This window comes from Blennius ocellaris (assembly GCF_963422515.1).
Source record: "Blennius ocellaris genome assembly, chromosome: 16".
NCBI classification, from domain to species: Eukaryota; Metazoa; Chordata; class Actinopteri; order Blenniiformes; family Blenniidae; genus Blennius; species Blennius ocellaris.
Genome location: NC_137665.1, coordinates 21,558,427 through 21,673,816, shown reverse-complemented (window position 1 = coordinate 21,673,816; position 115,390 = coordinate 21,558,427). Strand labels below are relative to the sequence as shown.

The following is a 115,390-nucleotide window of genomic DNA, read 5'->3' as shown; positions in this document are numbered from 1 at the left end:
AAGAGAAGAGGAGGAGGAGGGGGAGGAGGAGGAGGAGGAAGAAGAGGAGGAGGAGAAGAAGAAGAAGAAGAGGAGGAGGAGGAGGAGGAGGAACCTTTCAGCCTCATCATGAGTGGGCGTGGCCTCTGCCGTCCCCCGTTATAGCGCCTCCACCCGCCACGCACCTCAGACGCTCCATCACCTCCACCAGGTCTCTGCTCCTCCAGACTGTCAGTGTGTCGCTTCGCCTCGTTTCTCTTCCTCTATCGCGTTTCTTTCCTTTCACCTCACAAACATCCGTGATTCTGTCGTTCCTGTTCCACTCATCCTCAGTCTTCCTCGTCTTCTTCCTCAGTTATTCCATTTCTCCTTCGTCATCCATTCCTGCGTCGTCACTCGTGTGTCTGCTGTTTGTTTCTGTTGTTTTTTATTGATCATTTGTTGTTGTTGTTGCCTCACGTTGTTCCTGATGTTGTTTTAGTTTTTCTACAATGTTACTGTTGTTTCACCGTCTTGTTTGAGACAATCGTTCCTCGACCTTCTGGGTTCTAACGTGTTTTGTGTAACGTATTTTTAAATTGTTCCTCGGTTCAGCAGGTGGAACCAAAAATAACAAAAACCGCGCCTAAGTTCATTATTACATTTTTACTTTATATTATTTCAGTCGCATTTGTACGAGGCAGCAAACAAGAACATCCTAAAAACCAGTGTTGCTCGATAAACCCTTTCAATTTCAACATTATTTAAATCATTTTACTTCAAGCGTCTGTCCTTTTCCAACCAAATAACGTACATTAATTTTACTTGCATTTAATGAGAACTTATCTAAAGCAAACCATGTATTTAACTTAATTTCTTTTGATCTGGAGGAAACCTTCAGGAAACGTTGAGGATAATAGGAATAGAATTGAATAAGTTAAAGTGTCATCAGCAAACATTGTGAATTGTAACGCATCACTTACTGAGCAAATATCATTCATATGAAGTAAAGATAACTTAGGATCCAGTACTGGGCCTTGTGGAACTCCACAGGTTCCTCTTTTAGCAGAAGATTTACGTGATTAATGTTCACATATTGAAACCCAAGATTTAAATAACGTCTTGACACTAGCCGGGTGCTTCACCTCTTATCCAGAACAGTCACATTTCTTTAGAAGTAGACGTTCAAACGAAAAACTTTAAATATGTTTGAATTGGTTGTATTTCATCCAACAACTTATTTAAGAGTAGTTTACTTCACGGTAATGCCTTTGCCTCTTCGAGTGGATCTGTGATGCTGCGTTAAATTGGTTTAAGTAAGGGCTGCACCGATACTGATACAGTAACCGATACAGATACCGATACCGATACAGATAACGACATCGATACAGATAACTATACCGATACAGATACCGATACAGATACTGATACAGATAACGATACCGAGGCAGATACTGATGCCGATACAGATAACGATACCGATACAGATACCAATACAGATACCGATACAGATACCACTACCGATACAGATACCGATACCGATACCAGTACTCAGTATCAGCATCGGTGCATCAGTTCACACTCGTACTCATAAAAACTGCCACCGATACCACGACACCGATACCATTTCACTGCAAAGGCACAGTGAGGAGCGCACACACACACACACACACACACACACACAAACACACAGATGACAAACGTTTTATTAAAAAGCCTCTTACAGTAAATGTGACATGTTGCTCTGGTTGTGTTTTTTTATTTTCCCAGTCATGGCGTCGTTCGGCCAGATGCTGCTGCTGCTGCTGCTGGGCCAACTGGTGTCTCCTCTGTTTCCCAGCCTTCCACCTCCTCCAACCAGTGGCCTGAATGGTCTCGGCGAGAACATAAACAAACCCAAAGAGGGCGCCAAGGCCGTGGGCAAGTACCTGCTGAGCACCGCCGCCACCGTGCTGTCCTTTCGCCATCCCCTTTCTCGGGCTGATTCAACCTCACGGGACGCTGATTGCTGCCGCCAGCAACATAGCAGTGCTTCCGTTGACAGCGATCGACCAAAAAGATCAACGATAAACAACTCCTAGAGGCCTTGACGATGGAGTTTCAAAACCTGCATTCAAAGCTGGATGAGCACGTAAGGAGCAGAAGTTTGACGTGTGGGCCAGCAAGCACGTTCTCCAAACCCGAGAAACACATCAACTTGGCCTGGGAGGACTACAAGACAACGATGAAGTCTATAATGCAGGCGAAGACGGATGAGGAAAGAGATAGACACCGGGATCAGTATCATCAGTTCCTATGGAAAATATTTACCGGCCATCAAGGATCTGAACAGACTGCTGATGGTCAAAGGAGCCAGTTTCACCTACAACCTGGGAGACCTGCTGAAAGACTACATCAATTGTCACGAGGCGGACTTGTTCCAGTACACGAAGTTCATCAACAAGTTGATCTACAAGGGCATCATGATGAACGAGTTCTACTACAAGGTGAAGAAGATCACGTCGAAGCCCAGGGCAGAGGAGGAGGCCCAAAATCGCCTACACCTCGGCCGAGGTCATGTTCCAGACCCACAAGAAGTGCCTCATTGACAGCATGAACTATGTCAAGAAGGACGTAGAAAAACTGATCGACAACGTGAAACCTCGCTCGGAGCTCGCCAAGGACGTCCGAACGTTCCTGGACAACACGTACGGAAGGTACGACTGGATGGTGGTGGCCTTCTTAACCAAAAGCTCCAAACACCAGGTCCTGGAGACCCTGAACAAACACGTCCTGGCCGGATTCACCGAGGTGAGCAAGTCGTTGGTCAGCGTGGCCGTCGCCCGACAAGTGAAGGGGACCCACACCAAGGTGGCCACCGTCAGGTCGGCCATCGAGGAATGCGTTCCCACCAACACCATCTGTTACAAGGTCAGAGAGAAGCTGGAAAGATGCCAAACGATGGTCCTTATCGAGTCCGGTGTGCGGTTACCACTGGCCGCGACCTACTCTGCGGTCCACGCCTACACCCGGACCGCTCACGACAGCCACAACACGCAGGACGAGACGTACGATGTGTTGGCGAACCCCGAAAACCTCTCCAAAGAGACGCCGTTCATCTACAGGGGCTCGTGTCACAAGTCCGCCGGCGTCAAGAAGGGAAACTACGTGGTGCTGATCAAAAGTGACGAGGAGCTGCTAAACAGCAATCCGTGTGCCAACCGGAACTGCGGGGGGCCCCAACAAGGCCAATGTGTCCAGATCCCGGCATTTTCCTGGCCTTGTGCGAGTGTCGCCAGCCGTTCTACGGCAGAGAATGCCAGTCCAACCTCCACGACTACCAGAAGAAGCTTCAGATGGAGATCGGGCCGATCATGAGAGGACTCCAGGACCAGGTTTGCAGATGATGGCTTCTGATCCAGGAACTCCAGCCCCACGTTCTCCTCCCTGCTCTGCTTCAGCCATTTAAAAAAAAATTTTTTACGACTCTGTAAACATCTTTTGATTCGTTTTCATCCAGTCCCTGTCCTGCATGCCTCTCGGCAGCCCGCCCAGTCCTGCGGGGGGGGGGGGGGGGGGGGGGGTTGTCTTGTACCGGCAGGCGGCGCATCGAGAAGCAGTGCAAGAAACGGCGAGTCGGGCTTTCCAGAGCACCAGAGTCTGGATGCAAGTTTGACTCCTGATGTCATCAGAAACGGCATGTCTTCCCTCCAAAACTGCCCCCACCAGAAAGAATTGGCACCACACCGCCACCCGGTGGACAACAGCGACATGACTCATAACAGGACATCAGCACAGCCAGCAGTTAAATCAAGGAACTCTTATGTATCTAAGTCCACATGCAGAGAATCAAATCCCATTAAAATAGAAAGAGTGACGTTGTGGTGGAGTATTTTACAGCATCTGTTTGAAATGGACTTAAAACAATCTGTGGTTGATATTGAGGAAACTCTTGCTGCTGAGCATGTGGCTGCAGAGGGCACACTGTGAAAATGACATATTAATCGTCACGCTCTTAATTTCCTCTGCTTCGAGCTTCTGTCTTCATATTTACAAGCTGGAAAAATATTAAAAAGAAAAAAAAATAAAGTTTGAGCATCAGCGGCGTGTGCGAGTTCAATCACTGTCTTAGAAACACAAACGTCCGTCATCGTCAGGACAAAGAGGTACGAAATGCATCTGTTACATAACTTGATGTACTGTTGATATCGTTCACATTACTTTGTGTAACCTTCACTACATCACACTGCTAAGTTACTTTGCAGGACTTGGAGTTACTTCACATTACTTTCTCTTACTTCATATCATTTGGTGTTACTATCTGTGACTTTAGTTTCTTGTACTCTGCCAATTCATACTTCACATTACTTTGCAACACTATTATTTATATTAAAACAGTTTGTGTTCATTCATAATAAACTTTCATACTGAACGGCAGCGACACTAGTTCAAATTACTTTAAAATGCTTCACATGATTTTAGATTACTTTAGATTACTTCATGTTAAACTTTACATCATTTGTTAATTTACATTACTTTTACTTTATATTACTTTTCATAATCGTACGTGCTTTCTGTTAATTTAAATTACTTTACATCACTCTACAATCCATTCCGTTACTTTGTCGCTACTTGTTTGCTCCATTGTTTTATTTTACATTTATTCAAATCACTTTTCAGTACATGGGTTTGCACCTTTACGTTACTTGCTTTGATACTTAATTTACTCTACAATACTGTTAAATTATTTAGTTACTTTACATGGTCAGTTTCTTCACTTAAGTTACATTGCATATAATTGCAATACCTTCATTTACAGTACTTTTTTTGATTTCCAGAACATTATCTTAATTTTTCACTACTTTCATTAACTTACATTACTTTATACTCGACTTTGCTGCTAAATGCAAATTACTTGAGTCTACTTTCAACTACTTATATCACTTATATATTATGTTGCATTATTGTACATTATTATCCAAGATTTTGTTAGAAATTCTTAATTATTTAAACAAAAATAAACCTGTTAAAGGTGAAAAATATGGCCTGTGGCCACCAGGGGGCATCAGAAGCCGGGTGTTCAGGCTCGGTGAGGCTCAGTTGCCTTGTTGCCCCACCCTGACGGGCAGTTTGTGGAAGAAAAGAGAAAAGAGAGCAGAGTTCAGTCCACACTGTTTAATTAACAGCACAGAAACCAGACTGAAGCCGCGGCGTCGCTCTGAAACCATCAGGACGCCGCCCACAGGCTTCCCCGTGTGACATCATCAAGGCGGACCCCCGCTCCAGTGTTCGTCCAGTGCAACGCCACCGAGGCTCAGTTCAGTTCACGGTAACAGTTTGTGTTTTTTTTTTTTTTTTCCTTTTTCGTTTCGGTAACGCCGCGGCGAGCAGCGGCCGCCTCCGCGACGGAGGGAAACGCCTCCGTTTGTGCTGCGACGAGCCTCCGTGTGCTTCAAACGCCTGAAACCACGCCGCGCTCCCATTGGCCGGGTGCTCGGGGGGGGGGGGGGGGGGGGGGGGGGACCCGGAACTTCCTAAAGAGTCTTTTAAATTAACATCCCTCGAGTTTTCTTCATCCTGCAGAGAAACAAAGCTGTCGGGCCCGTTTCCACGGCAACGATTTCACATGGAAAGCACGAAAATAGACGACTTCATTGCGTTTGGAGCGTCCGTTTGCGCGACGACGGCGTGCGTCAGTCGTCCGTCCGGCCACACGAACGTCTGCTTGTGTGGCTTCATTACAAAAACAAAAACAAACGGCGCCCTCCAGTGGTCCAACGTGAAAACTGCATCGTTTTTTTCAGCGTCTCTGTCGTTCTTTCACGTGAAACGTTGTGGTGTAAACGAGGCGTTCCGACGATGGGCGAGACCCTTCGGACCCCCGTCAGCCAACCAAACGTCAGCGGAGGTCGACTCCAACCCTTTAACATCCTCATGAGGTACAACAGCAAAAAGCATGCAGGAAAGCGCTCTTTGGAATGAAAAATATATATTAATTTTTAAAAATACAATGTAAAAAAAACAAAACAAAACAAAACTCAATAGTGGTTAAAATGTCAGAGCAAAACAACATGAAGTAACAAATCACCTGTCGTGACGTTCTGTCAGAATTTGTCGTACGATGTTTGTTAAAATATCAAATAAAGTGCATAAAACATAGGACAGGTGAGACGAGCATCGTGAGCAAACAGCTTGTGGTTTGAATGTTTGAACGAGGCGTCGGACCTTCTGTGGGCCAAACGTGTGTTTGGAGGCAAGACTCTTATTGTGAAGGGACACCGGCTCTGGATCAGGTGTGGAAACGGAATGCGACACAAAATGTCAAAAAGCAAGCATAAACTCGTTTTGCGTTCACAGTCTCTGGGATCACCATAGCAACCGGCGCCAGCGGCTGATTGGCCGGATGGAGAGCCCGTCGGTGACGACGTGTCGGATTATCTTGAATTCCGTAGCACCAAAATAAAATTTTTATCGAAATCCTCTCGCACAATCGGGACTTTAAATTTGTCATTTCAGAATAAGAAACATAATATTCATTCCAGAAAAAAGTTTTACACCCTTTTGTCCTGAGTGTCACACGGACGCCGTGACCCCAGAGGCGGCCGCCGCTTCCTGTTGGCCCGTGACGGACTTCCTCGTGAGGCGTCACGTTTCGTTCAGCCGCTCGGCGATGACATCAAGGGAGGGGGGAGGGGGGAGGGGGGGGGGGGGGGGGGGGGGCGGAGTCTCCACATCCCCTGCCCCCCACCTGGGGCTGCTCCCCGTGAGCCAATGGGAGAGCCCGGAGGAGGGCGGACCATCTGAAACCCGCCCGGATACAAAGTGAACGGAGAGAGCTGATTGGCTACAGAGTCCAGTTTCAAAGTTCGAGTCCAAGGAAAGAAGGAAAGAAAGAAAGAAAGAAAGAAAGAAGAAAAGAAGGAAAGAAAGAAAGAAAGAAAGAAAGAAAGAAAAAGAGCTGCAGGATAAAACAGAGGAAATGACGTTAGCTTAGCATGAAGCACTTAAATCTCTTTCACTGCATCACAAAACTTCAGATTTTCTCATTTGCTCCGGTTATTCTGGAACAACTCGTTCTCTCAAAGCTTCACACACTATGTTAACCCCCCCCCCCCCAGACCACCAGCAACCAGACTTCACACCGTCTCTCACCTCCACTGCTACGTTTGGGACTCCACGCCCACCTGGACGCTCGGTTCCGCCCCTCGGTCCACCTGCGGCTCCGCCCCCTTCACCTCCTTGAGCTCCTGCGTGGGGCTGATCTCCTCCTCGGGGTCGTAATAGTAAAACTTCCTCAGGTAGGCAATCAGAGGCCTGACAGACACACACACACCAGTTCATCAGTGTGTGTGTGTGTGTGTGTGTGTGTGTGTGTGTGTGTGTGTGTGTGTGTGTGTGTGTGTGTGTGTGTGTGTGTGTGTGTGTGTGTGTGTGTGTGTGTGTGTGTGTGTGTGAGACACAGGTCAATAGAAAACAGAAGTTTGAAGATTCCAGAATAATGATTGAGTTCATGACGTCAACAAATTTTCAGGAAAAAGCTTCAGTTTTTCCCTGCCAGCCGTCATTTCGACCCTTTTTCATGTTTCTTTGCATCCTTGCATTAAAAAAAAATATATATATATATTTTTAAATAATCTCAGTTCGACTTTCTGTCTCGACTTCCTTCAGCTGTAGTTTCTGTTCCTGGTGCTTTAAATTTCACTTCCCCTTTTGACGCGTCGGCAAGATTTAACCCCCTTCGCCCGGCGTGTTTCTGGAGGTGTGGCCTATGTGGGGTACGCCTGGAGGCGTGGCCTGGAGGCGTGGCCTACATGGGGTACACCTGGAGGCGTGGTCTACGTGGGGTACGCCTGGAGGCATGGCCTATGTGAGGTACACCTGGAGGCGTGGCCTATGTAAGGTACGCCTGGAGGCGTGGCCTACGTTGGGTACGCCTGGAGGCGTGGCCTACGTGGGGTACGCCTGGAGGTGTGGCCTACGTGGGGTACACCTGGAGGCGTGGCGTACATGGGATACACCTGGAGGCGTGGCCTACGTGGGGTACGCCTGGAGGCGTGGCCTACGTGGGGTCGGCGTTACGTACGTGGGCAGCGGCAGCTCCTGGATGTGGTCGATCCGAACCAGCTGCCGGATGCAGAAGCGACACAGGTGCTGCAGAGACTTGACGCTGCTGAACCTGGAGACCGGGTGCAGGAGCTGGACCGGGGTCGGCGGTAGACCTGGGGGTGGGGTGGGGGGGGGAGCACTTATATGGGGCGTGGCCTCTTGTGGTCATCGTCTGTGTGTGCATGTGTGTGTGTGTGTGTGGGAGGAGGTTTGCCGCACGCCGCCGGCTGATTGGCTGCTCACCTGGGACCCGCGAGCGCAGGAAGTAGAGGAACTTCCCGTTCTTGGAGTGCATGATGGCTCTCTCGATGAACTCCACCACCGAGTGGCAGCGGTCCTCGAACTTCGGGTGACACCAGAGACTGAAGGTCCCTGAAACACAGGCGTGAACAATAAGCACGCGCGCGCGCGTGTGTGCGTGCGTGCGTGCGTGTGTGTGTGTGTGTGTGCTACCTCTGTAGTGCTCCATGCGTGTGTGGTGCGTGACTCCCTGCGACCTGAAGCTCAGACTCAGGATGTATCGGGGATCTGAAGAGTCTCTGACCAGGAAGGATCCGTCTGGTTTCCCCTTCAGCTTCATCTCAGCGTCCTCCCAGTTCATCGGACCCCAGTACCACCCACACTGCGCGCACACACACACACACACGCACACACACGCACGTTAGCTCCATCCACTCACACACGGCTCACACGACGACAGGCGCCCCCTGCTGGTGGCCCACCTTCTCCAGCTCTCGCAGGCTGGTGGCGAAGCTGCCGGCGTCCGGTCGACTGAGGGGGCAGCGGGGGCCAAGTCGGGGGGGCAGGTGACGCCCGTCGGGTCTAAGAGGGATGGGGCGGGGCAAACCTCGCAGGAAGGTGTCTGGCGGGACAGGAGAGTGTTCAGTGTGTGTGCGTGTGCGTGTGCGTGCATGCGTGTGTGTGTGTGTGTGTGTGTGTTACCATTGAGGCTCAGGCTGTGCTGGATGGTGCTGAGGGAGGGGGGCAGGACAAGGGGTCGCGGGGGGAGAGACTGCATGGAGGCGCCCACGTTGGACTCCATGAAGGCGGCGTGCTGCTGAGGAGGACCTCCAAAATCATCTGCAGGGGGGGAAAGAAAAAAAAAAGAGAGAGAGAGAGAGAGAGAGAGAGAGAGAGAGAGACAGTCATGCAGGCTGCTGATTGGTCCACGAGCTCCGCTCACAACCTTCAGTCACACCTGAGTGACACGGAGTGACGAGACGTACCTGACCGGCCTCAGACTGAAGACACAAACACAGCAGGAAGAAATGAAACGCAAAAGAGGAAGAGAGAGACAGAAGAGGGAGAGAAGAAGAGGAAGTACCGAGCAGACTGAGACTCCGTCGGGGCGGAGGAGGAGGAGTCGGGGGGTGGAGCGAGCCCCCCCCCCTGCGAGACGAAATGTCCACATCAACCAGAGACACCGTCTCACCTGGAGGCAGCCACAGAGACACGTGTTAGAGACAAGGGGCGGGGTTAGGGGTGGGCGGGGTTAGGGGTGGGCGGGGCTGGGGAGGGGGGCGGGATCAGAGAGAGGGGTGCTGGAGGAGGGCGGAGCTTTAATGTGGACGAGAGATAAAGGGAGGACGAGAGACGCGGTGGAGTTGTGGCACGGAAAGCAGAACAGGAGAGGATGAAGGGTTAACCAAAAAAGGGGCGGGGCTACACACACTGGGTACTGACCGGTGAAGGCGGGAGTGACGGGCACCGGCGAGAAGGCACTGTGAGGTCTGGACACCTGCAGCCTGGAGGCATGAAGAAGAGCGAGAGAGACGGAGACACTGCATCATCATCATCATCATCATCATCATCATCATCATCGCTTGTGTCCTGGTGCTTTTGGTTTCCCTGGTTACCAGGTAAGACAAAAACCCTGATATCATCTCTTCACTCCCAGTCACTTTGCGACCAGGCGTCCCCCGGCTGCGTTGCCGCGGAGACGAGCTACTCCACGCCACAGCGAAGTTCTGCTGACTGATGCTGTCGCCGTGGCAACAACTCTCTTTCCTGAGGATGCGAGGATGCTGAGCGTCATGACGACGGCCAGAGGAAGAAGCGGAGGTTCCAATTTAGACTCGACGTCGAGGTTCTATCTGGCGAGGAGCGGGACCCTTTGTAAACATGAAGGAGGCTCCGCCCCCACCACGGCGTTTCACGTGAAAATGCGTCGTTTCAGAAAAGTTGTGTGTTTACTTGCTCATGTGCAGATAAACTAATCAGTAAAACCCAAAACGCAGCGCAAGTTTTCCATTTGGACTTTTGGTTTGATCTCTCCGACATTCCTACGTTACGCGGTGGTCGTTTTAGTGTTTGTAGGTGGCGCTAGAGAGCCGTTTTAGCACTCCGGGGGTTAATTCTGACACGTCCTTAATTGTACCGCCAGTCGTTATTAGTCTTTATCTTTAGTCTTTATCAGCGGGTCTCGTGGGTCAACGTGGTCCTCAAATCCACCCGGGCCGCAGAAAAAAAAAGAAAACGAAGAAGAACAATAAACAATGGCGTCCCGGCCTCCGTCTGCTCCGTCAATAAAGACGAAGGCTGAGACGGGTGTTTTTCACGGTTCTGCGATTCAGACGGTTCTGTTGTCCCACGCCGGGAGTCGAAAACAACCTGAGGGGTCGAGAACCCGAGAACGACTCCTGACGGGGCAAACCGAGGAGCAGACCATCCACACGCCGTTGCCGTGGCGACAGGCATCCCCCAACACACCCCAGGAGAGGCCCGGGCCGGTCTTACCTGTTGCCGTCCAGCTCCGTGTTGCTGCAGGTGGACCCCCACACGTCCAGCAGGCTGCCCCCGGACGAGGTGGACGAGGCCAGGGACGGCCTCTTGTCCAGCAGCCCCGCCGAGCCGCCGCTGGAGCTCTTGGTCCGGAACAGCTTGCTGAGCCGGACCTTCAGCGACCCCCCTTTGCGAGACTTCCCCCGCGATGGCGGCGTCAGCTTCCCCCCCGCCTCCGGCACCACCAGGGGGGAGGCGGACCGCCCCAGGCCCCCCGCCGCCACGCCGAGCTTGGGCGTGGCGGCGCGGCTCTGGGGCTGGGAGCGGGACTGGTGCGGGTGCGGGGGCCGGGCGGCGGGGGACCGGGTCGGCGGGGGGGGACAGCGGATGGACGGGCAGGAAGGGGCAGGTGGCGGCGGAGGCGGGGGCGGGCGGCCCGGGGAGGGGGGGGGCGGCAGCCCTGGTCGGTGCAGACGCCGGCCTCCTCGGCCAGCCGGTGGACCTGCCGCATCAGGCCGCTCAGCGTCCCGCTGGAGAACACGGGACCCTCGCCGCCGCCCCCCACCCCCCGCCGCCACTCGCCCTTCTCCGTGTCGCCCGTGTCCCCCCCCTTCCCGCCCACCTCCTCGGAACACAGGCCCTCCAGGACCAGCAGGGCGTCGCTGGTCTCGCTGGGGTCGTCCCCGGGCCCCATGCCCCCCGACCCCGGGACCAGGACACCGTGGCAGGAGCAGCGTGGGACTCTGGTCTCCTCTCCATCGCCCCCACCCTCTCCACCCTCCTCCCCCAGCTGGCCCAGCCTGCAGGCCAGAGCCAGCACCGGGTCTTCGCCTCCACCGGCAGAGGAGCAGGTCTTGCGGGGCTCCAGCAGGCCCAGGCGCAGAGCCTGGTCCAGCAGGCCCGGGGGCCACTTGGCCAGCTGGTCGGTCAGCAGGCGGTGTCGGTGGCACAGCACTGACCCCGGTTCAGCCTCCGGGCTGTGGACGCCCTGGTGGGGGGTCTGGGAACCATCCGAGGGCTTGGCCAGCCGCAGCACCGGGTGCCACTGCAGCGGCTGCAGGTCCTCCTGCACCGGCGGGACGCGGCTCTGCTCCCGGCCTCCTCCGGGCCCGGGTCCGGCCGTCGTGCCCGAACCCGCGTCCGGCTGCTGCCTCTCGGAGTCCTCCTGCAGGAAGCCCGGGGGCGGCTGCTCCAGCCCGAACTCCAGCACCCGGTCCCCGGACCGCAGCAGGTTCTGGAAGACCATCAGCTGCGCCCGGGACCCGTGGCCCGCCGCGCCGCGCTGCACCGGGAAGTCCACGAACCGCTGCGCCGCCACGGCGAAGTCGTCCGGCGGCGGCGGCGACAGCGGCAGCGGCAGCGGCGCCTCGGAGCCCGGCGGGGCCTGCGTCAGCAGCAGCCCGCCGTCCAGCTCGCCTTTCCCGGGGAGCGGCGAGCTGTAGTGCGGGGAAGCCGAGCCGAGGCCCGGAGAGGGGCCGCTGGGGTCCAGCTCGAAGCCGCCGCCGCGGTGAGCCAGCGCGGCTTTGACGGGCCCGAAGCCGCCGCCGCCGCCGGACAGCCGGTCGTCGGGCTCGTCCAGCCGGTCGTACTCGGCCGCGGACACGAGCCGCATGAGCACGAAGTCCGGAGACATTTCCTGCTGCGCGTCGCTCATGGCGGCGGGCTAACGTTAGCGGCTACTCGCTCCGTTACATAACAGCCACGGACGTGAACGGCGACGGAGCTCACGGCGGCCCGCTGCGGCATCTCCCCGCGCGGCTCACCCGGCCAGCCCGGCCGGGCCCGCCGCCATCGGGGGTCCAGAACCGGTTCGAGACGGTAAGGGCTCCGGGGGGAAGGCGCTCGGCGGAGGATGGGACGGACGACCCGGCCCGGTGACGCTTAGCGGTTAGCCGCCTACCGACTCATCCTCCTCCGGTCAGACAGGAGGGATGAAGAGGAGGAGGAGGAGGAGGAGGAGGGGGGGGGGGGGGGGGGGGGGAGCCAGCTGCTGCTTTTATTATTATCATCATCATCATTATTACAGTATTATTACTATTGTCATAATTATTATTATTAGCATCATTATTACAGTATTATCATTACTATCATTATTATCATTATTACAGTATTATTACTATTATCATCATTATTATTATTACAGTATTATCATTATTATTACTGCTGCTGCTTTTATTATCATCATTATTACAGTATTATTACTATTGTCATAATTATTATTCTCATCATTATTACAGTATTATCATTATTATTACTACAGTATTGTTATTCAAATTTTGTTTAAAATGTTTGACTGCGAGTGCTTTATATTATTTTCCGTGTTTATTTATCAAGGTGCTTTTTTAAAAAAAAAAAACGTTTATTAGGATTATTTCATACTTTTTTCAAATATTTTATTTGAAGCCAATATTTGTTTTGATTTACATTTCATATGCCGCTTCGGAAACAAAACAAAAGATAAGTATTTATGTTGATTTTATTGTCGTACCTGTATATGAACCCTCTAAAGTCCATGAAAATGCTTAATTATATTTCTAATACACGTGTTTTTTTGTTGTGACGCTACACGACAGCGTCATTCTGGTGTCGGGGAGAACCCCGCTCGCCGTGACGTCACACCGCGGTCCCTCTAACTGCATTGCAGACGTCACCCGAGATAACCGGATGTAGTTTCAGCCTGAGTCACCAAGTAAACAAATGTGTTTAAGGCGAAAAATAATCAACATCAACATCAAAAATAATCAACAACCCAAATATAAATAATAATAAATACATATGTAAAACTGTAATAAATCTAAATAATTTCGCACGTTAATGGAACTTAGTTCATTAAATGTAATAATGTAAATTCTAGCAATAGCAACCTCACACTGTTCCCTATTTATTTATTATTTATATGTGTGTGTATGTGTATGTATATATATATATATAGGGATGTACACTGCTATGCATATATATTTATGTGTATAATATCTGATACTTGTGATGTTGCACTTCTGGTTAGATCTTAAACTGCATTTCGTTGCATTTTTAATGACAATAAAGTTTAATTGAATCGAATCTAATTACTCCGCCAATTATTTTTTTTAAATAAAACAATATTCAATATATTCAATGAAATGTCAGACTTTAAATATGAATAATTTAATAGACAAAAATAATGTAAATATCCAATGCATCTAAAAATTCTGTACGATTGTAATGAACTGTAAAATATACACATATCTACAAAAACAAAATCAGGAAATAATTAAATGCAATAGATGGAAATTCAAGAATAAATAAAAAAGTTGGCACCAACTGTAAAACTCTGCAACATATTGATGCAAGTTTATGTAACTTGCTTATGGTCGATCAAGCAAAAATCTGGCCAAAGCTTTAAAACGTGCATTAGATTCTTTGCACTAAAACTAATACACAAACTAACTTCTGCCAACTCAGGATCTCAAGTATCGATATATAAAAGTTAGAACAATAACATTGTGCAAGTTAATCAATAATCAATATCTCATCTTGAAAACTAGTCCGCTTAAGATGTAGTGTGGTGTTCCACAGGGAGCAAGTATGGGACCCTTATAGTTCTCACAAGCTTTGATTTCGTATTGAAAAACAGGTGTGTGTGTGTGTGTGAAGAAGCAGCAGCTGAGGCTTCAGAACAATATAGACTTTATTAGTTCACTAAAGTTGAATATGAAATAAAAAGCAGATTGGCTTCAACTCATTCACAATCCTCAAAGTATCGAGTCGTAGATCCCTTGTGGCGCCGCCGCCGAGGCCGAGGCCCGCACTGAGCGGCGCTCGGCATCGTCTTCGCACGTACGGCCATCGGAGCAGCCGCACGCCGCCAAACAAGCTGAGAAGTGAGTTTTTCATTAAAAAAAAAAAAAAAGAAAAAAGAAAAAGACAAAAAAAAGATGGTTCTTTGTGGCGTGGAGTAAACAAGCCGACAGTGGGCGGTGGCCAAAAGTTCAGCGTCCAATCAGCAGAGTCCCAAAGTGTCCAAGTCCAGGAGTCCGACAGACGACAGGAAGAACGGCGGGGGGAATGTTTCATAGCACTTTATTGTTTCACTTTTCATCAGCAATGGAAAAATAGAACCTTTTACAAACGTCTTCAATTCACTGAATGTTTTAAACAAGGAAAAGATGGTGTGTTGTGACCCGTTCCCAAAAACACGAGCCGCCTTGCCCGCCTTACCCGCCACGCCACGCGGCGCCCGCCGTCTCCGTTTGGCACTCCTCTGGCACGCGGCCCCGCTTTTTGTTTTTTGAGGGAATTTATAGTGCTGCCGTTTGATTGGACGAGAGCGTGGGTGGGTGGGTGGGTGGGGGGGGGGACTGAGCGGGCGGCGGCGCTCGCCGTCTCGTCTTCTTCCACGAATTTAGTGACGAGTTTTAGAAAAAAAAAAAAAAAAAAAAGAGCAAAAAAAAAAAAAAAGTTTCCACAGAAGAAGAAAAAGTCCACCGAGTCGCCGCACGCTCCCAGAAAGTCCGATTCGTCAGGGTCGTCATCCCCTCCTCCTCCCCCGGCACGGCGGGGGGGCGGCGAGGCCGTGACGCCTTTGTGATGTCGTAGGAGAGCCCAGCTACACGGCGAGAGAGGTGGATCGTGGGAGGAATTTGTTTGTTTGAAGGGAGGGGGGCGGAGTCAGAGTCCTGTCCAGGGGGGGGGGGGGGGGGGGGTGTCATGGTCTCTCGCTCGCTCACACGTGTCTCTCTCTCTCTCTCTCTCTCTTTCTCTCACACAGACATTCATCAGCTCAAACGCTCTGCGACCGACAAACAACATGAGCTCGTTCCAGTCGGATGTCTCAGATTCTCTACAAACTGTGCTGCCATGGCAACAATCTGAAACACAGGGGGGGGGGGGGGGGGGTGGAGGACAGTTAAGATGTGTTCAGCTTCCCTTTCACCTGTCAGCGCCGCCCTTCACTCAGTGATGTCACTTCCTGTTTTAAACCACGACTTAACAGAACAAACAAACTGGGTGGAGGGGCTTATCAGGGCCTCATCCAAGATGGCGGCTCGGACAGTTCAGCCAACGAGAAGCGTCTGATCAGACCGTAATGACTCGGGAGGCGACCCCACAAAGTGGGGTTCAGGCGCCGGTTTCAACAAAAAGCATCGTTGTTTGTTTGTGAAAAGTCTCACGTTTACATACGGCGGAAACAACGTAGTTTCCATGTTGGGCCACTAGATGGTGCCGTTGTGTTTTTATGCAATGCAACCACACACACACACACACACACACGCAGAGAACGACACACGAGAATAGTTTTGGGTGTATTTGGCGAGTCACAGCGCCCCTCCAGGCCTGGCAGGTGTACTACACCACGGTGCTCCTGCACTGCTGCAGAGCTCCAGAAAAGGTTTTCTTCCGGAGCTTTCAGGCCCTCGATGCGTCAACAGAGCCTCAGGAGGTTTAACCTCAAGGGGCTCCAGCATCTGGGACCATTTCTCTTGTGAATTCACAGGAACAAAAATGTTCACATTCATGCTCAAAGAGCGAGCGCATGAGCAATTTGTAATGCTACTACCTGGGGTTTTTTTTTTTTATACAGGAAGTGATGTCACTGAGTGAGAAGAGTGTGTGTAGATCTCAGAGAGTGTGGTATCCATCACCCTGTCAGAGTGGTGCATGATTTCTCATCACAGATCGTAAACTCAAGCTTTATGTAGGTCTTGTGTGTGTGTGTGTGTGTGTGTGTGTGGGTTCTAACCAGGCCTGGCTCTTCAGCTTGCGCAGCTCCTTGGTGGCCCAGGTGGCCAGAGTCTTGGTCTTGTTGGTTTTGGAGCGCCGGCCCTCCGTCAGCAGGTCGTTGATGAGCGGCCGAACCTCCACCATCTTCATCACGTCTTTACCGAACGCCGTGCACAGGTCCCTGAACGCAACGCGACCAGGTTAACACACGCCAGGCGAACGCTGCTGCGTTCAGAGCATCACTCAACGCAAGCTCAAGCAGAAACGGGGTGTGTGTGTGTGTGTGTGTGTGTGTCTCAGAAGTTGTTGTCCATCACTCAGTCAGCGTGGTGCATGATTTCTCCTCACAGACCAACACACACACCACCAACACCACCCTCCTCCTCCTCCTCCTCCTCACCCGATGAGTCCCACTGCATTGGCCACCACTCCATCAGAGTGATCTTCATCCTCCGCTATGTGATGGATGAAGGAGAGGATGAACTCCACCCGCGGCTGAACCAACATCACGTCAGCTGTGGGACGGAGACATTTTCAACACCTCAACATTGACTTTATTCTGTGTGTGTGTGTGTGTATGTTGGGTCCCGCAAAAACCCCAGTGCTGTGAGAGAGTCCGTTCAGACTGCAGCTCTGAGGGTGAAATAGACCCGTTCATCTGCGACGTCGTAAAATCCTCCTGATACGCTGCACACAGGAAGAGGAACCGACGTCGCCTGATCAGTGTGTGTGTGCGAGTGTGTGTGTGTGTCTTACGGTGCACATTCTCCTGGTCTCCCTTCAGGCCCTGGATGATCCCGGTGTACGCCTCCAGGCAGCCCTCCCTCAGCTCATTCAGGTAGTCCACCATGTCGTAGTCCGTCTGTAACGGGGACACGGTGAGAGCTGGAGGGGCGGCCACACACCCGCTCTGTGTGTGTGTGTGTGTGTGTGGATCTCAGAGAGTGTGGTATCCATCACTCGGTCAGAGTGGTGCATGATTTCTCATCACAGATCCGACTCACACTCTGTGTGTACATATCAGGTCTAATCGTGTGTGTGTGTGTGTGTGTGTGTGTGTGTGTGTGTGTGTGTGTGTGTGTGTGTGTGTGTGTACCTTGTCCACCTGGGCCTGGGAGGCCTGCTGCAGCGTGTCCAACACGATATCCAGGTACTTCTTGAACTCTCCTCCGATGGCCAGAGCGATATCTCCGAACGCAGAGAGGATCTGAGGCTTCACCGACCGGTGAACGTTCTCGTTCTGCCACACACACAAGTTTAATCAACGCCGGCGTCTAACCAGCAGGCGGCGCCGTCACACCTCAGTCGGACCGAATGAGGTGAGGCAGCTGCTCTGCAGATCCACTGAACGGTGTTTGACTTCCTGGTCGGTAGTGAAGAAGCTGCTCAGCGGGAGGCTTCTGTTAACTTTAGCGTCTCAGACAAACGGATTCACATCACGGCATCAGCGTGGTGCATGGTTTATCATCACCGACCAGTCACACAGAGAGAGGGAGGGAGGGGGGGGGGGGTCTCTTACCCCGAGGTTCTCCAGCAGCAGCTGCATGATCTCGTCACAGTAAGGCAGGATGTTCAACATCAGAGCTCTGCACAGGTCGCACACCAGACCCACCGCGGCCAGACACACCTGGAACACCACCGTCACCGCTTTAGTCTTTTTATCCAGGTTTCAGTTGCATTTTACACTTATTCCCCTTTTTCATTTTACGTCTATCCTTTTAAATCCTGTCCCTCGTGTACGGAGGGACGGGATCTCGTCACTGTGTGAGGAGAGCCGCCGGTCCTCCCGTCTCAACGATCACAAATTAAAGGAATATTAAGTATTGAAGAGCTGCAACTGTCGCCATGGCAACCAGCAAAACCTGGCTCTGTGGTGTCGACTAATAAAACACCTTGTAGTGGGAACGTTGTCACACCGTCAGCTGTAATGCACACGGACCGCCAGCAGGGGGCGCCTGTCCTACCTGATACTCGGCGTAGTTCTTCAGTCCAATACCCAGGAAAGGTTTGAAGGCATCCATGTATTTCTGGAAGTCGCTGCCCAGAACTGTGGGACAAGGAGGAGAAACGTCACGTTTTCATTCCAACGTTTAACGATTTAAAACCAAAAACAACAACGTTCCCATGAGAACAGAACCAGAAGTTCATTTATTCCTGGGGGGGGGGAAACAGGAAGTGGACTAAATGTGAGCTTGGAGGACGAACAAGCCGATTGGTGACGAATGTGTTTCAAAGCGTTTCTCTTTTAATGGATTGAGACAAACGACTTTCGGTTCGTTGGCGGTAAAATGAGAGTTTTGCTGCATGTATGCTGCAATTCATTTTGACGGAGCCACTTCCTCATGACAACATTGAACATTCTGACACACACACCTTGCTTGGAGTCGTTTTAGGAATGTCCTTCAGAGGCAACGACAGCTTTGTCGTGCTGAAGGTTTTGTTTTTTTTTTCTCTCCAAACATTCAGGCACCATTTACACTACACTTTTAGAAAACACGAGGACTTTGCCTCTGCGGCATTGGAAGAAAACAAACGGTTCATCACTCATGATTTAGACCATCAGAACTATGTTTTCCTCCAGTGTCTCTCTACTCCCACTGCTGATGGTCAGAGCGTCGTTCTCTCCACTCACGTGTGAAGCTCCATCAGTAAAACCACCAACAGCGCCAACTAGTGTTTTCAGCATTTCTGCCATTTTCAATCAAGTGCAGCGTCTAGAAACGCGGCGTTGCACCGTGCGGCGTTCCCCAGGGATGAGCGGTGGGACCACTGTGGCTCTGGTCCACCGTAACTCAAGTGTGAGTGGGAACCGGTCGGTACCTTCGACCAGCGTGGACACGGCCATCAGCGCGTCCTCCTGCACGCCCCCGGAGCCCGCCGTGCTCTGGAACATCCGCAGCAGAGACGCCATGACCACGTCGGAGATCTGCAGGGCGTCCTGGTGCTGCACCTTTCTCAGCACGTTCTGGGGGGGGGAGGGGAGAGAGAGAGAGAGAGAGACAGAGAGAGAGAAAACAGTCAGAGGTGTCCAGGCGTTGACAGGCGGTGTGGTTCCTGCTCAGGTGAGTCGTCTCACCTGTAAAGTGGCACACAGCAGCGACTGCAGGTCGTTGAACTGGATCCGGTCCGACGTGCTCTGGATGTGCGACTGCAGGGACACAGACTCAGGCGGTCAGACTCTCTGCAGAGCAATTCGTACTAACGGGAAGTTCCAGCACGACTCTACGGGCCACAGAAGCTCCGCCCCCACCTCCATCTGCAGGACCTGCTGCAGCCTCTCCATGATGACCAGCGTGGTCTTCTGCACCGCCGGGTAGCAGTCCTTGGCGCTGTTCTTCACGATCTCCATCAGAGCCTCGTAGGCGGCCGAGCGCAGGTTGTTCTGGTGCCCGTCGGGCCTGAAACACAGCGCAACGTCAGTGAGCCGCCGCACGCCGTGACGAGCGGCGACCGGGGGGGCGAAGCGGAGCAAGGGCGCCACCTGTCTGTCGTCTCCAGCAGCTTCTGGACGATGATCTCGAAGGACGAGGACAGGCAGTAGGTGCTGGGCTCCTCCTGATCCTCCGCCGCGTCCGTGGCCTCGTACGCCGCCTCCGCCAGAGAGGAGAAGGCCTGAGGGCGGAAAGACGCCGGTACTGAGCACGCTCACACAGACGCACCCCACTCCCACTCCCTCCGTGACTTACCCAGCACACGTTGGACGCCACCCGGGGCTCCGCCCCCAGGCCCTCGATCAGACACTGCAGCAGCGGCGCGAGGTACACCTCGTTGATGGCCGCCTCCGGCAGGAGCTCACAGATCCGGCCCACCGTCCACGCCGTGGTGTCCCTCACCACCACGCTGGGGTCCTTCATCAACTCGATCAGGGTGGGGATCGCCTGCAGGGGGGAGGGGCTACGAGTTAACCAGGTGAGCGGAGGTGGCGGGGGACTAGTCCAGACTGACTGACACCAGAATGACGAGCAGATTAGTTAACGAACAGGGAGTCAGTGACCTGGTGAACCAGCGGTTTCAGCTGGTTGAGCTCGGGGCCCTCCAGGATGGAGCCGAACGCCATGACGGAGGCGTCGCGGTAGCGCCAGTCCGGGTGTTTGATGTGCTCTTTGATGAAGGGCAGCACGTGCGGCACGACGTCGTCCTCGCAGCAGGTGGCGAGCAGCATCAGACACACGCCGGCGGCTTTGCACGGGTTCCAGTCGTCGTCGTCGTCATTCTCGTCCTGCGGAGACGGAGACAGGCGGTCAGACGCGGGCCCGCGGCGGTGGCGGCAGCTCGGGGCGGCGGCGGCGCTACCTGCTTGGTGAGGGTGTGGGTGAGGATGGGGACCAGGTACTGCAGGGCGCCCTTGGCGTAGAATTTACTGGTGTGCTCCGGGGGCCGGCCCTGCTCCGAGGCCTGTCGGAGGGAGAGACGGCGAGACGGTGAGACGGCGGCACCGCCACCCAGAGACCAAACCACCGGAATTTGCGGTCAGACCTCTGAGGCCTCGATGGCGAGGTCCATCTCCTCGTCGCAGACGTTGGACCAGAACTCGATGCCCTGCAGCGCCACCTCGTCGATTTCGCTCTTCATCGCCTCGATGGTGATCTGGCGGGAGGACGGGGGACAGGGTGAGTCTCTCACCTCCAAGACAAGGAGTTCCCAGGGGAGCAGGGTGACGATTCCTCACCGCGAACAGAGCCGGTCCCATGTACGTCTCCATGTACTGGTAGTACAGAGACATGATCTTCACCAGGTTCTGGAGGGCGGCGACCCGCACCTGAAAGCAGCAAACAGGCGTGACGTGAGGCGCGAGGACGGGAAGCGCGGGGACGGGAAGCGCGAGGACGGGACTCACTCTGGTGTCCGGACACTGCGTGGCCTCGCACACCACCTGCATGATGAAGTGTCGCTCCGTCTGTGAACACAAACACACGTTGGACGTTCTGCCGGCAGACGGGGGTGTGATGCGATGCGGCGCCAGAGGCCCAGTACCTCCTTGTCGAAGTTGGCCTTGGTGAACTCCAGCGAGTTGAGCAGCGCGTTGGTGGCGGCCAGCTTCACGTTGTTACTGGGCTCCTCTTTCCTCATGCCCTGGATGATGGCCGTCAGGATCTGGTTGGCGTTCTCCTGCAGCTGCTCGGGATCCTGAAGGCGCCGCGGCCGGGCGGGAAGGCGCGGGGGGGGGGGGGGGGGGGGAGAAAAGGCGGGAGTTCAGTTTGGCCGACGCTCAGATCTCACCCGTCACGGCGACAGTTTATCGTCGCGGGGCGACTCACGATGTCCTGGCAGATGTAGCCGATGGCCTCCAGCGTGGACTCCTTCATGTGCTCGGTGCTGGACGGGTCGGTGACGTTGGCCACCAGCTGCGGGATCAGCTCGGGCCACTGGTTGACGGGAATCTCTGCGCAGGCGATGCCGGCGACGCACTGCGAGGCCGAACTGGGCCGGTACGTTTCCGTGCCCAGAGTCTGTAAGACCTGCCGGACGGGACGGGACGGCGGACAGGCGTCAGAGGGCGGGCGAGGCACGTGGACGGGAAGGGGGGGGGGGGCGGGGCTTACGTAGTTCTTGATCTCGCGACGGGCGTTGGCGTCGATGGCGAGCCATCTCTGCTGGTACTGCGTCTTCACGTCGGGATCCTTGGACGTCAGGGAGTTCTTCACCTGCAGGCCGGCGGCCACGCGGGCCACCTGGGTGTTCCCGGGGTTCGCCAAGACCCGAGACAACTCCACCAGGAAGGTGGGCTGAGAAGAGAGGAGGTTTAGCGCGGAAACGTTTTGCCTTTTCTTCTTCGGCCAGACAAAAGTGCTCACGAGAGACGCGGGGAACAAAATGTGCTCCTGCCGGTTTCTGTCGCCAGCAAACAATTAAGACTGTATTTCCACTTGATGCTCAGATGAGATTCGCCGCCAGCGACAGTATAAGATAGATGGTCACAGATTTGATTACATCAGAAAGGCCTTAAAACCTGATTTATCTCCAAATACGAATGAAGCCGGTATCAAATGTCAAAACATCTCAACACGCGTCTCTTCCCTGCTTACATTGTCCAAAAGCATATTTGAGGTCTGTGCCATGTGACGGCAAAAACAAATAAATACATTTGAATTGGGTCTCATGACACCGACAGTGGAAACGCAGCCTTTGTGATTCTGAACACAAAAACATTTTGTGACAGGAATCCTCCCCTTCGTCAGCCTCCTGCTTTGTTTACATCCACAAAGCAGCAAAACGGCAACAGTGACACAAGCCGGCGAGTCCCAAACTCAGCCCAGCGCTCTTTATTCCTCCGGATCCTGAACGCACCACCACTCTTTATTCCTGCTCTTTTCAGGCTGTGAGAGAATCCGACATGTTTGGTTTTTTTTGAAAGGGGGGATTTGAGTCATTTGAAAATACAAGTCTACTTCATTAGATACACCTGTATCCAGTATATTAGATATACCAGATCCATCAACTCAGTACAACACTGATTAACAGTTAACTTCTGTCACCCTGAATGAACTCTAGCCAGGAAGTGATCGACATCTTCAGTGGTTCAGAATCATCCATCAGGTCGATTCAGTAAAATTTCACACAAAACTGAGAGGAAGAAGGGTGGAGACCAGCCACAGTTCACCTCCACACCTTTTCACATTAAAAGCACAGGGAGGGGAGAGAAGCTAATCCAGAGATATATTCAAACCAACCAAACCCCAGCCACCATAAAGTCACCGGGAACTTCCCTACAAACACCCAGGTCACACCCTGGTTAGTGGACTTCAACTTTAGTCTGATCTCAAGCACAAATCTCTGGGAAAGACTTGAAATCACAGCCAAAGATTAGAAGGAGCTTTGATTCTGTGAAGAATGAGTCAGAAGCTCCTGCAGATCCAGGAGTGAGAACTGAGTTTTCTCGGTATGAGATGAGGAAATCAGAGAGAGGAGGGGGAGGGGGGGGGAGGGGGAGGCAGCAGAAGCCGGCTGGGCTCCAAGCGGCTCTCCAGGCCGCCGTCTGCCCGCCTCCGTGCAGCTGCCGCCCGGCTCGCCCTCCTGTCCGCCCCGGACACCTCCACACTCACCAGGTTCTCGATGGCCGCCTGCTCCAGAAACTTCTGAGCCGCCTCCAGTTCATTCCGATCTGGTGGGGTGGGGGTGATGAGGGAGGGGGGGGGGAGTAGAGAGGGGGAGGCAGAGGTTATTCAATGTAACGCTCGCTGACAGTTAGCACGGCGGGGCTAACTGCAGTGGTTGGACCGGTTCAACCGCCGCTCCGCACCGAACAGACATGTTATTGTTGTTATTATTGTCCCCGTCGTGTCCGACATCCTCTCCGGTGTCCTCCCCCTCCCTCCCCCCCACCCCACCCCACCCCCCCACTGGCTCGCGGCCGCCGCGGCGGCAACACAACGTGAGGCGGCGCCGGTTAGCACGCTAAAAGCGGGACACGTTTCGAGCGGCACAAAGTTTTCCGGTCGGCCGGTAGTCCGGGCCAAACCGCGCCAACTCGGCCCAAAGCGACGCGGCGGGTGTGGCCTCCCGCCCGGGACCCCTTTTCTGACCCCTCGGGGTCCCTTAAGTGGCGTTACCCGGGGCAGGCTCGACGGGAGGCGGCCGACTGTTTGAATGATCACCGCTAACGGGCGGGCTAACGCGCTAGCGGAGCGGCTACAGCAGGCATGGGCAGGGTCGCGGCTCCACCAGAGTCTGCGGAACCCGCCCGCGAGGAGCCCCCATCGGGGGCCCGCCGAGATTAAGTGACAGCCCGCCGACCACTCGGCCGAGGGCCCTGCAGCGGGGATCCGTGCCGCGAGAGTGTGACGAGGAACCCGGCGTAGTGCGAAGTCAGCAGCGGCGTCAGGCCGTGGCGTTAGCACGGTTAGCACGGCGAGCTAGCAGCCCGCTCCCCGCTTCAAACTTTCACCGGCTCACCGGGGGCAGCCTGCCCGCCCGCCGCCGCATCGACACCACGGGCGACGCCCCGGCAGAATGCCCCCCGCAGTCCGGCCGGGCAGGGAGCGCCGCGTGCGGTTCGCTTCTCACCTGGAGAGACGGTTTTTTCTAGGATGGTGATGAGCTCCATTCCGTCCCGCGGCTGCCTCCTCGTCGTCGCTCGGACACTTTCGGCCGCCTGTCGGCTTCACTCGGACGGGTTCGGTTGCCGCGCAGCGCCCACAGCCGGATTATTTTCTTCCACTGATCTCGGTCGGTGCCGGGCACGGGGCGGGTTCGCTGGGCGCGGAGGGTCCCTCGGTGGTCCGGGGAGAGGTTCGCGGTGCCGGTAAGAAGACTCACGTCTCGAGCTTCAGCGCCGCCCGATCATCGCGTGCTGTCGGGAGGGAAAGGGCCGCGCGCTTCTCTCCCGCGGAGGGATATCTGACGTAATGACGCCGGAAGCGTGACTTGCTGCCTTCAGGGACCGTCGGAGAAAATGTCCACAGCTGGAGTGGAATACGTTTAGTTTACTGTAATGTAAAGAGTGATACAGACACTGAAAATAGCGAACTACAATAGTCTGGTCTTGACGTAACAAATTCCATGACTTAATCCGCTTTAGCGTCACCGAATCAAAATGTTCCCGATTTTACAGACAATTACGGGTGAAAGAAAACAGTCCTGCAGATTTCTTTAATGTGAGAGTCAAAGTTAAAGTTCAGGTCAAATGCAACTCACAGGTCGAAGTTATAACATCCAGTGTTACTATACATTTAGACAATTTCACTGTAAGATCTTCTGGGTCAAAGATTAAAACTTGTTTTATCAGGTTTTCCATTAATTCCATCTCCTTCAGGCTTTTAATGTCCTCAGGTGAAGCTTCTCGCTTTACAAGTTGCTCATTATCATCCGGGTTCGCGGATGAATAGATTCATGGCTCATCTGCATAACAAAGCTGAGAGAAACATCCGCGTTTCTCACCTCGTGTATTCTATCCAGCGTTATTAAAAGTTAAGATCCAGTTGCTTTAAATTCCGAGCCACACTTGAACGCAGCAGGACGTTGGCCCGTGCGCGCTCCCGCCGCTTGCCTCTCGACGCTTTGCGGCTCACGTTCATGACGTGAACGCGCAGCCGTTTTACATCTAAGATTAAAAAAAAAAAAAAATAGAGCGTTTTCATCTTCACTCTTCAAAATAAGATGTTAACCAGAAGCGTCACAACATTTATCAGGTTCAGAAAACGTGATTCAAAGAATCAAGAGAGAAGCTGTAAAAACAAACCCATTGCTTCTTTATTAGTCATTTTACAGTAGTCACTCATACGTAGCTGCCTTGAGTTGGTCTTTTTGTCTCCTTTTGTTCCTTCCTCACTTTTTATCAACACAACAGAAGAAGAGACAGGGACAAATCATTTAAAAAAAAACAAAACAAGAACGAAGCACAAAGAAAACAAATGGAGAAAATGCCCCGATTCAACCCCCCAAAAAAACAACAAAAAAAACCCCACACATTTGGCAAAAAAAAGTTGAGGATGATGACGACGATGATCCAGTGCATCTTATAAAAAAACATCAACAAAAACACAGGAAGTCCAGATTTACACGTGAGATATGTCAGGGCTTCTGATTGGATAAGAGCTTTCCGGAGTTGTCGTCCAATCAGATTTGATCTCCTCACTCGCTGATAGGCGGAGGCCCCGCCCCCCTCGATACAATAAAAAGAAAAAAAATAGAAATCAACGACAACAGAAAAACAAAACAAAACCAACCGATAAAAAAATAAAGTATAAAAAGTGACTCCAACAGGACACGTGCTGCGTTTATGGCACAGAAAGTTCACCTCACCCAACAATACTTAAGATTTCCCCACATTCACCGAGTCGTCGTCCAGATTCGTGGCCGCGTCGACGCGGAAACCTTCGACGACAAATGTTCCGAAACACACACACACAAAAAAAAAAGCAGCAAAATAACACGCAATGCTAAATACTGATTTTTCTCTCTTTTTAAAAAAAAAACCAAAAAAACAAACAAACAAATTCACGGGAGAAACATCAATTTTCAATTAACCCAAACTGACTTCAGGCCAAATCTGAATTTAACGCACAAACCTGATTTCACAAAATGGAACCCGTTTTTTTTGTGGTTTTTTTTTTCTATTAATATTGCAAAACCACGCCCCCTGCAGGTGAGGAGTGGGAAGTGGTTTTTGTTTGTCAGTTTCCTGTTGTGCAGCTTTTTGTTTTTCTATTCAATTTCACAGTTGGCGAACAGAAACGACTTCAGTTGTGGTCAAACTGTGAACATGTAACCCCCCCCCCCGCCCCCCCCTCACCTGAAAACAACGTTAAACTCGGGGGTTTGTCCACTCATTCAAAAAGTCCAAGAGAAAACACCCATTTGGACGTCTAGTACTCCAGGAAACACAACTTCCTCAATAAAATGCTTTTATGGGATGTCATGACTGGATCCAAACTCGCAACCTCAATCAGCTGAAACACAAAGGAGCAGATTTTAAACCCCAAACTCGAGTCCAGATCAGCAGATCAACACTGACGATGCAAATCGAGAAAATCCGACAGAATAAAATCCAGTTTAACTTGTGAATTTAGATTAAAATTCACATAATTTGGTTCCGATACGATCAATAAAGTCCGAATCATCAAATCTCCAATTAGTCTGAAGCAAAAGGAAAACAAGAAACAGGAAGTTCCTGGGGTTTTCCATCTTTCCTGCAGAGAGGAAACGGATTCATTCACAAAGAAATGTAATCATTTTTTATGATTGGAGAAGAAATTAAATATTATTAAAGATTATGATGAATGGAACAATTTCAAACTCCACCCATTGTGTCTTTAAAGTTCTGACGACAAGTCAACATACGGACCATATGTTGACTTCATAAGACTAATCGACAACATTAATGTTGAAAATCTTTTTTTTTTTTTTAAGTTGGGGGGGAATCAACATAATTTCTTTTACGTTTGGGGGAAAAGTCTCATTAAGAGACGTCGAGAACGAGAATCAGAATTTGCAGACAGAAAACGCAAAAATTTCCAGAGTCGATAAGCTGCACGTTCCAGAACTGAAGGGTGTTTCAGGCTGCGGCCACGTTGGCGCCCCCTGCTGGCTGAACACACACACGTACGCACGCACACGCACGCACACGCGCACACACACACTGATCTGGAGTCCGCCACATTCAGCTGAAGAGCAAAGGAATGGTTTGGCCGTTACGTCGTCTTTTCCGCGAGCTATCAGAGCTGATTGGACGAGTTCAGAGGGAAGCAGCCAATCGGAGGGGAGGTTTGGACCCTGACGCTTCCACCTGATGGCGGTTAACAGGAAAAACAAACAAAACAAAAACAAAAAGGCATTTCGAGGAGATTTGAATGGGAAGTCGTTTTCTCGCCGACGAGAGAAAAACAAGCTGCTCGTCGTCAGACGGTGGAATAAAAGTCTTTCCTCTTAAAACACGCCGAGGTTTACATTCAGGTAAGCTTTGCTCGATCCGAGCTCGCGCAGACGCCGCTTTCTTATTGGACGCTGGCCTGTCGGAGGAGTGACATCATCGGGAGGCGTGGCATTCACCCACCCGCTCCCCCCCCCCCCCCCTCCCCCCGATGACGGGACGTCTCCGGCTCGGGTCTGTAAACAAAGTGGACGATTCCCACCGCCGGGCAGAAGAACACTGATTCAAAGAAAACAGAAACACTGTGGACCAATCAGGTGAGAGCGCTCTCACCACGTTTCACAGAGCGAACCATGAGGTAAACGAGCCACGCCCCCTCCCCCCCTCTCCACCGTCGGTCGGATTTCAATCAACCTCCGATCTCTCGACGGACGGAACCTCTGCGTCTGAGACGCCGACGGGGCGGCGGCGAGCACCGACACAAGGGGGCGGAGCTCCGGCCCGACTGACACACAATGGTGGCGGCGGTGATGCGTCGGCGGACACGATGATTGACGGGAGGTAATTTACAGTAAACTACAGATATTTACACCCAGACAAACAAATATGTACACTTTTGACTTTTCCCATAATGCACCTCTGCTCCTCGCGGTCGCGCCGCCCTCCCGCAAAACTCAACTTTGTCCGGCGTGAGGAGAAACGACGCCTCTTCCTCTTCCTCCTCCTCCCTCGCATGTCTGTAGTGTACCAAGGAGAGGGGGCGGGGCTTGTGGGACACCTGGACCAATGAAAGCTCCGTCACATGGCGTGGAGGCGGGCTTTAGCTGTTCTTTAGCAGCGTCCTGTCTTCAGGAGGACAGGAAGAGGAGGAGGAGGAGGTGGAGGAGGAGGAGGAGGAGGAAGCAGCGGTGGTGGTGGTGGTGGTGGTGGTAGTGGTCGCCGAAGAGGAGGATGAAGAGGAGGAGGTGGAGGAGGAGGGGAAGGAGAGCAGCTGCCCGGCCTCCGAGGAGAGGAGGGAGCAGGAACGCAAATCCACCGTCTGCAGGGCGGAGCAGCGGCGCAGCAGTGGGATGCACTGCTCCGTCACCTTCACACAACCTGCAACACACAGCAAGGCATCTTGGGTAACGGCGGACTTGATTTATAAGAAACGAAGCACAAAGTATTTTTCCGCACAACAGAGCAAATTGACTCGTTAGAAATGTTTCACGTTTACAGGGGAAAGTTTTGAAAACGACGCCCGTCTCCATGGAAACGCCAAGCGCTAAGCGACGCAGCGTATTTTCAGGAGGATAAACAGACGGCGGCCAGGTTGGATTTAGACTTTTTGTTTCCACGAGACGCGAGAGTCCCGACGAGGACACGGGGACACTTTGAGCCAAACGCTGAACGAGGAAGAGGAGTTCATCCTCACCCGCAGCCACCTCCGTCAGTGCGTTTAGTAAAAAGCTAGCATAGAAAAGGCGCGATGGCGCGTCGACGGAGCACGGTACCTGCCAGGTTGATGTGGGTGAGGCTCTCCCTCAGGGGGGACAGGGGGGAGGTGAGGGTGTGCACCGCCTGGTCTGTGACGTGGACACAGTGGCTCAGGTCCAGCCGGGCCAGGTGGGGGACGTAGCGCACCAGGAGGCGGCACGACGCGTCCGTCAACTCCAGTCCCGCCAGTCGCAGCTCCGTCACGTTCTGGAACCGCCCCGTTCTGGTTTCCCCGTGAGCTGGAGAGCCAATCACAGGCTTCAGAGGTGTGTCTGTGTGTGTGTGTGTCTGTGTGTGTGTGTGTGTGTGTGTGGAGAGGCAAGTAAAAAAAAAAGGGGGGGGGGGAGCCTCACCTGTACGGCTGTCAGGGGGCGGGGCCAGCAGCTCCCTCAGGTGAGAGTCTTTGAGGTCCTCCACCCTGCTGAGGTCCAGCAGCTTCAGGCAAGGACAGACGGTCTGACACAGCGCGCACACGGACGACCACGGACAGCCCGCCACGTTCAGCTCCAGCAGGCCTGGGGAGGGACGGGAGGGACGGGGGGGGGGGGGTGAGTGTTGAGGGGTAGTGGTGGTGGGGGGGGTGTTGTGGTGGAGCAGGAACTCACCTTGCAGCCGGTTGATGAGCCACATGAGCTGCTTCTTGGAGATGTTGGTGTCGCCCAGGTTGAGGGAGACGGGCTGACGGCGGATGATCCCACTCAGCATCGGGGGGGTGATGGAGCGCTGGCGGCTCAGGTCGATCTGAGTCCACAGCCGCTTGTCACAACACCTGCAGGACGACACGCAGCCTGAGAACCTCCCCCACCGAGCAGGAGAACCTCCCCCACCGAGCATGAGAACCTCCCGCACCGACCAACCAGGAGAACCTCCTCAACAAACCAGGAAAACCGCCCCCACCGACCAACCAGGAGAACCTCCCGCACCGACCAACCAGGAGAACCTCCTCAACAAACCAGGAAAACCGCCCCCACCGACCAACCAGGAGAACCTCCCCCACCGACCAACCAGGAGAACCTCCCGCACCGACCAACCAGGAGAACCTCCCCCACCGACGAGGGGAACCTCGCCCACCAACCAGGAGATCCTCCCCCACCGATAACCAGGAGAACCTCCCCCACCGACCAACCAGGAGAACCTCCCGCACCGACCAACCAGGAGAACCTCCCCCACCGACGAGGGGAACCTCGCCCACCAACCAGGAGAGCCTCCCCCACCGATAACCAGGAGAACCTCCTCCACCAACCAGGAAAACCGCCCCCACCGAGCAGGAAAACCGCCCCCACCTACCAACCAGGAGAACCTACCCCACCGAGCAAGAGAACCTCCCCCACCGACCAACCAGGAAAACCTCCTCCACGGAGCAGGAGAACCTCTCCCATGGAGCAGGAGAACCTCCCCTACCGAGCAGGAAAACCGCCCCCACCGACCAACCAGGAGAACCTCCCCCACCAACGAGGAGAACCTCCTCCACCGAGCACGAGAACCTCCCCCACCCAACCAGGAGAACCTCCCCCACCAAACGAGCACGAGAACCTCCTCCACAAACCAGGAGAACCTCCCCCACCGACCAACCAGGAGAACCTCCCGCACCAACCAACCAGGAGAACCTCCCGCACCAACCAACCAGGAGAACCTCCCGCACCGACCAACCAGGAGAACCTCCTCCACCGACCAACCAGGAGAACCTCCCGCACCGACCAACCAGGAGAACCTCCCGCACCGACCAACCAGGAGAACCTCCCCCACCAACCAACCAGGAGAACCTCCCCTACCGGGCACGAGAACCTCCCCCAACCAACCAGGAGAACCTCCCCCACCGAGCAGCAACCAACTAGCAGAACCATGAAGTTCTAGTGCACATATGAACTTTCAGCTCAAGCGATGGCAACTTTCAGAAAAGTTAAGATAAAAGTTTAAATGTTTAAACAAACCAGCAGGCGGAACTTGTGATAGTAAATTAATTATTAATATTAATTCATCTGTAGGTCAATGATCAGGAAGAACATTTGCCTGAAAACCACGTGTGTGAAGAGAGAGTGTGAAGAGACTACTATTGCAACAACACATCATCAGGAGGGCAAAACTAACGTGTCTCACGACGGCCTAATCAGCTCACGTTCTCTATTAGTGGTGAACAATCCAGCGCTGGTGAATTCTGCTTCACAATGAGAGGAAGAGTCACATCCAAGGATCAAAAAGCGACGTCACTATGAAGAGTGTGTGAAGAAAGTGTGTGAAGCAAGTGTGAAGAAAGTGTGTGAAGCAAGTGTGAAGAAAGTGTGTGAAGAGTGTGTGAAGAAAGTGTGTGAAGCGAGTGTGAACCCTGTGTGAAGCGTGTGTGAAGCGTGTGTGAAGCGTGTGTGAAGCGTGTGTGAAGCGTGTGTGAAGCGAGTGTGAAGCGAGTGTGAAGCGAGTGTGAAGCGAGTGTGAAGAGTGTGCGAAGAGTGTGCGAAGAGTGTGCGAAGAGTGTGCGAAGAGTGTGCGAAGAGTGTGCGAAGAGTGTGTGTGAAGAGTGTGTGTGAAGAGTGTGTGAAGAAAGTGTGTAAAGAGTGTGTGAAGAGAGTGTGAAGCGAGTGTGAAGAGAGTGTGAAGAGAGTGTGAAGCGAGTGTGAAGAGTGTGTGAAGCGAGTGTGAAGAGTGTGTGAAGCGAGTGTGAAGCGAGTGTGAAGCGAGTGTGAAGCGAGTGTGTGAAGAGAGTGTGTGAAGAGAGTGTGTGAAGAGAGTGTGTGAAGAGAGTGTGTGAAGAGAGTGTGTGAAGAGAGTGTGTGAAGAGAGTGTGTGAAGAGAGTGTGTGAAGAGAGTGCGAAGAGTGTGCGAAGAGTGTGTGAAGAGAGTGTGTGAAGAGAGTGTGTGAAGCGAGTGTGAAGCGAGTGTGAAGCGTGTGTGAAGAGTGTGTGAAGCGAGTGTGAAGAGTGTGTGAAGCGAGTGTGAAGAGTGTGCGAAGCAAGTGTGAAGCGAGTGTGAAGCGAGTGTGAAGAGTGTGCGAAGCAAGTGCGAAGAGTGTGTGAAGAAAGTGTGTGAAGAGTGTGTGAAGAAAGTGTGTGAAGAGTGTGTGAAGAGTGTGTGAAGAGTGTGTGAAGCGAGTGTGAAGTGTGTGTGTGAAGCGAGTGTGAAGGGTGTGTGAAGAAAGTGTGTGAAGTGTGTGTGAAGAGAGTGTGTGAAGAGTGTGTGAAGCGAGTGTGAAGTGTGTGTGAAGTGTGTGTGTGAAGCGAGTGTGAAGAGTGTGTGAAGAAAGTGTGTGAAGTGTGTGTGAAGAGTGTGTGAAGAAAGTGTGTGAAGAGTGTGTGAAGAGTGTGTGAAGAAAGTGTGTGAAGCGAGTGTGAAGCGAGTGTGAAGCGAGTGTGAAGCGAGTGTGAAGTGTGTGTGTGAAGTGTGTGTGTGAAGTGTGTGTGTGAAGTGTGTGTGTGAAGTGTGTGTGTGAAGTGTGTGTGAAGAAAGTGTGTGAAGTGTGTGTGAAGAGTGTGTGAAGCGAGTGTGAAGAGTGTGTGAAGCGAGTGTGAAGTGTGTGTGTGAAGCGAGTGTGAAGAGTGTGTGAAGCGTGTGTGAAGAGTGTGTGAAGAGTGTGTGAAGAGTGTGTGAAGAGTGTGTGAAGAGTGTGTGAAGAGTGTGTGAAGAGTGTGTGAAGAGTGTGTGAAGAGTGTGTGAAGAGTGTGTGAAGAGTGTGCGAAGCGTGTGCGAAGCGAGTGTGAAGAGTGTGTGAAGCGAGTGTGAAGCCTGTGTGAAGGGTGTGTGAAGAGTGTGTGAAGTGAGTGTGAAGAGTGTGTGAAGAGTGTGTGAAGCGAGTGTGAAGCGAGTGTGAAGAGAGTGTGAAGCGAGTGTGAAGCGAGTGTGAAGCGAGTGTGAAGAGTGTGTGAAGCGAGTGTGAAGAGTGTGTGAAGCGAGTGTGAAGCGATGACTGACCAGCGGCTCCAGGTGCGACACACCCTCATGCAGACGCAGAGCTGGCGGTGGCTCAGGAAGGTGAAGACTCGCAGCCACACGTCGCGGGTCATGATGTGGGCGGAGCCGCAGTCCAGCGGCAGGCAGCTGGGCTCGGGGCAGGCGGGCGGCGGCCGCACCAGGTGCCGCTCCATCTGCACGGGCCGCGGCGGCGAGGGCACGGCCGGCGGACTGCGCTTCATCATCTGCGAGCGCGGCGCCACGCGGGACGGCTGCGAGCACGGCGACGCCGCCATCGCTGACATCATGAGGCCGCTGGCCCCGCCCCCTCCCCCGTTGGAGGTGGGGATGGAGGAGGAGCCCCGGGACGTCTGGTTCTTGCTGTTGCTACGGATCTTGTTGCTCCGGCTCCCGCCGACTTTGGCCCCGCCCCCTCCCCCACCGCTGTGTCTGTGATTGGTCAGGCCCACGCTGGCGTTCTCCTTCTCCCCGCCCTCCCTCCCTCCTCGTGTCCGCCCGTTGCGCGCCTCCTGCCCGTTGCTGCGCTGCTTCCCCGAGAAGCCGTCGTGCTGCGAGGACGGCGGCAGCTGATTGGACGAGAGCGGGGAGGGCGGGGGGAGGGAGGTGGAGTTTTTGCGGGTCCTGTCGGAGGTGGGCGTGTCCTCCTCCTCGCCGTCCATTATTCCTCCTTTCCTCCCTCGTGAGAGTAAGCCCATGTCTCCACCCCCCCGCCGCCGGGCCTTGTCCCCTCCCGCCGCCGAGGCCTCCTCCTCCCGCTCCTCCTCCTCCCCCCTCGCCACCTCGCCCTCCGACTCCTCGCTGGCGCTGAAGCCGAGCTCGGCCAACCGCCGCTCCCGCTCCCTCTCCCGCTCCCTCTCCCGCTCCCGCTCGCTGCGGTTCCTCTCCCGCTCCGCCCGGCTCCCGCTGCTGTTGCCGTAGACGACGGGCGGCGGCGGGGCGGGGGAGGAGGACGAGGGCGAGGAGCCCCCGCCCTGGTCTCCCCTCAGCGAGTCGTCCGAGTCGGACTCCGAGTCGGACTCGGAGCTGGAGGAGGAGGAGGAGGACGACGACTCCGGGCGGCGCTCCAGCAGACACATCCTCTTGAAGCGCTCCAGCTTCTCCCGGTGGTGGGAGCGCTGGTCCACGCTCGACGCCCCCCCGGCGCCCCCCCCGCCGGGCTGGGAGGACGAGGAGGACGAGGAGCCCTGCGGTCCTCCGGCGCCGCCGCCAGACGAGGGCGGCCCGTTCGATTCCAGCATCTCCTGTTTGGGTTTCTGAGGAGGAGGAGGAGGAGACGCGGTTGAGGGGAGGAGCGACACGGCGCCTCCCTGTGGACACGACAACATGCTGCACTCTGACAGGGACCCGGAGGTGGACGGAACAAACGCACCTTTTTCAGACGCTTCTCATGGACACCTTTCATCTGCCAATTAGACGGAGACACAGTCAGAGCGGAGACACACACACATTACAGAGTGGCACTTTTTTTTTTTTTACATGTATTTACTTTGGTGGACTCACCTTCTTCTTGGCGCCGCTGTCAGCAGGAAGCTCCTTCTCCTTCTTCCTCTTGTGTCCCCCGTCCGTCCTCCCCGCCTCCTCCAGGGACGGCGGCGCCTTCTTCTTTGGGGGCGGGTCGTCCGTGAGCTTCCAGCGTCCGACCTCTCCGTTGTCCAGCCGCCGCTTCCCTGAGCCGTCCGCCTGGTCCTGAACACACAAACGGGACGTCTCACGAGGGGGGACGCCGTCTCACAGGGGGGGGGACGCCGTCTCTTTCTATAGTGAAACCTACTCCCACGCTCACGGCGACTCTCACCTTGCTGGTTTTCCCCTCCTTGTGGCACTTGGGACACTCCCAGCAGTTTGGGATCTCGTCGTTTATGATTCCTTCGGCTTTACCCATCTGAGGGGGACGGACAGACACCCTCAGTCAGTACTTGTAGGACGAGTGTGTGACGGGTTGTACCGCCCCAGTCCAGCCCTACACCCAGCCGTAGGGCAGGACGGTACGGCCTCAGATCACATAGATCACACAAAACAAAGGTTTGTCCACTAGAGGCAGCGGCCATATTGACAGGACGCCTCCCTGGACCTGCTTATTGACACTTTCAGGGACAGTAAGACGACACTGTTGAAAATAAACTAAGAAAATACAAAGCAAGTCTTTTCAGTTCAGATGTATTGAAGAGCTGAGAGGATTAAACCACGACTTCGTCTGGACTGCAGCTGAAAACAGGATTCCTCCTCGGCACTCCGCCCGCCATGGAGGCTTTGCTCCGACGGCTTCCAAAGCCGTTCACTGCGGCCGCCGCTACAACCGGTGGACCTCGGAGGGTGACGGAGGACGTCACTGACCTTCAGACAGCTGGGGTGGATGATCTCGTTGCAGATGGTGCACTCCATCAGACACATGCTGAACTTCTCCTCTTCAGAGTCCACCGTGTCTTCCTTCCCCGCCTCGCCGCACGCAAAACACACGGCCGTGTGCGGCAACACGGGCTGCAACACACACACACACACACACTACATTAAATCCTTGCGTGATAGCGCCACCTGCAGGTCACACATAGGCTCAACACACTGGAGTGACTTCAATCAGGAAGAAGATGTTCCTCTTGATAACCACCAGAGTGCATCACTCCTCCTGCATTCCTCCGTCATCACTTCCTCCAAACAACCGGGTGTGTGTGTGTGTGTGCGTGTGTGTGTGTGTCTGCGTGCGTGTGTGAAAGCATCTCCGTGTAATAACTATGGCGATGGATCAAAGACAACTCCCACTCGCGGCACTGCTCGGTGGTTACCATGGAAACGCAGCACCGCCGATGTTATTTAAAGAAATCACACACAAAAAACACAAACCTCTCAACAACATCAATACAACAAAACAACCCCCCCCCCAAAAAAAAAATAAAATCCCACAAACCCATGAAAAAGAAAGAAAATGAGAACAAACAAAGTTTTTCTTGATATATAATAAACTAAAACCACTGTTATTTAGTTCTTGTGTGTGTGTGTGTGTGTGTGTGTGTGTGTGTGTGTGTGTGTGTGTGTGTGTGTGTGTGTGTGTGTGTGTGTGTGTGTGTGTGTGTGTGTGTGTGCGTGCGCCTCACCGCCGTGCACTGCCTCAGCAGGCAGGACTGCTTCATGCGTCCCGGCCCCCCGAACTTCTTCATGTCCTTGCAGAAGTGGCACTCTCCGCACTCCGTCCTCATGCAGGCCTGACAGCGCCGGCACCGCGTCCGCCTGCGCCTCGCTCCGCCGCCGCCGCCGCCGGCCCCCCCGCCCAGCGCCTTACTGCCCGACATGCCCCAACAAGTCAGCTGGACACACACACACACACACACACACACACACACACATCAGAAAACAGTTTTCAAACGATCCTAAACACACTTAAAAACTTCATCCTTTATTATTCAGCACTAGTTTTGTTGTTTTTTTAAACTAAGAGAGTTGTGAGGAAGGAAGATGCTCTATAATCTGGTTGTCAGGGTTCGCCTGGTTGCTATTTTAAAGACTCTCCAAACTTCATCCCTGATAGAAGTGACGGTGACTTGGGCGGGTTGGGAATAAGTTACTCATCACAGAGTAATCGGTTACCGGCCGCGGTGGAGGAGTTAATGAGTGACGGCGCCTCAAACAATCAGTCTCACGCTCAGCTTCATACTGATTGTGGACGTTAACGAAAACTAATGAATAACACTCAGGAATCTGACTGACGGAAGTGTGGGAAATGAAAAATAATGAAAAATATATATACATTTGGGTTTGTAGAGTCACGTGTGACTGTCGCCACTCAGTCTGGTGTCGTTACTATGGAGTACTTGTCATTTAACTGTCGTTTTCCGGAGAAGTTGAGTTCGTTTTTAAAAGCTCCAGTTGTGTAACTTTACTTTAAGAACTCATCTTGTGCCTTAGAGTCCAGACTTGTAAAAAAAAAAACAGCCACTGGTCTTGGAGAGACTGCAGGGCGGGTCAATCCACCGTTCACACGGCAACGGCGGAGGAGGAAAACGTAAAACATAAGCAGCTCCCGCGTTCCCATTGTTACTGTTTACAGCCTCTTTCTGCACACGACGGCTGCTTATGGGAAAAACCCTCATCGGGATTATTTTGAGCAGTACTGAAATGACGATTATGTCTTTGAATTTGGAATAAAATTTATTGAACATGTTTAAAAAAAAAACAAAAAAAACCCCTCTCCTGTTAAATATATAAAAAGATCTTGTAATGTAGTAGTAAAAAAATTAAGTGTCATACTGCACTCAATCTTTTGGAAGCTATAAATAAATAAAACACAATAAGAGATAGATGGACTTCAACATAAACACTTTGATAAATTGCTCCAAAATAAAATGTTGGAGGTGTCGAGCTGATGAAGCAAGGAACTCCAGACTTTATCCTCCATTCCAACACACTTCTCTTTCTCTCATCACTCCATCGGAGCTTCACACACGCTGGAACAACACAACTACTTCCTCTCTACGAAATAAAGTTCCCCACCGCCACCAATCACCACAGTGGGGAACTTTATTGTGTAGAGAGGCGAGGTTTCTGGCCGGTATGATTCTGGTGTACCAGCGTGTGGCGCTGCACTCTCATGTTAGAGAGAGAGAGAGACAGAGACAGAGACAGAGACAGAGACAGAGACAGAGACAGAGAGAGAGAGAGAGAGAGAGAGACAGAGAGAGAGAGAGACAGAGAGACAGAGAGAGAGAGAGAGAGAGACAGAGAGACAGAGAGAGAGAAAGAGAAAGAGAAAGAGAAAGAGAAAGAGAAAGAGAAAGAGAAAGAGAAAGAGAGAGAAGAAGAGTTACTGAGAAGTGTGGGTTCATAGAGGATAAAGTTGGAGTTCCATGCTGAAGCTCCGCCTCCCGTCCGTCGTCCTTTTTCCTCCTGCAGACGAGTTCTGAGCTCGTCTGGAGCCAAAATCATAACCACCGTTAGAATAAGATTAATCGAGCAGCCCCATCACACACACACACACACACACACACACACACACACACACACACACACACAGTGTAAGTCGTTTTCAAAACATTCCTGAAGCCAAAACACAAAAGCGAGGTCGTGGCGGTCGGCCTGAAGGCAGCGACTCCATGTCGGGCGCCTGGAAACAGAAAAGGCCCGACCGAGACTCATTGACTGTCGCCATCAGATGATATCGCGGACGTCCGACGACTCCTAATTCCCCCGACGGTTTCCTAAAAGGAGGACGGACGAGTCACAGCTGCGAGGAGCTGCGGCGTCTCGCCAAGCGGCGGAATCGCAGCAGAACATCTCGGCTAACGGACGTCGTTTTCCTGATTCACCGACGGAATCAATTCAACTCGCGGGCCCATTTGGCCTCCAGGAACGTGGGACAGCATTGAAAACCAGCAGTGTTGGAACATCTGTGATGTCATGGCGGTGAGCGGCGGCGCTCCCGAGATTTAGACGCTGCACAGCTTTACTCAACCGCTTCTCCTGTGAATCCACATTATTTGCTGTGAAGACGTATGAGCTCCATCCAGAACGTCACTGGGATCCTGCCGTCGCTCAAAAACCTTCGTTCTCCTCCGCAAACGAACTGCGATCCAAGAACACGTCAGACTGGATGTTTCCAGATCGACACACGACGCCGCCGGACGACAAGTGACGTTTCACGAGAAGATCCTTTTCAGAAAAGTTTCGCATTTACATGACTTTTTTGCTCAAACGTCGCTTTACATGGAAACGATGTCATTTGCATGTTGGGCCACTGGAGGGTGCTGGTGGTAGTTTTTGTAATGAAATCACACACACATGTAGTCGCAGGTCAATATAAACGTCAACAATGGGAGCACGCCAACACTCGTACGGACAAGTTGGATTATTATTATTATTATTATCACAGCGACTCGGTGATAAAATTCCAAAAGGGACATTTCTTCCCTCTGGGTTTTCAATATTAACAGTTTTCACACTAAACTACCCCCCAAAAATATTCCTTTACGCAAACCTGCATAAAAAAAACCCCTTGAAGAGCTGTGCTGAACACGCCTCTTGGCGGTGGCGTCAGGAGGATAAAGTCACGCCAGCCAATCAGAATCCTGGAGAAAACCAACAACAAACTTCCTGTTCCTTCAGCAATAACGGCGCCGTTTCCAGAACAGTAACTGTAAACAGGTCGACGAGTGGTGGCGTCAGAGGCAGGCATAAAGTCACGCCAGCCAATCAGCATGCAAGTGTAAAACAGCTTTGTTTACATGTAAATAAAAAGGTCCCAACGACGTCCCCATTTCCGTGTAAACAAAGGAACGACGAAACGCCGGGAGAACAGGGACCAGGGGATCCGTCACTCGGGACGCCGTCATTGTTGTTATTGTCCCTCACCGTGCAAATGTCCAGTCACGTTTTCTCAAAAAAAGTTCCACCTTGGAAGCAGTTTTCAAAAAACAAAAAAAAAAGGCTGTGGCAACGCAACAAGAGCTTGTAGACGAGTCAAGTTCAGAGTCTGACTCGATTTTAAAGAAAGCAGGTCGGCTCTGGATGAAGAAATCCGTTCGTTTGTGTCGGGGCCAGATGTCAACATCAACACCTTCGTTCGGTTCTTATAAATATTTTGTGTCGGTGCTTCTTCTCCTCGTCTTGAATCCCGTCAACACTGGATGTTCTGGTGTAACTTTGCTCTGGTGATCCTTCCTTCTCATGGTGTCCTGCTGCAACATGAACAGCTGATCCACAGACATGTTCATTCATAAGATTATTGCCCACTACAAATTTAAACATCACCAGGCAACTGCATTTATTACAGGCGACATTTCTTCTTATTACTACTTAACGCATGATGTTAAAAAAGCGGCTGTATTGTAAGAGATGACGTCATTTTAACTTGGCCGTATCGAGGCATATTGACATTACTGGGTTAAGTGGTTCCTCGCCTTCACGTCCAACATGAACACAAACTGAACATCACTCGATTTGAGCGTGTGAAGAATCTGAGCCACACGAGCTGGAGACGTTGAAGCTGCTGCAGCTTTTCTCTCTCACGGTATCTCATCTCTTCATGAATGAGCAGAATGAAGCTGCGTGTGTGTGTGTGTTCGCTACACCGTGCTTTCATTTTGAAGCTGCTGCTCAGATTAAAACACACTCTCTCTCTCTCTCTCCTGCAGCCTGACGGAGCCGTGCTTCTTTTGTCAGCAGTGCCAGGGGGCTCCCGGCCCCCCCAGCAGGTGTGTCAGCAGTCAGCAGGTGAAGTCACCCGCACCGGGCCGCTCGCTGCTGCAGTGGCCGCTCAGCAGGTTAATGAAGATGCGCACCGCCGAGCTGCGCGAAGCTCCAGGCTGGATGCTGATGGGGCGCGAGCCCGCACACCTCCACCTGCCAGGGGGGCAGACTGGAGCAGTCCCACCTGTGCACGCACGCTCCGCCACTAACAACACCACCACCACCACCACCACCACCAACCAACCACCCCCCCGAGTCGCAGGGGGGTGGGGTGGGAGGGGGGATGGGGGAGGGAGTGCATTAAGCGTGCTAACCCGTTAGCAGGCTAACAGTTTGTCCGCCCCCCGAGCCCCCGCGGTGAGTTCCGCTCCGACCCACGGGCAGGAGGGCAGAGGCGGCGGGAGGTAGCCGACCCCCCCCCACCCCTTCCCCCCCTCCGGACTCACCTCTCGGTATCAGGTCGCATGCTCCTGGCTCGCTCATTAGAATGAATCTCGGTTAGCCGCCGTTAGCTTCAGCGCTGCTAGCCGTCCGCTTCCTTGTTCGCCGCTCCGCCGGGCTGCTGCCGCTCCGCTCCCGGGCTGCCGCCGCCTCACAGCCGGCCCATCGCTCCGGCTCGCTCCCGGGACGGCCCCCCTGGACCCGTGGCGGGTCGAACCGATGACCGAGGGACTGGATGTGGATGAAGGGCGCAGTGCTGCTGGCGGAGTCGTGCCCATTCACTCCCCTCCCTCTCTCTCTCTCTCGCTCTGCCTCTCTCTCTCTCCCTCACTGGGTCTGGAGCTCTCTCTCCCCCTCAGCACGTTACAGCGTGTTCCGCTCCTTCCCGGGGGGCTTCAAAACACACAACGGCTCCCTCTCGCCGAGCGCCGCGATCAACCGCACGCTCCGCGGTAACCCTCCGCACGAACTAGGCCCCGTCGATCACCGCACGAGCGTGAAGCGGCCAGCGGGCGGAAAGGAGCGCCGCGCGCCACTATTGTTCTCCGGCTTCATTGTGTTGGCGCCCGGCTGCGGGGCCGTGCGTGAATCGGCGCGGGTGTCGCAGGTGGATCGATCCGCCGTGGCACGTTTAACCCCCGCATGGATGACATCACACAGGTGACCGCAGCGCGCTCCGCTCCGGCCTCGGAGGGACACAACACAAATAAATAAATAAACGCAGTAAATAAAACATGACAGGCTCCGCCCCTGCGTCGTGACGTCGAGGGGGTGGGGCGTCCGCAGCCGAAAGGCATCACGGGAGTTGTGGTTTTTGATTGTCGAAAAACATAAATAAGTATAAGTCACACGAATGTTGAGAAAAAAAAAGTCGGTTAAATGACACGGAGCTGGATTCGTTCTCCTAGTCGTGCCTCTCTTCATTGTAATAAAATGTGTTTTGTGTCATTATTGTGTTTATTCGTTGTGTGTTATTTTTGTGACACAGTAACACACTACCCCCCCCCCCCCTCCCCCCTCCCCCTCCCCTCCCCCCCGGCCTCTCCTCATGCTAACAGGCTAACAGGCTAGCAGCGCTCCGTGACTCTCCCGTCAGACGCACCGGCTCCGTCCTCGTCCCGGAGCCACAGGACCCTACTGACCCTCCCGACGTTCAGCCACGACCCGGCCGGAGCGGCACACCGCGGGGAGACTCCCAGTAGAGGCAGCAGACCGAAGCCGTGAAGATGATCAAGCTGTTTTCTCTGAAGCAGCAGAAGAAAGACGAGGAGTCTGCCGGAGGAAACAGGACCGGAGCCGGCGGCAAGAAAGCCAGCGCGGCCCAGCTCCGGATACAGAAAGGTAGGCAACACACCTCCAGCCCGCAACTCTCTCTCTCTCCAGCCGGTGACCGGTGAGCCCCGGCTGGCTGACCCAGCGCGCAGGCCGGGACCCACCGGTCCGCACCGCGCCGGGTGAACCGAGCCGTGGCTACGAGCTAACAGGCTAATTGCTAAGCTAACCCACTGCTAACTGAAAACAAAACGCAGACCGAGCCGCGGCTCGCACGCAGCGAACGGTCCGGAACCAGGGACACCCCCGAAACCAGGGACCGTCTGACAGCCGGTCGGCGTCTGTCAGCCGCTTGATAAAAGACTGGTTCGCTGATTACCGGGTGTTTAACCGGGCAACCTGCCGTGTCAGGTCCCCGAGGGGGAGGCAGCACTAACCAGCTAGTCATCCTGTCAGTGGGACAAGTCGCCTGGTGGACAGGAGGGGTCAAGGGTCACGCTGAAACCGCAGCACTTCGGGGTGCAGTGTGACGTCAGGTTCAGGTAATTCCAGTGACGCGCTTCATGTCCTGGTTTACCTGGTCTCACCTGGTTTACTGACCAGCACCTCCAGCCGCCTCACCACCACCTGAACCACCTCACCACCACCTGATCCACCTCCAGTGGCCAGGACAGCTCCGGCCTCCCTGACCCCGTGAGAAGATGGGGATCAAACCGACATCTCTGTGGAGCAACGCTTTCATCGTGTGTCTGCAGCCACAGGAGAAGGCGGTCACTTCGTCCTCCACGGGACGCTCCAACACGTCCTCCGTCAAAACACACACACACACACAGTCTGGAGGCCGGGAAGATAACGACGCCATCGATCCAGACGTGGAGCGACGTCAGGAGCCGCAGGGCCGTCAGGATCGTGACGCTTCTTCTGAAACACGCGTCCAACATGATCCAAATCTGTCTTCATGACGGAGCTTTTCTTCTCCGGAGGCTGTTCTTCAGTCGTATCCTGCGACGTGATTGGTTAAAAGAGCTCAACTGAAACACTTTCAGCTCATCTCGCGCAGAGAAAACCTCGAAAACCGACTCATATTTGAGTAGAACGTCAATGAGACAACCTTCAAATCCAAAATATATTTTGCAACATGTTCTATTATAAAGATCTATGTGTCGCATCCCATAATACCTGCAAACACTAATTTGATGCTTCATTAAATAACAACAAACGCTGTTTTCAGTTTGTTCTTCACATCAAAGTACAGAAACTTTCCAAGTTCGCCACCATAACATCACAAAGTGTTCATAACTGAAAATAACACATTTCCCCGATTGTATAACTTTATTAAATCTGAATATGCTTGATGTGACTTTTAATACTGTGAAAGTATGAATGATTGTTAGAATTAAAACATCACATGCAGAATATTCAGCAGTGGTTTAGAGTGTTTGTCTAATTTAGTTTTTCTCATTCAGACAGGAAATAGTAGCACCAGTGTGTTTTCTTTCAACTGGAAACCCGTTTGCGCCAAAATTCCATAAACAGAATGTCGGCCTGGTCGGTGTGGCGGCGATTCTGAGCCGAGTGCTGTGAAGGCGTTGGTTTCCCGCCTCGTAACGCTGCTTCTGTGTTCCAGACATCAATGAGTTGAACCTGCCAAAGACGTGTGAGATCAACTTCCCCGACGATGACGACCTGCTCAACTTCAGACTCATCATCTCCCCCGACGAGGTGAGACACGCGCCGCTAGCGCGCACCGCTAGCACGCCACGGGTGGGAAAAACGGTTTCAGTGAGGCGACGTGAGAAAAACATCAGGGGACTTAGAAACAGTGAAGGAGGAGCAGATGTTTTAGGAGCAACGACATTGCAGGAACTGGAAACACTGGACACACACACACACACACACACTATTGTTTTTAAATGTGTGTTTTTTCTCTCAGGGGTTCTACAAAGGAGGAAAATTTATCTTCAGTTTTAAGGTGAGATCAGTGTCAAAACACACACACGCAGACAAATGGTTAAAGCAAAATTGTGTGAAGGACGTTAGTAAATTGTGTGTGTGTGCGTGCGTGTGTGTGTGTGTGTGTGCTTGCAGGTAGGACAGGGTTACCCTCACGACCCCCCGAAAGTGAAGTGTGAGACGATGGTTTATCACCCCAACATCGACCTGGAGGGAAACGTCTGCCTAAACATTTTAAGGTGTGTGTTTGAAGTGGTGGGGTCACAGAGGGGTTTTTTTTGGGGGGTGGGGGGGGGGGGGGGGGGGTTACCGTGGTTACCATGGTAACGTGTGTCCGCTGTGTGTGTTCTCAGGGAGGACTGGAAGCCGGTGCTGACGATAAACTCCATCATCTACGGTCTACAGTATCTATTTCTAGTGAGTGACACACACACACACACACACACCACCTTGTGAGACACAAACATTTGACCCCCTCCCCCCCACCTCCACCTCCACCCCCCCAGGAGCCAAACCCAGAGGACCCCCTGAACAAGGAGGCAGCAGAGGTCCTGCAGACGAACCGGCGGCTGTTTGAGCAGAACGTCCACCGCTCCCTGCGGGGCGGCTACGTCGGCGCCACCTACTTCGAGAGATGTCTTAAATAACTTGGCGTACCGTGAGCCCCCCCCCACCCCCTCCCCCCCACCCCAATCAACCCCCCCCCCCCCCCCCCCCTCCTGCTGCTCCTCCTCAGTCCAACCTGTGGGCAGAAATCAGGAGCTGCAGCGACCGAACGCAGCCACAAGATGCTTTTTTTTTTTTTTTTTTTTAAACTAAAGAAGAAGAAGAAACTCCCGACATTTGTTTAAAAATGCAGCATTAAACCGTTTACACACCACCGGGGGTCGGGGGGAGGGGGGGGGGGCACAGAACACACGGCGGGAGGACTCGGACGGCGACCAGCTGAGGAAGACGATGGCGACGGGGGAAGCAGTCGGGGAATGTTTGGGGCGACGCTGCCGATAACGATACCCACGTGATTTCTTTTCTTTTTTTTTTTTGTCTTTATTTTTTACGTTGCTTCGCGTGTGACGTCAACGCTGGTCACAAGGACACGCCCCCCCCCTCCCCCTCCCCCTCACCAACTTTGACCTGCAGCAAACTCCAAACTCACTCTGGACGTCTGTGGGAGGAGCCTATAGTGATGATGTCATGCAGAGGGCGGGGAGATTGTTACGCACATTGGTGGGAGGGGCTTGAGTTACAAAAAAAAAAAAAAAAAGGAGCACATGCCTTAAAGGAAAGTTCCTCTCAGCTAAACGATTCTTGTGACGGCGACTTGACCTGCAGGTGGCGCTGTTACCGTCGGACGCAAGCGTTGGAGGCGACGGCCAATGAGAGTTGGAGTTTGCTGCTCTGGTGACACACACACACACATACATGCTGGTGGGTGGAGCATTATATCATGTGGGCGGGGCTGTTGTCAGAAGGGGGGAGGGGGTGTGGTTGTTTAAACGAGTAGGGGTGATGTGGGCGGGGTTGTGGGGGGAGGGGGGGTACTTGATTTTCATTTGTGGGGGAGGGGGATGTGGGCGGGATCTTAGAAGAGGGGAGGGGCTTAAAAATGTTGGGGTTCTATTGTGTATATTGAAACTGCGGCTGTTCACATCGACTGCAATATGATTTATGTTAAATAAAATATGGACTTGAATGATTCAACGTTTGTGGCGTGTTTTTTCCCGACCGCTGTCGGTTTTACGGGCAGTGAACGCACCACAGAGCCAAAAAATTACTTTAAAAATAAATGTTTTTTGTTTATTCTTTTTATTTCTGTTAGGGATAAAAACAGTGATTTTTTTACAATAAATTCACCAAAAACGTTACATTTGCAAAGACTTTGTCAGACTTTCCCGTTAAAGTTGTTGATAGTTGAAGCTGAAGTTCATCTGACGGCCACCAGAGGACGCTGTGTGCGAGATGAAGGAAAATGAGTAGCGTAAATAAAAACAATGGAAATAAGACTTGCTTTTGTTGAGAAAATGTTGCTGAAATTAGTTTATTTGAATGTTTATAAATAAATAAAGGATTCAGGATCAGTTAAATGTTTTAAGTTCATGTTTCTCGAGGTTTTTGTTTTTTTCAAAGACATTTTTTTATATTTGTGATTTTGAAGTCGAAAATTGTAACTTTATGAAGTTAAATGCTTTGTATCGTGGATTTTAAGTGAATGACACTTTTACTGAATTCTGACCCCTGATCCTGGTCCGGGTCCCGGTCCCTCAGGCCAGCTGGTGCTGGGTGGTCATGAGGACCAGGGGCACCTCCTTGTCTCCGGTGCCCAGCAGAGGGAACATCCTCTCGGTGAACTCGGAGCCGGTGAAGCTGTAGAGCTCCGAACCCGACTTCACGTTGTAGAAGGAGACCTGACCCTCCTCCAGGTCCAGGAAGACCCCCACCTGACGCAGCTTCGGGTGGGGGGTCTTCACCTGTGTGTGTGGGGAGGGGGGGGGGGGGGCAGAGAGACATCAGAGACAGCAGGAGGTTCAAAATGTCCAAATCACTATTTTTTGGACTATAAGCAGCTAATTTTGAATTTTGTACATCTTAAAAATGTACAAGTTTAAAGCCAAAATACAAAAACATTTAATCAAAATTGAACAAATGAAGTAAAAAAAAATGTTTTTTGGTAATTTTGTAAAAATGTAAAAGTATGTTAAAAAAAAAACATTTTAAAAAGTTGAATATCACAAAAATTGAAATGTCAGAAATAAATTCTTAAAAGTTATACTACTGTCCCGGCCCTGGATTTTTTTTTGTTTTGTTTAAAAGCTTAGATTTCGACCAAATCCAAGTTGAAATATTCAAAAATGTAGAAATTTCAGAGAAAGAAAAATATTTGAAAGAGTGGAATTAAAGAGAAAGAGTCAGAAAGTGTAAACAAACCAAACCTGAAATGTGGAGTCAATAAAAAGATAGATACCATGTAAATTTACAAAAAAAAAAAAAAAAAAGATTATATATATTTATATATATATATATATATATATATTTTTTTTTTTTTTTTTTAAGTGGAGCAGAAACAACACAAGACTGAGACCCGAGCTGAGATATGAGCTGCTGGAAGCTCGTCTCTATCTAGCAACTCGCCTCTGTATTAGTAAAAATACCCAGAATGCAACAGCGACAGGAGAAGCTTGACTGCAGTTTGCACCAGAATGCCTCATGTTGACAGCATAGACATTTTCGGTAGGAATCATTTGGTTTGTTTATCGTGCAAAAATCTAGACACTTTCAGGATGTTTATTCTTCTGCACCACAGAAGAAGAACCTTAAAGTTGAATTAATAAACGTGGTGACGGCGCTATTTTCCCGGTCAGTGTGACCCAGAGGAGGCGGAGTCGGAGGCGGACCTTGGTCAGCGGGGGCGTGGTCAGCGCTCGCAGCTGGCTGCCGCTCCACCAGAGGGTGAAGTACCCGTTGGAGGGACTCATGTCGAAGAGGCCTTTCCTCTGCGCCGACTCGCTGACCACGCCCACTTTCCAGTCTTTATTCTCTCCCACGAACACCTGCAGGCAGACACAGCGTCAAAACGCCGGGGTTTGTTTGTTTTCATATTTCTTTGCGTTTACACGGCGACATTCTGAACCTCCCCCCCCCCCGCCCCCCCACAAAAAACAAACAAAACAGAAACAGCCCAGACCTCCCAGTAGTGGCGCCCGGAGTGGAAGCCCTCCTTGGCCACGATGCAGGACCAGACGTCGAACCTCTGCTGGCTGGTCCTGTAGAACTGCAGCTTCTCCCCCCGCTTCACCTGCTTCCTGTCCTCCGACAGGATGAGGAACGGGTACGCCGTCACCGGGTTCAGGCTCACGTCGTCTGCAAGGAGGAGAACCCGGGCGTCAGACCCACAACCTTTTTTTTTTCTTTTAAATAGCGCAGATAACAGAAACGGCGGCAAAAAAGAGAACTCACCCATGTAGAGTCGAGCCTTTTTATGTCCTGAAACACAACAGACAAGAAGTTGGTGCTGAGAACACACACACACACACACACACACACACACACACACACACACACACACACACACACACACACACACACACACACACACACACACACACACACACACACACACACACACACACACACACACACACACACACACACACACACACACACAGATTGAGGACTACGTACCTGACACAGCTTTGCCCTTCTTCAGGTCTGCAGGAGGAAGAGGAGGAAGAGGAGAAGTGAGTTTGGGTGTTTCTAACTTGAGCTTCTACAGTTGCAGCTCTGGACGGCGACACAAACCTCTCAGAGACCACTGACTCTTCTTCAGACTCATGGTGCTTCCTCTCAGGCTGGCCAGGCTTTCTGCAGCCATCAGGTCGCCGGACGACACTGAAACACATCAGGACACTGAAACACACTGAAACACATCAGGACACTGAAACACATTGAAACATCAGGACACTGAAATACACTGAAACACATCAGGACACTGAAACACACTGAAACACATTGAAACATCAGGACACTGAAATACATCAGGACACTGAAACACATTGAAACACAATGAAACACATCAGGACACTGAAACACATTGAAACACAATGAAACACATCAGGACACTGAAACACTTTGAAACAATGAAACACACCAGGACACTGAAACACATCAGACACATCAGGACACTGAAACACATCAGACACTGAAACACATCAGGACACTGAAAACACATCAGACACTGAAACACAGTGAAACACAATAAAACACATCAGGACACTAAAACACATCAGACACTGAAACACACAAACACATCAGGACACTGAAACACATCAGGACACTAAAACACATCAGACACTGAAACACACAAACACATCAGGACACTGAAACACAGTGAAACACATCAGGACAGGACACTGAAACACATCAGGACAGGACACTGAAACACAAAGCAACACATCAGGACACTGAAACACAGTGAGACACAATGAAACACAGTGAAACACATCAGGACAGGACAGTGAAACAGTGAAACACACTGAAACACAAAGCAACACATCAGGACACTGAAGCACACTGAAACACAATGATACAGAGTGAAACACAATGAAACACAGTGAAACACATCAGGACACTGAAACACACTGAAATGTCTGATGCCAGATGTGGACATCCTCCTTGTGAACTACAGAACATCAGTAAACATCTGGCTCGGCGCTGGCAGGAACTCACGGGAGTCTCTGGAGTCTCTGGAGTCTCTGGATCCTCGCGTTCGTCCTTCGCCCATGCGGACGTCGTCCATCTTCTCTTTGACGTCGGACAAACTGCTCTTCACGTCCAGCAGGTAGAAGTGGAGCGACAGGTCCTCGTCGTCCCCGTCCCCGTCCTGCCGCTCCTCCGCCAGAGGCGCCACCGCCTCCTCGAAGCTCTGGGGGAGGAGGAGGAGCTTCCTGAGCCGACCGGAAGACGCCGGGAGCGTCTGTGACCTCAGTCCACCCCGGACTCGTTGCGTCTCACCTGCAGGAAGGCGATGTGGTCCTGACTGGTGGCCTGGACCTCCAGGTCGTTCCTCCTGTCCGTCAGCTGGTCAAGCTCCGCCTCCAAGCCGTTCACCAGCCCCGTCCCTTTGGACATCACGGCGTCCAGCTGGCTCTGGATCCCGCCGACCACCTGAGAGCGGATCCTGTCCAGAGAGCCGGACACCTCGTCCAGAAGGTGCTCCACCTCGCCACGCTCCCGGTCGGCGTAGTTCTGAGATAAGCCCCGCCCACAGCCACCGCCCGGTCAGTTCGGTCCGTCACTTTGACCAGGACAAGTTTAGAATGTGACGTCTGACCTGCACGGTCTCCAGCTTCCTCTTCAGCTCGCCCAGACGGATCTCCTTCTCCTTCATCCGGTTCAGCATCTCCTGCTCCGTCCTCGCCACTTGTTTCTGTGCACACAGGTGAGACCAGGTGAGACCAGGTGAATGGCGGCCCGCCACCGAAGCTCCGCCTCCCACGGCCTCCCCACCTGTTTGCCGAGTCGCTCGGTTTGGACGGAGACGGTTTTGTGTGTTCGGTGCTCCTCCAGGACGCAGATGGCGCAGATGCAGCGCTGACATGTCCGACAGTAAACCTGTGCAGTGAACGCATCGTGAGGAGCAGAACAACAGACGTCCCGGCAGAACATGGCGGAAGAGACCGACGTCGATAAGCTACTGTCGTTTAACGTCGTCTGTAAACTCCAGACAACTGTCAACTACGGAAGTCTATTGCAACGGGCGTTGGTCAACTACTGACATCTGTCAGCTGTGGCAGTTTGTCAACTAATGCAGACAAATGTCAACTACGAGCATCTGTTAATTACCGAGTCCATCAACTACGAGCATCTGTCATCTCCGAGCATCTGTCAACTACAAAGTGTGTCAACTACAAGCATCTGTCATCTCCGAGCATCTGTCAACTACAAAGTGTGTCAACTACAAGCATCTGCCAACTACGAGCATCTGCCAACTACGAGCACCTGTCAACTACAAAGCGTGTCAACTACGAACATCTGTCAACTACAAAGTGTGTCAACTACAAGCATCTGTCAATTACTGAGTCCGTCAACTCCGAGCATCTGTCAGCTACAAAGTGTGTCAACTACAAAGTGTGTCAACTACGAGCATCTGTCAACTACTAAGTCCGTCAACTACGAGCATCTGTCAACTATGGTGTCCATCAACTACAGACGTCTGTCCACTATGGGCATTGGTCAACTACAGACAAATTATTATCAGAAGTCAACTACTGGATTTGTCAACTACCACCACCTGCCAACTACAGGCAACTGTAAACCACAGACAACTGTAAATCACAAGCGTCTGTCAACTCCTCTATGTCCGTCAACTACGGGCAACATCAAACTACCAAACATCTGAGCTCCATAGTAAAACACCGAGACGTGTAAAAACTCCTCCACTGGTCAGACGTGGTGACGGTGGGTGTAGTTCCACTGACCTCCAGCAGGCGGTGGTGTAAGGAGCAGGTGAGGCCCCTGAGGGCCTCTTTGGGGTCCATCAGCGGGTGTTTGGCGTAGAAGGTGGAGGTGTGATGCGGCTGGACGTGTTCGGCGCAGTAGGACGCCGTGCAGGTGAGGCAGGCGCTGACGGCCGGCTGCTTCACACCCGTGCACACGTCACACCACACCACCTCCTCGCCCGCCGCCGCCGCCGCCGCCGCCGCCGAGGGCGACAGGAACGGGTTGGTGTTTGTGGCGGGTATCGGCGTGGCGGTGGCGCCCGGCAACCCGTTCCCGAACGCCGGCGTCCCGCCCGCGGCGCCATAGCGGGTGACCTTGTACTTGTCTGCGATGAGCGCGAAGACTTTGTTGATGCTGAGCAGAGGACGCTCGTCAAACTGGCGCTTGCACAGAGGACAGGTGCAGACGGAGCTGGACGCCCAGTAGCCGCCAATACACACCTGCACAGAGAGGGAGGAGTCAACTCACCTGGAACACCTGGAGCACCTGGGACACCTGGAGCACCTGGAGCACCTGAGACTAAAGAAAACACCTGGAACACCTGGAACTCCTGAGACTAAAGAAAACACCTGGAACGCCTGAGACTAACAAAAACACCTGGAACGCCTGGAACTCCTGAGACTAATGAAAACACCTGGAACTCCTGAAACTAACGAAAACACCTGGAACTTCTGGAACACCTGAGACTAAAGAAAACACCTGGAACACCTGGAACACCTGGAACTCCTGAGACTAAAGAAAACACCTGGAACGCCTGAGACTAACAAAAACACCTGGAACGCCTGGAACTCCTGAGACTAATGAAAACACCTGGAACACCGGGAACTCCTGGAACTCCTGAGACTAACAAAAACACCTGGAACACCTGGAACCCCTGAGACTAATGAAAACACCTGGAACTCCTGAAACTAACGAAAACACCTGGAACTCCTGGAACACCTGAGACTAAAGAAAACACCTGGAACACCTGGAACACCTGGAACTCCTGAGACTAAAGAAAACACCTGGAACGCCTGAGACTAACAAAAACACCTGGAACGCCTGGAACTCCTGAGACTAATGAAAACACCTGGAACACCGGGAACTCCTGAGACTAATGAAAACACCTGGAACACCTGGAACTCCTGAGACTAACAAAAACACCTGGAACTCCTGAGACTAATGAAAACACCTGGAACACCTGGAACTCCTGAAACTAACGAAAACACCTGGAGCACCTGAGACAAAAGAAAACACCTGGAACACCTGGAACTCCTGAGACTAAAGAAAACACCTGGACCGCCTGAGACTAACAAAAACACCTGGAACGCCTGGAACTCCTGAGACTAACAAAAACACCTGGAACACCTGGAACCCCTGAGACTAATGAAAACACCTGGAACTCCTGAAACTAACGAAAACACCTGGAACTCCTGGAACACTTGAGACTAAAGAAAACATCTGGAACACCTGGAACTCCTGAGACTAAAGAAAACACCTGGAACGCCTGAGACTAACAAAAACACCTGGAACGCCTGGAACTCCTGGAACACCTGAGACTAAAGAAAACACCTGGAACACATGAAAACACCTGGAACACCTGGAACTCCTGGAACTCCTGAGACTAACAAAAACACCTGGAACACCTGGAACCCCTGAGACTAATGAAAACACCTGGAACTCCTGAAACTAACGAAAACACCTGGAACTCCTGGAACACCTGAGACTAAAGAAAACACCTGGAACACCTGGAACACCTGGAACTCCTGAGACTAAAGAAAACACCTGGAACGCCTGAGACTAACAAAAACACCTGGAACGCCTGGAACTCCTGAGACTAATGAAAACACCTGGAACACCTGAGACTAACAAAAACACCTGGAACGCCTGGAACTCCTGAGACTAATGAAAACACCTGGAACACCGGGAACTCCTGAGACTAACAAAAACACCTGGAACACCTGGAACCCCTGAGACTAATGAAAACACCTGGAACTCCTGAAACTAACGAAAACACCTGGAACTCCTGGAACACCTGAGACTAAAGAAAACACCTGGAACACCTGGAACACCTGGAACTCCTGAGACTAAAGAAAACACCTGGAACGCCTGAGACTAACAAAAACACCTGGAACGCCTGGAACTCCTGAGACTAATGAAAACACCTGGAACACCGGGAACTCCTGAGACTAATGAAAACACCTGGAACACCTGGAACTCCTGAGACTAACAAAAACACCTGGAACTCCTGAGACTAATGAAAACACCTGGAACACCTGGAACTCCTGAAACTAACGAAAACACCTGGAGCACCTGAGACAAAAGAAAACACCTGGAACACCTGGAACTCCTGAGACTAAAGAAAACACCTGGACCGCCTGAGACTAACAAAAACACCTGGAACGCCTGGAACGCCTGGAACTCCTGAGACTAACAAAAACACCTGGAACACCTGGAACCCCTGAGACTAATGAAAACACCTGGAACTCCTGAAACTAACGAAAACACCTGGAACTCCTGGAACACTTGAGACTAAAGAAAACACCTGGAACACCTGGAACTCCTGAGACTAAAGAAAACACCTGGAACGCCTGAGACTAACAAAAACACCTGGAACGCCTGGAACTCCTGGAACACCTGAGACTAAAGAAAACACCTGGAACACATGAAAACACCTGGAACTCCTGGAACTCCTGAGACTAACAAAAACACCTGGAACACCTGGAACCCCTGAGACTAATGAAAACACCTGGAACTCCTGAAACTAACGAAAACACCTGGAACTCCTGGAACACCTGAGACTAAAGAAAACACCTGGAACACCTGGAACACCTGGAACTCCTGAGACTAAAGAAAACACCTGGAACACGTGAGACTAACAAAAACACCTGGAATGCCTGGAACTCCTGAGACTAATGAAAACACCTGGAACACCGGGAACTCCTGAGACTAATGAAAACACCTGGAACACCTGGAACTCCTGAGACTAACAAAAACACCTGGAACTCCTGAGACTAATGAAAACACCTGGAACACCTGGAACTCCTGAAACTAACGAAAACACCTGGAACACCTGAGACTAAAGAAAACAACTGGAACACCTGGAACTCTTGAGACTAATGAAAACACCTGGAACTCCTGAGACTAACAAAAACACCTGGAACTCCTGAGACTAACAAAAACACCTGGAGCTCCTGAGACTAATGAAAACACCTGGAGCTCCTGAGACTAATGAAAACACCTGGAGCTCCTGAGACTAATGACAACACCTGGAACACCTGAAACTAACGAAAACACCTGGAACTCCTGGAACACCTGAGACTAAAGAAAACACCTGGAACACCTGGAACTCCTGAGACTAAAGAAAACACCTGGAACACCTGAAACTAACGAAAACACCTGGAACTCCTGGAACACCTGAGACTAAAGAAAACACCTGGAACACCTGGAACGCCTGAGACTAACAAAAACACCTGGAACACCTGGAGCTCCTGAGACTAATGAAAACACCTGGAACACCTGAAACTAACGAAAACACCTGGAACTCCTGAGACTAAAGAAAACACCTGGAACGCCTGGAGCTCCTGAGACTAACAAAAACACCTGGAACTCCTGAGACTAATGAAAACACCTGGAACACCTGGAACTCCTGAAACTAACGAAAACACCTGGAGCACCTGAGACAAAAGAAAACACCTGAAACACCTGGAACTCCTGAGACTAAAGAAAACACCTGGACCGCCTGAGACTAACAAAAACACCTGGAACGCCTGGAACTCCTGAGACTAACAAAAACACCTGGAACACCTGGAACCCCTGAGACTAATGAAAACACCTGGAACACCTGGAACTCCTGAGACTAACAAAAACACCTGGAACTCCTGAGACTAATGAAAACACCTGGAACACCTGGAACTCCTGAAACTAACGAAAACACCTGGAGCACCTGAGACAAAAGAAAACACCTGGAACACCTGGAACTCCTGAGACTAAAGAAAACACCTGGACCGCCTGAGACTAACAAAAACACCTGGAACGCCTGGAACTCCTGAGACTAACAAAAACACCTGGAACACCTGGAACCCCTGAGACTAATGAAAACACCTGGAACTCCTGAAACTAACGAAAACACCTGGAACTCCTGGAACACTTGAGACTAAAGAAAACATCTGGAACACCTGGAACTCCTGAGACTAAAGAAAACACCTGGAACGCCTGAGACTAACAAAAACACCTGGAACGCCTGGAACTCCTGGAACACCTGAGACTAAAGAAAACACCTGGAACACATGAAAACACCTGGAACTCCTGGAACTCCTGAGACTAACAAAAACACCTGGAACACCTGGAACCCCTGAGACTAATGAAAACACCTGGAACTCCTGAAACTAACGAAAACACCTGGAACTCCTGGAACACCTGAGACTAAAGAAAACACCTGGAACACCTGGAACTCCTGAGACTAAAGAAAACACCTGGAACGCCTGAGACTAACAAAAACACCTGGAACGCCTGGAACTCCTGAGACTAATGAAAACACCTGGAACACCGGGAACTCCTGGAACTCCTGAGACTAACAAAAACACCTGGAACACCTGGAACCCCTGAGACTAATGAAAACACCTGGAACTCCTGAAACTAACGAAAACACCTGGAACTCCTGGAACACCTGAGACTAAAGAAAACACCTGGAACACCTGGAACACCTGGAACTCCTGAGACTAACAAAAACACCTGGAACTCCTGAGACTAATGAAAACACCTGGAACACCTGGAACTCCTGAAACTAACGAAAACACCTGGAGCACCTGAGACAAAAGAAAACACCTGGAACACCTGGAACTCCTGAGACTAAAGAAAACACCTGGACCGCCTGAGACTAACAAAAACACCTGGAACGCCTGGAACGCCTGGAACTCCTGAGACTAACAAAAACACCTGGAACACCTGGAACCCCTGAGACTAATGAAAACACCTGGAACTCCTGAAACTAACGAAAACACCTGGAACTCCTGGAACACTTGAGACTAAAGAAAACACCTGGAACACCTGGAACTCCTGAGACTAAAGAAAACACCTGGAACGCCTGAGACTAACAAAAACACCTGGAACGCCTGGAACTCCTGGAACACCTGAGACTAAAGAAAACACCTGGAACACATGAAAACACCTGGAACTCCTGGAACTCCTGAGACTAACAAAAACACCTGGAACACCTGGAACCCCTGAGACTAATGAAAACACCTGGAACTCCTGAAACTAACGAAAACACCTGGAACTCCTGGAACACCTGAGACTAAAGAAAACACCTGGAACACCTGGAACACCTGGAACTCCTGAGACTAAAGAAAACACCTGGAACACGTGAGACTAACAAAAACACCTGGAATGCCTGGAACTCCTGAGACTAATGAAAACACCTGGAACACCGGGAACTCCTGAGACTAATGAAAACACCTGGAACACCTGGAACTCCTGAGACTAACAAAAACACCTGGAACTCCTGAGACTAATGAAAACACCTGGAACACCTGGAACTCCTGAAACTAACGAAAACACCTGGAACACCTGAGACTAAAGAAAACAACTGGAACACCTGGAACTCTTGAGACTAATGAAAACACCTGGAACTCCTGAGACTAACAAAAACACCTGGAGCTCCTGAGACTAATGAAAACACCTGGAGCTCCTGAGACTAATGAAAACACCTGGAGCTCCTGAGACTAATGACAACACCTGGAACACCTGAAACTAACGAAAACACCTGGAACTCCTGGAACACCTGAGACTAAAGAAAACACCTGGAACACCTGGAACTCCTGAGACTAAAGAAAACACCTGGAACACCTGAAACTAACGAAAACACCTGGAACTCCTGGAACACCTGAGACTAAAGAAAACACCTGGAACACCTGGAACGCCTGAGACTAACAAAAACACCTGGAACACCTGGAGCTCCTGAGACTAATGAAAACACCTGGAACACCTGAAACTAACGAAAACACCTGGAACTCCTGAGACTAAAGAAAACACCTGGAACACGTGAGACTAAAGAAAACACCTGGAACTCCTGAGACTAAAGAAAACACCTGGAACACGTGAGACTAAAGAAAACACCTGGAACTCCTGAGACTAAAGAAAACACCTGGAACACGTGAGACTAAAGAAAACACCTGGAACTCCTGAGACAGTGTAACTAAAAACACATCAGAAAGCCAGAATTGAGGTACAGGTGGAGAAGAGTTAAGAGGGACGAGTACAGGTGGAGTACAGGTGGAGTATAGGTGGGGTACAGGTGAGGTACAGGTGAGGTACAGGTGGAGTACAGGTGAGGTAGAGGTGAGGTACAGGCGGTGTAGCGGGTGGAGACGTTACCTGGCAGAAGTTGTGTCCACAGGGGGTTGAAACAGGGTCGTTGAACAGATCCAAACAAATGGAACAAGTCAACTCCTGCTCGGAAAACAAGTCTGGAGCTGCTGCCTCTGCCATCGCTGCACCCTGCACACCACGGGTCAGAGGGCAGAGGTCAGAGGTCACGGGTCTTCCTAGACCAGTAGAGGTTCACTGTGATGAACGAGTCCTGAGGTTCAGCTGAAGTTCCATCAGAAGCTCCATAATCTCAGATTGCTAATGCTAAACTTTCTACACAGCAGCAACACAAGTAATGCAGTAACTGTAACTAGTTACTTCACAATGTGCCAACGCTGCAAAAAAAAATATATACGCTGAGTCATGCCTTTTAAATCTGGAATAAAACCAGTGCAGGTGAAGCCACGGCGTTCAGGTGGGGGGCGGAGCCACACACACACACACACACACACACACACACACACACACACACACACTCTGAAGCCTTTAGTCATCTAAAAGTAATTTTACTGTCACTTTCACTTATTTAATTAATCTCTGCCAAATTGATGAAACATGATTTTTAAAATTATAGGTTACTTTTCAAATTAAAAGTAATTTTCTTGTGCTCTTGGTCAAATTCACCCGTAATGTTGATGAAATGAAGCGCATGAGAGACAGTGGTGCCTGATGGTGCCTGACGGTGCCTGATGGTGCCGCCTCCCTGCTGGGCTTCAGGTTTCTGTGTGTGTTAGTTTGATTTATTTATCTATTTTAGTTTTCCCAGTACTTGTTGTTTCCCCTCATGTCAGACCTCGTCCCGCCGTCCAGCGTCACTGCTGCGTCACGTTTTAAATCGAGACTAAACTTTATTTAAAACGTGTCGCCAGATGTTTGCAGCCTCTCAGCCTGATGCTTCCTCCTCCCTGCCACAGAACGCGTTCTGTCGTTTCACATCTCCGTGTAAAAGTGTAAAACAAGTTGCGTATTTTATTCATTTCAAACCGTTTTGTCGGATTTCCCCCGTTGAGTTTAGAGCTTTAGGCATCACGTGTTTGTTTGTTTGTTTGTTTGTTAGTCAAAACACCAGATGTGGCCGTTCTCGTCACATCTTCTCTCCTTCTGCCGTTTTTTTCTTTTTTCCTCCCATTCCTCTGCTTCACACTCCCACATGTCCAAATGAAAAACCTGCAGCTCAGGAAACGACTCAAGTGAAAGCAGCTGCACTTTGACGCTCCGATGGAAACTTTTGTTGTTTTGGGGGGTTTTTTCCCCTCACAAACACAACAAACTTTCCACAAAAGTTCCCGTTTCTGGAAACTTTCCTCCGTCTCACACAAAGTTGTTTGATCTTTTTTCAAAGAAGCAGATCGCTCTGTCTTACCTTCAGCCCGTCTCTCTCTCCACCTGCTGCTCACACAAATCCAGAAACACGGGTTCGTCTGTGACGTCACTCTGGGGGGCGGGGCGACACCTGCCCGAAGCGGCCAGGTGAGTTTCAAGAGAGGAAGACTTTTGTTTCCTCACGTTGTTTATAGATCGTTTTCTCTTATTCTTTTCCACCTTGTTTTTTTAATGTGTTTTTTTTTTAAGTTCCTGTGTCGTTTGTTAATTAATTCACCTTCTAAAACCCTGAACGTTTTGTCCTTTTTCTTTTATTTAGACACAATGGATTTATTTATTATTTAAATAAATAATGGATCAATAACGATTCAAAGAAAAAAGGAAACACACACACACGGTCAGTGTGTGTGTGTGTGTGTTAGTGACAGTTGTTGGTTGTGGGAGGGACGCATGTTTGTCATGCTTCAACCTGAAAGAGATGGACAGACAGGACGGAGGACATTCTTCTGTGTGTGTGTGTGTGTGATGTGGCGGTTCTAATAAACCACCTGAACTCCTCGGAGGCCCAGAAACAACCCAAACACAGAAACAGAGGCTGTCCAAGCAGCCAATCAGGTGCTGACTCTGGTTGCCATGGTGACACCAGAGTGTAAAAAAAAATATATATATATTTTTTTAAAAGGGACACAAGCTGATTCAGGATGTAAGAAGTGGACCAACTTTCCCTCACGATGGAATCAACTGAACTGAATGAACAGTAACAAGCCTCGCGCTCTCCTCACTGTGGTGGCGCCACCTGCCGGCCACGAGGGGTCAATTACACGTTCTAGTCTTCAAACAGCACATTAAAACCGTCACGTTCAATTGATGCGGTCAGTTTGAAAATACGTGTCGATCGATGCTTCATGGTGAAAGTTTTAAAATAGAAACTGAGTCACCGATGAGTAAATAAAATAATCTGATTGAAGCCGAGTCACGTTAGTGTTTCATTACAAACTGTCGTTTCAAACTAAAGTCATTTGAATAAAAGGTCAAACCCCCTTCATTGTATAAAGTATTCATCACTTCTATTTTGCAATAATCTAGTCACTCATTTGAATTTAAACAGTTTTTTCTACATGCTTTAAAAGAGTTTGAAGGAAATTTATTGAAATGACAATAAGAGGAAAACTGGTTTTAAAAAAAAAAACCCAAAAAACACATCCTCTGATGGACACCAGCTTTTCCAACAGCAGCAGAGAGGGCCCCGCCAGGGGGGCTCTTCAGGGTGTGTCGTTGATACGGAAGAGCTCTGATGGCTCGGAGTTTGTGTGTGTGTGAGACAGAGAGAGACTGTGTGTGTGTGTGTGTGTGTGTGTGTGTGTGTGGAGTCACAATCCAAAAAGCTTCACAGATTTTTCCATTTATTTTCCATTTCATACAATGATTTTTAATCTCTCACACACACACACACACGCGCGCACACACACACACACACACACACACACACAATGAAAAATGGTCAAATGTAGCGACTCGCTGCTTCGCTTCATGTTTCAGCTCCTCAGAAGTCGTTGTAATGAAGCAGCCTGCAGAACGACAAGCAGCTCAACATCATCATCTCCTGTCAAGTGTGTGTGTGTGTGTGTGTGTGTGTGTGTACCTGAAGAGGGGGGCGTGTCCTTTGTTGTTAGCCAATGAGAAGAAGCCGCTGTGTGGCGAGAAGTCGAGGCAGCCGGCTCGGTAGATGAACTTCCGCTTTGCGACGGGGAAGTTGGAGAAGACGGTGAGACTGGAGACGTGCAGCTGAGGACAGACAACACTCTTCATCATCATCATCATCATCTTCACCGTCGTCGTCGGGGACGTCGTCGTGACAAATCTCACCAGCCGCACGGCCTCGTCCTGGGCCCGGGACGCGATGGCGAGGATCTCGGAGGAGGGGTTGAAGGCGAGGGAGGTGGCGGCGGTCAGCAGGTTCATCACGGCCTTCAGGGGTTTGGGGCGGGGCGACGTCACACACGAGTCCTGGGAGTAGAGGTTGACCACGCCCGACTGGGACCTGACACACACACACGGGACGTGACCACAAACCAGAGAGCCAATTGGAGGGCGAGGCAGACGGGAGGGGGCGGGGCTTACCCGCAGGCCAGGAAGTGTCCGTTTGGAGAGGCGGCGATGGACGTGGCTCTGACGCAGCCGTCGTCTGTGAAGCGGTTCAGGCAGCGGCGGCTGCGGCGGTCCCACACGTACACCTCGCCCTCCTCTGAACACACACACAAGTTAGTTCTCATTGGCTGAGCCGACGACTGGTCGCCGTGGCAACGCGGCCTCACCCGAGTTCGCGAACACTTTGCTGCCGTCGGGCGAGAACGCCACGCCGCTGACGTTCCCGTTGATCTTCATGCTGCTGACGACCTCCATCGTCTGAGAGACACGGGAGGAAGGAGGGAGAGATGAAAGTCTGGAGGGGGAGGAGGGAGGAGGGAGGAGGGAGGAGGAGGAGGAACAACCTTCAGCGTGAGGAGGTGCAGGTAGCCGTCGGTCCCGCTGAGCAGCAGGGCGCCTCCTTCAGGACAAACTGAGAACTCCTTCACTCGGGCCTCGTTCAGACCTGCAGACAAACCCAGACTTTACGGCGACCGTCTGCATCAGAAGACCTCCTGACCTCTGACCTCTGACCCCTGACCTCTGACGGCGTTGACGGGCAGCACGCGGCCCTCCATCATGTCGTACAGGTAGAACATCCTGCTCCGCAGCCCGGTGGCGATCACCGCCTCGCCGTCAGCGCTGAACTGCGCCTTGTGGACGGGGAAACCGTCCAGGTGGACGCTCTGGATCTTGGGGTTGGTTTTGCCGTCGACCTGCAGGGGGACCAGGGGGACGGAGGTGAGACGTCCTCCTGCCGCGGCGCTCCGGGACAGACGGGCTCTGATTGATGGACCGTACCTGGAAGAGGGAGATGGACTGGTCGAGTCCGGCTGTCATGACGACCTGGGCTGACGGGTGGAACTGGACGGTGGACAGTCTGTCCTCCGAGGGACGGGCGCTGTTGGCATGGAGACACTTCTTCATCTGGGACACGGAGAGACATAGGGGTGAGGAAGAGGAGGAGGAGGAAGGAGGAAGGAGCTAAACCTCCCCGTCCCTCACCCTGATGACGCCGCTCGGCAGACTCTCCGAAGACGCCACGAAGTCCCCCGTCCTCCTCAGCAGGTCGTCTTCGTCCTCCTCCTCCTCTTCAGCAGTTTCAGAGACATAAAGTTAGTACAGAAACTAAGGAGACAAACCAGAGACGTCCACATGGACTCATCCTCTCACCCTCCATAGTCTTCGTCTTCTTCTTCTTCTTGGCTCCGCCCTCCGCCCACGACGGCGCTCCGCCCATCGACTTCTGGAACCTGAAGCACACGTTGTCCACCGTCAAAGACGTCCAGACGTCACGCCCACAGACGTGTCGGTACGACTCACCGCTCCCTCATCCTCTGCTGCAGCTTCCGTTTGGACATGACGGCTTCGCCGTCCCCTTTGATCAGGTTCCTACGGTAACGGTGCGTCATGTCCACGCTGAAACGCAAAACAACACACCGGTTACCGACACGACGACCCCGGTGGGGTGTGTGTGTGTGTGTGTGTGTGTGTCTGTGTGGGGGGGGGGGTCAAAGGTGAGCGGCGACGCGTACTCTTCGTCCAGCTCGTCGTCCTCGTCCACCCAGACCGGTTTGCTGGACGCCCGTTCCTCCTCCTCCTCATCCTCCTCTTCATCCTCCTCTTCATCCTTGTCCTCCAGCAGCAGAGATCCTGTCTTCTTGCTGTCCTGCTCGGGGACAAACGATCAACTCAATCCACTTTGCTCAAGTCAAAGAGTGACGTCATGGAACCCACACGACCCAACCAGCTCGCTTCTCCCCAGGAACCAGGTGAGTATCGACCCAGCGGTTAGAACCCCTCACCTCCTCCTGCAGCCTCCCCAGCAGCTCCTCCTCTGCGCCGAACAGCAGCTCCTCCAGGAGCTTCACCGAGCCGTCCTCCTCCCGCAGCTCCTCCAGCCGCCTCATGTTGCTCCGCCGCTGCTGCTCCTCGCGCTGCGGGTCGTGGGGCTCCGCCGGCCGGTTCCGCTTCCTGGCCGCCGCCGCGGCCCTCGGCTCCTCGGAGGCCGGCAGCTTGATGACGTTCACGTCCTCCATGCTGGAAGTGGAGCGAGACTCCCGACTTCTGACTTTTTGCACGCGTTTTGAGGACATGTGAGCGTGTTTTCCTCCCGAGGTGACGCACTTCCGCTACAGTGGCTTCTGACCCGGAAGCACACGCGTCCGCGCCCCTGGTGGACGCGGACGGAACTGCAGCCCAGAGGCGTTAAAACATTTTCAGTGTCACAATTACCTTTTAACTTAAAGTTGAAACAATTGTGACAGAGAGGGAAATGTCTACATTTTTGAAAAATAAAAATATACAAATAAATGACTACAATCCCAATTCAAAGCCATTTAATTAACTTCTGGTGTTAAATATCCCCAAACTTTCTCCTCACTGTTGCGTCATATATTTCTAAACTCAGCCAACAGCAAATCGTTTCAGCTAGTTTGACTTAAAATGTGTATAATTAGCTCGGTGGTTTGACGGGTCTTATGTTTGGAAGGTAATATTTGGCATTTTTAACCTTCGTCAGCAAAAGTTGGTTATGTTTTCGTCTTTATTTATTGGTTTGGATGTACTTTTACAATCTTTTTTTGTTGTTGCAAAAACTACTCAAATTGCACAATATTTTCAGGGATGATTTGTCGTCATCTAAGGACCAATCGATTGGATTTTGGGACGTCGACAGCAAAATGTTTCTGAATAAATCCCCCAAACCCCCCTTCCCCCCCCCAAAAAAAAGCATCACCCTAAATGTCCTGGTAATAATAGCAGTAATACGTCTCGCTGCCAGCTGAGCAGCTTCCATAGGGAGAAGTCACATTTCAGTGATGTAGCTACCTGCTCTAGCAAGATAGCATTGATATATATATATATATATATCTTTTCTTTTTTTTTTTACGTCATTCTCATTCTCATGAATCAGCTTCAAACAGAGACTTCAGTGATGGACTTTATTTCGGAGTGCAGATGCAGCGTTACTGAGAGAGGGAGAGAGAGAGATTAGAGCGGTGGGCTCTGGCGCCGCCCTGGTGGTCTTCTGTCCTGCGTGTTTCAGGATCCTCAGCAGAACACGTCAACCTGGAGCAGAACAGGAGGCCCCCGGGGTGGGACCCCACCGGGTCACAAGCTTTCCATCACATTTTAAATCTTCACATTTACAGTAAAGTTCATAAGGCAGAACGGGGTGGGGGTGGGGGGTGGGGGGCATGCATCAGCAGTCAGTTTAAATGCATGAAAACTGTCAGAAATCACACATGACACAGAAAACTGCTCCGTCACACACACGCGAGCGAGTGGAGGAGTTATTAAGAGTCTGTGAGTCCCATCTACCCCCCCCCCCGCCCCCCTCAGGACGAGAGGGGGGTGGGGGGTTACTTCAGGTAAGCTGTTCAGTCCATGTTGGCACTTCCAGACCGTGTGGTCAGCTCTCACATCTCCAGGACGGATGAGGATGAGGATGAAGGTGAGTATTTACAGTGTCCTCCTCCATTGTGCTCTCCAAACAAACCCCCCCCCCCCCCCACCCCCCCGTTCCTGGACCCTGAGGTCTCCACCCAGAGTTCGACATGGGTCCTGGTGTGTGTGCAGAGATGAATCAGGGCGGAGGAACACAAGCAAACATCAAGTCTTCAGGTTCGTCTTCATCTGAGGCGGGAAAACGTTCCGCCCCTTTAAATCCTCGGCAGCCGGGGGAGGGGCGCGCTGCTCGGCCAATCAGCTGCGAGGACGAAGGCGAGGAGGATGAAGCTGCGAGTGTCTCGCCATGGACTGATGTGGATAAGACAGCGTGTGTTAATGCAGTGTGTGTGCGTGTGTGTGTATGTGTGTGTGTGTGTGTAGTGCATCTCTGTTGGTCCTCCTGCTTTCACCTCCCTACAGGGGGCAGTGGAGGAGCTCCTCTCAGCACTGAAACAAACAAACAAACAAACAGTGACAATGTGTTGTCAAAATCCTGTTTGTGTGTGTGTGTGTGTGTGTGTGTGTGTGTGTGTGTGTGTGTGTGTGTGTGTGTGTGTGTGTGTGTGTGTGTGTGTGTGTGTGTGTGTGTGTGTGTGTGTGTGTGTGTGTGTGTGTGTGTGTGTGTGTGTGTGTGTGTATACCTCTGTTGGCCCTGCTGGGGTAGATCTTGGTGAAGTGTCTGTACTCATCTGGTGGAGGAAAGTCGTCCAGAGGATGAAAGGAATACTTGGACTCAAAATCATCTGCAGGACAAAAAGAAAAGAAAAGAAGAGACAGGCTGAATTGGACTGAGAGACAATCTGCAAGGGACATGAAGACATGAGGAGAGAGAGAGAACAGAGGGAAGAGAGACGGAGGAGAGACGGAGGACAGACATGCCCAGGTGGAGGACAGACTCACCAACGAAGGAGCGAGGGATGGAGGAGGAGGAGGAGGAGGAGTGTCCGTTACGCAGAGGAGGAGGGGGCGGGGGAGGGGCGGCGGGGGTGCGAGAGGGCGGGGGAGGGGGTTTCCCCCTGGTGGTGGTGGGGGGGTCAGAAGACGAGGACGGGCTGCCATGTGCCCTGTAGGGAGGAGGAGGGGGCGGGGCTTCTCGTCCACCTGCTCTGGAAGACGCCGGGGACGGCTGAGCGGGGACCGGAGGAGCTGAGGACACAATGACATGAGGTTTGAGAAAACGACCCAGAATGCACTGGGGGGGCGTCGGCGGCGTGTGGCGCTCACCTGCTCCTCGGCCGGGCGCTTCTCGGACCGGGGGCGGCGCCCTGTTGCCCTGGGCGAGGTTGGGGGACGCCGGGGGAGGAGGGGCGGGGCCTCTGGTGGGGGTGTGGCCTCCCGGGGAGGGGGCCGCCCTCTTGCTGCCCAGAGAGTTGTGGCGCTGCGGCAGGTCGGGCGCCAATTCGCCGCATCCTGTCGGACTGTTCGCTATGCGGTACGGCGGCGGGGGCGGGGCCAGGGAAGACGAGGAGGAAGGGGCGGGGTTCCCGCCGGAGGTGGGTGGACGTCGGTTGTTGCCAGGAGACGGGGGAGGTTTGGAGGGGAGGGGCGGGGTGTTGGCGGGTGTTGCAGGGAGGGGCTTCTCTCTCGCATGAGAGGAGGAGGGAGGGGAAGGGGCGTTGCCACGACGACACATAGGGGGCGGGGGCGGAGCAGAAGAGGAGTGCTTCATGCCGGTGGAGGGGGAGGAGGCTGCAGAAGAGGGGGAGGAGGGGGAAGGGCAGGGGGAGGAGGAGGAGGACAGGTTGGGGAGGGAGGGGCGCTGCGACTGAGAGGCTTCCATTGGCGAGGACGCCTGAGGGGAGGGGCTGTCTGCGTCGTCGGGGCGATGGCTGGGTGGGCGTGGCGCCGCCGCCCGGGTGGAGGGAGGACGTCCCGACGATCCGTCTGCGACAAACCAAACGGTAAAGAGAACAATCCGGTCCGGCTCCACGACTCACTACAACACGGCGACCTCTCACCTCCGACCGGCCGAAGTCTGGGAACGCCGCCGGCAAACAGGCCTCCGATTGGTGGAGCCGAGCCTGAAGGACTTGACGCTCCGCTCCCATTGGCTCCTGGCGAAGCTGCTCCGCCTCCTTTGGGCTCTGAGAACCACAACCAGGGGACAGGTGTGAGACAGGCTCCGCCTCCGACGGAAGTGATGTCACTACTGTCTACAGTGATGATGTCAGACAGGTGAGGTCAGGTGATGATGTCAGACAGGTGAGGTCGGTTGATGATGTCAGACAGGTGAGGTCAGGTGATGATGTCAGACAGGTGAGGTCAGGTGAAAGCTCCTGCACTTATCTGGTGATGTCATCACACCAGTGGAGTGTGATGACATCACTGTCTCTAATGAGCCAATCAGCAGCCTCAGGTGTGCAGGTTGAGCCGTTACCTGTCAGGTGGAGCTCAGAGACTCTGACTGGAGTCAAACTGTTTTACACACACTTTTCCTTGTTCTGACTCATGTTGCATTTATTGAGATTATGTTATAATTCTTACATAATTATGTTTACTTTATTTTTTTCTTCCAATCTCAAATTATTCTCACTGATTACTATTAGATTTCATTTGGATGAAAGCGGTTTCCAGATGAAATCCCTGTGTCTGAGCTCAGATCCTCCCGACATGAAGCAGAGCTTCAGCCTCAAACCTGCTGCAAGTCTCCGGCCCCGTTTCCATGGCAACGATTTCAAGTGAGAGTAAAAAAAAAAAAAAAAGCCCAAAAACTGTGGCTGCGCCGTAATAAACAGTTCTTCTCAGTGGACAATAAGAATGTTTCCTTCCATATTGTCTTGGGACTTGGTACTTTTATTTTGACAGTCCCTGGTACACTTTGAAAAACGTTGTCGTGTAAACGAGGCCTCGGAGACCCGAAGCTTCGTACAGATCGGACGTCTCCGCTAGCGGCGGCGGCGGCGGCGGCTCAGCAGGAAGCTGCAGAGGCAGTTTAAAGCAGCGACTCCGTCACCAGAAACTCAGGAGGAGAGAGAGGAGAGATGTTAGAGCAGGAATCCACAGAGACAAGAGGACAGAGAAACATGGGACACAGCGGCTCCTGTGTGTGTGTGTGTGTGTGTGTGCGTGTGTGTGTGTGTGTGTGTCAGCAGGACTGGTTCCCTTCTTCAAAACTCTGAATGAAGCGACTCCAAACTGAATGAAATCAGTTTAAGTTCAATCAATTCAGACGTTTTAAACTTTGTGGATTCTTGCATTTCTCTCTGCGACGTCACTGACAAACTCTGAAATCTACGTTTTAGTTTTGAGCCATAACATCTAAAAATCTCTGCGTGTGACGGCGCCGCCGGGCTGAGGCATGCGGTCATCACCCTGCAGGTCAGAGGTCAGCCGGCCGGCAGCAGAAGCTTCAACCTGCCAGCGGCTGCAGTGTCTGGTTGTGTCCACCGGGGGCGTGAGCCCCCAGTGGACGGCTGCTTGAAACCCCCCCACAGCCTCCTGCTGGCAGCCTGTAGTGTCGGAGAAGAAGGCGTCTTACTGTCCAGCAGCGACACGGCGGCGCTGGAATCCGCCGCACACTTCCTCTGCTCCTCAGACGGCGCCCCCTGCTGTCTGGGCTGGCTCGGCTGCTGGTGTAGGTATTGGTATAATCGAATGTATGGGTGGTCTGTGGGGGGTGTCTGGCTCTTTGGTGTTTGACTCTTACTGTCGAGCAGCGGCGCGCTGCGGTCGTTCACCACCGCCACCCTCTTCAGCTTGGCGCCCTTGCAGATGTCGGACAGCAGAGCGCCGCGGCCTCCGGCCTCGCCACGCCTCAGTCTGGGAGGACCGGCGTTCACCTGGGGAGGTGCAGGACACAACGCTCAGTCTCCACGTCCTGCATGTCTCCTCCCGCTCTGGACGTGTGATCAGAGACTTCAAAATATATATATACAACATCATAACAACCTCACAGTAGCGACGTTCTGACTTTGCTGTTCAGCAGTGAAACGCCACGGAAAATAAAACCGCACCAGATGGAAACTATGTACGGAAACAAAGTAGTGCCAAAAATCAATCGTCCAACTGTAATAATCAAAGAAAGCAAACACACTGCGCAACTCAAAAGGAGGTTTATAATGTTTACATTAGAAAAATACATAAATTAAGGTGGACATGGGACAAATGTCTCATTTCCTCTTCAAGAGGTTGATTAGAATCGCCATACAGTCTGATTTTGGACGCGACGGTCGTGAAGCTTCATTAGCAGCAGTTTCTCCTGATCTCGTTACTCACCTGGCTGAGGGCGGGCGGAGGAGGAGCTCCTCCCGGGGGAGGAGGAGGAGGAGGGATGGGCATCCTGCTGCTGCTACAACACACACCTGATCACCTGACACACACACACACACACACACAGTCAGTGATTCCGAGCTGATGAACGAGCGCGCGCACACACACACCGTTGTTTACTGAACCGTTAGCTTTTAGCCCCTAAAGGCCTGCGAGATGCTATGTTAGCATGTTAGCACATATTCTTAGGTTTCGAACTAATATTATCAATATATATATGCTTCTCGGACGCACGCGCGCACACACACTACTGTGTGATTGTTTTATATAGCTTTAGCGGGGACTGCTAGCAGTGTGTTAGCGTTATATAGCATTAAAACAAACCTCCCAGATGAGCTCCGCACGTCTCACCTGAGAGCGGCGCCGCCTCCGCGCCGTTTAGCTCATGCTGCTGGCCTCCACCCGGGGTTCGTGGTCCAGCCTGGGTCCGGGGCTGGGGTTCTGCGGGGACCGGTTCGGTTCGATCCGCCGTTAGCCGCTAGCCTCGGTGCTGCGGGCTGCGTCAGTGCGGGCGAAGATCACGTGACCCACGAGCACGTGACAACCGGCATGTGACGCTGCAGATAAACTCTCTATTTTTAATTGATATTTTTAAAGAAATGCCAGAAACATCCATCAATTTCAAAGTGAAGTCAGCTTCCGCCCGCGTGATGTGTTCGGTTTTGTGTTTTGTCTCATATATTATTGGACTTTTCGTTAAATCCAATTAATATTTTACATTGAATTTTAAGCCTTTGACGTGAAATACAAACCTTGAAATATTGTTTGTCCACTTTTAGTATGAATAAAGTTAATAAGAAATAATAAGGAACAAATAATAATAAAAAACGTTTTTTGGGAGAAAGTTTACAGATGTTGATTGGTCTATGAATGTGACGTCATCGTAACCGTCCAATCAGACCAGTTTTGTGTGAGATTTGAAAACAGACATGGCGGCGGTTCAAGCGTAAGTTGGTTAAATTCTTTCCAAACATTAAAGCTCTTATCGTTTTCCGTGCGGATTTCATGAAGACTGGGAGAGTTTTTGAAGCTTCGCCGCGGAGTTTCTCTCGCACGAGATGAACGGAGAAGATTAGAAACGCGATGACGGAGAGCTAAAGTGAAGCTAACGTTGGTTAGCAACATTAGCCTGAAGCGACATAACGACGTAAACAATGAGACTCGTGGGGCAAAAGTAACGATATGAAGTTTTGTTTGTGTTCATGTTCAGGGTCCTACAGCGATGCGATCCGGTTCTGCTGGACTCGGATTCAGACCGGGAGTCTGACTGGACAGAGGCGACTCAGATGGCTCTGTACCTCACCGTGAGTGTGACACAAACAAATAGAGCATCTTCCTCCTCTAACATCAAATTATAGAGCATCTTCCTCCTCTAACGTCAGATTATAGAGCATCTTCATCCTCTAACGTCAGATTATAGAGCATCTTCCTCCTCTAACGTCAGATTATAGAGCATCTTCCTCCTCTAACGTCAGATTATAGAGCATCTTCCTCCTCTAACGTCAGATTATAGAGCATCTTCCTCCTCTAACGTCAGATTATAGAGCATCTTCCTCCTCTAACACCAGATTATAGATCATCTTCCTCCTCTAACATCAGATTATAGAGCATCTTCCTCCTCTAACATCAGATTATAGATCATCTTCCTCTAACATCAGATTATAGAGCATCTTCCTCCTCTAACGTCAGATTATAGATCATCTTCCTCTAACACCAGATTATAGAGCATCTTCCTCCTCTAACATCAGATTATAGAGCATCTTCCTCCTCTAACGTCAGATTATAGATCATCTTCCTCCTCTAACGTCAGATTATAGAGCATCTTCCTCCTCTAACGTCAGATTATAGAGCATCTTCCACCTCTAACACCAGATTATAGAGCATCTTCCTCCTCTAACAGACGTACTTCAGTCTGTCCCACCGTTCAGCTCCATTAATGTCACAACAACACAACAATAACATGGTTATGACAACATTAACTTTACCAAATAACTAGTTACATTTGATCTATGTTATTAAATTCACTGGTCCCGTTTTTTACTACAATCAAGAGTGTTTGTTGACGCAGGACAGTCGACGTGTGCAGAAGGTTTTGTGGCGTCAGCGCTTTGTCTTGGACTCGATGATGTCACTACTGGAGGGCCTGGAGTCGTCACAGCAACTGACCACACAGCCGCCGCCGCCACATCCTGGTATATACATGATATTTATATATTTATATATATAGTTCATAGTAAACCAACCAGACACAGTTCTGATGATCAAACCGTGTGCGTGTGCGTGTGCGTGTGCGTGTGCGTGTGTGTCACTCAGAGGGCGGTGCTCGGAGCAGGTGGAAGGCGCTGAAAGCGGAGAGCAGGACGGCGGTGGAGGAGACGGAGACGCTGCTCGTGTCCCTTCAGGATCGAATCCAACAGATAAACGACAGACGACAGACACTGACACGACTGACTGAGCAGCTCAGCGCCAGGGTGAGGAGGACGAGGCTTTCTTCTTCTCTCCCTCCGTTAAAAAAACAAAAACACGTGACCACGGGTGTGTGTCCTCCAGGTGCAGCAGCACCAGCAGCTCCGGGAGCTTTTGCAGAACACCCATGATGCACTGCGGTCCTGCGAGCAGCAGCTGGAGCAGGTGGAGGCGGAGGCGGCGGCGGCACTCGCCCAGCTGACGGAGCGGCGGCGGCTCAGAGACCGGTGAGTGTCCCGAGGTCGCCCGGCGCTTTCCGCTCCCATCGCCACAATCGGTGGATGACGGTTACTTCCCGCTCGCCCGTCAGGCTGCAGGGGTCCGCCGCCGCCGTGCAGGACCGCATGCAGGTCGGCCTGCTGGCCGTGAGCCAATCACAAGTTACCCTGGAGCTCAGGCCACGCCCCTCCTCCCACCCACCGTCCAGTCAGCTGCAGCCGCTGAAGGTGTCCGTCACCTGGAGCCACGACGGCCACTTCACACTGCAGGTGTGTGTGTGTGTGTGTGTGTGTGTGTGTGTGTGTGTGTGTGTGTGTGTGTGTGTGTGTGTGTGTGTGTGTGTGTGTGTGTGTGTGTGTGTGTGTGTGTGTGTGTGTGTGTGTGTGTGTGTGTGTGTGGTAGTCAACCAGGTGTGTGTGTGTGTTCAGGCAGATGAGGGCACCTGTGTGCTGGTTGAGGACCGGGTCAGTGGGCGGTGGGCGGAGCTGAGCGCCGCCCTGCTGGAGGTGATGCAGTTCTACGTGGGCGAGGCGGAGCTGCTGACGGAGATCCAGACGCTGAGGTCCAGGTGAGTCCTCAGGGGAGCAGGACCAGCCCCTATTGGCTGGCATCATCCATGACCCCTCCTCCCCCTCCCTCCCTCCCCCTCCTCAGCTTCCCCATCGACTGGCGTCCGGCGCAGCGGCGGCTCGTCTACCTGAAGACGGCGTCGCAGGTGTGTCACCTGGAGGTAGGGGAGGGGTACCCGGGTGGCGGGCGGCCGCGGCTGCTGTCGGTTCAGTGTGATGGACGACCTGTGGACACGAGCAGCCTGAAGGTGAGGAAGGAGATCACTGGAACACACACACACACACACACACACACACACACACACACACTGATTCCACTGGTTTGTGTTCCAGCCTCCAGCCTCGGACCCGGGTCTGACCGAGTGGCTGGTGTTTCTCTGCAGCACGCCTCTCGTCTGAATGAAATGTTAATAAAGTTACATTATTTTGTATCATGTCAAATAAACAGTTTCTCGCCGATTGTGATAATAAACGTGTCTGTTTGTTTTAAAGAGGAGTTGTGCTTCTTTTCTACACAAACGCGTCTCGGACGACCACCAAACACTACGTTTAACTTTATACAAGTAAAGTTTCACCTTCACAGGAGGAAATCATTTCCCTTCCTTGTCGTTTCATCGTGAATTAATTTTTTCCACCCAATCAGGTCGCATTAAGTGGCGATTTACCACAAAAACACGTTTTCTTTCAGGTCTTTCTGACCTGATTCTAATCAAAAAGGGGGTAAAGTTGTGGTTTTTGCTGCCCCCTAGTGGACAGACGGAGCGACACCATGAAAGCGTGTGACTTGAGCAGTTTTAGTGATTTTTAAAGCGGGAAAACGAACTTGTGAAAGAAAAATTATTACAAACAGTTGTAGAAAAACTCCTGACGTTACAGAATTTAGGTGTCATCCCATCAGAGCCTGTCACTTAAACAAAACCATAAGTTCTAATAAGCTCATCTACACTTAATTTAACTTTAAAGGGTCCCTGAAATAATTCTATTAAAATACACCAGTATTTAGCATTATTTTTCCCCCTTTCGAATGATATATGACACACCAATGACAATCACACCACTATCTTGCTCTTGAGCGCCGAACGTCTAAAAATGCCTTTAAATCTCCCGCCCTGTGAATCTGACCTAGTTTTCCCAACTTGCCGTAGTTTTGCGCTGTGACGTATGAGGGGTTATTTACTTCCGCCCACAACAGCTGATCGTAGTGTCTTGTTTACATGTGCTCTGCATTATCGCGTTATTTAGCAGTTTTTTAGAGTCATGCCTAAGCGTTGTGTTGCGGCTGGGTGTTCCCAAATGCCCAGTCCGTCTGTAAGTGTCCATAAATTCCCAAAAGATGAAACTTTGAGGAGATTATGGACAAAACAAGTGCAGCGCACTCGCTCCAAGTGGACACCAACAGAGGCCTCCTATCTCTGCAGTCAACATTTCACGGATGACTGTTACGAAACAGCACCCGCAATCCGAGAGTCACTTGGTTTTGATGTGAAGAGGAAACGTATCCTGAAACCTGGTTCTGTCCCCACCATTTTTAAACGGCTTTTTAACGGATTTTTAAACCCAACTTTCAGTAAGTCTTTTTAAAACCTGCTAAAACTTAAGACAAATAGACCAATAAACTTTGCAAAACACCCACTCTGACACAAGGGTAAATACCCGGTCACGCACAATATGTGCACACGGGTAAATACCCGGTCACACACAATATGTGGACACGGGTAAATACCCGGTCACGCACAATATGTGCACACGGGTAAATACCCGGTCACACACAATATGTGCACACGGGTAAATACCCGGTCACGCACAATATGTACTCACGGGTAAATACCCGGTCACACACAATATGTGCACACGGGTAAATACCCGGTCACGCACAATATGTGCACACGGGTAAATACCCGGTCACGCACAATATGTGGACACGGGTAAATACCCGGTCACGCACAATATGTGGACACGGGTAAATACCCGGTCACGCACAATATGTGCACACGGGTAAATACCCGTTCACACACAATATGTGCACACGGGTAAATACCCGGTCACGCACAATATGTACTCACGGGTAAATACCCGGTCACACACAATATGTACTCACGGGTTAATACCCGGTCACACACAATATGTACTCACGGGTAAATACCCGGTCACACACAATATGTACTCACGGGTTAATACCCGGTCACACACAATATGTACTCACGGGTAAATACCCGGTCACACACAATATGTACTCACGGGTTAATACCCGGTCACACACAATATGTACTCACGGCTCAAACATGTATGGTTGAACGCCTTGATTTTCTTCTAATTCTTCCTCCGATGATTCCTCTCCTTCATCTTCGTCCAAAACCAACGATACGTCACTTAAATCTTCGCTAACATCGCTCCTAGGTGCTTCTGTATCGCCAAACCCCTCCATTCTTCAATCAGCTGATGTTGTTTTGGCTGGGACATATAACCCCTCATACGTCATATCCGGTCTAGCTCAGGCGGCTCACATTTATGGCCCGCAAATATACCGTCGTCTGCTGCATCATGTAAAGTCAATTAAAAGGGTCGGAATTCGGACTTTTATCTGGGAATGTTATATACCTTTCGAAAGCATATTTATTCTTCTTTCTAAAGATGAAATCTGAAAAACATTTCAGTTACCCTTTAAACTTCCTAACTTTATATAAACACTTAAACGTTATGTAACATTTTCACCAGTCTGGTCTCGACACGTCCATGAATATTAAACCTCCAGCAGCGAGTTCACCGGGTGGAGGTCTTCCTCCAGGCTCTCCCCCGTCACTTTAAAAGTAGCTGAAAGAGATTTAATCTTTTCCTCGTCAACGGTTCCTCAAGTACTTGAAGTACTTTACAGTCGTAGAAATGTTGAAGGCGGAGGAGCCGGCGGCTGCTTCCAGGATTTATGTGCAGTGTCGCTCTGGGCGACGGGAGGAAAGTTTCATCAGTTCCATTAAAATGTAGTTCTTCAAAATGACAAAATAAAAACCAGGAAGTCAAAGGTCAACTGCAGCTTCAGCATTGACCCAACTGATATATATCTATATTCCTGGATGTGTGTGAATATTGAAAGGTATTAAATGTCACATGCCTGAAATGGATAAATCAGATAAAGAGCCTGCAGGTTCTTCTACGAGCCTGACGCCTCCTGACACTGACAGGCTCGTCAGGAGCGACGCACCCAAAGTACCGTCGTTACATAACAGGACCATATAGAGGGTGTCTGTAGTTCTCGCCTCCAGGAGGAAGACATCTCAGATCGTCTCGGAGACGCCAGACGATCCTGCCGGTGGCGTCCGAGGAGCTCCGTTCACCGCGAAAAAACCAAAGTGAAGAAAAACATCTACTTTTACGTTTCGTCAAGTCTGAACTCGGCTGTGAACCTTCTGCCTCCGACCGTTTCCACGGCGACGACGACTCAGTTCTCACACTGGAGATCAGTCAGTCACTGAAAGTATCTCTGCAGGTCACAGAGTTCACAGTACTACAGTACTACAGTACCTCAGTACCAGAGTACCACAGTATTAAGTACTACAGTACCTCAGTACTACAGTACCTCAGTACCACAGTACTACAGTACCTCAGTACCTCAGTACCACAGTACTACAGTACCACAGTACCACAGGACTACAGTACCACAGTACTACAGTACCACAGTACTACAGTACCTCAGTACCACAGTACTACAGTACCACAGTACCTCGGTACTACAGTACAACAGTACCTCAGTACTACAGTACCTCAGTACTACAGTACCTCAGTACCTCAGTACTACAGTACTACAGTACCTCAGTACCACATTATTAAGTACTAGAGTACCTCGCTACTACAGTACCACAGTACCTCAGTACTACAGTACCTCAGTACCACAGTACTACAGTACCACAGTACTACAGTACCACAGTACCTCGGTACTACAGTACCACAGTACCTCAGTACTACAGTACCTCAGTACCACAGTACTACAGTATTAAGTACTACAGTACCTCAGTCCTACAGTATAAAGTACTACAGTACCTCAGTACCACATTACTCCAGTATTAAGTACTACAGTACCTCAGTACCACAGTACCTCAGTACCTCAGTTCTACAGTATAAAGTACTACAGTACCTCAGTACCACATTACTCCAGTATTAAGAACTACAGTACCTCAGTACTACAGTATTAAGTACTACAGTACTACAGCACCTCAGTACTACAGCATTAAGTACTACAGTACCACAGTACTACAGTACCTCAGTACCACAGTACTACAGTTTTAAGTACTACTACCTCAGTACCACAGTACTACAGTATTAAGTACCTCAGTACTACAGTACCTCAGTACCACAGTACTACAGTATTAAGCACTACACTACCTCAGTTTTACAGCATTAAGTACTACAGTACCACAGTACCTCAGTACTACAGTACCTCAGTACCACAGTACTACAGTATTAAGCACTACACTACCTCAGTACCACAGTACTACAGTATTAAGTACTACAGTACCTCAGTGCTACAGTATTAAGTACTACAGTACTACAGCACCTCAGTACCACAGTATTAAGTACTACAGCACCTCAGTACTACAGTATTAAGTACTACAGTACCTCAGTACTACAGTACCACAGTACTACAGTACCTCAGTATACAGTACTACAGTACCTCAGTACAACACTATTAAGTACTGTAGTACCTCAGTGCTATGGTACCTCAGTACTGCAGTACCTCATTAGTACAGTACCACAGTACTACAGTACCTCGTTACTACAGTACCACAGTACCTTGGTACTACAGTACTACAGCACCGCAGTACTACAGTACCGCAGTACTACAGTACCGCAGTACTACAGTACCTCAGTACCACAGTACCTCAGTACCACAGCACTACAGTACCTCAGTTCTACAGTACTACAGTATTAAGTACTACAGTACCTCAGTACTACAGTACCTTAGTACTACAGTATTAAGTACTACAGTACCTCAGTACCACAGTACTACAGTACCTCAGTACTACAGTATTAAGTACTACACTATTAAGTACTGTAGTACCTCAGTACTATGGTACCTCAGTACTGCAGTACCTCATTAGTACTATTGTACCTCAGTACTGCAGTACCTCATTAGTACACTACCACAGTACTACAGTATCTCAGTACTACAGTACCTCGGTACCACAGTACTACAGTACCGCAGTACTACAGTATTAAGTACTACAGTACCTCAGTACTACAGTACCTCAGTACCACAGTACTACAGCACCACAGTACTACAGTACCTCAGTTCTACAGTACTACAGTATTAAGTACTACAGTACCTCAGTACTACAGTACCTCAGTACTACAGTACCTTAGTACTACAGTATTAAGTACTACAGTGCCTCAGTACCACAGTACTACAGTACCTCAGTACTACAGCATTAAGTACTACACTATTAAGTACTGTAGTACCTCAGTACTATGGTACCTCAGTACTGCAGTACCTCATTAGTACAGTACCACAGTACTACAGTACCTCAGTACTACAGTACCTCAGTACTACAGTACCTCAGTACCACAGTACTACAGTACCACAGTACTACAGTACTACAGCACCACAGTACTACAGTACCGCAGTACTACAGTACCTCAGTACCACAGTACCTCAGTACCACAGTACTACAGTACCTCAGTTCTACAGTACTACAGTACCTCAGTACTACAGTACCTCAGTACTACAGTACCTTAGTACTACAGTATTAAGTACTACAGTACCTCAGTACCACAGTACTACAGTACCTCAGTACTACAGTACCTCGGTACCACAGTACTACAGTACTGCAGTACTACAGTATTAAGTACTACAGTTCCTCAGTACTACAGTACTACAGTACCACAGTACTACAGTATTAAGTACTACAGTACCTCAGTACTACAGTACCTCAGTACCACAGTACTACAGTATTAAGTACTACAGTACCTCAGTACCACAGTACCTCAGTACCACAGTACTACAGTGCCTCAGTTCTACAGTACCTTAGTACTACAGTATTAAGTACTACAGTACCTCAGTACTACAGTACCTCAGTACTACAGTATTAAGTACTACACACCGCCGCACACTTCCTCTGCTCCTCAGACGGCGCCCCCTGCTGTCTGGGCTGGCTGGCTGCTGGTGTCTTTCTGACACGAGTGAATGTGGTTTTGAATCCTCCAGGTCTCTGCTGGTCCCCGAGGGGTCCAGGGGACCAGAGGACCAGGTCCTGACCAGGTCCTGACCCACTGCTCTGTACTGGTTCACCAGAGTTTCATAAAGCTCGTCTTTCAGTAACTGTAGATTTGTGCAGGTGGCTGGTTTGATTCCCTGCAGGCGGCGGAGCTGGGGGGTCGTGAAGGTTCACATACCTGTTCTCGTATGACAGGTGAGGACTTGGTCCGCCATGGGCGAGAGGCGGGACCAGGCTGTCTTCACTCTGAGTGCACAGTCAGCAAATCCCACACCAGCAGAGACCACCAGGGTCCACCACAGACCACTATAGACCACCACGGTCCATTAGAGACCACCAGGGTCCACCACAGACCACTATAGACCACCACGGTCCATTAGAGACCACCAGGGTCCACCACAGACCACTATAGACCACCACGGTCCATTAGAGACCACCAGGGTCCACCACAGACCACTATAGACCACCACGGTCCATTATAGACCACTATAGACCACCACAGTCCATTATAGACCATTATAGTCCGCCAAAGACCATTATAGACCACCAGGGTCCATGACAGTCCGCCACGGTCCATTATAGACCACCAGGGTCCACCACAGACCATTATAGACCACCACGGTCCATGATAGTCCGCCACGGTCCATTATAGACCACCAGGGTCCACCACAGACCATTATAGACCACCACGGTCCATGATAGACCGCCACGGTACATTATAGACCACCACAGTCCGCCATGGTCCATTATAGACTATAGACCATTGTATACAGGGTAGAAGTACTGGACCAGGTTGTGAGATCTGATAGGGTTAAAGCAACACACCCACTGCCTGTTGTCATGACGATACAACAAATCATCAGTGAGTCGCTGCTGGCGATCTCGTCAAGCAAGCAGGTGACAGGTAATTAAACCCCACCCCCCCCCAACACCCCCCCCCACCCCCACCCCACCACACCACATTCTCTCTCTCACAGGGAGGGGGTGTTATATCACAGGAATGAAACCCCTGGGGGGGAACTGGAGTCCTGCACCAGAACAAGAGATGTGCCAGTACCGTGTACCGACGATGGCGGTGTACCAGGAGCGAGCAGCGACAGGTTGTTCTGGAACAAACTCTCCTTCTAAACCAGGACGCAGAAACATTCTTCTCTGAAACAGGATTTCAAAATGAACATTACTTTTCTGACTTTGCTGACTTGACCTCAGTCGAGGTCTTGATGAATCCCCCGAACGTCCTCCAGAACGGGGGCGGTCTGCAGACTGCTCTGGTCCTGGATCACCGTGGCCGTTTGTCACGTCAAGATCGACGTCTTGCAAGGTTCTTGCAAAGTGACATTAAAGTTCTGTTACATGAAGAGCTAATGGGAAAAACCAAAGTAGTGAGCAGTTCTGCTCTTCGTGGTGCGAAAATGGACCGTCGGGGGGGGAAAACTGGAGATCAAGATCAAGATTCTTCATTATGTGTTTTAATATATTTCTATTATTAATAGATATTTTCATTTCTTTGTGAAGCTTTCATGTATTCCTTTCATTTCTTTTATTAAAATTCCCAAAAAATTAAAGTCTCAGTCCGTTATGTTTTGCAGCTTTTACTGTCCGAGGGTCCGTGAAGCCAGGCAGCGGCACTCAGGAGTACAGAGTTACATTCCTCCCTGACTGGGCGTGGTTCTTGGCTCCGCCCCCTCACCTGCCCCTCCGGCCCACCTGGAGCTCCTTTAAAAGTGAGCACAGGCTGCGTCGCCCCCTCACTTCTCTCCTCTGCCTCCACCGCCTGAGAAGACTCGCACCTCCTCCTCTTCTGTTCCACCGTTGTCATGACGAGTATGGTACGCTCCTCCATGGGCTACGGCTTCGGCGGCGGCAGCGCGAGCTTGTCGATGTCCGGAGCGTCTCGCGGCCTGTCTTCGTACAGCATGCCGGGGGGGTCCAGAAGCAGCGGGGTGCGGATGTCTCAGATCAGCTCCGGAGGGTTCGGAGGCGGCGCTGGCGGGTATGGTGGCGGCGCCGGGTTCGGAGGTGGTGCTGGCGGTGCTGGCGGGTATGGCGGCGGCGCCGGGTTCGGAGGTGGTGCTGGCGGGTATGGCGGCGGCGCCGGGTTCGGAGGTGGCGGCGGCGGGTACGGGGGTGGCGCCGGCGGGTTCAGTTTCTCCGCGGGAGGCGGCTCGGACAGCAGCGTGATCGGCAATGAGAAGTTCACCATGCAGAACCTGAACGACCGCCTGGCCTCCTACCTCGCCAAAGTGGCGGCGCTGGAGACGGCCAACGCCGAGCTGGAGCTCAAGATCCGCCAGTTTGTGGAGAGCAAAGTCGGCCCCACCACCCACGACTACAGCGCCCACTTCGCCACCATCGCCGACCTGCAGGGCCAGGTGAGGCCTGGGCTTTCCACAATAAAAGCTTTCTGCAGTTACTGTTGCAATTATGTAATAATGTTAAAGGAAAGAGGTTAATTATAAAATACAAACAAGAACTTGAGACTAAAAACCCCAGACGTTTAGGGACAAAAATGATTTTTAAAAAGAAGCACAGAAATATAGAATAATATTAAAATGCGTGTGTGCGTGTGTGTGTGTGTGTGTGTGTGTGTGTGTGTGTGTGTGCGTGTGTGTGGTTTCAGATCCAGGGCGCCCTGATCTCCAGAGGAACCGTCATGTTGAGCATCGATAACGCTCGGCTGGCTCAGGACGACTTCAGGATGAAGTCAGTGACTCTTCCTTTACTCTGTCATGAATTCTACTAATAATAACTTAAGCGAGTCCAAAACCGTCCAAATGGAACGTTTTAATCAGCTCTTTGTCCCAAGTTGTGATTTTGTATCATTTTGAATTAGTAAAATATTTTCGTCTCGAATTCCTATTAATTGCCAAGTCAAACTAGATAACTCCTCCCCTTCCTGTCCTTGTTCTGCCCCGCCCTCCGACTCGCTGCCCGGCAGGTTCGAGAACGAGCTGTCCATGCGCCAGTCGGTGGAGGCCGACATCGCCGGGCTGAAGATGCTGCTGGGCGAGTTGGGCGTGGTCAAGACCGACCTGAGCATGCAGGAGGACACCCTGAAGGAGGAGATGGTGACCATGAAGACCAACCACGAGGAGGTGAGGAGGCGTCCCGGGCGACTTGCTTCCCCCTCCGGGTCCACCGTGTTGACAGGGTGTGGTCCCCCCCCCCTTCCCCCCCGCAGGACCTGGTGTCCATGAGGTCCCAGATGACGGGGCAGGTGAACGTGGAGGTGGACTCCGCCCCCCAGGAGGACCTGGCCAGGGTGATCGAGGACATCAGGGAGCACTACGAGCAGGTCGCCAACAAGAGCCGCAAAGATCTGGAAGTCTGGTTCCAGAACAAGGTACAGAACGAGAAACGGTCCCCCCCCTTGGGTCTGGGGGGTTTAGAGTCTGTCGGGTTCCTTCCTCAACGGTCCCCTCTCCTCCTCCTCAGTGCGCCACCTTGAACCAGGAGGCGGTCGCCAGCGAGATGACACTGAAGAGCACGACGACGGAGGTGAAGGACGTGAAGAGCCAGCTGCAGGCCCTGGAGATCGAGCTCCAGTCTCAGCTCACCATGGTGGGTCCAAACGCCGAGGCGCCGTGCGTTCCGAAAACACTTTCCTTTAACCACTTGAACAAGAAGACTCGCTTTTTAACCGATCGTCTCTGTTTGCAGAAAGCTTCTCTGGAAGGTTCCCTCGCTGAGGTCCAGAGCCGCTACGCCATGCTGATGAACTCCTTCCAGATGAAAGTGAGTTGCAGTGTTAGCGTGCTGCTAGCTCCCCCCAGTGCTAACCGTGTGCTAACACCGTGATAACCCCCTGCTAGGTGAGCATGCTGGAGGAGCAGCTCACACAGCTGAAGGCCGACATAGAGAAACAGAGCGCCGAGTACCAGATGCTGCTGGACATCAAGACCAAGCTGGAGATGGAGATCGCAGAGTACCGGAGGCTACTGGACGGAGAGGCCGCCAGGTAACCTGCAGACTCCGCCCCCCTATCTGACCCCCTACCCACCCCTCTACCCGGTCAGGACTTGTATTCACCCAGTCTGTCGTCCCTCTGGCTCCTCCGCAGCTCCGCCTCTCTCTCCACCTCGATGTCCTCCAACCTGGCCTGCAGCGGCGGCACCGTCGTCACCAGGGTCATCGAGGAGACGGTCACCAACTGATCGGGACGGAGTCGCGGTCCAACCCGTCGCCTCGCGGGAAGCAACCTGCTGAGATTACTTAGTGGATCTGTAACATAAAAGGAAAACTCAAACGTCTTGACTGTGTGTGTGTGTTACTGCGCCCTTTGAACGACACTTCTCAAACCTTTGAAGTCTGCACTCATTAAAACAGATGCGAGAAACAACGTTCGTTTAACGGGTTGCTGGTCGGGGTCTGATTCTAATGACCAGGGGCTTCGTCCATCTCTCGCCACTTTGCATTGGCCATTTATGGTAGAAAGTAGGCATGTTGAGGGCGGGGCCTGAACTGAACCTCCCAGGTGGACTGAGATCTGGGAGGGAGACGCCATTTTTAGCCTTTGATCCAAGTAGGAATCCTACGCAAAGTTTTATAAACGAGGCCCTGAAGGTCCCACCAGAGACTAAAAGCTACCGTCAGGATTACAGCTGCAGCACTAAACTGGTTCAAATTACATTTTATCACACAGATTCAACATCGACTCCAGCTCAGACTGAAGTGAACCGTGGCGTTCCACAGGGTTCTGTGCTAGGACTTGTAGTTTTCACACTATAAATGCTTCCTGCAGGGAATCTGAACAGGAAACACTCCATTGCTACGCCGACGACAGTAACCTATTGATCTATGAAACCAGGTGATGCTGATCAACCGGACATCAAATAAGAGATATTTTCCTGGTAACATCAGATGGTATTACACTGCAGTACCACTGCGAGGAACCTGGGAGTTACTTTGGACCAGGACTGATCCTTCATCTCAAATGTTAAACGAGTCTGCAGGCCTGTTTCCTTTCACCTGGAACGTCTCCAAAACCAGGAACACCCCGATTCAGAATGACACGGAGATATGAATCCATGCATTTGCAGCAGAAAGTCTCTACTTTTGATCCTGGAGGTCTGTTCTTGTTAAAAGGAAGCTTTTCTTTCTTTCCTCCTGCTGCTCCACCTCAAAAACAAAAACCAGCATCCCTGTAAAGCAGCAGCCTGTTACTGTGCTGCAGCTCCCCCTGCTGGTCTGTGGGGGGAACTGTTGTTGAAAGTGTCGTGCAGAAGTGAAGATGGTGTTTTGGGACCAAAGTCCGATGAAGTGATGAAAAGACGGAGCGACGGCTCGTTTCATTAGTTTCTTTAATAATTCTTCCAGTACAAGAAGCTGCTTCACCTTTTTTTTTTTTTTTTTTAGTTTTATTACATTTTGTTTTTTTTAGGAACAACGTCGTCAATAAAAGATTTTACACAGTGAGCGATCAGGACTGGGGGGTTGGGGGGGTCAGGGAACCGGGGGAGGCGTTCCTTTGTGCTGATGAGTTTTGGTCCTCTGGAGCCCAAAAAAATAAAGTTTCTGTGGCGTTTTTTTTTTTTTTTTTTAAACTGCTACTAAATAAAAGTCTGATTATCGTCAGCAACAAAAAAAAAAAAGACGCCACAGAGTCCTGATTGGTCGATACTGCTGGAGAGAGAGATCGTAAACAGAGTCAACAGTACTCACACCTGAGTACAACACCGGGAGAATCACAGCCTCAAAGTACTCCAGTACTATTTTACTTTTCTTTTGCACTGTCAACGGGAAGGACAAAACCGGACACCCGTTTACCAAAATAAAAGTCGGAGGCACGTTAAAAAAAACATTGGATCGCGCTCGTTTCTCAGAGTTGTTGTTGGTGAGCGACCTAGCCCCCCACCCCCAAAGGGGACCAGCGGAGATCACAGTGGGTCCGAGGAGGATTTCAGTTTCAGTGGAATGTTTGGATCAGATAATTACTGAGATCTGGGATTGGGGGTGTGGGGGGGGCTGGAACCTGAACGCCTTATTTCACTGTCAGATTCATCTTTTATTCTTTTCATGTCCGTAAACCCAGAGATCTGTAAAAATAGAGGATGTTCCCGGGGGCGGATCGCAGCGTCTCGGGGTAAATGATGGCACGTTAGCCTGTGTGTCGCTAGCGCAGCTAGCAGCAGCAGCAGGTCGGTAAAGTGTTGAGTTTGATGCGATTGTGCTTCTTGTTTTCCAGTGGAATGATTATCAGAAAGGTTCTGTTATTCTACGACAATTTTGCGCGCTGGTTTCAGGCCGTCATACCGCCGTCCGACCCCTCGGCGGCTGAACTCTGTACATGAATGGAACGCTAACAGACTGACGGTAGTACAGACTGACGGTAGAACAGACTGACGGTAGTACAAACTGCTGCGGAGGCAAACCCTGTAAGACTTCAGTGCTCCCGTCGGTGAGCACACTATATTTTTTAATGAAAATAAACAAAAACAAATGCTGGATGTTTGAGGAATCTCTCGACGACGCCATTAACCCGCAGTGTGTTAGACATTAAACACATCGTGGCGGGACGTCGGTAAATGGGGGGGGGGGGGGGGGTCCGGTCTGTCGGGAGCTGCTGGTTCAGTTTCAGTAAAAAAACAAACAAACGGGAAGTTACTAAAAAGGTTTAAGTACTCAAAGTTGGTGGCTGACGTCATTGTGCTCGTGTATGGTCCTGCAGGTAGAGTCCGGTTCGGAGTATCTACAGTATATAACATGAGACGCACACACAGACACTTGCATAAGAGCAAACGAGTCGGTCGTCCCGCCTCGGATAAAATGTAAAAGGTATGAAAAAAGTAAGAAAAACTGAGAAGGAAAGTGTATATATGTTCTTATAAAAAGAGGAATAATACTTTGTATCTCCGGAGGTTAAAGGCGTTCAGTCTTAGCTACTGTCACTGCCCATCGACGAGCTGCTGCTGCTGCTGCTGCTGCTGCCGCCGTCGCTGCTGCTGCCGCCGCCGCCGCTCGCCGTGTCCGTGGGCTCGCGCTTGTGAATCTGCTCGTGTGCTTTGAGGTGACCCGACTGGCTGAAAGTCTTGCCGCACTGCGGGCAGGCGTACGGCCGCTCGCCCGTGTGGATCTGCTGGTGCGCCTTCAGGTGGCCGAGGCGGCCGAAGCTCTTGCCGCACTGCGTGCAGCCGAACGGCCGCTCGCCCGTGTGGATCTTCTCGTGGGTCTTGAGGACGCCCGAGTTGCTGAAAGTCTTGCCGCACTCCGAGCAGGTGAAGGGCTTCTCGCCCGTGTGGATCTGCACGTGGTTGCGGTAGCTGGTCTCCTTGCTGAAGCTCTTGCCGCAGTGCTGGCAGCAGTACGGCCGCTCGCCCGTGTGGCTCAGCTGGTGCGCCTTCAGCTCCTTGGACTGGCCGAAGCTCTTGCCGCAGGCGGCGCAGATGAAGGGGCGCTCGCCGGTGTGCAGGCGCTGGTGCGAGCGCAGGTCGTCCGCCTTGGTGAAGCCCTTGGGGCAGTGCGCGCACACGTAGGGCTTCTGGCCCGTGTGGATGAGCTGGTGTCGCTTGAGGTTGCCGGCCTGGCCGAAGCTCTTGCCGCACTGCGAGCAGGTGTAGGGCCGCTCGCCGGTGTGGATGCGCTGGTGCGTTTTCAGGTTCCCCAGCGTGCTGAAGTTCTTCCCGCACTGCGTGCAGGAGTACGGCTTCTCCCCCTGCATGTTGCGGGGCTTCCGGACGGTCGGGCCCTGGGCCCTGGCGGCGAGCGCCCGTCCCGCCGCCGCCTCCTGGGCGGGCTGCAGCTCGTACAGCGTGCCGCTGAACTCGGGCTCCAGCTTGACGCCGTCCAGCAGCAGCGCCTCGGGCCGCAGCTTGTTGAGCTCGGTGCGGAGCTCCGCCATGTGGATGGACTCCAGGCCGTTGTGCGGCAGGTGGGACGACACGGCGTGGGCCTCGCCGTACTCCGACTTGATGGCCGTCAGCTCGGTGGTGTAGTAGCACTGCAGGTCCACGTGGTGGTCCGACTTGATGTACTCCAGCGTGTCCGTGACCTGCAAGCAAGAAACACGTCAGCGTGCTGCCCACTTCAACACTTTCTATTCTGTCGTCCATTTAAACCCTCGGAGGAAGAAGTTGTGACGGAAGCTCGCCGGAGCTCCCGTCTGCAGCCGAGGGTGGAAACGCACACGTGAACCGAGACCGCAGGCACCTGAACGCCACACGCTCTTAAAGGGACAGGTCACCTAAAACGCACCTGCTTAGTTCACACAGCAACTCATCCAACCAGCACATAACAACCGTGCGTGTGTGTGTGTGTGTGTGTGTGTGTACCTGGGAGATGTAGTCGAACACGGAGCTGGGCTCATAGTGCGACTTGTACTCGAGCTCGGACACGTCGGCGGTGTGGAAGGGGCCGAGGTGGTGGTTGCCGTGGTGACCGTGATGCTCGGACTTGATGTAGTCGAGGCCGCTGATCTCCATCTTGATCTGGTCCTGCCCCAGCTCGGCGGTGGACAGCGGCTGGATCTCGGACAGGTCCACGGTCCGGATGGGCTCCAGGTCGCAGTCCTCCGGCTCGCTCTTCACGCACGGCAGCATCACCAGCGGCTCGGCGACCTCCGCCGACAGCGAGCTGAGCGTGGGCGTGGGGCAGTCGGAGGACAGCAGGGCCAGCGTGGACGCCGGCGCCGAGGCGGCGGGCCCCGCGCCGCACTCCGCCTGCAGGGAGGCGTCCAGGGGAGGCGGAGGAGAGCCGCAGAGGCCGAGGCCGAGGCACTCGGTCTCCAAGTCCGTCATGGTGGGGGGGGCGGAGCTGACCTCCTCTCCACGCTCCCTCTGAAGTATCGCCAACGTTATGGATCCTCGCTGTTCTCCGCCTGCGGCGCCGCCTCCTCCCCCTCCTCCCCCCCCCGGGAGGTCCAGCCCAGGCCGAGGAGGGCAGCCAGTCCCTGAGAGCCTCCCCTGCGGGTCCCTCCTCCACGAGGAGGAGCGGCGGGACGTCAGCACACACGGGAGAGCGGCAGCAGCCTGCGGACGCAGCAGAGCAACACGTTAGCAGGCGGCGGACATGACGACGTGTCGGACGTCACCTGGTCTGGTGGACGGATCGAAAACGCAGTCTTTTTTGGTTTTTGGTCAAGTTTCCGTAAACATAACAGAGAAACGAAGGCAGTCTTATAGTGAACACGTACGTTTACGCAACGGCAACAATTTCAAAACAATCGCAGTTCACACGGAAACGCCACAATCGGTGACGTTTGTGGCGAAACCGCAGAGGACATGTCGATGGAAACCTTTGGTCTGTCCTTCGTCCTCCACGGTGGAAGGTTTGTCTCGTCTCTTTCTCCCATCTGCCACAACTGAAACGTCTCCACGGGGAAACGCTTCGCAGCCCTAACCCGTCGCCACACGCCGACTTGTGAGGTCATTCCCTCCTCAGTCTGATCTCTTGAAACGCAGCAACAGACTGTGGACAACAGACTCCTCCACATCCTGCGATGTCTCAGTCTTCACAGCTCAGCTCTCTGTTTCTGGTTCCCTCCATCTCTCTCTCCTCTCTCTGGTGATACTTTATGTAAACGTGTTTGATGACACTTCCAGCTCCCAGTTAGTTTTGCGTGCTTGTTTTTGGACCGAGAAAACGTGCGAACGCCACAAACGACTTCCTCGCTACGAGCGCCGACTGGTGTGCCTCTGCAGTGTTTCCCAAAGTGGGGGGGGCGCCGCAGCAAATCTCATCGATAAAACCCGACGTGTTAAAATGTCTGGATGTTCTTCATACTGAGTGGGAGACGAGTTCTGACCACGCCGCTGCTCTGTGTCACGAGTTCTGTTTGATTTGTATTAAGCTGCACAGATCTACACAGCACTAAATGTTAAAAGATTTAAATGTTCCGATAAAACAAAAAAAAGAACGGGTTAGCGGTTACCGATGAAGAACGGCCGATGCTCCATACAGTTGAAATAAATGCACATAAAATGTCACTATAGATTCACTGTATAAGCTTCAAATAAAGCCAAGTTCTTCCAAGTTGATTAGATTATTTCAGGCGGTGAATCGATTATTTAAAAATGGAATTATTTGAATGAAGTCACCAGACCGACAGAAGCTCCATCGGTCGTTTTGGTTCCGTTAATTGTTGGTCTTCAGCAGAACAACCGACCAAATCCACACGTTAAAGATGAACCTGAACATATTCAGAGTTTTACGTTTAAAGATTTACACTCTGCAGTTGTGACGCTGTCAAACAGGTGAACGTTCACGATGTTCAGGTGGTTTTTAAAGCCTTTGATTACATCCAAAGGGAGAATAATGATTATGAATACTTATAAGAATAGCTTCCAACTAAAATGACCAATAAACAGAAATATTGAACTGCAGATGACTATTTAGAATCAATTAAATTTGAAGAAATGTGTCCCCCCCCCCCCCCGACAGTACATTTCTAGAACTTTTCCCTTATTCTGAGATTTGAAACTTCATTTAATTTATTTTTTATAAGGGGGGGGGACGCGCACGCGCAGCCACACACCTACTCCAGCTGTGCACGCACACGCGCACAGAGAAAAGTTTACCATTAAAGCGTGCACACGCTCCGGCGGCTGAAAAGTACCGCCGTGTAGCCCGGGCTCGGTGCTCCGGTGGCGGCGGCTCGGTGACCGGTACCTGCCCGGGGTTTACCTGCCCTCCCACCCCCCTCTCCCCCCCGCCACCCCCGGCTCTCAGGTGGCCTCTGGAGCCGCCACGCAGCGCCGATTTCTGCGCGGATAGTGTCCGCGGCTCCGCGTTCTCCTCCGGCCGTAACTTTCCCGAGCCTCCGCGGTGAAAAGTGCCGCTGTCAGGCGTGGGGGGGGGGGGACGTCGCCGCTCCCGCAGCCGCTCCGCCGCCGTACAAAGACGGGGCAAGCTGCCATGTCTCGCGAGCTATAGCGGTTAGCCAGTGGCCATCTTGTTTATCGCTCTTACGTCGCCTGCTAAGCTAACTAGCGGCGCGAGCTGGCGTTAGCGCGGGGAGAAAGTGAGAGTGAGGCGGGGAGGAGGAGATGCAGCGGCCGCTGCGAGAGAGAGGGGGGGTGGGGGGATAGGGGGGGAAGCGGCGGCGGGTCACAGTGCTCCGCGGCCGCCCGGGGAGCGGCTGACATCCCGAGACAAAAGAACGCCGACTCCCGGCGGAGGATGAGCCGCGAGCGGCGGCGGTCCTCCGCTCGCGCCGTCCGCACGCGCAGGAGGCAGGAAGCCGAGCGGAGCGAGACGCCGAGCGGAGCGGCCGGCGGTGCGTTACCTGCGGGGGGTCCGGTTCATGGCCGGCTTGCTGGCTGGCTGGCTGGCCGTCCGCCTCGGTTCGCCTCCGCTGCCCGTCACTTGTAGCTCCGTCCGCCGGAGCCGCCACGTCCACCTCGGCAGAACACCCGCCGCCTCGCCTCCTCTCCTCCCCTCTATCACTGACTAATTCCGCTCACTCCCTCCCTCCCTCCCTCCTCACCTTCCCTCCCTCCCGCCCCGCTGCTCGTGCACGGCACGTACCCGTTCAGGCGGGTATATGGTAACCATGGCGACGGCAGTAGGTGGGTATGGCTGGGCGGGCGGGCGCGCACGTGGGAACCCCACACACGCACACGCACGCGAAGATGGATGAAGCCGCGGGTACAGCTGGAGAACATCAAAGAGCAGGAGCAGGCTGAGGGGCAACAGCTGGTTAAATGGGGGGGGGGGTATAATTCGTTTTAAGGGAGTTAAAGAGAGATCAGCTGATTTAAAGGGGTGGAGGGGAATCTTCTGGTACCTGGGGGTATATTCTACTTTAAACGGGGGCTGCTTGATGTCAAGGTTTAAGAGGGCAGGGGTATCAGTTAGTTTGGATGGGGGGGGGTCTCTTCTTTAGGGGTTAGTGAGGTTTCTTCTGGTTTGATGGGGGGTGAAGGAGTATCAGCTGGGTATCTCCTGGTTTAATGTGGGGGGGGGGGGTATCTCGTGGTTTAAGGGGGTATCCATCTTCTAGTTTAGGGGGGGGGTATCTTGTGGTTTAAGGGGGGGAGGTATCTATCTTCTAGTTTAAGGGGGAGTGTGGTATCTATCTTCTAGTTTAAGGGGGGGTGGGGTATCTATCTTCTAGTTTAAGGGGGGGGGGGGGGACTCCTGGTATAAAGCACAGCTTCAGAATCAGGTGTCAGAAATGAGCTCCAGGCTCGGCTGGTGGTTGACAACATTTATTTCATCGTGTTCGTTTGAATTCCAACATTAAAAAGTACCCGGTTTCATCGAGCCAAACAGGTGAGAAAGAAGCGACGCCGGCGGCCCGTCCACCCTGGGGGGGGTGACCCCACCCGACGTCAACGTAAAACGACATTCAGACGGAGCAGCCGTTAAAACACAGACATTTCATCGCTGCAACGAGTCACTGGAAACCGACACTGGTCATGACAAGTTCACACCGACTTTTAAGTTCATTTCTAACGTTGGCCGACGACGATTGCGACGACGACTCGTCTGCCGTTATTGAAGAGGAAACGTTCCGATTTGGTTTGACTTCGAGTGCTGAATTACAAAAAAAGGGCACATTTCTATCAAAAGTATTGCATCAAATCCAAACACTGAGATGAACTTCCTTTGACAAAACGGTCGGAGATTATAACAAGAAGTAGAAATATTCAAAGTATAAAACAAAATAAGAGCCTCGAAGGAGCCCCCCCCCCCCGGTGTGTCATTACAAGCATACAGTCTGCTTCCAACTATTACAACTGCAGAATAAAAATAAAACTAGCTTAACAATGAAACTTAAAAAACAACTTAAAAAAACACCCCAAAAAACATCCCTTTAATCCCCTTTCCCACATTTGCATCCAACAATAAGAGGACCTCGGGGGGGTGCCCTGAGGAACACCAGACCCTCAGAGGAACCTGTGATTTCAGACTCGACCTTTGACCTTTTAATGTCCCGTTGCCGTCTCTCACACTCGCCTCGCACAGCCGGTGGTTTGACGGGAAAGAAAAAAAAAAAAACACAACAACAACAAAAAAAAGAAAAGGCAGTAAATAAAATGTGGCCTTTTCTGTAAACGGGAACCTCAAAACCACTTTTTTTTCCAGAAAAACATCAAAATAAAATAAAGTAACAAGCATCACAGGTGTCCAGATGTGATATGTATGAAAGCCGTCTGGATGCGTCTCGGTGCAAATAAAACAAAACAACGCTGGACCTCCTTAAAAGAAATAAACAAAAAAAAGACGCAGACAGAGAAATGCCTCCACTGGGATCAAAGGTATGGCTCAGTTAAAACGAGTTCAGAGAAAAACCTTCACACTTGTTTTGTCTTAAATCACCCGTCAGTTTTGTTCTAATCCACCGGTTTGTTTCGTCACGTCGTCGTAAACGCTACCGCGAACAGCATCTGTCTGATTGTATGAAAAGCAGCTGCAGATCATTAAAATGTTTCCCCAGGTTTATTAGCGTTAGCGTCTGCGCCACAACTAGCTTCAATCAGAGATCAATAGATCGTCTGTAAAATTAAGACGACGACCGCATGTTAGCATTATAGCTGCTAACCTGTCATCCAATTACACACGTTAGCATAATAGCTGCTAACCCACCATCACCCAATTACACACGTTAGCATATAGCTGCTAACCCGTCATCCAATTACACACGTTAGCATTATAGCTGCTAACCCGTCATCCAATTACACATGTTAGCATTATAGCTGCTAACCCACCGTCACCCAATTACACACGTTAGCATTTCAGCTGCTAACACACATTAGCATTACAGCTAACCCACTCCTACATAAAGTTACCAAATCACCCTCAAAAATATGTACTGGCGCTGCGAGCGTGCCGATAGCTTAGCATAAGAACTGCTAACTTTTCTTGATATATTAGCATCGCAGCTGCTAACTTGCGCCGATATGTTAACAATACAGCCGCACACGCCCGATCACCGACGCGTTGGTAAGAGAAGTATTCAAAGTTCAATTTTCCGTGACTAAAGCAGGCTTAAAACCAGACAAGATTTGACTTTTAATTCCTGAAACAAAATTCTTTCCCTTCTTTCGTTTTTCAAAAATGTTTACACGTGAAACAAACAAGAGTTCCAGACGCTCCTTGTCCCTTTCAGTTCCCGCGGGGGGAGCATTTCTCTCTCTGCGCTATGGCTTTGTAAACATGGACAGGAGGCGCAGTGATTGGCTGGTAACGGTCACATGGTGCAGTTTCCACCACTCAGTGCAGTGAAGCAGCCGGCGGCTCGTCAAAAACACCCGACAATCCTCCGACTCCAGACGACGTTTTTCACAACAAACGTCAAATTTTCCACCTTTTTAAAAAAAAAAGCGTCCGGGTCAGTTTTCCTTTCTTTTTTTTTTTTTTTTGTTGAAATATTCGGGACTCTTCAGGCTTCGACACAAACCAAGCTGTAAAACATGTTTGAGTTTTTTTTTTGTGCGTTTAGAAGTCGTGAGGTTTTTGTTTTTTTGTGTTTTTTGTTTAATTTAATAAACATGAAAGCTTCAGGCTTCTTGTCAACCAAAGAAAGACGGAAGCTGAGACGCATCCAACATGAGACAGTGAATAATAAACAATGTGCTGAGGTAATGAGGTCTGTGTGTGGAAACGCCAGGAAACACTGCGGGAATGAGGTATGTGAACACGGAACGGAACGCAAAAGTGCAACGGATCCCACAAAACCAGAAGAAGAAGGGGGGGGGGGGGGGGGCATTCGGACAGAACAGCAGGTTGGTTGTTAAGTTAGTCATACAGTAATCTGAGGCGCCCCCTGGTGGAGAGCCCCGATACCTGCTGCCGTATTTGTTTAAATTCTAAGCGGGGGTGTTTTTGATTCTTTTTCTCAAAAGGTCAGCCGCTCAGCAGAGTTCAGCCTTCATATTGCTTAGAGACTCATTTATCAGTAAAAAAAAAAAAAAAATTCATCTTGCACATTTACAAAGCGCTAAAAAATAAAAGGTGTTTGTGTTTCGATGCGAACTTCTCCGTACATCAAAAACATAAAAAGAAAGAACGGAATGACTCAAAGAGAAAAAGACCTGCAACAAAAAGACAAAATTCTGGATTTAAAGAGAGAATAAAAATAAAATAAAAATAAAGGTAAAGTCAAGCCGCCGTCAGTCGAGGCACGATTCGGATTATTTTGGTGGGAATTCACCAACGTCACGAGATAAAACAGGGCGGGGCTTCGTGTTGGAGGAGGAGTCAGAACGGTAAAGTGCATCAGTATTTTAAGTAAAAGCAGCAGATAAACTCCTGGGGGGGGGGAGGGGTCGGGGGGGGGTTTAACCAAGAGCTTTCAGTCACTTTACAGGATCTAATTAATCTGTTTTTAAACAATCAGTCCGTTCATGTTTTCCCCTCAACTCCATTTAAATTAATATAAATGTCAAGAAAGATAAAAAAAATAAAAAAAAAGATAATTTTTTCTTCTTCAGAGAAGTAATTGTGCTTTTTGTTCCTTTTGTTTGCAGATTTCTCTCGAAGTTCGGGGCAGAAATGTTAAAAAAAAAACAACTCATTTGTCTCATTAAACATAAAAAACTTACAGAGTCTCAGAGGAAACTTTACGTTTTAAGGTTTTAAGTGAAAACAAACTGCACTTTGAATTCTTCTGTAAAATTAGTTTTAAAACAAGTTTGTTTTTTTTTCCCTCCACGATTGTTTTGCACACATTTTAGTTGATTTTCCACTTTTGTCTTGAGACGACGAAACTCTGCGTGGAAAGAGGAGAGGATGTGTGTGGAGGTGTCAGAGTCTTCGTGAGGCTGAGCAGAAGTGAAACAGGAAGTAGAAACCAGCAGGAAACGGTAAAAAAAAAAGAAAAAAAAGTTTTGCACGAAACGAATGCAGACTGAAGGAGAGAAAAAAAGAGGAGGAAGAGGAGGAGGAGTCTCTCCAAACGATGGTCACTTTAAGAAAGGAGCTCCACACACAACCACCAGACGGGAGGCGGAGCCTATGACGCAGGGGCGGGGTATGAAGCGAAGGGGGCGGGGCATAAGCCATTACAGCGAAAAACAACCAAACACAAACACCTCAAGAATTAGAGAGAGGAGAGGAGGAGAGAAGAGGAGGAGGAAGAGTAGGAAGAGTAGAGGAGTGTGTATTTTCCATCCATCCTTCAATTGAGCATCAAACTAAAGCAGAAAAAGAAGTTTCCAGTTTATCAAACATGATTTCCTGTTTTCTTTTTCATTAAAATGTTACTTTTTTTCCAACTTTCATTGCTTCTTTGATGTTTTGTAACATTTTTGCTGTTTTGGAACAATCTTCAAAAAGTTATAAAAAAACAAAATAAAAGTAAAACCGTCAAACACAAACAGACGTTTGTCGTTTCTGTTGAAGGTTTAAAACTTTCTCAGACGACCCGAGAAAACTTTTTGAAAATACAAACATTTGTTGGAGAACTGCACTTCTGATAGATGTTTTTTTTTTTGTTTTGTTTTTTTTAAATCTTAATTTGGGATTTTTGGCTCATTTGTGACGTTTTTGTTTTGAAGCTCCTCAGTTTGAATATTTTGGCCTTTCAAAATAAAATCAAAAAAGACGGCCAGACCCTGGAGCCGGATCTGGATTTAGGAGTGGACTCTTGTTCTGGATGTGGGTTCTTCTGTACCGCGGACCCCGGGGCACAGGGTTCCACTCTCCTGTGGGGTTTGGGAGGCGGAGCCTGGTGGAGGCGGAGCCTGGCGGAGGCGCTTCAGGACCGGTGGCCGGGGTGCTGGGCGCGGGTGTGGCTGTGGAGGCGCGTGGCAGAGGAGAACCTCTTGCCGCACTCGGAGCAGTGCAGCGGCGGCGAGGCGGTGGTGGCGGCGGCGGCGGGGGGAGGGGACGGTGAGGCCATGTCGGCGGCGCCGTTCCCGTGCGTGTGGCGGTGAGCCTTGAGCAGCGACATCCGGCTGAAGCGGCGGCCGCACTCCTCGCACTCCGACCACACCCTCCGTCGCTTCTTCTGCCGACGCAGATGGAAGAGAAAAAAAAAGAAAAAGAAAAGCATCAGAACCACGACGCCGCCGCCGACCATCAGACGTCCCCCCCCCCCCCCCCCCCCCCCCCTCACCTTCCTCCCTTTGTCTTCCTCCCCCTCGTCCTCTTCATCGTCACCGGCCTCCTCCTCCTCCTCCTCCCCACCACCTCCCCGGGCGGACCGGTCCGGCGGATCCGCCTCGGCCCGGCGGTCGTTGGCGCCGTCCGTCGTCAGGACGACCAGCGTTTCCTTGGCGACGGCGTCCTGGCCCTCTTCCTCCTCCAGCAGCTGAGACGGCAGAGTGAGGAGGCGCTGGAGCATGGAGGCCGAGGAGCGGCGGCCTGGAGGAGGAGGAGGAGGAGAGATTGTGATCAAATGCAAAAACAAACGAAACAATGACTGAAAGTGTCCAGCAGGGGGCGACACACTCAACGTTCACTCTGCATTTGGAACAATCAAATATTTACATTTAAATTCCACTTTTTTTTTTTTTTTTTAATTGATTCAATATACATTTGATTTATTTGTCTGCTTTGAGAATTCTCCATTTGAATGACGTTTCATTTTGTCTTCATTGGCTCATAACTTTGGACTCGAAACTTTCATCTATGACAAAAAAGAAAATCTGAGCGTTCTACTTTGATTTTTACTCTCAAGTTTGGGAAAGGAGCCATTTTTTCCACATGCACTAATGGATTAAATTCATTCTTTTCATCTACACTCTATATGATTTGCAAAGGTATTTAAAAAAAATAGAGATATTTCTCATGTACATAAGCATTTTCAGACTTTGCTTGGTGAAGCTTTGTTGATATTTATTTGGTAGAAGTTACAGCCTCTGGTCTTTCTGAACATGATGCCAGGAGGAGGAGCCTCAACTGAATAAATTCAGTATAACATGAATATGAACATAACTACTAACAAACAAATAAAACTTTCAGGGGCAGATACCGGTCCAAACTCAGTGAATAACAGTATTTATATGAGTCAAAGCAATATATCCACCATAAACATTGGCACATTGCACCGGTGTTTCAGATGAAATGGTTACCCTGTTAAAGTGACCGACTTCCTTTAGCGCCTGTTGCAGCTAATATCAAAAAAAAGACTCACAAGGTGCAACACTTCATTTTAAATGCTGCTAAACAGGGATTTTAACTTCGGTCATGAGAAGCAACACCAGTTAACAGTGAAACCAGTTGATCCGAAACACCGGGAAGCTCTTTCTGGGCGAGACGACAGACACAGAAACGGTCTGTTCTCAAAGTCGAGGGACTTTTAGACTGAAAATCAGGACTTTGAGTACAAAGTTGTTGCATCTCTGATGTGAAATTGTTAAAAAAAATTGTATAAGATGAGACCTTTGATGTCCTTTAACGTTTTTGGTCGGTTAACCTGCAGTTCCCAGACTCACCAGAGGGGCTCGGGGGCGCTGCTGCTCCCGGTGCGGGTGTTGCTGCGTTGCCGTCGTTGGTGTGCGGCACCGCTGCAGCGGCAGCGGCAGCGGCGTCGTCCTCGTCAGGAGAAAACACCTCCATGTCCTCCAGAGGGGTCCAGCGGGGGTCCTGCTGGGGGGAGGAGGGGGACGGCTCCAGGGTCAGCGAGGGGGCGGAGAGCCCCTCGTTACGATGAGCCCCGCCCTCGCCCCGCCCACCTCCACCTCCACCACCTCCTCCCCCCTCCCCACCCCCTCCGGCCAACTCTTTGATCTGCCACAGGTCGCTGCACCACTTCTGACCGAAGACCTTGTCCAGGATGGGGACCCAGTTCTGAGCGACGGAGAGGACCGGGGGGGGCTCCGGGTCTGGAGGGGGGGGGGGGGGGGGGGACACACACACACACACATAACAGTTTCAGTTGCTGGATTCCACTTTGCAGGATTCAGACGGGCGCCGCTCACCGTTTTTCTGCACCGCCTGCTTGGCGACGGGGAGCTCCGCCTCCTCGCGGGCGTCCTCGGAGCCGCTGGGGGACACCGAGTCGTTCTCGGAGCCCCTCCTCCGGCCCCCCGCCCTCCCCTTCTCGGCGCCCGGCCTCTCGGGGGGGCCCCGGCCCAGCCGCTCCTCCAGGGTCTGCTGCTCGCGCTCCATCTTGGTGATCTCCAGCAGCAGGTCGTCGAACGACGCCTCCACGATCTTCGTCAGCTCGCGTACGGCGAAGTCCAGGACCTGCTCCATGACGGACTTCAGCTGGTCTGCAGGGACAAGGGGGGGGACGGGGGGGGGACAAGGGGGGGTTAACGACGTGACTCAACCACCACAGGAGAAAATAAATCCCCGTCAGTGGTTTTGGATCGGCACATCGACGTGCACATTCCCACACGCTGGACCTCCGTCGCCATGGAAACAAGCAGGTTCACCACCACGCCGTCACCTTGAGTTTCTCTTCAAATTCCAGGACCGCCGGCGCCTTTCAGTTGCTTCCCCAGCGCCGGTGCCGACGGCCGCGATCGGCGGCGCCACCACCGAGTGCGGGGCGCCTGTTGCCGTGGCAACAGCAAACGAATCACACAGCCAGTCCCCCGGTTAGCGTGACCAATTCATTTCCAGCATTTTGTTTCCAGATTTTCACACTTTTCATCTAATTTAACATTTATTTGGATAGTTTTAGACCCACAATCCTTCATTACTTCATGAAGCTGAGTTTAACGTCGTTCAGATCGTTTTGTTTTCTCTTATTTCTTAAACGTACCGATTCAGATTGTTTTGTTTTCATTTCATTTCAGGATTGTTTTAGAAACCAAAAACATTTTGAGATTCCTGTTGAACTAAAATCAACTTTTACATGTTTTACAGGATGAAGTTCGAATTTTAAATCTTTGCATCGCCAAGGCCCCATTTAAAAAAACCCAACGTGTTTTAAGTTTCACGATCACATGACCACACTTTGAAAATGATGTACTTTAGTACGCCGGACCACAAGTCGACGCTATCGCTCGGTTTTCGTAAAGAAGCCACAGGAGAACGACACCCTGTTTACATTAACCATGGGGGAACATTGGTATGGACACTTGGATTGTCAAAATAAAAGCACCACGTCCCAGGAGAATATGGAGCTCACGAGCAGCGTTTCAGAAAAGACGAGTTCCCGCCCATCTGGAGCTTTTATTTTTTTAAAGAGACACGAGGATGCAAGAAGTTTGGGCGTTTTTCATTTGAAAAGTTCAGGCAAGTGGAAGTGGCGCCTGAATTATGTGCTTTTGTCCTCATAAGCCCCCCCCCTGGTCTCATTCAAGACCCCCCACCCCCTGGTCTCCTTCAAGCCGGGCTGATCTCTGCTCTCTGAATCATTCCAGTGAAGTCAAACACACTCGCTCTCACCTGCACACAGCAGGAGCCTTCAGAATAAAAGCACAGTCCTGCTGGAGATGATACACAGGCTTTAATTGAGGTTTTTTTGACGAGTGTAAATGTGATTTTTTAATTTTTTTTTTACAAAATCGCTAACGACACGAACGGAATCACAGCCGACGACGTTGCGCGATACTAAAACCATGATGGCGTGCGCCCACAGGGTTGTTCTGCAGCGCCGCTCGGTCGTCGAGACGCCGGTGGCGGATTGAATCTGAAGCGGCTCCTCTCCTCTCGCTCGCCGTCGCTCTCACGGCGCATCAAAGCGCCCGCGCGGCATCGTTAGCTCGTCGTCCTCCTCCTCGTCCTTTGTTCCCCGCCACGCGGCGGTGAAAGCGCCGCCACCTTTGACCCCGGGGGTGTTGCGACCCCATTCCCTCGGCCCGTCTGTGTACGTTTCACCAGACGGACAGGATTCGTTTGGGCAACGCCGTGACGTCACGGTGGCGTGTCGCGACCTGGTTTATGAAGGGGGGAACTTGCGTGTCTGCGAGCAGATGTGTGCACGCATGCGAGAGAGCGGCGGCGGCGGCGTCTTCCTTTTATTTCTGTCTCACGTGTGGCTGCATGTGTGTGAAAGAGTGAATGTGTGAGACAGTGTGTGTGTGTGTGTGTGTGTGTGTGTGTGTGTGTGTGTGTGACCCAAACAATCTGTTCAGATCAATGCAATCTGTTTGTTATTCAACTTCTATTATTTAACTAATTTATTCTTCATTTTGCCTTTAAAACTTCTTTTTTTTTTTTTTATCATTGACCTGTTATTTTTATTTTATTGACATTTAAGAATTTTTTTTGCCACATTGACATTTGAATTTTGTTTGTTTTTGTGTTTCTACTGACCAGGACTGTGGTTTACGTGTTTCTCTGTTGTTGTGGTAGTTTTATGAAATTCTAAATCAGCGCCTCAGGGTAAACGATGGCCCGTTAGCCGCGGTGCGGTGAGCACAGCTAGCAGCAGCAGGGTAATATCAACGTGGCGAGTCGACATGATCGTCGGACCGTTCGCCTCCTGCCTCGTTTTCAGTTTCTACGTCAAAGTTGTGACCAAAAGGTATTGATCTGAAACGGACTCGTAGTCTCGCCGTTAATTCAGTGACCTCATTCCCTTCAGGACCGACGCCAACGCTAACTTCAAAGCTACCTTCAAAGCTAACTTCAAAGCTACTTTCTTAAGCTTCCCCGAGTCGTTTTATGACGAGTGTCTGCAGTCGAGACGAGTCTCTGCGTCTCTTGATGCGGTCCGTCTTTCTCCTCAAGCCTCGTTTCCACTGGACACAATGAGACGGGACGGTAAAGCAAAGTGTCCCCAGACCCGCCGTCTCCCGTCCCCCCCAGAGTTCTGTGAAAATGTAGGCGCGGAGACATTTTATGGCACCCCGTCGCATCAACGCTGGCCGACTCGCCGCTCCACAAACCTCAAAGTACGCGTCAAACAGGTCGCGATGTGATTGGTCCACCGGACAACGGAGGACGTAGTAAATGTGTGCTTTAATGGAGAGGCGTTAAATCCACACCGGACACAATTCTGGTTTTGGCGACGCTTTGCACGTCTCCGATAATACAGAGGCCGCTGTGGAGGAAGCTAGCTTGTAGCTCGCTGCTCCAGTCCTTGGCTTGGTATAGCGACGGTCTCCCAATCGGAGGGTTGCAGGTTCGACTCCCAGAGTTTACAGGATTTAGCGGACTAAAGACGCGTGCAGGTGAGCAGGCTGTTGTTCGCCCTGATCTGACGATTCCGTTGCCATGGTAACCACATCTCCGGTCCGTCGTCAAGTCGTCCCTGAAACTCGACGTCCGATTGGCCAATTGGTTCCCCCGCCTCTAAACCTCCATGACCTTTTATTATTTTAAGCGCTGCTCCGTAAACGTTACGGCCGTTGGCGACGGTGAGAAAAAAAAGGACTCGTTACGACGTCGTTAACAAACTTGGGAGGGTCCTAGCTTGAGCACGCCGGCGGCCCGGCGAAAGCTTTGTTCGCGCCTCGCCTTCCGTTTGGACGCCGACCACGAGGCCGGGCTTTCCCTCCTCGTCTCCTGCAGTCTGTTGCCTCTTTGTCCCGGTGCCCCCCACCACCCCCCCGCCCGCCCTGCTCCCTCACTCGCCCGGGGGCCCCTCCCTCCTGAAGAGGACACGTCAAGGCGGCCATAAATCTGACTTTATGATCTGCTCACCGGAGGGGCGGGGGTCTGAGTGGGTTCTTCTACTTTTCTGAGGCGTTTCCTGACCAGAAACATGGGAGACGCTTTAACGCTGTGGGACAATGTGGGACGCTGTGAGACGCTCTGGAGACATTGTGAGACGCCACACTCACACATGCTTCGAATGAAGCCGCCGATGAACCCGACAGCTGCATCAAAACTCACGAACAGGTCTAAAAAAACTAAAACAAAAGTGCAGCATATCACCACGTCCTCCTTCACACTCGTCCTCATTCACTCCTTCACACTCGTCCTCATTCACTCCTTCACACTCGTCCTCATTCACTCCTTCACACTCGTCCTTCACTCAGATCTGCCAGACAACAGCCAGAGAAATGCTGCAGCAACAACTAACCTGGTGTCTGTGGATGATGTGACATTTAATTAGTGCGCATCTTCGCATTTTAACCCCGTCTGTCCAGGACGACAAGAGACACTTGAAAAATGCAACTATAATAAAGAAATGCGGCCTAATATTCGGAAACTTTTAACCATTTGACTCAACTTCTTCTCCCATTTCGGTCCTAATGAGTAAGAAGCTTCTGATGTCCTGCTAACAAGCCTTTGCTTTGTAACACTTTGTCTAAATGGAGTGAAAAGTCGACTTTGTTATTCCAGAGCAAAACAGTAAAAGTAATGTTACATAAAAACACAGCAGGGGGTCAAAAATGTTGTTCCTGCGCACATGTGGTTTCACTGTTTGACAAAGACGCTGCTTTAAGTGTTAATTTGAGAACATTGTGAGGTATTTAAACCCATCATGTGTGAAGAAACTTAATTGATATGAAGTTAATTGAAGAGGACAAACTGCCCGGGGGGGGAAGAACACAATAGGGGGGGCGGGGGAGGGGGGTTTAGGAGCTTTTAGTCTAAACGCCTCATGACGTCAACACAAACAGGACGTTTTCATGCGGGTTATAAAACACTTTTAGCGGTTTTAAGGTGAAATGTGAGGGGGCGTTGGGGGGTCTGACTGGGTGCTCCAGCCTCTCAGGAGCTGCCCCCCCCCCCCCCCCCACCCTTCCCTCCCACACCCCCTCCCCCCCAGGGGTCCACCGGCTCCTCTGTCCCGCCCGGGGGATGTGTCCTCACCTGCGGCTCTGCTTCCAAGCCGCCGCCGCCCGGCAGGAGCCTCCGGACGGCCTGCAGAGTTACGCAACGCCGCGGTTCGCGTGCAGTTTGAGGGGGGAGGAGGAGGGGGAGGAGGAGGAGGAGGAGGGGGGGTGCAGTGCCGGGTGCTGAGTGTGTTCATGTGTGTTCGTGTGCCACCCTAACGTCTGTTGTGTAACCAGGCTCCTACCCACGACTCGTCCTCGCTGCTCCAGGCGGCGTGTGTCGGTGAGCACGCCGGGCTCCGGGCCCTGCCTCCCGGGGACGTAGAGGAACTGCTGCTGCTGCTGCTGCGGCGGCGGCTCGGGCTTTGTCCTGCCGCCGTCCGTCCGCTCGTCGCCCGCCGCCCTGCCAGCCTTGTGCTTACCGGCCCCCGGGGGGCCTCCGTCCGGGGCCCGGCCGCGGGGGTCCCGGGACTGCAGCTGCCCGCGCAGGCGGCGGTTCTCCTGCTCCTTGACGGCCGTCTCCAGCAGCAGCGCGTTCAGGCTGGAGCCCACCGACTTGCTGATTTCCTGCACGGCGAGCTGGACGACCTGCTCCAGCACGGACTCCAGCTGGCCCTGGAAGAACGAAATGTACACGGCCCCGTTCATGTCTGCGGCCCCTCCGCCGGGTCAGGGCGCTCTCATTCTCCTCCGCGCCGGGCCGGAGGTGCCCCTCGGAGGGCTGCTGCTCGCTGATGGGCCGCGCCGCGTGTGTGGAGCTGCTGCGCCGGGCTCCTGGCGCGGTTCCTCCGGCTGCTGCTGCTGCTGCTGCTGCTGCTGCCGCTGATCTCCGCCGAGCGGCTCCAGCGCGTGTTCGGCTGCTTCGGACGCGGCCGGAAAACCCCGAATAGACGCGCAGCGACTTTTACCCCCGCCCACATGTTTGCAGGCGCGCGCGCGCGCACTCGCTCCCCCCGTGCACGCTCGTGCCCTTCAGTCAGCTTCGCCATTTTGGATCAGAGAGAGCGAGGAACATCCGTCATTTCCACAACTTCCAGCCGCGCCGCCGAGAGACGAGGCACCGCGGTGGCGCGGGGAGGAGCCGCGGGGCTCCGGCACCTCCTCGCCTCGCGCTGAAACAACAGCAGCAGCAGCGGCTCCAATCCTCCGCCCGCAGACTTTAAATTCGCTCCCTTCACGGCTGGACGAGCCTCCATTACACACGTCACTCCGATTATTCCCACAGTCGTTCACCTGAAGTCACGAGCTGACAGCTCAAAACATTTTAATTTTGCAAAAACACTAATGACCCTTCTGGTGTTTTTGCTTTGATGCTTCAGGCTCAAACAGAAGCAACGTGATTGAGTTTAAAACGTGAGGCTGAGCAGAAAACAAACACTGTGACGTGAAGTCAAACAGGCCGAACAAGACGACTTCCAGGAAAAGTCCATAAAAACAAAACAGAAGAAGAAAATGTGTTCAGTCAGCAGGGGAAAAGAGACGGGTCCCTTTAGGGAACGTCGCTTTTCCCAGAACGGAGCGTTCCCATAATGGGAAACAGTTCTCAGACACTGAACGCCTCGTTTTTAGCGTTTTCTTTTCTGGGAAGTTCTCTGGGTTTTTTTCCCCACACGACAACGTTTTGAAAACAGCAGAAATGTTGTACGCCGTCAACAATACAATATAAACGTTAGCAATGTGAGCTCTGAGCCCCGCCACATGTAAAAAATAAAAAAGCTCATCAGGCATCAGGATGGATGTTTTACTATTTAAGTTCAGTTCATATCACTTTGTGTGATGTTTGTTAGAGAATTATGGCCCTAAAGTGCAAAACACATCAAGAAATCACGAAACACATGTTGTGTCTTGTGATTTGTTGTTGTGTTTCACGTCTGCTTTAACACGTCTACTTCAACACGTCTGCTTTAACTTTAATACGTCTGCTTTAATACATCTGCTTCATCACGTCTGCTTTAACACGTCTGCTTTAATACGTCTGCTTTAACACGTCTGCTTCAACACGTCTGCTTTAACTTGAACACGTGTGCTTTAATACGTCTGCTTTAACTTGAACACGTCTGCTTTAATACGTCTGCTTTAATATGTCTGCTTCAACACGTCTGCTTTAACACGTCTGGTTTAACGCGCCTGCTTCATCACGTCTGCTTTAACGCGTCTGCTTCATCACGTCTGCGCTAACATGTCTGCTTCAACTTTGATACGTCTCCTTCAACACGTCTGCTTTAACACGTCTGCTTTAACGCGTCTGCTTCATCCCGTCTGCTTTAACACGTCTGCTTCAACACGTCTGCTTTAACTTTAATACGTCTGCTTTAATATGTCTGCTTCAACACGTCTGCTTTAACACATCTGCTTTAACACATCTGCTTCATCACGTCTGCTTTAACACGTCTGCTTTAATACGTCTGCTTCAACACGTCTGCTTCAACACATCTGCTTCAACACATCTGCTTCAACACGTCTGCTTTAACACGTCTGCTTTAACACGTCTGCTTCAACACGTCTGCTTTAACTTTAGTACGTCTACTTTAACTTTAATCCATCTGCTTCAACACGTCTGCTTTACGTCTGCTTTAACACGTCTGCTTTAACACGTCTGCTTCAACACGTCTGCTTTACGTCTGCTTTAATATGTCTGCTTTAACGTTAACACGTCTGCTTTAATACGTCTGCTTTAATACGTCTCCTTCATCACGTCTGCTTCAACACGTCTGCTTTAACTTTAATATGTCTGCTTCAACACGTCTGCTTTAACACGTCTGCTTTAACTTTAATACGTCTGCTTCAACACGTCTGCTTTAACACGTCTGCTTTAACTTTAATACGTCTGCTTTAACACGCCTGCTTTAACTTTAATACGTCTGCTTTAATATGTCTGCTTCAACACGTCTGCTTTAACACGTCTGGTTTAACGCGCCTGCTTCATCACGTCTGCTTTAACGCGTCTGCTTCATCACGTCTGCTTTAACATGTCTGCTTCAACTTTAATACGTCTCCTTCAACACGTCTGCTTTAACACGTCTGCTTTAACACGTCTGCTTCAACACGTCTGCTTTAACTTTAATACGTCTGCTTTAATATGTCTGCTTCAACACGTCGGCTTTAACACGTCTGCTTTAACACATCTGCTTCATCACGTCTGCTTTAACACGTCTGCTTTAATATGTCTGCTTCTTTACGTCTGCTTTAACACGTCTGCTTTAACACGTCTGCTTTAATACGTCTGCTTTAACTTTAATACGTCTCCTTCATCACGTCTGCTTCAATACGTCTGCTTTAACTTTAATATGTCTGCTTCAACACGTCTGCTTCAACACGTCTGCTTTAACGCGTCTGCTTTAGTACGTCTGCTTCAACACGTCTGCTTCAACACGTCTGCTTCAACACATCTGCTTCAACACATCTGCTTCAACACGTCTGCTTTAACACGTCTGCTTTAACACGTCTGCTTCAACACGTCTGCTTTAACTTTAGTACGTCTACTTTAACTTTAATCCATCTGCTTCAACACGTCTGCTTTACGTCTGCTTTAACACGTCTGCTTCAACACGTCTGCTTTAACTTTAGTACGTCTACTTTAACTTTAATCCATCTGCTTCAACACGTCTGCTTTACGTCTGCTTTAACACGTCTGCTTTAACACGTCTGCTTCAACACGTCTGCTTTACGTCTGCTTTAATATGTCTGCTTTAACGTTAACACGTCTGCTTTAATACGTCTGCTTTAATACGTCTCCTTCATCACGTCTGCTTCAACACGTCTGCTTTAACTTTAATATGTCTGCTTCAACACGTCTGCTTTAACACGTCTGCTTTAACTTTAATACGTCTGCTTCAACACGTCTGCTTTAACACGTCTGCTTTAACTTTAATACGTCTGCTTTAACTTTAACACGTCTGCTTTAACACGTCTGCTTTAACTTTAATACGTCTGCTTTAACTTTAACACGTCTACTTCAACATGTCTGCTTTAACTTTAATACGTCTGCTTTGATACATCTGCTTCATCACGTCTGCTTTAACACGTCTGCTTTAATACGTCTGCTTTAACACGTCTGCTTTAATACGTCTGCTTTAACACGTCTGCTTCAACACGTCTGCTTTAACACATCTGCTTCATCACGTCTGCTTTAACACGTCTGCTTTAATATGTCTGCTTCAACACGTCTGCTTTAACACGTCTGCTTTAACTTTAATACGTCTGCTTCAACACGTCTGCTTTAACACGTCTGCTTTAACTTTAATACGTCTGCTTTAACACGTCTGCTTCAACACGTCTGCTTTAACACATCTGCTTCATCACGTCTGCTTTAACACGTCTGCTTTAATATGTCTGCTTCAACACGTCTGCTTTAACACGTCTGCTTTAACTTTAATACGTCTGCTTCAACACGTCTGCTTTAACACGTCTGCTTTAACTTTAATACGTCTGCTTTAACACGTCTGCTTCAACACGTCTGCTTTAACACATCTGCTTCATCACGTCTGCTTTAACACGTCTGCTTTAATATGTCTGCTTCAACACGTCTGCTTTAACTTTAATACGTCTGCTTCATCACGTCTGCTTTAACACGTCTGCTTTAATACGTCTGCTTTAACACGTCTGCTTTAACACGTCTGCTTCAACACGTCTGCTTTAACTTGAACACGTCTGCTTTAATACGTCTGCTTTAACTTGAACACGTCTGCTTTAATACGTCTGCTTTAATATGTCTGCTTCAACACGTCTGCTTTAACACGTCTGGTTTAACGCGCCTGCTTAATCACGTCTGCTTTAACGCGTCTGCTTCATCACGTCTGCTTTAACATGTCTGCTTCAACTTTAATACGTCTCCTTCAACACGTCTGCTTTAACACATCTGCTTCATCACGTCTGCTTTAACACGTCTGCTTTAATATGTCTGCTTCAACACGTCTGCTTTAACACGTCTGCTTTAACACGTCTGCTTTAACTTTAATACGTCTGCTTCAACACGTCTGCTTTAACACGTCTGCTTTAACACGTCTGCTTTAACTTTAATACGTCTGCTTTAACTTTAATACGTCTGCTTTAACTTTAACACGTCTACTTCAACATGTCTGCTTTAACTTTAATACGTCTGCTTTAACACATCTGCTTCATCACGTCTGCTTTAACACGTCTGCTTTAATATGTCTGCTTCAACACGTCTGCTTCAACACCTCTGCTTTAATACGTCTGCTTCAATACGTCTGCTTCAACACGTCTGCTTCAATACGTCTGCTTCAACACGTCTGCTTCAACACGTCTGCTTCAACACATCTGCTTCAACACGTCTGCTTCAACACGTCTGCTTCAACACGTCTGCTTCAACACGTCTGCTTCATCATGCTTCCTCCTCCCTGTTTGTCGTCGTTTCCCTGCTCCCGCAGCCACTGATCACAGGCTGTAATGTGTCATTACTGCTCCGCCCTGTTCCTGCTGCAGCCTCAGTCTGGCCTCTAATAAGCAGGATGCAGAGCGGCAGCGTCAAGAAATACCTGCAGGGGGGACATAATCACCAACGGGCACTGGGTTTGCGTGTGACGGGCAGCTCCACGGTGCCCCCTAGTGGTCAGAGCAGTCGTATAATACCCTGCTGTTGTATGTAAACATTGAAGTATCACACAGAAACATACTTTCAACCTTTCCAGCCTCGTTTTGGACACAAACAAAGCAGCGCTGTCCCGTCAGAATGTCTCCCGAGGCAACAAGAGAATTCATCAAACATCATTTTCCTTTGAAGCGTTGAAAGATGGCCTGATGAAGATGAACGCGATGGAGGGGAGTTTCAGTGTTTGTGGCGCTGGTTGGCTGCTTGTTTTTGTTTTTTGACCCACTGTCCCTTTAAGTGAAGATATTACATCACTGACAACACCCACCTCCCGCGCCCCGCTCCCCCTCTCTCCCCCTCCCCCTCTGTGATTGAGCGCGTGCCGCAGCACAGCGACACTCCCCCCAATCTCCGCTGCGCGCGCGCTGCCTTTATTACGGTCGCCACCGCAGTGTGGGCGGGGCCTCCGCTGTCACTCAGCCGGCTCGCTTTGTTGTGAGAGGGGAGCCGACCGAGTGCAGCCGAGTGGAGCCGAGTGGAGCCGAGGGAGAAGAACGCAGATATATACGTTCTTGGCGTGAGACTGGAACAAATAAGTCCGTCGGTCAGTCGGTGTGTCAGTAAGTTAGCCGCGAAGTCAACGAACAGGCACGCAAACAAATAAATACATGTTTTTTGTCCACGTTTTCAAAAATTTTTATGGCCACGTGACTTTCTATAGGAGGGAACACGTGCACGTGTTTTCTGTGTCATTGTTTGCTGATGTGAAGAGGCTCAGTTCAAAAAAACTAAACAAAAAAAACAAGACAGAAACGGAACGAGAACAAAATGAAATGATGGCAAATATAGAAAAGGAACTCAACAAGCAAACGTTTAGATATCAACAGTTTGTGCTTCAAATTGGTCCATTTAATTTGTTTTTCTATTGTTATTATTGTGTAGTACAAAAATACTATATATAGTATTATTATATAATCAAACAAATCTTTTTTTAATGATGAGTTGAAATAAATATAAAAATAGATGCTGGCTTTTTAAAATTCACACCAACAAATTATATTCTGCGCGCGTGTGTGTTTGTGTAAAAATAAACATTTCTCAGACAACATGGGGACAATAAATTAACTTCTAATTAATAGAAACTAAAAAGTTTTAAATCTCAAGTTTTAAATCTCACTTGCTTCAGAGTTTTTACAATTTCATTATTTCATTCTTATTTCTGGAGAATCTTTTTAATTCAAAATCCAATTTCACTTGAAAACTGAAGAGTCACATGAAAGTTCCATTCTAACCCTCTTCCTCCTTCTGCTCCTCCTCCTCCTCCTCCTCCTTCAGGAGGAAGATGCTCTATGATCTGGATATTAGACCTGTAGGACGGTAAACTGGTTTCAGGCTCTTCTGACGACTTCCAGAGTTTTTCTGGACGAGTTCTGAAACGATGCTCGTGGTGAGTTTACGTAGAGATCAAGTCGCAGATTGTTCAGGTTCAACCAAGGTAACGGTCACTGAGTGACACACACACACACACACACACACACACACACACACACACACACACACACACACACACACACACACACACACACACACACACACACACACGCCCTTCACTTTGGTCCAAGGTGATATTGTGTTGCAGTTACAGAGGAGACCAGCAGGGGGCGGAAGAGACGCTAACATTTGTTTATTTATTTTATCAAGCTATCAAATAGAGAAGAAATACATTAATTTTAGAAATAGGTGGGGGGGGGGGGGCTTGATGAAAAACTCACATTATAATGTCAACGACGGACTCAACACAAGCGCAACGTCACAGTATAATAGTAGTTATAGTTACTATATTATAGTTATTATATATTATCGCTACAGTGTCACTACAGGTGTGAGGATCTGTGGACACGTGACACAATCGTCTTCAGACTTCAGGACGAATCGTCAGCCAGTGAGTCGCTTTCATATTAAATCTATATTTTTACAGGAATATCTCATTTGTACTTATTTGAAATGCATTTGGTGTACTATTAATTAAACAAAGGAAAGTAAATGTGACGTAGTTTGAATGTAACAGTGAATATATTTTACAAACGTGCTGGAAAAGTCGTGTGGTTTTTGTGTTTTTTTTCTTTCGTAGTGTAGATTATACATCTAAAATACAATGTTTGTGAATATTATAACATTTCACATCAGATTAAATTAACATTTTAAAACCCTTCCGTTTTTTTTTCCCCCTCAACTTTGTATGTTTTACAATTTAATAATATTTTCGAAGAACTCAGTCTGTAACTTCAATTTAAAAAAAAATATTTCAATGTACAACAAGCCTTTTTCTCGGTACAAAAAATAAAAATGGATCAAAGTAATACAATTTTGTATATTTTTAGTTTAAAGGGCGATCGTAGAATATAGTTAAAAGTGAGAGATTTGGTTTGTTACATCGTAGATTTTAGTTAAATTTATCATCTTAACAGAGAAATTACATGACAGCTTCCATTCGTTTTACATTTCTGGAACAGAAACTGGTTTTCTTTTGTTTCATTAAACTGAACATTTGAATGGAATGAAATATTTTCACATTTGTAAAAAAAAAAAAAAAAACACAATTACACATATATCAGGAAGTTTCGGGATACATTCTTCCCTGTTTGCGCCGTTATACCGCTCTCCACCAGCAGGGGGTGTGGTTGGTCACTGTAGCATCCGGAAGCTGAGCTTTTCTTGCTGTACCTGTTGTGACATCATCCAGGTGAGCCTCAGCTTCCTGGGTTCACTGGTGGGTTCTCGCTCCAGGTCAGTGGAGAGTCGCTGCGAGAAGGACGAGTGTGAAGACCACAGGTGAGTTGTGCAGGTAGAGGTACTAACTATATATATATATAATATATATATATATATATATATATATATATAGGTCCTGAAGACGATGTAATGACGTCATGCCATTGCAGTGAGTGTCAGCGTGAGCTGGAAGACGCTCCACTAACACAGGACTCTTCAGGAAACAGAACAGTTCTAATTAAATTCTGTTCTTTCACAATAAAATACTTAACACATATTTTACAAAGCATTGTGCGTCTTGTCTCCGTGTGCAGGAAGTAAGAGTCAGACGAAAGCCTGACACAGCAGAGGGGGTCAGTAAAAGCCAACAAGTCAAACGTCTCGGCTCCTGGTCCACATTCCAGACGTCCAGAAATACACGAGGAGGACGGAGCTGCGGTTACCGGGAGGACGAGTTACTGGGCAGGACGAGTTACTGAGGAGGACGAGTTACTGAGGAGGACGAGCTGTGGTTACGGGGAGGACGAGCTGTGGTTACTGGGGGGGGGGGGGGGGGGGGGGGGGTGAGCTGTGGTTACCGAGGGGGACGAGCTGTGATTACTGTGGGGGACGAGCTGTGGTTACCGAGGGGGACGAGTTACGGGTAGTACGATGTTACCGGGGAGGACGGGCTGCAGTTACCGAGGAGGACGAGCTGCGGTTACCGAGGGGGACGAGCTGTGGCTACCAGGGAGAACGAGCTGTGGTTACCGAGGGGGACGAGCTGTGGTTACCGAGGGGGACGAGCTGTGGTTACCGAGGGGGACGAGCTGTGGCTACCAGGGAGAACGAGCTCTGGTTACCGAGGGGGACGAGCTGTGGTTACCGGGGGAGGACGAACTGTGGTTACCGGGGGTGACGAGCTGTGATTACGAGGGGGACGAGCTGTGGTTACCAGGGGGGATGAGCTGTGGTTACCGAGGGGGACGAGCTGTGGTTACCGGGAAGGACGAGCTGTGGTTACCAGGGGGATGAGCTGTGGTTGCCGAGGGGGACGAGCTGTGGTTACCGGGGAGGACGAGCTGTGGTTACCGGGGGGGGACGAGTTACCGGGTAGTACGAGTTACTGGGGGAGGGCGGGGCTGCAGTTACCAAGGAGGATGAGCTGCGGTTACCGAGGGGGACGAGCTGCGGTTACCGAGGGGGACGAGCTGTGGCTACCGGGGAGGATGAGCTGTGGTTACCGAGGGGGACGAGCTGTGGCTACCGGGGGGGACGAGCTGTGGTTACCGGGGAGGACGAGCTGTGGTTACCGGGGGGGACGAGCTGTGATTACCGAGGGGGACGAGCTGTGGTTACCGGGGAGGACGAGCTGTGGTTACCGGGGGGAACGAGCTGTGGTTACCGAGGGGGACGAGCTGTGGTTACCGGGGGAGGACGAGGCTGTGGTTACCGGGGAGGACGAGCTGTGATTACTGTGGGGGACGAGCTGTGGTTACCGAGGGGGACGAGTTACCGGGTAGTACGAGTTACTGGGGAGACGGCCTGCAGTTACCGAGGAGGACGAGCTGTGGTTACCGGGGAGGACGAGCTGCGGTTACCGGGGAGGACGAGCTGTGGTTACTGAGGGGGACGAGCTGTGGTTACCGGGGGGGGGACGAGCTGTGGTTACCGGGGAGGACGAGCTGTGGTTACCGGGGGGGACGAGCTGTGGTTACCGGGGGGGGGCGAGCTGTGATTACCGAGGGGGACGAGCTGTGGTTACCGGGGAGGACGAGCTGTGGTTACCGGGGGGAACGAGCTGTGGTTACCGAGGGGGACGAGCTGTGGTTACCGGGGAGGATGAGCTGTGGTTACCGGGGGGGACGAACTGTGATTACTGGGGGGGACGAACTGTGATTACTGGGGGGGGTGAGCTGTGGTTACCGAGGGGGGCGAGCTGTGGTTACTGGGGGGGGACGAGCTGTGGTTACTGGGGAGGACGAGCTGTGGTTACCGAGGAGGACGAGCTGTGATTACCGAGGGGGACGAGTAACCGGTAGTACGAGTTACTGGGGAGGACGGGCTGCAGTTACCGAGGAGAACGAGCTGCGGTTACCGAGGGGGACGAGCTGTGGTTTACCGAGGGGGACGAGCTGTGGTTACCGGGGAGGACGAGCTGTGGTTACCGAGGGGGACGAGCTGTGGTTACCGGGGAGGACGAGCTGTGGTTACCGAGGGGGACGAGCTGTGGTTACTGGGGAGGACGAGCTGTGGTTACTGGGGAGGACGAGCTGTGGTTACCGAGGGGGACCAGCTGTGGTTACCGGGGAGGACGAGCTGCCGGGGACGAGGACGCCGGCGTGTCCACGCCTCTGAAACTGAGAGGAACCTTCCTCACTCCCGTCTCCCGGCCCGGGGACTAAAACAATTGTCTCCTGCATCACATTAGGGACGAACTCGTCTCAGTTAAAGGACAGGAAGTCCCTGACGTCACGCCGCCGCCTCCCGCCAACAACCAAAAACAGACCGACGCTGTAAACGCCCCGTATTTCCGCCATACGAACCAGGAAGTAAAGCAATGAAGTAAAATACTGTACTTCCCCCTGCAGTATTCAGTCAGTGCAGTGATGGCGCCACCTGCTGTCACACATCGACTTGCAGATGATAGAAGATAAGAGAGGAGACTTGGGTTATTTAGTTTTGGCTTTTAGTTTTTGTTTAATTCGTTTTATGTTGTAACCTGACTTCAGATGTAAGAGGGGGAAGTTTTCCATTAAACTCAATGAAAGAATCTTCAAAATGTGACAATCGAGCAGAAAACAGGAAAAACAAGATGTGGAAAACAGTTTCTGCGGGAACCGGGAAGGACGGTCAGAAGGACAGTTTCTCTGCTTTCTGGACTTCAGAGTAAAAGTTTCCTCCTGGCGTGATGAAAACACATCAACGCTCTGTATCCTCTGTTCTGTACTCTGTCTGAATGAACGCAGTGCATTTATGAAGTTTCTAGAACTGTTTCACTGAGAGCTAACTGGTAGAGCGCACACCGCCACATTGGTTTAACCCAGTTAGCATCACGCGCATGTTAGCCATTAGCTCGTATCGATGCTAACTCGCCCGTTGGGTAGCGACATCACTGCATAAACCCCCCCCCCAAAAAAACAGGCAGCGTCTCCATGGCAACAGACACTGATCTCCTTTGATCTCCTCCATAAGGAGCCCTTCATCACTTTGTATGGGACTGTTTTGTTCTGTAGTTTTTTAAATATTTATTTGGAAACGATAAATAATAATAGTAATAATACAAATACAAATAATGGTAATAATAATAATAATATAGTAGTAGTAGTAATAATAATCCTACTACTACTAATAATAGAACAGTAATGATAATAACAACATTAATAATAACAATAATAATAACAATAATAATAATAATAATAATAATAAAGAAACGTGTTGTATAATAAATACTAGGAGTCTCAGGACAGATGATGCAGCGTCACAGTGGCGTCAGCAGCTGTGACTCACCTTGACGACAGGTGCCAACAGGTCCACAACACACACACACACACACACACACACACACACACACACACACACACACACACACACCACACACACACACACACACACACACACACCTGTGTGTTTTTTCACATTACTCACTATCAAAATAAATACGTTGATCAATGAACAATGTGTCCTCACAATACTGACGTTAAACCACTTTGTCTGAATTTACATTAACTGACTTTACAACAACCGGGAAGAAATGATAAAAGACAGGGACGTGTGTCAGACGACGCTGTGACTGAATTTAAATAATCCATCAATATTTACTTCTTGATCCAGTGGGAAGCAGTTTCCCCGTCATTCACGTTGGTTTTGTTGTGGACGGAGCAGCAGCCTCACTTCTCTACACTTCATTCTATTGATTGACTGAAGATTTAAAAAAATAAATAAAAACAACACCTGGGAGGAGATTGGCTCCATAATGTAACGAACAACTTCCAACACTGAAGAAGAAAAGCAGAGAATAAAAGGAATCTCAGTCCACTTGGAAGTGTTTCACTGCCTGGAAAGACAGTTTGTTGATCCACAATGAAGCTTTTTACCAAGTTGGAACCGCCAGTCGATCACTTTCACTGTTGTGGTGGAGATTTTCTCTGATTTTCCCTGAATCTCAATCTTTATATCGACGGTTTATAGTGTGCGTGTTTTTTTTGTGTTTTTTTTTTTTTTTTTTGGGGGGGGGGGGGGCACTATAGATGTCTTTGGTTTCAGGTGAATGAGGATGGAGGGGTGTGTGTTGGGGCGGGGGGGGTGATGATGGAGGGCGGAGATAAAACTACGCGTGCGCACTATCCTCAGTCCCCCTCCGCATCGCCCCCCTCCCTCCTCCTCCTCCTCCTCCTCCCCCCCTCCTCTCTTTTTCTGCAGCATCAGTACCACCACCCCCCCCCCCCCCCCCCCCCCCCCCACCTCCACCTCCTCCTCCACCACCACCCCCCGCCCCCCCCCCCACCCCCCTCTCGCTCGGTTTTCCTGCCGGGCTGCTGCGTTGCGCGCTGCGGGGCCACACTGCGACCGCACCGAGGAAGGAAAGAGGAGAACGCCGCGGAGTTGACGGGGGGGCATCCGGAGCCAGAGCGGCGGAGCGCCACCGAGAAGGAGAAGAAGAAGAAGAAGAAGGAGAAGGAGGAGGCTGTGAGGAATAAAAAAAAAAAAAAAAAAAAAAAAAAAAAAAGGAGGAAAAAAAAAGGAAAAAAAAGAAAACCCGGAGAATTAGGAGACGCGGTAGCGGCGGGCGGCGGCAGAAGGCGGAGACGCGTCATTACCGCGCTGTTCCTCCCTCCATCCCTGAGTCCGAGTCAGGAGAGCCGAGCAGGAGGACGCGCACAGGACATCTTCGGGGAATCTATCTCGGAGCGACGCGGCGTCGGAAACCTCCCCCCTCCCCCCCGGACCAGGGCCGATTCTCCGTGTTTCAGCAGCCAGCGGCGCGGCGACACCATGAAGGACCGTACGGCGGAACTGCGAAGTGTAAGCTGACATTTTCCTCTTTCCCCTCATCCCTGACGGCCCTCCATCTTCCCACCTCTCCTCCTCTTCCTCCTCCTCCTCCTCCTCCCTCCTGCGGCCGCTGCAGCCTCACGGCCTCGCCGCCTCTCCTCCGGAGGAGCGGCGCGGTGCGGCGCGGCGCGGCGTGGCGCGGTGCGCAGGAAAAGCCGCTGGAATGAAGGATTTGTGCGGGTTTGGGGGCGGCCGGCCGCCGCTGCGGCTCCAGAGCCGCTTCATGCTGTGAATACAGAGTGCGTGAAAGTAGCCGCAGAGTTGCGGGGTCCTGAAATGGAGGTGACGGGATGCGGTTGTGAGAGGAGGATGCTCGGCACCGCGGCGGGCGGCGCACCGGCGGGATGGGGAGGAGGGGGGGGTTGGGGTGGGGGGGGGGTTGGGGTGGGGGGGGGGCTCGCGCCGCGCCGCGGATCCATTCATTTAACGTGTTTTCCGTCGTTCGACGCGGATGCTGGAGCGCGGCGCGGCGCGGCACGGCGCGTTATACGCAGAGGCCCTGCCGCGCCGCTTCTTCCTCCGCTCACGCAGCGCCGCGCCGCGCGCATGACGGGAAAACGGCTGAAAAC

The 115,390-nt window shown here is 51.2% G+C and overlaps 11 protein-coding genes across 14 annotated transcripts in view; 4 read left to right on the top strand and 7 right to left on the bottom strand.

Moving 5' to 3' along the window:
• Window positions 1–5,106: 5,106 nt before the first annotated feature.
• On the bottom strand, window positions 5,107–12,667 carry LOC308141180 (suppressor of cytokine signaling 7-like). Its single transcript, XM_080511234.1, is given in 11 exon segments — window positions 5,107–6,895; window positions 7,090–7,251; window positions 8,021–8,156; window positions 8,287–8,415; window positions 8,497–8,665; window positions 8,766–8,905; window positions 8,986–9,123; window positions 9,368–9,475; window positions 9,727–9,788; window positions 10,780–11,212; window positions 11,215–12,667. Coding segments are annotated over 10 exon segments (2,673 nt in total). The 5' UTR covers window positions 12,419–12,667; the 3' UTR covers window positions 5,107–6,895; window positions 7,090–7,097.
• A 1,796-nt stretch (window positions 12,668–14,463) lies between these two features.
• Window positions 14,464–24,776, bottom strand: kpnb1 (karyopherin (importin) beta 1). Of its 2 annotated transcripts, none has more exons than XM_080511236.1 (22): window positions 24,469–24,776; window positions 23,508–23,566; window positions 22,008–22,190; window positions 21,723–21,923; window positions 21,439–21,591; window positions 21,302–21,361; window positions 21,134–21,223; window positions 20,941–21,051; window positions 20,758–20,859; window positions 20,459–20,683; window positions 20,151–20,342; window positions 19,946–20,076; window positions 19,715–19,862; window positions 19,541–19,612; window positions 19,285–19,429; window positions 18,429–18,511; window positions 17,984–18,091; window positions 17,561–17,704; window positions 17,221–17,326; window positions 16,865–16,979; window positions 16,484–16,645; window positions 14,464–15,611 (listed from the first exon to the last, which is right to left on the bottom strand). In XM_080511236.1, coding segments are annotated over exons 1-22 (2,631 nt in total). In that variant the 5' UTR covers window positions 24,509–24,776; the 3' UTR covers window positions 14,464–15,610. The 2 variants fall into 2 exon arrangements, with proteins under 2 accessions (XP_080367362.1, XP_080367363.1); XM_080511237.1 differs by having other exon boundaries at window positions 20,758–20,847.
• A 3,215-nt stretch (window positions 24,777–27,991) lies between these two features.
• fbxl19 (F-box and leucine rich repeat protein 19) lies at window positions 27,992–41,453 on the bottom strand. The gene is made up of 11 exons (XM_080511233.1): window positions 40,768–41,453; window positions 36,238–36,447; window positions 35,483–35,626; window positions 34,944–35,030; window positions 34,649–34,834; window positions 34,518–34,550; window positions 33,149–34,401; window positions 29,854–30,017; window positions 29,602–29,763; window positions 29,266–29,487; window positions 27,992–28,870 (listed from the first exon to the last, which is right to left on the bottom strand). The coding sequence occupies exons 2-11, from the start codon at window positions 36,430–36,432 to the stop codon at window positions 28,593–28,595; spliced, it is 2,724 nt and encodes a 907-aa protein (XP_080367359.1). The 5' UTR covers window positions 36,433–36,447; window positions 40,768–41,453; the 3' UTR covers window positions 27,992–28,592.
• A 367-nt stretch (window positions 41,454–41,820) lies between these two features.
• On the top strand, window positions 41,821–45,432 carry ube2m (ubiquitin conjugating enzyme E2 M). The gene is made up of 6 exons (XM_080511270.1): window positions 41,821–42,103; window positions 43,662–43,756; window positions 43,968–44,006; window positions 44,123–44,226; window positions 44,341–44,404; window positions 44,494–45,432. The coding sequence occupies exons 1-6, from the start codon at window positions 41,989–41,991 to the stop codon at window positions 44,632–44,634; spliced, it is 558 nt and encodes a 185-aa protein (XP_080367396.1). The 5' UTR covers window positions 41,821–41,988; the 3' UTR covers window positions 44,635–45,432.
• A 375-nt stretch (window positions 45,433–45,807) lies between these two features.
• On the bottom strand, window positions 45,808–58,716 carry btr30 (bloodthirsty-related gene family, member 30). Its single transcript, XM_080511242.1, has 14 exons — window positions 58,695–58,716; window positions 57,338–57,460; window positions 50,962–51,423; window positions 49,991–50,095; window positions 49,815–49,910; window positions 49,496–49,729; window positions 49,211–49,406; window positions 48,284–48,373; window positions 48,167–48,193; window positions 47,942–47,968; window positions 47,670–47,845; window positions 47,380–47,535; window positions 46,221–46,455; window positions 45,808–45,935 (listed from the first exon to the last, which is right to left on the bottom strand). Exons 2-13 carry the CDS (start codon window positions 57,449–57,451, stop codon window positions 46,249–46,251), a joined length of 1,890 nt encoding a protein of 629 aa, XP_080367368.1. The 5' UTR covers window positions 57,452–57,460; window positions 58,695–58,716; the 3' UTR covers window positions 45,808–45,935; window positions 46,221–46,248.
• A 1,373-nt stretch (window positions 58,717–60,089) lies between these two features.
• Window positions 60,090–62,892, bottom strand: utp18 (UTP18 small subunit processome component). The gene is made up of 13 exons (XM_080511243.1): window positions 62,587–62,892; window positions 62,317–62,450; window positions 62,105–62,200; window positions 61,955–62,034; window positions 61,787–61,872; window positions 61,583–61,708; window positions 61,323–61,497; window positions 61,147–61,247; window positions 60,970–61,060; window positions 60,776–60,899; window positions 60,521–60,695; window positions 60,297–60,439; window positions 60,090–60,222 (listed from the first exon to the last, which is right to left on the bottom strand). The coding sequence occupies exons 1-13, from the start codon at window positions 62,875–62,877 to the stop codon at window positions 60,198–60,200; spliced, it is 1,647 nt and encodes a 548-aa protein (XP_080367369.1). The 5' UTR covers window positions 62,878–62,892; the 3' UTR covers window positions 60,090–60,197.
• A 1,413-nt stretch (window positions 62,893–64,305) lies between these two features.
• Window positions 64,306–69,016, bottom strand: wipf2b (WAS/WASL interacting protein family, member 2b). Of its 2 annotated transcripts, none has more exons than XM_080511248.1 (8): window positions 68,852–69,016; window positions 68,447–68,540; window positions 67,710–68,010; window positions 66,190–66,315; window positions 65,456–66,115; window positions 65,132–65,377; window positions 64,873–64,974; window positions 64,306–64,678 (listed from the first exon to the last, which is right to left on the bottom strand). In XM_080511248.1, exons 2-8 carry the CDS (start codon window positions 68,507–68,509, stop codon window positions 64,638–64,640), a joined length of 1,539 nt encoding a protein of 512 aa, XP_080367374.1. In that variant the 5' UTR covers window positions 68,510–68,540; window positions 68,852–69,016; the 3' UTR covers window positions 64,306–64,637. The 2 variants fall into 2 exon arrangements, with proteins under 2 accessions (XP_080367374.1, XP_080367375.1); XM_080511249.1 differs by having other exon boundaries at window positions 67,878–68,010.
• A 413-nt stretch (window positions 69,017–69,429) lies between these two features.
• On the top strand, window positions 69,430–72,248 carry LOC308141069 (uncharacterized protein; the record flags this gene model as incomplete). The annotated part of the gene is made up of 9 exons (XM_080511072.1): window positions 69,430–69,446; window positions 69,711–69,804; window positions 70,587–70,692; window positions 70,814–70,971; window positions 71,051–71,193; window positions 71,277–71,454; window positions 71,614–71,753; window positions 71,840–72,002; window positions 72,088–72,248. 9 exons carry the CDS (start codon window positions 69,430–69,432, stop codon window positions 72,151–72,153), a joined length of 1,065 nt encoding a protein of 354 aa, XP_080367198.1. The 3' UTR covers window positions 72,154–72,248.
• Window positions 72,249–79,737: 7,489 nt separating this feature from the next.
• On the top strand, window positions 79,738–82,156 carry LOC308141192 (keratin, type I cytoskeletal 13-like). 2 transcript variants are annotated; one of them, XM_080511251.1, is made up of 9 exons: window positions 79,738–80,024; window positions 80,064–80,329; window positions 80,578–80,660; window positions 80,896–81,052; window positions 81,139–81,300; window positions 81,393–81,518; window positions 81,618–81,692; window positions 81,770–81,915; window positions 82,018–82,156. In XM_080511251.1, exons 1-9 carry the CDS (start codon window positions 79,775–79,777, stop codon window positions 82,109–82,111), a joined length of 1,359 nt encoding a protein of 452 aa, XP_080367377.1. In that variant the 5' UTR covers window positions 79,738–79,774; the 3' UTR covers window positions 82,112–82,156. The 2 variants fall into 2 exon arrangements, with proteins under 2 accessions (XP_080367377.1, XP_080367376.1); XM_080511250.1 differs by having other exon boundaries at window positions 79,738–80,329.
• Window positions 82,157–83,265: 1,109 nt separating this feature from the next.
• On the bottom strand, window positions 83,266–89,320 carry LOC308141189 (uncharacterized protein). Its single transcript, XM_080511246.1, has 3 exons — window positions 89,176–89,320; window positions 86,225–86,920; window positions 83,266–85,944 (listed from the first exon to the last, which is right to left on the bottom strand). The coding sequence occupies exons 2-3, from the start codon at window positions 86,687–86,689 to the stop codon at window positions 84,832–84,834; spliced, it is 1,578 nt and encodes a 525-aa protein (XP_080367372.1). The 5' UTR covers window positions 86,690–86,920; window positions 89,176–89,320; the 3' UTR covers window positions 83,266–84,831.
• Window positions 89,321–114,761: 25,441 nt separating this feature from the next.
• Window positions 114,762–115,390, top strand: part of LOC308141201 (syntaxin-1B-like) — a gene marked incomplete at both ends in the record, with an annotated part of 9,506 nt that continues 8,877 nt past the window's right edge. Inside the window, 1 exon segment of the mRNA XM_080511268.1 lies at window positions 114,762–114,791. Within this exon segment, the coding sequence (XP_080367394.1) occupies window positions 114,762–114,791 (30 nt within the window).

Coding starts and splice junctions, on each gene's coding strand:
- ube2m (XM_080511270.1), top strand. CDS start 41,989: ATGATCAAGCTGTTTTCTCTGAAGCAGCAGAAGAAAGACGAGGAGTCT. Junction 44,007..44,122: donor AATTTATCTTCAGTTTTAAG/GTGAGATCAGTG, acceptor GTGTGCTTGCAG/GTAGGACAGGGTTACCCTCA. Junction 44,227..44,340: donor GTCTGCCTAAACATTTTAAG/GTGTGTGTTTGA, acceptor GTGTGTTCTCAG/GGAGGACTGGAAGCCGGTGC.
- btr30 (XM_080511242.1), bottom strand. CDS start 57,451: ATGGCAGAGGCAGCAGCTCCAGACTTGTTTTCCGAGCAGGAGTTGACT. Junction 50,096..50,961: donor TACACCACCGCCTGCTGGAG/GTCAGTGGAACT, acceptor TTCACTGCACAG/GTTTACTGTCGGACATGTCA. Junction 47,536..47,669: donor CCGGGCGCCACTACTGGGAG/GTCTGGGCTGTT, acceptor GTCTGCCTGCAG/GTGTTCGTGGGAGAGAATAA.
- fbxl19 (XM_080511233.1), bottom strand. CDS start 36,432: ATGTCGGGCAGTAAGGCGCTGGGCGGGGGGGCCGGCGGCGGCGGCGGC. Junction 35,627..36,237: donor TGCTGAGGCAGTGCACGGCG/GTGAGGCGCACG, acceptor TGTGTGTTGCAG/CCCGTGTTGCCGCACACGGC. Junction 28,871..29,265: donor CACCCACATCAACCTGGCAG/GTACCGTGCTCC, acceptor TGTGTGTTGCAG/GTTGTGTGAAGGTGACGGAG.
- LOC308141192 (XM_080511250.1), top strand. CDS start 79,775: ATGACGAGTATGGTACGCTCCTCCATGGGCTACGGCTTCGGCGGCGGC. Junction 81,301..81,392: donor AAGTCTGGTTCCAGAACAAG/GTACAGAACGAG, acceptor CCTCCTCCTCAG/TGCGCCACCTTGAACCAGGA. Junction 81,916..82,017: donor CTGGACGGAGAGGCCGCCAG/GTAACCTGCAGA, acceptor GCTCCTCCGCAG/CTCCGCCTCTCTCTCCACCT.
- kpnb1 (XM_080511236.1), bottom strand. CDS start 24,508: ATGGAGCTCATCACCATCCTAGAAAAAACCGTCTCTCCAG. Junction 19,863..19,945: donor CTGCTGGAGACGACAGACAG/GTGGCGCCCTTG, acceptor GCTGTGTTTCAG/GCCCGACGGGCACCAGAACA. Junction 19,613..19,714: donor AGCAGGTCCTGCAGATGGAG/GTGGGGGCGGAG, acceptor GTGTCCCTGCAG/TCGCACATCCAGAGCACGTC.
- utp18 (XM_080511243.1), bottom strand. CDS start 62,877: ATGTCCTCAAAACGCGTGCAAAAAGTCAGAAGTCGGGAGTCTCGCTCC. Junction 60,900..60,969: donor CAAAGTGTTCGCGAACTCGG/GTGAGGCCGCGT, acceptor GTGTGTGTTCAG/AGGAGGGCGAGGTGTACGTG. Junction 60,440..60,520: donor AGGACGAGGCCGTGCGGCTG/GTGAGATTTGTC, acceptor GTCTGTCCTCAG/CTGCACGTCTCCAGTCTCAC.
- wipf2b (XM_080511248.1), bottom strand. CDS start 68,509: ATGCCCATCCCTCCTCCTCCTCCTCCCCCGGGAGGAGCTCCTCCTCCG. Junction 66,316..67,709: donor CGCCGTGTCGCTGCTGGACA/GTAAGACGCCTT, acceptor TGTGGTTCTCAG/AGCCCAAAGGAGGCGGAGCA. Junction 64,679..64,872: donor CCCCAGCAGGGCCAACAGAG/GTATACACACAC, acceptor TGTTTGTTTCAG/TGCTGAGAGGAGCTCCTCCA.
- LOC308141189 (XM_080511246.1), bottom strand. CDS start 86,689: ATGACGGACTTGGAGACCGAGTGCCTCGGCCTCGGCCTCTGCGGCTCT. Junction 85,945..86,224: donor TGTTCGACTACATCTCCCAG/GTACACACACAC, acceptor TCTTGCTTGCAG/GTCACGGACACGCTGGAGTA.